We start from the raw sequence: 144,179 nt of genomic DNA, 5'->3' as shown, positions 1-144,179 counted from the left end.
CTGGAAATGCTGGAAATGAGATGTTTGAGGACAATATGGGGTGTGAGGTGGTTTGATCCAGTAAATAATGTAAGGGTAAGAGAGATGTGTGGTAATAAAAAGAGTGTGGTTGAGAGAGCAGAAGAGGGTGTTTTGAAATGGTTTGGTCACATGGAGAAAATGAGTGAGGAAAGATTGACCAAGAAGATATATGTGTCAGAGGTGGAGGGAACGAGGAGAAGTGGGAGACCAAATTGGAGGTGGAAAGATGGAGTGAAAAAATTTTCAAATGATCGGGGCCTGAACATGCAGGAGGGTGAAAGGCGGGCAAGGAATAGAGTGAATTGGAACGATGTGGTATACCGGGGTCGACGTGCTGTCAATGGATTGAACCAGGGCATGTGAAGCGTCTGGGGTAAACCATGGAAAGTTCTATGGGGCCTGGATGTGGAATGGGAGCTGTGGTTTCGGTGCATTATCACATGACAGCTAGAGACTGAGTGTGAACGAATGGGGCCTTTGTTGTCTTTTCCTAGTGATACCTCGCACACATGAGGGGTGAGGGGGTAGTTATTCCATGTGTGGCGAGGTGGCCATGGGAATGGATAAAGGCAGATAGTTGTATAGGTATGTATATTTGCGTGTGTGGACGTGTATGTATATACATGTGTATGTGGCTGGGTTGGGCCATTCTTTCGTCTTCGTCTGTTTCCTTGCGCTACCTCGTTAACGAGGGAGACAGCATCAAAGCAAAATAGATACATATAATAAATAAAAAAAAAGAAAATATATATATATATATATATATATATATATATATATATATATATATATATATATATATATATATATATATATATATATATATATATATATATATATCTTTCTTTTTTTCTTTCAAACTATTCGCCATTTCCCGCATTAGCAGGGTAGCGTTAAGAACAGAGGACTGGGCCTCTGAGGGAATATCCTCACCTGGCCCCCTTCTCTGTTCCTTCTCTTGGAAAGTTAAAAAGAAAAAAAAAAAACAAGAGGGGAGGATTTCCAGCCCGCCGCTCCCTCCCCTTTCAGTCGCCTTCTACGACACGCAGGGAATACGTGGGAAGCATTCTTTCTCCTCTATCCCCAGGGATAAAATATATATATATATATATATATATATATATATATATATATATATATATATATATATATATATGTTAGAAGCAGTGAAAAGTTTTTATCGAGGATGTAAGGCATGTGTACGTGTAGGAAGAGAGGAAAGTGATTGGTTCTCAGCGAATGTAGGTTTGCGGCAGGGGTGTGTGATGTCTCCATGGTTGTTTAATTTGTTTATGGATGGGGTTGTTAGGGAGGTGAATGCAAGAGTTTTGGAAAGAGGGGCAAGTATGAAGTCTGTTGGGGATGAGAGAGCTTGGGAAGTGAGTCAGTTGTTGTTCACTGATGATACAGCGCTGGTGGCTGATTCATGTGAGAAACTACAGAAGCTGGTGACTGAGTTTGGTAAAGTGTGTGAAAGAAGAAAGTTAAGAGTAAATATGAATAAGAGCAAGGTTATTAGGTACAGTAGGGTTGAGGGTCAAGTCAATTGGGAGGTAAGTTTGAATGGAGAAAAACTGGAGGAAGTAGAGTGTTTTAGATATCTGGGAGTGGATCTGGCAGCGGATGGAACCATGGAAGCGGAAGTGGATCATAGGGTGGGGGAGGGGGCGAAAATCCTGGGAGGCTTGAAGAATGTGTGGAAGTCGAGAACATTATCTCGGAAACCAAAAATGGGCATGCTTGAAGGAATAGTGGTTCCAACAATGTTGTATGGTTGCGAGGCGTGGGCTATGGATAGAGTTGTGCGCAGGAGGGTCGATGTGCTGGAAATGAGATGTTTGAGGACAATGTGTGGTGTGAGGTGGTTTGATCGAGTAAGTAACGTAAGGGTAAGAGAGATCTGTGGAAATAAAAAGAGCGTGGTTGAGAGGGCAGAAGAGGGTGTTTTGAAATGGTTTGGGCACATGGAGAGAATGAGTGAGGAAAGATTGACCAAGAGGATATATGTGTCGGAGGTGGAGGAATCGAGAACTGGGAGACCAAATTGGAGGTGGAAAGGTGGAGTGAAAAAGATTTTGTGTGATCGGGGCCTGAACATGCAGGAGGGTGAAAGGAGGGCAAGGAATAGAGTGAATTGGATCGATGTGGTATACCGGGGTTGACGTGCTGTCAGTGTATTGAATCAGGGCATGTGAAGCGTCTGGGGTAAACCATGGAAAGCTGTGTAGGTATGTATATTTGCGTGTGTGGACGTATGTATATACATGTGTATGGGGGTGGGTTGGCCCAACCCACCCCCTACACATGTATATACAGACACATCGACACACTCAAATATACATACCTATACATCTCAATATGCACATATATATACACACATAGACATATACATATATACACAAGTACATAATTCACTCTGTCTTCCTTTATTTATTTCCATCGCCACCTCGCCACACATGGAATAACATCCCCCTCCCCCTTCATGTGTGCGAGGTAGCGCTAGGAAAAGATAACAAAGGCCCCATTCGTTCACACTGAGTCTCTAGCTGTCATGTAATAATACACCGAAACCACAGCTCCCTTTCCACATCCAGGCCCCACAACTTTCCATGTTTTACTCCAGACGCTTCACATGCCCTGATTCAATCGATTGACAGCACGTCGACCCCGGTATACCACATGGATCCAATTCACTCTATTCCTTCCCCGACTTTCACCCTCCTGCATGTTCAGGCCCCGATCACTCAAAATCTTTTTCAATGCATCTTTCCACCTCCAATTTGGTCTTCCACTTCTTCTCGTTCCCTCCACCTCCGACACATATATTCTTTTGGGTCAATCTTTCCTCACTCATTCTCTCCATGTGCCCAAACCATTTCAAAACACCCTCTTTTGCTCTCTCAACCACGCTCTTTTTATTTCCACACATCTCTCTTACCTTTACATTACTTACTCGATCAAACCACCACACACCACATATTTTCCTCAAACATCTCATTTCCAGCACATCCATCCTCCTGCGCACTACTCTATATATATATATATATGTATATATATATATATATATATATATATATATATATATATATATATATATATATATATATATATATATATATATATATATATATATATATATATATACATATACATATATATGTATGTATCTATTTGTGTGCAAGTATCATTGCCTCTGTGTGTATGAAGAACCTGATGTAGAAATATCTTACAGGATCGTGTCGTATTGTTGCAAGAGTGACTCTCTCTCTCCTCTCTCTCTCTCTCTCTCCTCTCCCTCTCCTCTCGCCAATGTAGATGACAAAATGACGACAAAAATGCCCGATGAATTGTATACAGAACTTAGATTGCGAAACCATGATGTTTAACACTTCAGGAACAACAACAACAACAACAACAACAACAAAACAACGGTAGCAACAACAACAACAATAACAACAGTTGGCATTTAAATGCAAAGAAATGTGAACGTTTGGTGTATCTTTTTTTTCCCCACACAACACTCCCCCCCCCCCGCCCACGTCTGGGAAAGACACACACTGAAGTGTTTTGATTCTGTTGAAGGAAAAAAAAATTGAACATGAAGCATAAGAGAAAACATTCAGATTCGTTAACCCTGGAAAAAAAATTCCGGTTTTCAATTAATCTGCACAACTGACCAGCGACCGCGGTGATGGGTAGGGAGGGGGTGAGCGATGGGATATTGGGGGAAAGGGGGGAGGAGGAGGAGGAGGAGGAGGAGGAGGAGGAGGAGGAGGAGGAGGAGGGAGAGAAGAGTAGAAAGCGACAACCGGTTACATAAGTAAGGGAAAACATATGGGTGGTACCAAGCAATAGTTAGAATACACTGTTTGTAATTTTCACTGCTGCATGTCTGGGTGGAAGTGCGCGCACACACACACACACACACACACACACACGGGCCTCTGTGGTGCAGTGGTTTGTATTACTGACTATGAGTTACCACGGGCCAGCCTGGGGTAGGATCCGTATGGGCTCGAATCCTGGGCGAAGCAGTCGACCTGCATCGTCCTCCTCGGGGCTGGTCGATAAGTGGGTACGTGGCTTAGGCTGGCGTGCGTGTGTGTGTCTGTGTGTGTGTGTGTGTGTGTGTGTGTGTGTGTGTGTGTGTGTGTGTGTTCAAAAACACGAGTAAAGACATGGTACATATATAAAAGCTTGAGAGATGGCAACACGAGTGCAAAACATAAATAGTAATCACCTGTACACAAAATCAAAGCATAAAGACAAAGACAGATGGACAAGTCTACAAAAAGAACAAATAAAATGGCATAAACACACGAGTAGATGAGTGAACAACTCCTTCCCCGTACAGTACAAACAGTTAACTACAAATTAGGAATTTACATGCAAGAGCAAGTACACAGACACCGGGAGGGAAAAGACGGCACTCACGATAGGCAGACGAGAGAGAGAGAGAGAGAGGAGAGAGAGGAGAGAGAGAGAGAGAGAGAGAGAGAGAGAGAGAGAGAGAAGAGATGGGCTTAAACCTTTGCTCTCTCTCTCCTCTCTCTCTCTCTCTCTCTCCTCTCTCTCTCTCTCTCTCTCTCTGATGACAGCAACCATCAATACTACATGTGCTATAATACCACCACTACTATAATACTACCAACACCACCAATACTACAACGGATGCAACCACTTACTAATATAAGTACCACAACAAACAACACCAATGGCAGCGGAGCAGCGGGTTTGGATGGTTTTGCAGTGGAGTTTATCAAAAAAGTGGGTTGTCTGTATTGTTGATGGTTGGTAAGGTTATTTAATGTATGTATGACTCATGGTGAGGTGCCTGTGGCTTGGCGGAGGAAATGCGTGCATAGTGCATTGTACAAAGGCAAAGGGGAAAGAGTGAGGTGCTCAAAATACCGAGTTATATAGTTTGTGTTGAGTTTTTCATGGCATATCAAATGGGAGGGTATTGATTGAGAGGGTTGAAGGGCTTTTACAGAGCATCACGATTGGGAAGGACAGCTTGTGTTTCAGACGTGGTAGGCAGGCTTTGTGGATCAGGTGTTTGGCTTTGAAGAATGTATGTGAGAAATACTCTAGAAAAGCCAAAATGGTTTTGTATGTAGATTTTCTGGTAGGAGAAAGGATATGACTTAGGGTTGAATATATGGTGTGGGTGGCAAGTTGTTAGAGCAGTGAAAAGTTTTTATCGAGCGATTGTTAAGGCATGTGTGCGTGTAGGAAGAGAGGAATGTGATTGGTTTCAGTGTATGTAGGTTTGCGGAGGGTGTGGTGTTGTCTCCATGGTTCTTTAATTTGTGTATGGATGGGAGTTGTTAGGGAGCTGGAATGCAAGCGAGTTTTGGAAAAAAGAGGGGCACAGTATGCAGTCTGTTGGGGATTTGAGAGAGCTTGGGAAGTGAGTCAGTTGTTGTTTGATGATACAGCGCTGTGGCTGATCATGTAGAAACTGCAGAAGCTGGTGACCGGTGTTTGGTAAAGTGTGTGAAAGAAGAAGTTAAGAGTAAAGGTGAATAAGAGCAAGGTTATTAGGTACGTAGGTTGAGGGTCTTGTCAATTTGGGAGTTAAGTTTTGAATGGAGATAATAACTGGAGGAAGTGAAGTGTTTTAGATATCTGGGAGGGGGATGTGGCAGCGGCGGAAACAATGGAAGCGGGGAAGTGAAATCATTGTATTTTTTGTTTTTTTTATGGTGGGGGAGGGGGCGAATAATTTTTCTGGGAGCCTTGAAGAATGTTTGGAAGTCGAGAAAATTATCTCGGAAAGCAACTATGTGTATTAGTTTGAAGGAATAGTGGTTCCAACAATGTTGTATGGTTGGGAAAACGTGTGCCTATGGATTAGAGTGTGCGCAGGTGGGTCGATGTGCTGAAATGAGTATGTTTGAGGACAAAATGTTTTGTGAGGTGGTTTGATCGAGTTATGTATGGGTAAGAGAGTGTGTGGAAATTAAAAAGAGTGTGGTTGGTGAGAGCAGAACGATGTGTTTTGATATGGTTTGGTTCACATGGTGAGAATGAGTGAGGAATGATTGACCAATAGGCATATATGTGTCAGAGGTGGAGGGAACGGGGAGAAGTGGGATGACCTATTTGGTGGTGGAAGGATGAGTGCAAAAGATTTTGAGTCGATCGGGGCCTGATCATAGAAGTGGTGGCAATGGCGTTGCAAGGATTAGATGTACCCCCCCCCCCCCCCAAATTAAGAACGATGTGGGTATTACCGGGGTCGACGTGCTGTCAATTGTACTCGAAACGGGCTATGTGAGCGTCTGGTGTACACCATGGAATGTTGTGTGGGGCCTGGATGTGGAATGGAGTGTGGTTTGGGCTTTATTACATGACTGCTGAGACTGATGTGTGAACGAATGGCGGCCCTTGGTGTCTTTTCCTAGCGTACCTCCGAGCACATGAGGGGGGATGGGTTGTTGTTCTATGTGTGGCGATGGTGGCGATTGCGGAACAATTAAAGGCTGACAGTATGAAATTTTGTACATGTGTATGTAGCTGTATATGTATTGTACATGTGTATGTATATGTTATATATCTGTGTTCTGTCGTTTATATATGTGTTACATTGAGATGTACCATAACAACATTGTCTGAACCACTATTATTCAACATTACCCATTTTTTTGCTTCCGAGATAATGTTCTCGACTTCCAAACATTCTTCAAGGCTCCAGAATTTTGCACCCCTCCCCCACCCTATGATTCACTTTCCGCTCAACTGGGTTCCATCGCTGCCAGATCCACTCCCAGATGATCTAAAACACTTTATTCTCCAGTTTTTCTCCAATTCAAACTTACATCCAAGTTGTAACTTGACCCTCAACCCTACTGTACCTAATAACACTTGTCTTATTCACATTTTCTCTTAACTTTCGTTATTCAACACACTTACCAAAACTCCGCGTTCACCAGCATTCTGCAGTTGATTACATGTATCAGACACAGGCGCTGTCATCATCAGCGAACACAAACTGATCACTTTACCAAGATCTGCATTCCACAACAGACTGCTACTTTCCCCTCTTTCCAAAACTCTGCATCAACTCCCTAACTACCCATCATAAACAAATTAAACAACCTGGAGACATCACAACCCCTACTGCAAACCTACATTTATATATTATCTATACTATATTATCTATTATATTATATATATATATATAATATATATTATTTTATATATATATAATATATATTATATATATATATTATATATATATTTATATAGTTTAGATATATATTATATACATATTATATATTATATATATTTTTATTATATATATATTTGTATGTATTTATATATATAGATATATATAATATATATTAATATATTTATATATTTATATATTATATAATTATATATGTTTTATTAATATATATAGATATATATATATATATATATAAAGGGGAAGTAAATGTTTATAGTTGTTTGTTACTGGAGTGATTGTTTTCATGCATGATGGTGTTTTGACAAGATAATTGTGAAGCTGGAGAAAAAATGTAGCTTAGGACATTGATGCTTATTGATTCAGTGGGTTGAAAATTGATGAGAACTGTATTGACGTTTGTTTGCTGAATAATTGGACAAGTTCTTTTCATGCCAGAGGTTAGAACCATTATGTGACGTTCATTTTTTCATTCATTTCAAGCTAAATGTTTGTTTTCTAAATTGTTTCTTACATTTTTTCTTATGTATATTTATGTTTGTGTGTGTGTTGTGTGTGTGTGAGTGTGTGTGTGTGAGTGTGGCTGTGTATTATATCTATATATATATGTATATTATCCCTGGGGATAGGGGTGAAAGAATACTTCCCACGTATTCCTCGCGTGTCGTAGAAAGCGACTAGAGGGGACGGGAGCGGGGGGCCGGAAATCCTCCCCTCCTTGTATTAACTTTCTAAAATGGGAAACAGAAGAAGGAGTCACGCGGGGAGTGCTCATCCTCCTCGAAGGCTCAGAGTGGGGTGCCTAAATGTGTGTGGATGTAACCAAGATGTGAAAAAAGGAGAGATAGGTAGTATGTTTGAGGAAAGGAACCTGGATGTTTTGGCTCTGAGTGAAACGAAGCTCAAGGGTAAAGGGGAAGAGTGGTTTGGAAATGTCTGGGGAGTGAAGTCAGGGGTTAGTGAGAGGACAAGAGCAAGGGAAGGAGTAGCAATACTCCTGAAACAGGAGTTGTGGGAGTATGTGATAGAATGTAAGAAAGTAAATTCTCGATTAATATGGGTAAAATTGAAAGTTGATGGAGAGAGGTGGGTGATTATTGGTGCATATGCACCTGGGCATGAGAAGAAAGATCATGAGAGGCAAGTGTTTTGGGAGCAGCTAAATGAGTGTGTTAGCGGTTTTGATGCACGAGACCGGGTTATAGTGATGGGTGATTTGAATGCAAAGGTGAGTAATGTGGCAGTTGAGGGAATAATTGGTATGCATGGGGTGTTCAGTGTTGTAAATGGAAATGGTGAAGAGCTTGTAGATTTATGTGCTGAAAAAGGACTGATGATTGGGAATACCTGGTTTAAAAAGCGAGATATACATAAGTATACTTATGTAAGTAGGAGAGATGGCCAGAGAGCGTTATTGGATTACGTGTTAATTGACAGGCGTGCGAAAGAGAGACTTTTGGATGTTAATGTGCTGAGAGGTGCAACTGGAGGGATGTCTGATCATTATCTTGTGGAGGCTAAGGTGAAGATTAGTATGGGTTTTCAGAAAAGAGGAGTGAATGTTGGGGTGAAGAAGGTGGTGAGAGTAAGTGAGCTTGGGAAGGAGACCTGTGTGAGGAAGTACCAGGAGAGACTGTGTACAGAATGGAAAAAGGTGAGAACAATGGAAGTAAGGGGAGTGGGGGAGGAATGGGATGTATTTAGGGAATCAGTGATGGATTGCGCAAAAGATGCTTGTGGCATGAGAAGAGTGGGAGGTGGGCTGTTTAGAAAGGGTAGTGAGTGGTGGGATGAAGAAGTAAGAGTATTAGTGAAAGAGAAGAGAGAGGCATTTGGACGATTTTTGCAGGGAAAAAATGCAATTGAGTGGGAGAAGTATAAAAGAAAGAGACAGGAGGTCAAGAGAAAGGTGCAAGAGGTGAAAAAAAGGGCAAATGAGAGTTGGGGTGAGAGACTATCAGTAAATTTTAGGGAGAATAAAAAGATGTTCTGGAAGGAGGTAAATAGGGTGCGTAAGACAAGGGAGCAAATGGGAACTTCAGTGAAGGGCGTAAATGGGGAGGTGATAACAAGTAGTGGTGATGTGAGAAGGAGATGGAATGAGTATTTTGAAGGTTTGTTGAATGTGTCTGATGACAGAGTGGCAGATATAGGGTGTTTTGGTCGAGGTGGTGTGCAAAGTGAGAGGGTTAGGGAAAATGATTTGGTAAACAGAGAAGAGGTAGTAAAAGCTTTGCGGAAGATGAAAGCCGGCAAGGCAGCAGGTTTGGATGGTATTGCAGTGGAATTTATTAAAAAAGGGGGTGACTGTATTGTTGACTGGTTGGTAAGGTTATTTAATGTATGTATGACTCATGGTGAGGTGCCTGAGGATTGGCGGAATGCGTGCATAGTGCCATTGTACAAAGGCAAAGGGGATAAGAGTGAGTGCTCAAATTACAGAGGTATAAGTTTGTTGAGTATTCCTGGTAAATTATATGGGAGGGTATTGATTGAGAGGGTGAAGGCATGTACAGAGCATCAGATTGGGGAAGAGCAGTGTGGTTTCAGAAGTGGTAGAGGATGTGTGGATCAGGTGTTTGCTTTGAAGAATGTATGTGAGAAATACTTAGAAAAGCAAATGGATTTGTATGTAGCATTTATGGATCTGGAGAAGGCATATGATAGAGTTGATAGAGATGCTCTGTGGAAGGTATTAAGAATATATGGTGTGGGAGGCAAGTTGTTAGAAGCAGTGAAAAGTTTTTATCGAGGATGTAAGGCATGTGTACGTGTAGGAAGAGAGGAAAGTGATTGGTTCTCAGTGAATGTAGGTTTGCGGCAGGGGTGTGTGATGTCTCCATGGTTGTTTAATTTGTTTATGGATGGGGTTGTTAGGGAGGTAAATGCAAGAGTCTTGGAAAGAGGGGCAAGTATGAAGTCTGTTGGGGATGAGAGAGCTTGGGAAGTGAGTCAGTTGTTGTTCGCTGATGATACAGCGCTGGTGGCTGATTCATGTGAGAAACTGCAGAAGCTGGTGACGGAGTTTGGTAAAGTGTGTGGAAGAAGAAAGTTAAGAGTAAATGTGAATAAGAGCAAGGTTATTAGGTACAGTAGGGTTGAGGGTCAAGTCAATTGGGAGGTGAGTTTGAATGGAGAAAAACTGGAGGAAGTGAAGTGTTTTAGATATCTGGGAGTGGATCTGTCAGCGGATGGAACCATGGAAGCGGAAGTGGATCATAGGGTGGGGGAGGGGGCGAAAATTTTGGGAGCCTTGAAAAATGTGTGGAAGTCGAGAACATTATCTCGGAAAGCAAAAATGGGTATGTTTGAAGGAATAGTGGTTCCAACAATGTTGTATGGTTGCGAGGCGTGGGCTATGGATAGAGTTGTGCGCAGGAGGATGGATGTGCTGGAAATGAGATGTTTGAGGACAATGTGTGGTGTGAGGTGGTTTGATCGAGTAAGTAACGTAAGGGTAAGAGAGATGTGTGGAAATAAAAGAGCGTGGTTGAGAGAGCAGAAGAGGGTGTTTTGAAATGGTTTGGGCACATGGAGAGAATGAGTGAGGAAAAGATTGACCAAGAGGATATATGTGTCAGAGGTGGAGGGAACGAGGAGAAGTGGAGACCAAATTGGAGGTGGAAGGATGGAGTGCAAAAGGGATTTTGAGTGATCGGGGCCTGAACATAGAAGTGGGTGAAAGGCGTGCAAGGAATAGAGTGAATTAGAACGATGTGGTATACCGGGGTCGACGTGCTGTCAATGTACTGAACCAGGGCATGTGAAGCGTCTGTGTAAACCATGGAAAGTTGTGTGGGGCCTGGATGTGGAAAGGGAGCTGTGGTTTCGGGCATTATTACATGACATGCTAGAGACTGAGTGTGAACGAATGGGGCCTTGGTGTCTTTTCTAGCGCTCCCTCGCGCACATGAGGGGGGAGGGGTTGTTGTTCTATGTGTGGCGAGGTGGCGATGGGAACAAATAAAGGCAGACAGTATGAATTATGTACATGTGTATGTATTGTATATGTATGTACATGTGTATGTATATGTATATCTCTGTGTGTGTATATATATGTGTACATTGAGATGTACCATACAACATTGTTTGGAACCACTATTCCTTCAAACATACCCATTTTTGCTTTCCGAGATAATGTTCTCGACTTCCAAACATTCTTCAAGGCTCCCAGAATTTTAGCCCCCTCCCCCACCCTATGATTCACTTCCGCTCCATGGTTCCATCCGCTGCCAGATCCACTCCCAGATATCTAAAACACTTTACTTCCTCCAGTTTTTCTCCATTCAAACTTACCTCCCAATTGACTTGACCCTCAACCCTACTGTACCTAATAACCTTGCTCTTATTCACATTTACTCTTAACTTTCTTCTTCACACACTTTACCAAACTCCGTCACCAGCTTCTGCAGTTTCTTACATGAATCAGCCACCAGCGCTGCATCATCAGCGAACAACAACTGACTCACTTCCAAGCTCTCTCATCCACAACAGACTGCATACTTGCCCCTCTTTCCAAAAACTCTTGCATTCAACTCCCTAACTACCCCATCCATAAACAAATTAAACCAACCATGGGACATCACACACCCCTGCCGCAAACCTACATATTATATATATATATATTATATATATATATATATATATATATATATATATATATATATATATATATATATATATATATATATATATATATATTATATCTATATATCTATATATATTTATACTAAAACTTATATCATAATCTAATACCATCATATACATATTAAAACTATGATGACATAATATGATAATATATATATATATATATATATATATATATATATATATATATATATATATTATATATATATATATATATATATATATATATATATATAAAGGGGAAGTAAATGTTTAGTTGTGTTACTGGAGTGATAGTTTTCATGCATGGTGTTTTGACAAGAAAATAGTGAAGCTGGAGAAAAATGTAGCTTAGACATTGAAGCTTATTGATTCAGTGGTGAAATTGATGAGAACTGCTATTGACGTTTGTGTGAATAAATTGTACATTTCCTTTTCCATAGCCAGAGGTTGAACCATTATGTGACGTTCATTTTTTCATTCATTTCAAGCTAAAAGTTTGTTTTCTAAATTGTTTCTTACATTTTTCATATGTATATATATGTATGTGTGTGTGTGTGTGTGTGTGTGTGCGTGTGTGTGTGTGTGTGTGTGTGTGTATATATATATATATATATATGTATATTATCCCTGGGGATAGGGGTGAAAGAATACTTCCCACGTATTCCTCGCGTGTCGTAGAAAGCGACTAGAGGGGACGGGAGCGGGGGGCCGGAAATCCTCCCCTCCTTGTATTAACTTTTAAAATGGGAAACAGAAGAAGGAGTCACGCGGGGAGTGCTCATCCTCCTCGAAGGCTCAGAGTGGGGTGCCTAAATGTGTGTGGATGTAACCAAGATGTGAAAAAAGGAGAGTTAGGTAGTATGTTTGAGGAAAGGAACCTGGATGTTTTGGCTCTGAGTGAAACGAAGCTCAAGGGTAAAGGGGAAGAGTGGTTTGGAAATGTCTGGGGAGTGAAGTCAGGGGTTAGTGAGAGGACAAGAGCAAGGGAAGGAGTAGCAATACTCCTGAAACAGGAGTTGTGGGAGTATGTGATAGAATGTAAGAAAGTAAATTCTCGATTAATATGGGTAAAATTGAAAGTTGATGGAGAGAGGTGGGTGATTATTGGTGCATATGCACCTGGGCATGAGAAGAAAGATCATGAGAGGCAAGTGTTTTGGGAGCAGCTAAATGAGTGTGTTAGCGGTTTTGATGCACGAGACCGGGTTATAGTGATGGGTGATTTGAATGCAAAGGTGAGTAATGTGGCAGTTGAGGGAATAATTGGTATGCATGGGGTGTTCAGTGTTGTAAATGGAAATGGTGAAGAGCTTGTAGATTTATGTGCTGAAAAAGGACTGATGATTGGGAATACCTGGTTTAAAAAGCGAGATATACATAAGTATACTTATGTAAGTAGGAGAGATGGCCAGAGAGCGTTATTGGATTACGTGTTAATTGACAGGCGTGCGAAAGAGAGACTTTTGGATGTCAATGTGCTGAGAGGTGCAACTGGAGGGATGTCTGATCATTATCTTGTGGAGGCTAAGGTGAAGATTAGTATGGGTTTACAGAAAAGAAGAGTGAATGTTGGGGTGAAGAAGGTGGTGAGAGTAAGTGAGCTTGGGAAGGAGACCTGTGTGAAGAAGTATCAGGAGAGACTGTGTACAGAATGGAAAAAGGTGAGAACAATGGAAGTAAGGGGAGTGGGGGAGGAATGGGATGTATTTAGGGAATCAGTGATGGATTGCGCAAAAGATGCTTGTAGCATGAGAAGAGTGGGAGGTGGGCTGTTTAGAAAGGGTAGTGAGTGGTGGGATGAAGAAGTAAGAGTATTAGTGAAAGAGAAGAGAGAGGCATTTGGACGATTTTTGCAGGGAAAAAATGCAATTGAGTGGGAGAAGTATAAAAGAAAGAGACAGGAGGTCAAGAGAAAGGTGCAAGAGGTGAAAAAAGGGCAAATGAGAGTTGGGGTGAGAGACTATCAGTAAATTTTAGGGAGAATAAAAAGATGTTCTGGAAGGAGGTAAATAGGGTGCGTAAGACAAGGGAGCAAATGGGAACTTCAGTGAAGGGCGTAAATGGGGAGGTGATAACAAGTAGTGGTGATGTGAGAAGGAGATGGAATGAGTATTTTGAAGGTTTGTTGAATGTGTCTGATGACAGAGTGGCAGATATAGGGTGTTTGGGTCGAGGTGGTGTGCAAAGTGAGAGGGTTAGGGAAAATGATTTGGTAAACAGAGAAGAGGTAGTAAAAGCTTTGCGGAAGATGAAAGCCGGCAAGGCAGCAGGTTTGGATGGTATTGCAGTGGAATTTATTAAAAAAGGGGGTGACTGTATTGTTGACTGGTTGGTAAGGTTATTTAATGTATGTATGACTCATGGTGAGGTGCCTGAGGATTGGCGGAATGCGTGCATAGTGCCATTGTACAAAGGCAAAGGGGATAAGAGTGAGTGCCCAAATTACAGAGGTATAAGTTTGTTGAGTATTCCTGGTAAATTATATGGGAGGGTATTGATTGAGAGGGTGAAGGCATGTACAGAGCATCAGATTGGGGAAGAGCAGTGTGGTTTCAGAAGTGGTAGAGGATGTGTGGATCAGGTGTTTGCTTTGAAGAATGTATGTGAGAAATACTTAGAAAAGCAAATGGATTTGTATGTAGCATTTATGGATCTGGAGAAGGCATATGATAGAGTTGATAGAGATGCTCTGTGGAAGGTATTAAGAATATATGGTGTGGGAGGCAAGTTGTTAGAAGCAGTGAAAAGTTTTTATCGAGGATGTAAGGCATGTGTACGTGTAGGAAGAGAGGAAAGTGATTGGTTCTCAGTGAATGTAGGTTTGCGGCAGGGGTGTGTGATGTCTCCATGGTTGTTTTATTTGTTTATGGATGGGGTTGTTAGGGAGGTAAATGCAAGAGTCTTGGAAAGAGGGGCAAGTATGAAGTCTGTTGGGGATGAGAGAGCTTGGGAAGTGAGTCAGTTGTTGTTCGCTGATGATACAGCGCTGGTGGCGGATTCATGTGAGAAACTGCAGAAGCTGGTGACAGAGTTTGGTAAAGTGTGTGGAAGAAGAAAGTTAAGAGTAAATGTGAATAAGAGCAAGGTTATTAGGTACAGTAGGGTTGAGGGTCAAGTCAATTGGGAGGTGAGTTTGAATGGAGAAAAACTGGAGGAAGTGAAGTGTTTTAGATATCTGGGAGTGGATCTGTCAGCGGATGGAACCATGGAAGCGGAAGTGGATCATAGGGTGGGGGAGGGGGCGAAAATTTTGGGAGCCTTGAAAAATGTGTGGAAGTCGAGAACATTATCCCGGAAAGCAAAAATGGGTATGTTTGAAGGAATAGTGGTTCCAATAATTTTGTATGGTTGCGAGGCGTGGGCTATGGATAGAGTTGTGCGCAGGAGGATGGATGTGCTGGAAATGAGATGTTTGAGGACAATGTGTGGTGTGAGGTGGTTTGATCGAGTAAGTAACGTAAAGGTAAGAGAGATGTGTGGAAATAAAAAGAGCGTGGTTGAGAGAGCAGAAGAGGGTGTTTTGAAATGGTTTGGGCACATGGAGAGAATGAGTGAGGAAAGATTGACCAAGAGGATATATGTGTCGGAGGTGGAGGGAACGAGGAGAAGAGGGAGACCAAATTGGAGGTGGAAAGATGGAGTGAAAAGGATTTTGTGTGATCGGGGCCTGAACATGCAGGAGGGTGAAAGGAGGGCAAGGAATAGAGTGAATTGGAGCGATGTGGTATACAGGGGTTGACGTGCTGTTAGTGGATTGAATCAAGGCATGTGAAGCGTCCGGGGTAAACCATGGAAAGCTGTGTAGGTATGTATATTTGCGTGTGTGGACGTGTGTATGTACATGTGTATGGGGGGGGTTGGGCCATTTCTTTCGTCTGTTTCCTTGCGCTACCTCGCAAACGCGGGAGACAGCGACAAAGTATAAAAAAAAAAAAAAAAAAAAATATATATATATATATATATATATATATATATATATATATATATATATATATATGTATATATATATGAGAGTCGGGGAAAGAGCGAAGCATTAAATTTTAGGGAGAATAAAAAGATGTTTTGGAAGGAGGTAAATAAAGTGCGTAAGACAAGAAAAGAAATGGGAACGTCGGTGAAGGGGTTAATGGGGAAGTGATAACAAGTAGAGGTGATGTAAGAAGGAGATGCAGTGAGTGTTTTGAAGGTTTATTGAATGTGTCAGATGATAGAATGGCAGATATAGGGTGTTTTATACGAGATGGTGTGTGAAGTGAGAGGGTTAGGGAGAATGATTTGGTAAACAGACAGCTGGTAGTAAAAGCTTTGCGGGAGATGAAAGCCGGCAAGGTATCGGGTTGGGATGGTATTGCAGTGGTATTTATGAAAAAAAAAGAGATTGACTGTGTTGTTAACTGGTTGGTAAGAATAATTGATGTATGTATGACTCATGGTGAGGTACCCGAGGATTGGCGGAATGCATGCATAGTGCAATTATACAAAGGCAAAGGGGATAAAGGTGGTTGCTCAAATTACAGAGGTATAAGTTTGTTGAGTATTCATTGGAAATTGTATGGGAGGGTATGTACAGGCATGTACAGAGCATTAGAGTGGGGAAGAGCAGTGTGGTTTCCGAAGTGGTAGAGGATGTGGGGATGTTTGCTTTGAATAATATATGTGAGAAATACTTAAAAAAGCAAATGGATTTGTATGTAGCATTTATGATTCTGGAGAAGGCATATGATAGAGATGATAGAGATGCTATGTGGAAGGTATTAAGAATATATGATGTGGGAGGCAATTTGTTAGAAGCAGTGAAAAGTTTTTATCGATGATGTAAGGCATGTGTGTGAGAGGGAAGAGAGGAAAGTGATTGCTTATCAGTGAATGTCGGTTTGAGTCAGGGTTGCGTGATGTTTCCATGGTTGTTCAATTTCTTTATGGATGAGATTGCTAGGGAGGTAAATTCAAGAGTTTTGGTGATAGGGGCAAGTACGCTGTGTGTTGTGGATGAGAGAACTTGGGAAGTGAGGCAGTTGTTGTTCACTGATGATACAGCGCTGTTGGCTGATTCGGGAAAGAAACTACAGAAGGTGGTGACTGAGTTTGGTAAAATGTGAAAGAAAAAGGCAGCGAGTAATTGTGAATAAGAGCAAGGTTATTAGGTACGGTAGGGTTGAGGGAGAAGTCAAATGGGAGGTAAGTTTGAATGGAGAAAAAATGGAGGAAATGGAAATGGTGAGGAGCTGAAAATGCTGAAAAAGGGTTGGTGATTGGGAATAACTGGTTTAAAAAGAGATATCCATAAGAGCACATACGTAAGTAGGAGAGATGGCCAGAGATCGTTATTGCATTAAGTGTCAATTGATATACTCGCGAAAGAGAGACCTTTGGATGTTAATGTGCTGAGAGGCGAAAGTGAAGATTTGTAGAGGTTTTCAGAAAAGAAGAGAGAATGTTGGGGTGAAGAGAGTGGTGAGAGTAAGTGAGCTTGGGAAGGAGACTTGTTTGAGGAAGTACCGGGAGAGAATGAGTACAGAATGGAAAAAGGTGAGACCAAAGGAGGTAAGGGGAGTGGGGGATGAATGGGATGTATTTAGGGAAGCAGTAATGGTTTGCAAAAAAGATGCTTGTGGCATGAAATGCGTGGGAGGTGGACAGATTAGGAAGGGTAGTGAGTTGTGTGTTGAAGAGGTAAGATTGTTAGTGAAAGAGAAGAGAGAGGCATTTGGACGATTTTTGGAGGGAAATAATGCAAATGAATGGGAGATGTATAAAAGAAAGAGGCAGGAAGTCAAGAGAAATGTACAAGAGGTGAAAAAGAGGACAATTGACAGCTGGGGTAATAGAGTATCATTACATTTTAGGGAGAATAAAACGATGTTTTGGAAGGAGGTAAATTAAGTGCGTAAGACAAGGGGATCAATGGGAACTTCAGTGAAGGGGGCAAATGGGGAGGTGATAACAAGTAGTGGTGATGCGAGAAGGAGATGGAGTGAGTATTTTGAAGGTATGTTGAATGTGTTTGATGATAGAGTGGCAGATATAGGGGTTTTGGTCGAGGTGGTAAAGTGAGAGGGTTAGGGAGAATGATTTGGCAAGGAGAGAAGAGGTAGTAAAAGCTTTGTGGAAGATGAAAGCCGGCAAGGCAGCGCGTTTGAATGGTATTGCATTGGAATTTATTAAAAAAGGGGTGGCTGTATTGTTGACTGGTTGGTAAGGTTATCTAATGTATGTATGACTCATGGTGAGGTGCCTGAGGATTGGCGGAATGCTTGCATAGTGCCATTGTATAAAGGCAAAGATAAAAGTGAGTGCTCAAATTACAGAGGTATAAGTTTGTTGAGTATTCCTGGCAAATTATATGGGAAGGTATTGATTGAGAGGATGAAGGCAGGTACAGAGCATCAGATTGGGGAAGAGCAGTGTGGTTTCAGAAATGGTAGAGAATGTGTGGATCAGGTGTTTGCTGTGAAGAATGTATGTGACAAATACTTAAAAAAGCAAATGGGTTTGTATGTAGCATTTATGGATCTGGAGAAGGCATATGATAGAGTTGATAGAGTTGTTAGAAGCAGTGAAAAATGTTTATCGAGGATGTAAGGCATGTGTACGTGTAGGAAGAGAGGAATGTGATTGGTTCTCAATGAATGTAAATTTGCGGTAGGGGTGTGTGATGTCTCCATGGCTGTTTAATTTGTTGATGGATGTGATTGTTAAGGAGATAAATGCAAGAGTTTTGGAAAGAGGAGCAACTATGCAGTCTGTTGTGGATGAGAGTGCTAGGGAAGTGAGTCAGTTGTTGTTCGCTGATGATACAGCACTTATGGCTGATTCGTGTGAGAAACTGCAGAAGCAGGTGACTGAGTTTAGTAAAGTGCGTGAAAGTAGAAAGCTGAGAGTAAATGTGAATAAGAGCAAGGTTATCAGATAAAGTAGGGTTGAGGGACAAGTCAATTTGGAGGTAAGTGTGAATGGAGAAAAACTGGAGGAAGTGAAGTGTTTTAGATATTTGGGAGTGGATGTGGCAGTGAATGGAACCATGGAAGCGGAGGTGAATCATAGGGTGGAGGAGGGGGCAAAAGTTCTGAGAGCGTTGAAGAATGTGTGAAAATCGAGAACATTATGTCGGAAAGCAAAAATGGAAATGTTTGAAGAAATAGTGGTACCAGCAATGTTATGTGGTTGCGAGGCGTGGGCTATAGTTGTGAGGAGGAGGGTTGATGTGTTGGAAATGAGATGTTTAAGGACAATATGTGGTGTGAGGTGGTTTGATCGAGTAAGTAATAATAGCTTAAGTGAGATGTGTAGTAATAAAACAAGTGTGGTTGAGAGAGTAGAAAATGGGTGTTTTGAAATGGTTTGGTCACATGGAGAGAATGAGTGAGGAAAGATTGACCAAGAGGATATATATGTCAGAGGTGGAGGGAACGAGGAGAAATGGTAGACCAAATTGGAGGTGGAAATATGGAGTGAAAATGATTTTGAATGATCGGGGCCTGAACAAGGAAGAGGGGGACTGTACTAAGAACACAAACCTATCTTTTGTGGTAAACCTGTCTAATAAACAACTAAAGATTCCTTGTGTGCATTAGGCTATGGTTTTAGTTTTGTGTGCTCTAACAGGGAAGCCAGGTGTGTTGATGTCACAAAGTCTTTTTGTAATTTAGAAAAATACAGTAATCTAAGTAATGATGATATCAATATCTGTAAGGGTTTAGTGTATGCCAGTTTGTCAAAACCAGTGGAAGCTGATTACACTAAAAGATTCATAAGAGCTATTAACACCTAAAAAAAGACAAAGATATACACATTACTAAAGCAGATAAGGCTAACACTGTTGTGATTTTAGACAAAAGTAACTTTTTATCTAAAATGAATGATCTTCTAAATGATAACACAACACATTCTTGACTTAGTAAAAATCCCTTAGAAGCAGTTAATAAAGAAATGAAGTTGTTTTTGAAAGGTAACATTTCTCTTATCAAAAGTTGGGTCATCTTTGTCCCCTTCATTGCTATATACGTATGGACTTATCAAAACACATAAAGAGAATTTTCCAGCAAGACCTATAGTGAGTTCAGTAGGCTCCATCACATATAAATTGTCAAAATGGTTAGTTTTTTTATTAAGCCCTTTAGTGGGTTAGGTATCAAATTCTCATATCATGAACAATGTAGATTTAGTCAACAAGCTAATCAATATCAATGGTAATTTTGATTTCAAACTAGTTAGCTTTGATGTTTCCTCACTTTTCACTGGAAATGCTGGAAATGAGATGTTTGAGGACAATATGGGGTGTGAGGTGGTTTGATCCAGTAAATAATGTAAGGGTAAGAGAGATGTGTGGTAATAAAAAGAGTGTGGTTGAGAGAGCAGAAGAGGGTGTTTTGAAATGGTTTGGTCACATGGAGAAAATGAGTGAGGAAAGATTGACCAAGAAGATATATGTGTCAGAGGTGGAGGGAACGAGGAGAAGTGGGAGACCAAATTGGAGGTGGAAAGATGGAGTGAAAAAATTTTCAAATGATCGGGGCCTGAACATGCAGGAGGGTGAAAGGCGGGCAAGGAATAGAGTGAATTGGAACGATGTGGTATACCGGGGTCGACGTGCTGTCAATGGATTGAACCAGGGCATGTGAAGCGTCTGGGGTAAACCATGGAAAGTTCTATGGGGCCTGGATGTGGAATGGGAGCTGTGGTTTCGGTGCATTATCACATGACAGCTAGAGACTGAGTGTGAACGAATGGGGCCTTTGTTGTCTTTTCCTAGTGATACCTCGCACACATGAGGGGTGAGGGGGTAGTTATTCCATGTGTGGCGAGGTGGCCATGGGAATGGATAAAGGCAGATAGTTGTATAGGTATGTATATTTGCGTGTGTGGACGTGTATGTATATACATGTGTATGTGGCTGGGTTGGGCCATTCTTTCGTCTTCGTCTGTTTCCTTGCGCTACCTCGTTAACGAGGGAGACAGCATCAAAGCAAAATAGATACATATAATAAATAAAAAAAAAGAAAATATATATATATATATATATATATATATATATATATATATATATATATATATATATATATATATATATATATATATATATATATATATATATATATATATATCTTTCTTTTTTTCTTTCAAACTATTCGCCATTTCCCGCATTAGCAGGGTAGCGTTAAGAACAGAGGACTGGGCCTCTGAGGGAATATCCTCACCTGGCCCCCTTCTCTGTTCCTTCTCTTGGAAAGTTAAAAAGAAAAAAAAAAAACAAGAGGGGAGGATTTCCAGCCCGCCGCTCCCTCCCCTTTCAGTCGCCTTCTACGACACGCAGGGAATACGTGGGAAGCATTCTTTCTCCTCTATCCCCAGGGATAAAATATATATATATATATATATATATATATATATATATATATATATATATGTTAGAAGCAGTGAAAAGTTTTTATCGAGGATGTAAGGCATGTGTACGTGTAGGAAGAGAGGAAAGTGATTGGTTCTCAGCGAATGTAGGTTTGCGGCAGGGGTGTGTGATGTCTCCATGGTTGTTTAATTTGTTTATGGATGGGGTTGTTAGGGAGGTGAATGCAAGAGTTTTGGAAAGAGGGGCAAGTATGAAGTCTGTTGGGGATGAGAGAGCTTGGGAAGTGAGTCAGTTGTTGTTCACTGATGATACAGCGCTGGTGGCTGATTCATGTGAGAAACTACAGAAGCTGGTGACTGAGTTTGGTAAAGTGTGTGAAAGAAGAAAGTTAAGAGTAAATATGAATAAGAGCAAGGTTATTAGGTACAGTAGGGTTGAGGGTCAAGTCAATTGGGAGGTAAGTTTGAATGGAGAAAAACTGGAGGAAGTAGAGTGTTTTAGATATCTGGGAGTGGATCTGGCAGCGGATGGAACCATGGAAGCGGAAGTGGATCATAGGGTGGGGGAGGGGGCGAAAATCCTGGGAGGCTTGAAGAATGTGTGGAAGTCGAGAACATTATCTCGGAAACCAAAAATGGGCATGCTTGAAGGAATAGTGGTTACAACAATGTTGTATGGTTGCGAGGCGTGGGCTATGGATAGAGTTGTGCGCAGGAGGGTCGATGTGCTGGAAATGAGATGTTTGAGGACAATGTGTGGTGTGAGGTGGTTTGATCGAGTAAGTAACGTAAGGGTAAGAGAGATCTGTGGAAATAAAAAGAGCGTGGTTGAGAGGGCAGAAGAGGGTGTTTTGAAATGGTTTGGGCACATGGAGAGAATGAGTGAGGAAAGATTGACCAAGAGGATATATGTGTCGGAGGTGGAGGAATCGAGAACTGGGAGACCAAATTGGAGGTGGAAAGGTGGAGTGAAAAAGATTTTGTGTGATCGGGGCCTGAACATGCAGGAGGGTGAAAGGAGGGCAAGGAATAGAGTGAATTGGATCGATGTGGTATACCGGGGTTGACGTGCTGTCAGTGTATTGAATCAGGGCATGTGAAGCGTCTGGGGTAAACCATGGAAAGCTGTGTAGGTATGTATATTTGCGTGTGTGGACGTATGTATATACATGTGTATGGGGGTGGGTTGGCCCAACCCACCCCCTACACATGTATATACAGACACATCCACACACTCAAATATACATACCTATACATCTCAATATGCACATATATATACACACATAGACATATACATATATACACAAGTACATAATTCACTCTGTCTTCCTTTATTTATTTCCATCGCCACCTCGCCACACATGGAATAACATCCCCCTCCCCCTTCATGTGTGCGAGGTAGCGCTAGGAAAAGATAACAAAGGCCCCATTCGTTCACACTGAGTCTCTAGCTGTCATGTAATAATACACCGAAACCACAGCTCCCTTTCCACATCCAGGCCCCACAACTTTCCATGTTTTACTCCAGACGCTTCACATGCCCTGATTCAATCGATTGACAGCACGTCGACCCCGGTATACCACATGGATCCAATTCACTCTATTCCTTCCCCGACTTTCACCCTCCTGCATGTTCAGGCCCCGATCACTCAAAATCTTTTTCAATGCATCTTTCCACCTCCAATTTGGTCTTCCACTTCTTCTCGTTCCCTCCACCTCCGACACATATATTCTCTTGGTCAATCTTTCCTCACTCATTCTCTCCATGTGCCCAAACCATTTCAAAACACCCTCTTTTGCTCTCTCAACCACGCTCTTTTTATTTCCACACATCTCTCTTACCTTTACATTACTTACTCGATCAAACCACCACACACCACATATTTTCCTCAAACATCTCATTTCCAGCACATCCATCCTCCTGCGCACTACTCTATATATATATATATATGTATATATATATATATATATATATATATATATATATATATATATATATATATATATATATATATATATATATATATATATATATATATATACATATACATATATATGTATGTATCTATTTGTGTGCAAGTATCATTGCCTCTGTGTGTATGAAGAACCTGATGTAGAAATATCTTACAGGATCGTGTCGTATTGTTGCAAGAGTGACTCTCTCTCTCTCTCTCTCTCTCTCTCTCTCTCTCTCTGCCAAATGTAGATGACAAAATGACGACAAAAATGCCCGATGAATTGTATACAGAACTTAGATTGCGAAACCATGATGTTTAACACTTCAGGAACAACAACAACAACAACAACAACAACAAAACAACGGTAGCAACAACAACAACAATAACAACAGTTGGCATTTAAATGCAAAGAAATGTGAACGTTTGGTGTATCTTTTTTTTCCCCACACAACACTCCCCCCCCCCGCCCACGTCTGGGAAAGACACACACTGAAGTGTTTTGATTCTGTTGAAGGAAAAAAAAATTGAACATGAAGCATAAGAGAAAACATTCAGATTCGTTAACCCTGGAAAAAAAATTCCGGTTTTCAATTAATCTGCACAACTGACCAGCGACCGCGGTGATGGGTAGGGAGGGGGTGAGCGATGGGTTATTGGGGGAAAGGGGGGAGGAGGAGGAGGAGGAGGAGGAGGAGGAGGAGGAGGAGTAGGAGGAGGAGGAGGAGGAGGAGGAGGAGGAGGAAAGAGTAGAAGCGACAACCGGTTACATAAGTAAGGGAAAACATATGGGTGGTACCAAGCAATAGTTAGAATACACTGTTTGTAATTTTCACTGCTGCATGTCTGGGTGGAAGTGCGCGCACACACACACACACACACACACACACACGGGCCTCTGTGGTGCAGTGGTTTGTATTACTGACTATGAGTTACCACGGGCCAGCCTGGGGTAGGATCCGTATGGGCTCGAATCCTGGGCGAAGCAGTCGACCTGCATCGTCCTCCTCGGGGCTGGTCGATAAGTGGGTACGTGGCTTAGGCTGGCGTGCGTGTGTGTGTCTGTGTGTGTGTGTGTGTGTGTGTGTGTGTGTGTGTGTGTGTGTGTGTGTGTGTGTCTGTGTGTGTGTGTGTGTGTGTGTGTGTGTGTGTGTGTGTTCAAAAACACGAGTAAAGACATGGTACATATATAAAAGCTTGAGAGATGGCAACACGAGTGCAAAACATAAATAGTAATCACCTGTACACAAAATCAAAGCATAAAGACAAAGACAGATGGACAAGTCTACAAAAAGAACAAATAAAATGGCATAAACACACGAGTAGATGAGTGAACAACTCCTTCCCCGTACAGTACAAACAGTTAACTACAAATTAGGAATTTACATGCAAGAGCAAGTACACAGACACCGGGAGGGAAAAGACGGCACTCACGATAGGCAGACGAGAGAGAGAGAGAGAGAGAGAGAGAGAGAGAGAGAGAGAGAGAGAGAGAGAGAGAGAGAGAGAGAGAGAGAGAGAGATGGGCTTAAACCTTTGCTCTCTCTCTCTCTCTCTCTCTCTCACACACACACACACACACACACACACACACACACACACACACAAGGATATAAGCAGCAGACATATATATCCGTGAGTGAGGTCTGGGAGTAGACATCCTCCCAAACGTGTTACCAGAGTCTGGCAGTAGACATCCTCCTAAACATGTTACCAGAGTCGTTATTAGAAGAATAGTAAGGGAGACAAAAGTAATATCAGCATAGCTTTCAAGGAAATATTCAGCCAGCTGCTCACATCCTACATGGCGCAAAAACTAAAGTATGATTTCTCAAGTCTGGTCGCCGGAGTTAAACAAGCACTAGCAAAGAAAGTCTAGTGGAAGAAAACAAAAAAATACCAGAATTAAGAGAGTTGAGTTACAAGAAAAGGCTAGAGGCCTTATATTTGTCCACTATGGAAGAAAGAAAGGTAAGGGGTGACCTGACCACAGCTTTGAAGTGTTTGAACCGGGTTGATGTTCACACCAGACAGCTCTTCGTAAGACGCAAAGATAGAACAACCAGATTCCATAACATGAAACTAAGCAAAAAAAATGTTACAAAAGATGTCAGGAAGCATGAATGTATTATGACAGCAGAGCAGCGGACGGATAGATGGAAGATACTGAGTTATTGTATTGTGAATGCAACCAGCATACAAACGTGGCCAAAGTTGTGTGATAGTAGAAAATGTTCAAGAGATGGGCGGACCCACGAACGATACATTCCCTCCTCGTTCTGTACAACTGGTAATTAGATACATATTTCGAAATTTCGTATTTACTGCATATACTTGCCTTACGTAAAAGAACAAGATTATGTTGAATACAGTGTCAGGGTATTCAAAAGACAGCATAAAATGTCCCTTTCAAACTATAAGATAATTTGCACTTATTTGTTGCTCGTCACAAAAGCTAATTACGTCTAATTTCCAAAGTTTAAATAAGCAATTTTTATGCAAATTGTTGGGGAATTAAATAAGGAATATATGACATAAATGAGAATTTTTTTTTTTCTGTCTTTGTTCGAGGAATTCATTATAGACTTCTGAAAGGTTTTCTTATCAATTCTCTAACCATTCAGTGGAGACAGCCAGGATGTAAACTGCCTGTCAATTTCCTCCGGGAAATAAACAGAATATCATAACGTTGGTGATGGTAATGGTGATGGTGTTGGTGTTGGTAATGGTAATGGTGATGGTGATAGTGTTGGTATTGGTGATGGTGTTCGTGATGGTGTTGGTGATGGTGATGGTGTTGGTGTTGGTGTTGGTGATGGTGATGGTGTTGGTGTTGGTGTTGGTGATGGTGATGGTGTTGGTGTTGGTGTTGGTGATGGTGATGGTGTTGGTATTGGTGATGGTGTTCGTGATGGTGTTGATGATGGTGATGGTGTTGGTGTTGGTGTTGGTGATGGTGATGGTGTTGGTGTTGGTGTTGGTGATGGTGATGGTGTTGGTGATGGTGATGGTGTTGCTAATGGTAATGGTGATGGTGATAGTGTTGGTATTGGTGATGGTGTTCGTGATGGTGTTGGTGATGGTGATGGTGTTGGTGTTGGTGTTGGTGATGGTGATGGTGTTGGTGTTGGTGTTGGTGATGGTGATGGTGATGGTGTTGGTGATGGTGATGGTGTTGGTAATGGTAATGGTGATGGTGATAGTGTTGGTATTGGTGATGGTGTTCGTGATGGTGTTGGTGATGGTGATGGTGTTGGTGATGGTGTTGGTGATGGTGATGGTGTTGGTGATGGTGATGGTGTTGGTAATGGTAATGGTGATGGTGATAGTGTTGGTATTGGTGATGGTGTTCGTGATGGTGTTGGTGATGGTGATGGTGATGGTGTTGGTGTTGGTGTTGGTGTTGGTGATGGTGATGGTGTTGGTGTTGGTGTTGGTGATGGTGATGGTGTTGGTGTTGGTGTTGGTGATGGTGATGGTGTTGGTGTTGGTGTTGGTGTTGGTGATGGTGATGGTGTTCGTGATGGTGTTGGTGATGGTGATGTTGATGGTGATGGTGTTGGTTTTGGTGTTGGTGATGGTGATGGTGTTGGTGTTGGTGTTGGTGATGGTGATGGTGTTGGTGATGGTGATGGTGATGGTGTTGGTGTTGGTGTTGGTGTTGGTGATGGTGATGGTGTTCGTGATGGTGTTGGTGATGGTGATGGTGTTGGTGTTGGTGATGGTGATGGTGTTGGTGTTGGTGATGGTGATGGTGATGGTGTTGGTGTTGGTGTTGGTGATGGTGATTGTGTTGGTGATGGTGATGGTGATGGTGTTGGTGTTGGTGTTGGTGTTGGTGATGGTGATGGTGTTGGTGTTGGTGTTGGTGATGGTGATGGTGTTGGTGTTGGTGATGGTGATGGTGTTGGTGTTGGTGATGGTGATGGTGATGGTGTTGGTGTTGGTGTTGGTGATGGTGTTGGTGTTCGTGATGGTGTTGGTGATGGTGATGGTGATGGTGATGGTGTGATTGGTGTTGGTGTTGTTGATGGTGAGGTTGTTGGTGTTGTGTGGTGATGGTGATTGATGGTCGGTGATGGTGAATGGCTGTGTTGCTAATGGTAATGGTGATGGTGATACGTGTTGGTAATGGTGATGGTGTTCGTGATGGTGGTTGGTGATGGGTAGATGGTGGTGTTGGTGTTTGGTGATGGGTGATGGTGATGGTGTTGGTGTGGTGATAGTGATGGTGTTGATGATGGTGATGATGATGATGATGATGATGATGATGATGATGATAGTTTATGATGATGATGATGATGATGATGATGATGATGATGATGGTGATGATGATGATGATGATGGTGATGATAGTGGTAAAGGTTATAATGATGATGATGATGATGATGATGATGATGATGATGATGATGGTGATGATGATGATGATGATGATGATGATGATGATGATGATGATGGTGATGATGATGATGATGATGATGATGATGTTTGATGATGATGATGATGATGATGATGGTGATGATGATGATGATGATGATGGTGATGATAGTGGTAAAGGTTATGGTAATGATGATGATGATGATGATGATGATGATGATGATGATGATGGTGATGATAGTGGTAAAGGTTATAATGATGTGATGATGATGATGATGATGATGATGATGATGATGATGATGATGGTGATGATGATGATGATGATGGTGATGATAGTGGTAAAGGTTATGGTAATGATGATGATGATGATGATGATGATGATGATGATGATGATGATGATGGTGATGATAGTGGTAAAGGTTATGATGATGATGATGATGATGATGATGATGATGATGATGATGATGATGTGATGATGATGATGGTGATGATAGTGGTAAAGGTTATAATGATGATGATGATGATGATGGTGATGATAGTGGTAAAGGTTATAATGATGATGATGATGATGATGATGATGATGATGATGATGATGATGATGATGGTGATGATGATGATGATGGTGATCATAGTGGTAAAGGTTATGATAATGATGATGATGATGATGATGATGATGATGATGGTGGTAAAGGTTATGATGATGATGATGGTGATGATGATGATGATGATGGTGATGATGATGATGATGGTGATGATGATGATGATGGTGATGATGATGATGATGGTGATGATAGTGGTAAAGGTTATGATAATGATGATGATGATGATGATGATGATGATGATGATGATGATGATGATGATGATGATGGTGGTGATAGTGGTAAAGGTTATGATGATGATGATGATGATGATGATGATGATGATGTCGATGCTGCTGCTGATGATGATGATGATGATGATGGTGGTGATAGTGGTAAAGGTTATGATGATGATGATGATGATGATGGTGGTGATAGTGGTAAAGGTTATGATGATGATGATGATGATGGTGGTGATAGTGGTAAAGGTTATGATGATGATGATGATGGTGATGATGATGATGGTGATGATGGTGGTGATAGTGGTAAAGGTTATGATGATGATGATGATGATGATGATGATGATGGTGGTGATAGTGGTAAAGGTTATGATGATGATGATGATGGTGATGATGATGATGATGGCGGTGATAGTGGTAAAGGTTATGATGATGATGATGAGGGATGATATGATGATGATGGGTGGTGATAGTGGTAAAGGTTATGTTTGATGATGATGATGTGATGATGATGATGATGATGGTGATGATGATGGTGATGATGGTGATGATGATGATGGTGAGTAGTGGTAAAGGTTATGATGATGATGATGATGATGATGATGATGATGATGGTGATGATGATACCGAGAAATGCAATATAATATAAAGTAACATCAACAGCAACACACCGCTGACTTCTTTCCAGTCTGTTTTGTGGTAGTGAAATAGACCAGTAAATGTGTGTGGTGTGTGTGTGTGTGTGTGTGTGTGTGTGTGTGTGTGTGTGTGTGTGTGTGTGTGTGTTACCAGAGTCGGGCAGTAGACATCCTCCTAAACATGTTACCAGAGTCGTTATTAGAAGAATGTAAGGGAGACAAAAGTAATATCAGCATAGCTTTCAAGGAAATATTCAGCCAGCTGCTCACATCCTACATGGCGCAAAAACTAAAGTATGATTTCTCAAGTCTGGTCGCCGGAGTTAAACAAGCACTAGCAAAGAAAGTCTAGTGGAAGGGAAAACAAAAAAATACCAGAATTAAGAGAGTTGAGTTACAAGAAAAGGCTAGAGGCCTTATATTTGTCCACTAGGGAAAGAAAGAAAGGTAAGGGGTGACCTGACCACAGCTTTGAAGTGTTTAACCGGGTTGATGTTCACACCAGACAGCTCTTCGTAAGACGCAAAGATAGAACAACCAATTTCCCCATAACATGAAACTAAGCAAAAAAAATGTTACAAAAGATGTCAGGAAGCATGAATGTATTATGACAGCAGAGCAGCGGACGGTAGATGGAAGATACTGAGTTATTGTATTGTGAATGCAACCAGCATACAAACGTGGCCAAGTTGTGTGATAGTAGAAAATGTTCAAGAGATGGGCGGACCCACGAACGATACATTCCCTCCTCGTTCTGTACAACTGGTAATTAGATACATATTTCGAAATTCGTATTTACTGCATATACTTGCCTTACGTAAAAGAACAAGATTATGTTGAATACAGTGTCAGGGTATTCAAAAGACAGCATAAAATGTCCCTTTCAAACTAAAAAGATAATTTGCACTTATTTGTTGCTCGTCACAAAAGCTAATTACGTCAAATTTTCCAAAGTTTAAATAAGCAATTTTTATGCAAATTGTTGGGGAATTAAATAAGGAATATATGACATAAATGAGAATTTTTTTTTTTCTGTCTTTTTTTCGAGGAATTCATTATAGACTTCTGAAAGGTTTTCTTATCAATTCTCTAACCATTCAGTGGAGACAGCCAGGATGTAAACTGCCCCGTCAATTTCCTCCGGGAAATAAACAGAAAACATAACGTTGGTGATGGTAATGGTGATGGTGTTGGGGTTGGTAATGGTAATGGTGATGGTGATAGTGTTGGTATTGGTGATGGTTTTTCGTGATGGTGTTGGTGATGGTGATGGGGGTTGGTGTTGGTGTTGGTGATGGTGATGGGGGTTGGGGTTGGTGTTGGTGATGGTGATGGTGTTGGTGTTGGTGTTGGTGAAAGGTGATGGTGTTGGTTTGGTGATGGTGTTCGTGATGGGGGTTTGAGATGGTGATGGTGTTGGTGTTGGTGTTGGTTGATGGTGATGGTGTTGGTGTTGGTGTTGGTGATGGTGATGTGTGTGTGGTGATGGTGATGTGTTTCTAAAGGTAATGGTGATGGTGATAGTGTTGGTTTGGTGATGGTGTTCGTGATGGTGTTGGTGATGGTGATGGTGTTGGTGTTGGTGTTGGTGATGGTGATGTTTTTGGTGTTGGTGTTGGTGATGGTGATGGTGATGGTGTTGGTGATGGTGATGGTGTTTGGGAATGGTAATGGTGATGGTGATAGTGTTGGTATTGGGATGGTGTTCGTGATGGTGTTGGTGATGGTGATGGTGTTGGTGATGGTGTTGGTGATGGTGATGGTGTTGGTGATGGGGATGGGTGTTGGTAATGGTAATGGTGATGGTGATAGGTTGGTATGGTGATGGTGTTCGTGATGGTGTTGGTGGGTGGTGATGGTGATGGTGTTGGTGTTGGGGTTGGTGTTGGTGATGGTGATGGTGTTGGTGTTGGTTTTTGATGATGATGATGATGATGATGATGATGATGATGATGATGATGGTGGTGATAGTGGTAAAGGTTATGATGATGATGATGATGATGATGATGATGATAATGATGGTGATAAAGATGATGATGATGATGGTGGTGATAGTGGTAAAGGTTATGAGATGATGATGATGATGATGTGATGATGATGTCGATGCTGCGCTGAAGATAAAGATGATGATGATGGTGGTGATAGTGGAAAAGGTTATGATGATGATGATGATGATGATGGTGGTGATAGGGGTTTAAAGGTTTGATGATGATGATGATGATGGTGGTGATAGTGGTAAAGGTTATAAATGATGATGATGATGGTGATGATGATGATGGTGATGAGGGTGGTGATAGTGGTAAAGGTTATGATGATGATGATGATGATGAATGATGATGATGGTGGTGATAGTGGTAAAAGGTTATGATGTTGATTGATGATGGTGATGATGATGATGATGGTGGTGATAGTGGTAAAGGTTATGATGATGATGATGATGGTGATGATGATGATGATGGCGGTGATAGTGGTAAAGGTTATGATGATGATGATGATGATGATGATGATGATGATGGTGATGATGATGGTGATGATGATGATGATGATGATGGTGATGATGGTGGTGATAGTGGTAAAGGTTATGATGATGATGATAATGATGATGATGATGATGGTGGTGATAGTGGTAAAGGTTATGATGATGATGATGATGGTGATGATGATGATGATGGTGGTGATAGTGGTAAAGGTTATGATGATGATGATGATGAAGATGATGATGATGATGGTGATAATAGTGGTAAAGGTTATGATGATGATGATGATGATGATGATGATGATGATGATTATGATGATGTTGATAAAGGTTATGATGATGATGATGGTTGATGATGATGATGATGATGGTGATGATGATGATGATGGTGATGATGATGATGATGGTGATGATGATGATGATGGTGATGATAGTGGTAAAGGTTATGATAATGATGATGATGATGATGATGATGATGATGATGATGATGATGGTGATGATGATGATGATGGTGATGATAGTGGTAAAGGTTATGATAATGATGATGATGATGATGATGATGATGATGATGATGATGGTGATGATGATGATGATAGTGATGATGATGATGATGATGATGATGATGGTGATGATAGTGGTAAAGGTTATGATGATGATGACGATGATGATGATGATGATGATGGTGGTGATAGTGGTAAAGGTTATGATGATGATGATGATGATGATGATGATGATGATGATGATGGTGGTGATAGTGGTAAAGGTTATGATGATGATGATGATGGTGATGATGATGATGGTGATGATGGTGGTGATAGTGGTAAAAGTTATGATGATGATGATGATGATGATGATGATGATGATGATGATGATGATGATGATGATGGTGGTGATAGTGGTAAAGGTTATGATGATGATGATGATGATGATGATGATGATGATGATGATGATGATGATGGTGGTGATAGTGGTAAAGGTTATGATGATGATGATGATGATGATATGATGATGATGGTGGTGATAGTGGTAAAGGTTATGATGATGATGATGATGATGATGATGATGATGATGATGGTGATGATGATGGTGATGATGGTGATGATGATGATGGTGATGGTAGTGGTAAAGGTTATGATGATGATGATGATGATGATGATGATGATGATGGTGATGATGATACCGAGAAATGCAAAATAATATAAAGTAACATCAACAGCAACACACCGCTGACTTCTTTCCAGTCTGTTTGTGGTAGTGAAATAGACCAGTAAATGTGTGTGTGTGTGTGTGTGTGTGTGTGTGTGTGTGTGTGTGTGTGTGTGTGTGTGTGTGTGTGTGTGTGCTAAGAATGGGAAGACAAACATATCATTTAAAAGAGAAATACCTGCAAACAGTACATGTGCCTGAGGAAGATATAACGTGTATCTGAGGTGAGATATTTATCTAATTTGTTCTTAAATGTAACTATGATACTACTGTCAAGTACTCTTATTGGTAAATCATTCCCTGTGTAGATAATCCTTTTGAAAATACAGAACTTTCCCTCATTCGAAGCAAAATGCTTTCCTCCATGATTGAAATCAGACAAATCCAGCCTTTAGGTAGCTACTGAGATGTAGATCATCAAAGCCTTTGATAATTTTGAATACCTGTATCAAGCTTCATCTAAATTCTCGTTACTAAGCTAAAGAAGTTTAAGTCGTCTAGTAATTTCCCGCAGGATTAGCTTCTCAGTCCGCGATCATCTTGGTTGCTCGCCGTTCCACCGGACTAAGCCAGGCGTGGAAGAGGCCAGACCAGAACAAGCTAGGCGTGGGAGAGGCTAGAAAAGAACAAGCTAGGTGTGGGAGAGGCCAGACTAGGCCGAGCCAGACTAAGCCAAAGATGTGTAGGAAAGGCCAGACCAGACAAAACAGGACGTGGGAAAGGCCGTACCAGATCCAACCGGGTTCGGGAAAGGCCAGACCAGACCAGACTTGGCGTGGTAGAGGCCAAACTAGAAAAAGCCAGACGTGGGAACGTCGAGACAAGACCCAGTCGGGCGTGGGTGGGTGATGAGTAAATGATATCAGGTTGTTGATATGTGTTTGTCCCGAGTGAGGGATACGACTCGGGGAGGATGGAAGAGGTGGAAGGCATGAGTGAAGGGCAGGTGAGCGCTGGCAGGGAGAGGGATGTAGTAGGGAGAGGATAGACCCCGGCCTATCCTCGGGCTCCAGCAGAGCATGATGCATCACAGTGCATGCGTGTATGCACAGTCGCCCCTACATGCATACGTAAGGTAGTAGCTATATACTGGCACAAAGATAAAAACTAACGCTAAATCATTCACACACACCAGGTCCCCGATTAAGAAAATAGAATATCAAGAGATTAAGACATGCTCACATGCGAACTTATACAGATACCCATATCTACACACACACACACACACACACACACACACACACACACACACACACACACACACACACAAAACACACAAATTTATGCTATATATTATCATACTTAGTCGCTGTCTTCCGCGTTAGCGAGGAAGAGCGAAGAAACAGACGAAAGAATGGCCCAACCCACCCACATACACATGTAAATACATAAAAGCCCACACAAGCACATATCATGCCTATACATTTCAACGTATACATACATATACATACACACACATATACATATATACACATGTACATATTCATACCTGCTGCCTTCATCCATTCCCATTGCCACTCCGCCACACATGAAATAGCATTCCCCCCCGCGCGAGGTAGTGCTAGAAAAAGGCAACAAAGGCCACGTTCGTTCACATTCAGTCTCTAGCTGTCATGTGTAATGCATCGAAACCATAGCTCCCTTTCACATCCAGGCCCCACAAAACTCTCCATGGTTTGCCCAAGACGCTTTACATGCCCCGGTTCAATCCACTGACAGCACGTCCACCCCGGTATAACACATCGTTCCAATTTACTCTATTCTTTGCACGCCTTTCACCCTTCAGTATGTTCAGGCCCCAATCACTCAAAATCTTTTTTACTCCATCCTTCCATCTCCAATTTAGTTTCCCACTTCTCATCGTTCCCTCTACCTTTGACACATATACCCTCTTTATCAATCTTTTCCTCACTCATTCTCTCCATTCGACCAAACCATTTCAACACACCATCTATTGCTCTCTCAACCACACTCTTTTTTATTACCACACATCTCTCTTACCCTTTCATTATTTGCTCGATCAAACCACCTCAAAGCACAAATTGTCCTCAAACATTTCATTTTTAGCACATCCACCGTCCTATCCACAATCCTATCTAGAGACCATGTATCGAAACCATATAGCATTGTTGGAAACACTATTCCTTCAACCACACCAATTTCTGCTCACCGAGGTAACGCTCTCGCCTTCCACACATTCTTCAACGCTACCAGAACCTTCGTCCCTCCCCCACCCTGTGACTCACTTCCGCTTCCATGGTTCCATACGCTGCTAATCCACTCCCAGATATCTAAAACACTTCACTTCCTCCAGTTTCTCTCCATTCATACATACATCCCAATCGATTTATCCCTCAATCTTATTGAACCTAATAACCTTACTCTTATTGACATTTACTCTCTACTTTCAAACACTTTACCAAACTCAGCCACCAGCCTCTGCAGTTTCTTACCCGAATCAGCCATCAGCGCTGTATCATCAGCGAACAACAACAGACTCACTTCCCAAGCCCTCCCATCCAGAACAGAATGCATACTTGCCCCTCTATCCAAAACTCTTACATTCACCTCCCGAACAACCCCATCCTTAAACAAATTAAACAGCCATGGTGACATCACGCACCCCTGCCGCAAACCAACGTTCACTAGGAACCAATCAGTTTCCTCTCTTCGTACTCGTACAAATGCCTTTTCACTGCTTCTAGCAACTTACCTCCCACACGATATACTCTAAATACCCTCCACAAAGCATCTAATCTATCAACACTATCATATGCCTTCTCCAGGCCAATAGATGCTACATACAAATCCACTCACCTTCATCTCCTTTGCCTTCGTTTAAAGGTACTATGAAGGCATTCCACAAATCCTCAGGCACTTCACTAAGGACCATACATATGTACATTGAATGTCCTTACCAACCAGTCAACAACAGAGTCACACCCTTTTTTAATAAATTCAATAAAGTGTGTGTGTGTGTGTGTGTGTCTGTGTGTGTGTGTGTGTGTGTGTGTGTGCGAGCGTGCTGTGTGTGTGTGTGTGTGTGTGTGTGTGTGTGTGTGTGTGTGTGTGTGTGTGTGTGCGCGTTCGTGGTCTGTGTGTGTGTGTGTGTGTGTGTGTGTGTGTGTGTATGCGTGTGTGTGTCCGCGCATTTGCACACGTCTGCATGTTCATGTTTTGGCTAATATATATATATATATATATATATATATATATATATATATATATATATATATATATATTTTTTTTTTTTTTTTTTTTTATACTTTGTCGCTGTCTCCCGCGTTTGCGAGGTAGCGCAAGGAAACAGACGAAAGAAATGGCCCAACCCCCCCCCCCCATACACATGTACATACACACGTCCACACACGCAAATATACATACCTACACAGCTTTCCATGGTTTACCCCAGACGCTTCACATGCCTTGCTTCAATCCACTGACAGCACGTCAACCCCTATATACCACATGACTCCAATTCACTCTATTTCTTGCCCTCCTTTCACCCTCCTGCATGTTCAGGCCCCGATCACACAAAATCTTTTTCACTCCATCTTTCCACCTCCAATTTGGTCTCCCTCTTCTCCTCGTTCCCTCCACCTCCGACACATATATCCTCTTGGTCAATCTCTCCTCACTCATTCTCTCCATGTGCCCAAACCATTTCAAAACACCCTCTTCTGCTCTCTCAACCACGCTCTTTTTATTTCCACACATCTCTCTTACCCTTACGTTACTTACTCGATCAAACCACCTCACACCACACATTGTCCTCAAACATCTCATTTCCAGCACATCCATCCTCCTGCGCACATCTCTATCCATAGCCCACGCCTCGCAACCATACAGCATTGTTGGAACCACTATTCCCTCAAACATACCCATTTTTGCTTTCCGAGATAATGTTCTCGACTTCCACACATTTTTCAAGGCTCCCAAAATTTTCGCCCCCTCCCCCACCCTATGATCCACTTCCGCTTCCATGGTTCCATCCGCTGACAGATCCACTCCCAGATATCTAAAGCACTTCACTTCCTCCAGTTTTTCTCCATTCAAACTCACCTCCCAATTGACTTGTACAAAGGCAAAGGGGATAAGAGTGAGTGCTCAAATTACAGAGGTATAAGTTTGTTGAGTATTCCTGGTAAATTATATGGGAGGGTATTGATTGAGAGGGTGAAGGCATGTACAGAGCATCAGATTGGGGAAGAGCAGTGCGGTTTCAGAAGTGGTAGAGGATGTGTGGATCAGGTGTTTGCTTTGAAGAATGTATGTGAGAAATACTTAGAAAAGCAAATGGATTTGTATGTAGCATTTATGGATCTGGAGAAGGCATATGATAGAGTTGATAGAGATGCTCTGTGGAAGGTATTAAGAATATATGGTGTGGGAGGCAAGTTGTTAGAAGCAGTGAAAAGTTTTTATCGAGGATGTAAGGCATGTGTACGTGTAGGAAGAGAGGAAAGTGATTGGTTCTCAGTGAATGTAGGTTTGCGGCAGGGGTGTGTGATGTCTCCATGGTTGTTTAATTTGTTTATGGATGGGGTTGTAAAGGAGGTAAATGCAAGAGTCCTGGAAAGAGGGGCAAGTATGAAGTCTGTTGGGGATGAGAGAGCTTGGGAAGTGAGTCAATTGTTGTTCGCTGATGATACAGCGCTGGTGGCTGATTCATGTGAGAAACTGCAGAAGCTGGTGACTGAGTTTGGTAAAGTGTGTGGAAGAAGAAAGTTGAGAGTAAATGTGAATAAGAGCAAGGTTATTAGGTACAGTAGGGGTGAGGGTCAAGTCAATTGGGAGGTGAGTTTGAATGGAGAAAACATATATATATATATATATATATATATATATATATATATATATATATATATATATATATTTTTTTTTTTTTTTTTTGCTTTGTCGCTGTCTCCCGCGTTTGCGAGGTAGCGCAAGGAAACAAACGAAAGAAATGGCCCAACCCACCCCCATACACATGTATATACATACGTCCACACACGCAAATATACATACCTACACAGCTTTCCATGGTTTACCCCAGACGCTTCACATGCCTTGATTCAATCCACTGACAGCACGTCAACCCCGGTATACCACATCGATCCAATTCACTCTATTCCTTGCCCTCCTTTCACCCTCCTGCATGTTCAGGCCCCGATCACACAAAATCTTTTTCACTACATCTTTCCACCTCCAATTTGGTCTCCCACTTCTCCTCGTTCCCTCCACCTCCGACACATATATCCTCTTGGTCAATCTTTCCTCACTCATTCTCTCCATGTGCCCAAACCATTTCAAAACACCCTCTTCTGCTCTCTCAACCACGCTCTTTTTATTTCCACACATCTCTCTTACCCTTACGTTACTTACTCGATCAAACCACATCACACCACACATTGTCCTCAAACATCTCATTTCCAGCACATCCATCCACCTGCGCACAACTCTATCCATAGCCCACGCCTCGCAACCATAAAACATTGTTGGAACCACTATTCCTTCAAACATACCCATTTTTGCTTTCCGAGATAATGTTCTCGACTTCCACACATTCTTCAAGGCTCCCAGAATTTTCGCCCCCTCCCCCACCCTATGATCCACTTCCGCGTCCATGGTTCCATCCGCTGCCAGATCCACTCCCAGATATCTAAAACACTTTACTTCCTCCAGTTTTTCTCCATTCAAACTTACCTCCCAATTGACTTGACCCTCAACCCTACTGTACCTAATAACCTTGCTCTTATCCACATTTACTCTTAACTTTCTTCTTTCACACACTTTACCAAACTCAGTCACCAGCTTCTGCAGTTTCTCACATGAATCAGCCACCAGCGCTGTATCATCAGCGAACAACAACTGACTCACTTCCCAAGCTCTCTTATCCCCAACAGACTTCATACTTGCCCCTCTTTCCAAAACTCTTGCATTCACCTCCCTAACAACCCCATCCATGAACATATTAAACAGCCATGTAGACATCACACACCCCTACCGCAAACCTACATTCACCGAGAGCCAATCACTTTCCTCTCTTCCTACACGTACACATGCCTTACATCCTCGATAAAAAACTTTTCACTGCTTCTAACAACTTGCCTCCCACACCATATATTCTTAATACCTTCCACAGAGCATCTCTATCAACTCTATCATATGCCTTCTCCAGATCCATAAATGCTACATACAAATCCATTTGCTTTTCTAAGTATTTCTCACATACATTCTTCAAAGCAAACACCTGATCCACACATCCTCTACCACTTCTGAAACCACACTGCTCTTCCCCAATCTGATGCTCTGTACATGCCTTCACCCTCTCAATCAATATCCTCCCATATAATTTACCAGGAATACTCAACAAACTTATACCTCTGTAATTTGAGCACTCACTCTTATCCCCTTTGCCTTTGTACAATGGCACTATGCACGCATTCCGCCAAATCCTCAGGCACCTCACCATGAGTCATACATACATTAAATAACCTTACCAACCAGTCAACAATACAGTCACCCCCTTTTTTAATAAATTCCAGTGCAATACCATCCAAACCTGCTGCCTTGCCGGCTTTCATCTTCCGCAAAGCTTTTACTACCTCTTCTCTGTTTACCCAATCATTTTCCCTAACCCTCTCACTTTGCACACCACCTCGACCAAAACATCCTATATCTGCCACTCTATCATCAAACACATTCAACAAACCTTCAAAATACTCACTCCATCTCCTTCTCACATCACCACTACTTGCTATCACCTCCCCATTTGCGCCCTTCACTTAAGTTCCCATTTGCTCCCTTGTCTTACGCATTTTATTTACCTCCTTCCAGAACATCTTTTTATTCTCCCTAAAATTTAATGATACTCTCTCACCCCAACTCTCATTTGCCTTTTTTTTATCACCTCTTGCACCTTTCTCTTGACCTCCTGTCTCTTTCTTTTATACGTCTCCCATCAATTTCATTTTTTCCCTGCAGTTTGGTTTCAGAAGTGGTAGAGGATGTGTGGATCAGGTGTTTGCTTTGAAGAATGTATATGAGAAATACTTAGAAAAGCAAATGGATTTGTATGTAGCATTTACGGATCTGGAGAAGGCATATGATAGAGTTGATAGAGATGTTCTGTGGAAGGTATTAAGAATATACGGTGTGAGAGGCAAGTTGTTAGAAGCAGTGAAAAGTTTTTATAAAGGATGCAAGGCATGTGTACGTGTAGGGAGAGAGGAAGGTGACTGGTTCTCAGTGAATGTAGGTTTGCGGCAGGGGTGTGTGATGTCTCCATGGTTCTTTAATTTGTTTATGGATGGGGTTGTTAGGGAGGTGAATGCAAGAGTTTTGGAAAGAGGGGCAAGTATGAAGTCTGTTGGGGATGAGAGAGCTTGGGAAGTGAGTCAGTTGTTGTTCGCTGATGATACAGCGCTGGTGGCTGATTCATGTGAGAAACTGCAGAAGCTGGTGACTGAGTTTGGTAAAGTGTGTGAAAGAAGAAAGTTAAGAGTAAATGTGAATAAGAGCAAGGTTATTAGGTACAGTAGGGTTGAGGGTCAATTCAATTGGGAGGTGAGTTTGAATGGAGAAAAACTTGAGGAAGTGAAGTGTTTTAGATATCTGGGAGTGGATCTGGCAGCGGATGGAACCATGGAAGCGGAAGTGGTTCATAGGGTGGGGGAGGGGGCGAAAATTCTGGGAGCCTTGAAGAATGTGTGGAAGTCGAGAGCATTATCTCGGAAAGCAAAAATGGGTATGTTTGAAGGAATAGTAGTTCCAACAATGTTGTATGGTTGCGAGGCGTGGACTATGGATAGAGTTGTGCGCAGGAGGATGGATGTGCTGGAAATGAGATGTTTGAGGACAATGTGTGGTGTGAGGTGGTTTGATCGAGTAAGTAACGTAAGGGTAAGAGAGATGTGTGGAAATAAAAAGAGCGTGGTTGAGAGAGCAGAAGAGGGTGTTTTGAAATGGTTTGGTCACATGGAGAGAATGAGTGAGGAAAGATTGACCAAGAGGATATATGTGTCGGAGGTGGAGGGAACGAGGAGAAGAGGGAGACCAAATTGGAGGTGGAAAGATGGAGTGAAAAAGATTTTGTGTGATCGGGGCCTGAACATGCAGGAGGGTGAAAGGAGGGCAAAGAATAGAGTGAATTGGAGCGATGTGGTATACCGGGGTTGACGTGCTGTCAGTGGATTGAATCAAGGCATGTGTATGGGGGTGGGTTGGGCCATTTCTTTCGTCTGTTTCCTTGCGCTACCTCGGAAACGCGGGAGACAGCGACAAAGCAAAAAATATATATATATATATATATATATATATATATATATATATATATATATATATGTACATAATTTATACTCGCTGCCTTCATTCATTTTCGTCGCCACCCTGCCACACATGAAATGACACCCCCTCCCCCAGCATGCGCACGAAGTAACGCTAGGAAACGACAACAAAGGTCACATTCGTTCACACTCCGTCTCTAGCTGTTACGTATAATTCATCGAAACCACAGCTCCCTTTCCACATCCAGGGCCCATAAAACTTTACATAGTATACCCCACATGCTGTACATGCCGTGGTTCAATCCATTGATAGCACGTCGACTCCGGTATACCGTATCCTTCTAATTCACTCTATTCCTTGCACGCCTTTCTCCCTCTGCATGATAAATCCCCGATTGCTCAAAATCTTTCTCAGTCCAACCTTCTACCTCCAATTTGGTCTCCCACTTTTCGTTCCCTCCACCTCTGACACATATATCTTCTTTGTCAATCTTTCCTCACTCATTCTCTCCATGTGACTAAACCATTTCAACACACCCTCTTCTGCTCTCTCAACCACACTCTTTTTATTACCACACATGTCTTACCCTTTCAGTACTTACTTGATCAAACCACCTCACACCACATATTTTCCTTAAGAATCTCATTTCCAACACATCCACCCTCCTCCGAACAACCCGATTTATAGCCGAAGCCTCGCAAACCATATAACATTTTTGGAACCACTATTCCTTCAAACATGCCCATTTTTGCTTTCCGAGATAATGTTCTCGCCTTCCACACATTTTTCAACGGTCCAGGAACCTTCGCTCCCTCCCCCACCCTTTGACTCACTTCCGCTCCCATGGTTCCATCCACTAACAAATCCACTCCCAGATATCTAAAACACCTCACTTCCTCCAGTTATTCTCCATCCAAACTTATCTCCCAATTGCCTTGTATCTCAACCCTACTGTACCTAATAACCTTGCTCTTAATCACATACACTCTCGGGTTTCTTCTTGCACACACTTTACCAAACTCAGTCACCAGTTTCTGCAGCTGTTGCATTTATATTTGTAGAGCTGTGTGTGTGTGTGTGTGTGTGTATGTGTGTGTGTGAGTGTGTGTGTGTGTGTGTGTGTGTGTGTGTGTGTGTGTGTGTGTGTGTGTGTGTGTGTGTGTGTGTGTGTGTGTGTGTGTGTGTGTGTGTGTGTGTGTTCGCGCGTTGGTACACTTCTGCATGTTCATGTTTTTGCTTTTATATGTATTGTTGACTAGTTGGTAAGGTTATTTAATGTATGCATGACTCATGGTGAGGTGCCTGAGGATTGGCGGAATGCGTGCATAGTGCCATTGTACAAAGGCAAAGCGGATAAGAGTGAGTGCTCAAATTACAGAGGTATAAGTTTGATGAGTATTCCTGGTAAATTATATGGGAGGGTATTGATTGAGAGGGTGAAGACATGTACAGAGCATCAGATTGGGGAAGAGCAGTGTGGCTTCACAAGTGGGAGAGGATTTGTGGATCAGGTGTTTGCTTTGAGGAATGTATGTGAGAAATACTTAGAAAAGCAAATGGATTTGTATGTAGCATTTATGGATCTGGAGAAGGCATATGATAGAGTTGATAGAGATGCTCTGTGGAAGGTATTAAGAATATATGGTGTGGGAGGCAAGTTGTTAGAAGCAGTGAAAAGTTTTTATCGAGGATGTAAGGCATGTGTACGTGTAAGAAGAGAGGAAAGAGATTGGTTCTCAGTGAATGTAGGTTTGCGGCAGGGGTGTGTGATGTCTCCATGGTTGTTTAATTTGTTTATGGATGGGGTTGTTAGGGAGGTGAATGCAAGAGTTTTGGAAAGAGGGGCAAGTATGAAGTCTGTTGAGGATGAGAGAGCTTGGGAAGTGAGTCAGTTGTTGTTCGCTGATGATACAGCGCTGGTGGCTGATTCATGTGAGAAACTGCAGAAGCTGGTGACTGAGTTTGGTAAAGTGTGTGAAAGAAGAAAGTTAAGAGTAAATGTGAATTAGAGCAAGGTTATTAGATAAAGTAGGGTTGAGGGTCAAGTCAATTGGGAGGTAAGTTTGAATGGAGAAAAACTGGAGGAAGTAAAGTGTTTTAGATATCTGGGAGTGGATCTGGCAGCGGATGGAACCATAGAAGCGGAAGTGAATCATAGGGTGCGGGAGGGGGCGAAAATCCTGGGAGCCTTAAAGAATATTTGGAAGTCGAGAACATTATCTCGGAAAGCAAAATTGGGTATGTTTGAAGGAATAGTGGTTCCAATAATGTTGTATGGTTGCGAGGCGTGGGCTATGGATAGAGTTGGGCGCAGGAGGGTGGATGTGCTGGAAATGAGATGTTTGAGGACAATGTGTGGTGTGAGGTGGTTTGATCTAGTAAGTAATGTAAGGGTAAGAGAGATGTGTAGAAATAAAAATAGCGTGGTTGAGAGAGCAGAAGAGGGTGTTTTGAAATGGTTTGGGCACATGGAGAGAATGAGTGAGGAAAGATTGACCAAGAGGATATATGTGTCGGAGGTGGAAGGAACGAGGAGAAGTGGGAGACCAAATTGGAGGTGGAAAGATGGAGTGATAAAGATTTTGAGTGATCGAGGCCTGAACATGCAGGAGGGTGAAAGACGGGCAAGAAATAGAGTGAATTGGATCGATGTGGTATACCGGGGTTGACGTGCTGTCAGTGGATTGAATCAGGGCATGTGAAGCGTCTAGGGTAAACCATGGAAAGTTGTGTGGGGCCTAGATGTGGAAAGGGAGCTGTGGCTTCGGGCATTATGGCATGACAGCTAGAGACTGAGTGTGAACAAATGGGGCCTTTGTTTTCTTTTCCTAGCGCTACCTCGCACACATGAGGAGGGAGGGGATGGTATTCCATGTGTGATGAGATTGCGATGGGAATGAATAAAGGCAGACAGTGTGAATTGTGTGCATGGGTATATATGTATGTGTCTGTGTGTGTATATATATGTGTACATTGAGATGTATAGGTAGGTATATTTGCGTGTGTGGACGTGTATGTATATATATTTGCGTGTGTGGACGTGTATGTATATACATGTGTATGGGGGTGTGTTGGGCCATTTCTTTCGTCTGTTTCCTAGCGCCACCTCGCAAACGCGGGAGACAGCGACAAAGCAAAATAAAATATATATATATATATTTTCTTTCTTCTTTCATACTATTCGCCATTTCCCGCGTCAGCGAGGTAGCGTTAAGAACAGAGGACTGGGCCTCTGAGGAAACATCCTCATCTAGCCCCCTTCTCTGTTCCTTCCTTTAGGGATAGGGGAGAAAGAATACTTCCCACGTATTCCCTGCGTGTCGTAGAAGGCGACTAAAAGGGAAGGGAGCGGGGGGCTGGAAATCCTCCCCTCTCTTTTTTTTTTTTCCAAAGGATATATATATATATATATATGTATATATATATATATATATATATATATATATATATATATATATATATATATATATATATATATATATATATATATATATATATATAAATATATATATATATATATATATATATATATATATATATATATACATATATATATATATATATATATATATATATATATATATATATATATATATATATATATATATATATATGCCTTCTCCAGATCCATAAATGCTACATACAAATCCATTTGCTTTTCTAAGTATTTCTCACATACATTCTTCAAATCAAACACCTGATCCACACATCCTCTACCACTTCTGAAACCACACTGCTCTTCCCCAATCTGATGCTCTGTACATGCCTTCACCCTCTCAATCAATACCCTCCCATATAATTTACCAGGAATACTCAACAAACTTATACCTCTGTAATTTGAGCACTCACTCTTATCCCCTTTGCCTTTGTACAATGGCACTATGCACGCATTCCGCCAATCCTCAGGCACCTCACCATGAGTCATACATACATTAAATAACCTTACCAACCAGTCAACAATGGGGGTGGGTTGGGCCATTTCTTTCGTCTGTTTCCTTGCGCTACCTCGCAAAGGCGGGAGACAGCGACAAAGCCAAAAAAAAAAAAAATATATATATATATATATATATATATATTCCAATGAGTCCACGGAGAAAATGAAACACGAAAAGTTCCCAAGTGCACTTTTGTGTAATAATCACATCATCAGGGGAGACACAAGAGAGAAATATAACAGTCAGTTGATATACATCGAAGATACGAAGCTAGGACGCCATTTGGTAAACATGTGATAGTACAAAACATACAACGAGCTTTCATAAACTTATCAGTTTACAAATCTTATCAACAATAAATTTATCTAATTTGTATAGACTATCACTAATATTTAGATTATAATTCTTTGTGTATCTAATGATAGAAGATTCAATGATATTTCTTTTGGCAATAGAGTTGGAGTTAATTACTGAGATGGCGTTACTCCAGTCAATACAGTGATCATAGTTTTTAACGTGATTAAATAAGGCATTTGATTCTTGTCCCGTTCTTATACTATATTTATGTTGCTTAAGTCTAACAGAAAGATCCTTACCAGTCTGACCAACATAAAATTTATCACAGTTTCCACAAGGCGCTTTATAGATGCATCCAAGAGAATTTTCTGGTGAATTACTGATTATGATATTCTTTATAGTATTATTGTTGCTAAAGGCAACATTTGCATTAAAGGATTTGAGCAACATGGGAAGCAAAGTGATTTTATTATCAAAACGGAGAACTAAAAGATTCTTGGTGTCAATGGGAGGTTTGGGCTCAACTCTACGAAATGATTTCTCTGCTAACTTATCAATGAAAGATCTAGGGTACTTTAACTTAGATCCAATAGAATATATCTTCTCAAACTCATCATCGATAAACTTTGGACTGCAAATACGTAATGCCATAAGGAACGTAGATTGAAATGATATTTTAACTCTGTCATGTTGAGATGAGTAATAATGGATATATGAACATACATTGGTGGGTTTTCTGTATATGCTAAAGTTAAACTTGTTTCCTCGTCTATGGATCATGCAATCTAAAAAGGGTAATATACCAATATTTTCATTTTCTACAGTAAATTTGATGGAAGGTACTAAATTGTTAAGTAAGGGGAGAAATATTTGTAAATTTTCATTTGTTGTCCAAACACAAAGAACGTAATCTACATACCTAAACCAAACTGCATTAGAAGGTAAGATATCCTTTAGTATTTTTGTTTCAAAAAATTCCATATAAAGATTACTTAGTACAGGTGAAAGAGGGTTACCCATTGCCATACCAAATTTTTGAGCATAATAATCTCCATTTAATTGAAATACACAGTCTTTTATACACAATTTTATCAGTTCAATGAAATTAGACTTTGAAACAGGTAAATGAATATCATCCAAGACATCAAATAAATATTCTAAAAGGTCATCAACTGGAACTTTAGTGAAAAGTGAAGAAACATCAAAGGTAACTGGTTTGAAATGAAAATTAACATTGATATTGCTTAGCTTGTTGACTACATCTACATTGTTCATGATATTAGAATTTGATACCTTACCCACTGAAGGGCTTAATAAAGAAACTAACCATCTTAACAATTTATATGTGATGGAGCCTACTGAACTCACTATATATATATATATATATATATATATATATATATATATATATATATATATATATATATATATATATATATATATATATATATATATATATATATATATATATATATATATATATATATATATATATATATTTTGTTTTTCTTTTTTTTTTGCTTTGTCATTGTCTCCCGCGTTTGCGAGGTAGCACAAGGAAACAGACGAAAGAAATGGCCAAAACCACCCCCATACACATGTATATACATACGTCCACACACGCAAATATACATACCTACACAGCTTTCCATGGTTTACCCCAGACGCTTCACATGCCCCGATTCAATCCACTGACAGCACGTCAACCCCGGTATACCACATCGCTCCAATTCACTCTATTCCTTGCCCTCCTTTCACCCTCTGGCATGTTCAGGCCCCGATCACACAAAATCTTTTTCACTCCATCTTTCCACCTCCAATTTGGTCTCCCTCTTCTCCTCGTTCCCTCCACCTCCGACACATATGTCCTCTTGGTCAATCTTTCCTCACTCATTCTCTCCATGTGCTCAAACCATTTCAAAACACCCTCTTCTGCTCTCTCAACCACGCTCTTTTTATTTCCACACATCTCTCTTACCCTTACGTTACTTACTCGATCAAACCACCTAACACCACACATTGTCCTCAAACATCTCATTTCCAGCACATTCATCCTCCTGCGCACAACTCTATCCATAGCCCACGCCTCGCAACCATACAACATTGTTGGAACCACTATTCCTTCAAAAATACCCATTTTTGCTTTCCGAGATAATGTTCTCGACTTCCATACATTCTTCAAGGCTCCCAGAATTTTCGCCCCCTCCCCCACCCTATGATCCACTTCCGCTTCCATGGTTCCGTCCGCTGCCAGATCCACTCCCAGATATCTAAAACACTTCACTTCCTCCAGTTTTTGTCCATTCAAACTCACCTCCCAATTGACTTGACCCTCAACCCTACTGTACCTAATAACCTTGCTCTTATTCACATTTACTCTTAACTTTCTTCTTTCACACACTTTACCAAACTCAGTCACCAGCTTTTGCAGTTTCTCACATGAATCAGCCACCAGCGCTGTATCATCAGCGAACAACAACTGACTCACTTCCCAAGCTCTCTCATCCCCAACAGACTTCATACTTGCCCCTCTTTCCAAAACTCTTGCATTCACCTCCCTAACAACCCCATCCATAAACAAATTAAACAACCATGGAGACATAACACACCCCTACCGCAAACCTACATTCACTGAGAACCAATCACTTTCCTCTCTTCCTACACGTACACATGCCTTACATCCTCGATAAAAACTTTTCACTGCTTCTAACAACTGGGTCCCACACCATATATTCTTAATACCTTCCACAAAGCATCTCTATCAACTCTATCATATGCCTTCTCCAGATCCATAAATGCTACATACAAATCCATTTGCTTTTCTAAGTATTTCTCACATACATTCTTCAAAGCAAACACCTGATCCACACATCCTCTACCACTTCTGAAACCACACTGCTCTTCCCCAATCTGATGCTCTGTACATGCCTTCACCCTCTCAATCAATACCCTCCCATATAATTTACCAGGAATACTCAACAAACTTATAACTCTGTAATTTGAGCACTCACTCTTATCCCCTTTGCCTTTGTACAATGGCACTATGCACGCATTCCGCCAATCCTCAGGCCTCTCACCATGAGTCATACATACATTAAATAACCTTACCAACCAGTCAACAATACAGTCACCCCCTTTTTTAATAAATTCCACTGCAATACCATCCAAACCTTCAAAATACTCACTCCATCTCCTTCTCACATCACCACTACTTGTTATCACCTCCCCATTTGCGCCCTTCACTGAAGTTCCCATTTGCTCCCTTGTCTTACGCACTTTATTTACCTCCTTCCAGAACATATATATATATATATATACATATATATATATATATATATATATATATATATATATATATATATATATATATATATATGTATATATATATATACATATATATAAATATATATATATATATATATATATATATATATATATATATATATATATATATATATATATATATATATATATATATATATATATATATATATGTTCTGGAAGGAGGTAAATAAAGTGCGTAAGACAAGGGAGCAAATGGGAACTTCAGTGAAGGGCGCAAATGGGGAGGTGATAACAAGTAGTGGTGATGTGAGAAGGAGATGGAGTGAGTATTTTGAAGGTTTGTTGAATGTGTTTGATGATAGAGTGGCAGATATAGGGTGTTTTGGTCGAGGTGGTGTGCAAAGTGAGAGGGTTAGGGAAAATGATTTGGTAAAAAGAGAAGAGGTATTGAAAGCTTTGCGGAAGATGAAAGCCGGCAAGGCAGCAGGTTTGGATGGTATTGCAGTGGAATTTATTAAAAAAGGGGGTGACTGTATTGTTGACTGGTTGGTAAGGTTATTTAATGTATGTATGACTCATGGTGAGGTGCCTGAGGATTGGCGGAATGCGTGCATAGTGCCATTGTACAAAGGCAAAGGGGATAAGGGTGAGTGCTCAAATTACAGAGGTATAAGTTTGTTGAGTATTCCTGGTAAATTATATGGGAGGGTATTGATTGAGAGGGTGAAGGCATGTACAGAGCATCAGATTGGGGAAGAGCAGTGTGGTTTCAGAAGTGGTAGAGGATGTGTAGATCAGGTGTTTGCTTTGAAGAATGTATGTGAGAAATACTTAGAAAAGCAAATGGATTTGTATGTAGCATTTATGGATCTGGAGAAGGCATATGATAGAGTTGATAGAGATGCTCTGTGGAAGGTATTAAGAATATATGGTGTGGGAGGAAAGTTGTTAGAAGCAGTGAAAAGTTTTTATCGAGGATGTAAGGCATGTGTACGTGTAGGAAGAGAGGAAAGTGATTGGTTCTCAGTGAATGTAGGTTTGCGGCAGGGGTGTGTGATGTCTCCATGGTTGTTTAATTTGTTTATGGATGGGGTTGTTAGGGAGGTAAATGCAAGAGTTTTGGAAAGAGGGGCAAGTATGAAGTCATTTGGGGATGAGAGAGCTTGGGAAGTGAGTCAGTTGTTGTTCGCTGATGATACAGCGCTGGTGGCTGATTCATGTGAGAAACTGCAGAAGCTGGTGACTGAGTTTGGTAAAGTGTGTGGAAGAAGAAAGTTAAGAGTAAATGTGTATAAGAGCAAGGTTATTAGCTACAGTAGGGTTGAGGGTCAAGTCAATTGGGAGGTGAGTTTGAATGGAGAAAAACTGGAGGAAGTGAAGTGTTTTAGATATCTGGGAGTGGATCTGGCAGCGGATGGAACCATGGAAGCGGAAGTGGATCATACGGTGGGGGAGGGGGCGAAAATTCTGGGGGCCTTGAAGAATGTGTGGAAGTCGAGAACATTATCTCGGAAAGCAAAAATAGGTATGTTTGAAGGAATAGTGGTTCCAACAATGTTGTATGGTTGCGAGGCGTGGGCTATGGATAGAGTTGTGCGCAGGAGGCTGGATGTGCTGGAAATGAGATGTTTGAGGACAATGTGTGGTGTGAGGTGGTTTGATCGAGTGAGTAACGTAAGGGTAAGAGAGATGTGTGGAAATAAAAAGAGCGTGGTTGAGAGAGCAGAAGAGGGTGTTTTGAAGTGGTTTGGGCACATGGAGAGAATGAGTGAGGAAAGATTGACCAAGAGGATATATGTGTCGGAGGTGGAGGGAACGAGGAGAAGAGGGAGACCAAATTGGAGGTGGAAAGATGGAGTGAAAAAGATTTTGTGTGATTGGGGCCTGAACATGCAGGAGGGTGAAAGGAGGGCAAGGAATAGAGTGAATTGGAGCGATGTGGTATACCGGGGTTGACGTGCTGTCAGTGGATTGAATCAAGGCATGTGAAGCGTCTGGGGTAAACCATGGAAAGCTGTGTAGGTATGTATATTTGCGTGTGTGCACGAATGTATATACAAGTGTATGGGGGGGGGGGTTGGGCCATTTCTTTCGTCTGTTTTCTTGCGCTACCTCGCAAATGCGGGAGACAGCGGCAAAGTATAATAATAAAAAAAAAATAAATATATATATATATATATATATATATATATATATATATATATATATATATATATATTCTATCCCTGGCGATAGGGGAGAAAGAATACTTCCCACGTATTCCCTGCGTGTCGTAGAAGGCGACTAAAAGGGGAGGGAGGGGGGGGGGGGCTGGAAATCCTCCCCACTCATTATTTGTTTTCTAATTTTACAAAAGAAGGAACAGAGAAGGGGGCCAGGTTAGGATATTACCTCAAAGGCCCAGTTCTCTGTTCTTAACGCTACCTCGCTAAATGGGAAATGGCGAATGGTTTGAAAAAAGAATATATATATATATATATATATATATATATATATATATATATATATATATATATATATATATATATATATATATATATATATATTTTTTTTTTTTTTTTTTTTTTTTTTTGCTTTGTTGCTGTCTCCCGCGTTTGCGAGGTAGCGCAAGGAAACAGACGAAAGAAATGGCCCAACCCACCCCCATACACATGTATATACATACGTCCACACACGCAAAATATACATACCTACACAGCTTTCCATGGTTTACCCCAGACGCTTCACATGCCCTGATTCAATCCACTGACAGCACGTCAACCCCGGTATACCACATCGCTCCAATTCACTCTATTCCTTGCCCTCCTTTCACCCTCCTGCATGTTCAGGCCCAGATCACACAAAATCTTTTTCACTCCATCTTTCCACCTCCAATTTGGTCTCCCTCTTCTCCTCGTTCCCTCCACCTCCGACACATATATCCTCTTGTCAATCTTTCCTCACTCATTCTCTCCATGTGCCCAAACCATTTCAAAACACCCTCTTCTGTTCTCTCAACCACGCTCTTTTTATTTCCACACATCTCTCTCACCCTTACGTTACTTACTCGATCAAACCACCTCACACCACATATTGTCCTCAAACATCTCATTTCCAGCACATCCATCCTCCTGCGCACAACTCTATCCATAGCCCACGCCTCGCAACCATACAACATTTTTGGAACCACTATTCCTTCAAACATACCCATTTTTGCTTTCCGAGATAATGTTCTCGACTTCCACACATTCTTCAAGGCTCCCAGAATTTTCGCCCCCTCCCCCACCCTATGATCCACTTCCGCCTCCATGGTTCCATCCGCTGCCAGATCCACTCCCAGATATCTAAAACACTTCACTTCTTCCAGTTTTTCTCCATTCAAACTCACCTCCCAATTGACTTGACCCTCAACCCTACTGTACCTAATAACCTTGCTCTTATTCACATTTACTCTTAACTTTCTTCTTTCACACACTTTACCAAACTCAGTCACCAGCTTCTGCAGTTTCTCACATGAATCAGCCACCAGCGCTGTATCATCAGCGAACAACAACTGACTCACTTCCCAAGCTCTCTCATCCCCAACAGACTTCATACTTGCCCCTCTTTCCAAAACTCTTGCATTCACCTCCCTAACAACCCCATCCATAAACAAATTAAACAACCATGGAGACATAACACACCCCTGCCGCAAACCTACATTCACTGAGAACCAATCACTTTCCTCTCTTCCTACACGTACACATGCCTTACATCCTCGATAAAAACTTTTCACTGCTTTTAACAACCTTCCTGCCACACCATATATTCTTAATACCTTCCACAGAGCATCTCTATCAACTCTATCATATGCCTTCTCCAGATCCATAAATGCTACATACAAATCCATTTGCTTTTCTAAGTATTTTTCACATACATTCTTCAAAGCAAACACCTGATCCATACATCCTCTACCACTTCTGAAACCACACTGCTCTTCCCCAATCTGATGCTCTGTACATGCCTTCACCCTCTCAATCAATACCCTCCCATATAATTTACCAGGAATACTCAACAAACTTATACCTCTGTAATTTGAGCACTCACTCTTATCCCCTTTGCCTTTGTACAATGGCACTATGCACGCATTCCGCCAATCCTCAGCCACTTCACCGTTAGTCACCGTGAGTCATACATACATTAAATAACCTTACCAACCAGTCAACAATACAGTCACCCCCTTTTTTAATATATTCCACTGCAATACCATCCAAACCTTCTGCCTTGCCGGCTTTCATCTTCCGTAAAGCTTTTACTACCTCTTCTCTGTTTACCAAATCATTTTCCCTAACCCTCTCACTTTGCACACCACCTCGACCAAAACACCCTATATCTGCCACTCTATCATCAAACACATTCAACAAACCTTCAAAATACTCACTCCATCTCCTTCTCACATCACCACTACTTGTTATCACCTCCCCATTTGCGCCCTTCACTGAAGTTCCCATTTGCTCCCTTGTCTTACGCACTTTATTTACCTCCTTCCAGAACATCTTTTTATTCTCCCTAAAATCTAATGATACTCTCTCACCCCAACTCTCATTTGCCCTTTTTTCCACCTCTTGCACCTTTCTCTTGACCTCCTGTCTCTTTCTTTTATACGTCTCCCACTCAACTTCATTTTTTCCCTGCAAAAATCGTCCAAATGCCTCTCTCTTCTCTTTCACTAATACTCTTACTTCTTCATCCCACCACTCACTACCCTTTCTAATCAACCCACCTCCCACTCTTCTCATGCCACAAGCATCTTTTGCGCAATCCATCACTGATTCCCTAAATACATCCCATTCCTCCCCCAATCCCCTTACTTCCATTGTTCTCACCTTTTTCCATTCTGTACTCAGTCTCTCCTGGTACTTCATCACACAAGTCTCCTTCCCAAGCTCACTTACTCTCACCACCCTCTTCACCCCAACATTCACTCTTTTTTTCTGAAAACCCATACATATCTTCACCTTAGCCTCCACAAGATAATGGTCAGACATCCCTCCAGTTGCACCTCTCAGCACATTAACATCCAAAAGTCTCTCTTTCGCGCGCCTGTCAATTAACACGTAATCCAATAATGCTCTCTGGCCATCTCTCCTACTTACATAAGTATACTTATGTATATCTCGCTTTTTAAACCAGGTACTCCCAATCATCAGTCCTTTTTCAGCACATAAATCTACAAGCTCTTCACCATTTCCATTTACAACACTGAACACCCCATGTATACCAATTATTCCCTCAACTGCCACATTACTCACCTTTGCATTCAAATCACCCATCACTATAACCCGGTCTCGTGCATCAAAACCACTAACACACTCCTTCAGCTGCTCCCAAAACACTTGCCTCTCATGATCTTTCTTCTCATGCCCAGGTGCATATGCACCAATAATCACCCATCTCTCTCCATCAACTTTCAGTTTTACCCATATTAATCGAGAATTTACTTTCTTACATTCTATCACGAACTCCCACAACTCCTGTTTCAGGAGTACTGCTACTCCTTCCCTTGCTCTTGTCCTCTCACTAACCCCTGACTTTACTCCCAAGACATTCCCAAACCACTTTTCCCCTTCACCCTTGAGCTTCGTTTCACTCTGGCCATCTCTCAAAACATCCAGGTTCCTTTCCTCAAACATACTACCTATCTCTCCTTTTTTCAATGTAGCTTAGACATTGAAGCTTATTGATACAGTGGTTAAATTGATGAGATCTACTATTGACCTTTGTGTAAATTAATTAAACATTTCCTTTTTCCATAGCCAGAGGTTGAACCATTATGTGACATTCATTTTTTTCTTTTCATTTCAAGCTAGAAGTTTCAGTTTTCTAAATTGTTTCTTACATTTTTCATATGTATATATATGTATGTGTCTGTGTGTGTGTATATGTGCCTGTGTGTGTGTATGTGTGTGTATGTGTGTATATATATATATATATATATATATATATATGTATATTATCCCTGGGGATAGGCGTGAAAGAATACTTCCCACGCATTCCTCGCGTGTCGTAGAAAGCGACTAGAGGGGACGGGAGCGGGGGGCCAGAAATCCTTCCCTCGTATTTTTTTTTTTTTTTTAACTTTCTAAAATGGGAAACAGAAGAAGGAGTCACGCGGGGAGTGCTCATACTCCTCGAAGGCTCAGATTGGGGTGCCTAAATGTGTGTGGATGTAACCAAGATGTGAAAAAAGGAGAGATAGGTACTATGTTTGAGGAAAGGAACCTGGATGTTTTGGCTCTGAGTGAAACGATATATATATATATATATATATATATATATATATATATATATATATATATATATATATATATATATATATATATATATATATATATATATATATATATATATATATGAAAGCAAACACATGCACATTTAGACCTGTACAAATTTCCGGACACACACACACACACACACACACACATCTCTACAAATATAAATGCAAATTCAATGGCCGAAAACTTATAAATATACACAAACATGCAGACAGATATGGGCCCCCAAGTATACCAATACACTCACATAAAGGCGTAGCACAAACAAGCATATATATTAAAAAAAACTCACACGCGCACAAATGTACGTATGAACATACACAAGTAAAAACATAGTTATGCAAATACCCCAGCCGGCAGAACACACGGGCAGAGAAGAGGGTCGAACGCTGTAAACAACGGCCCTTACTACGTACGCCAACCTTTAGCATCTGCTGCCATCTTGCGGTCGTTACCGCTACTACTGTTCGTTACCGCTACTACTGTCTTGCGTCCATCCTTCCGTCTACCGCAGCTCACAGAAAATTCATTTGCGAAATTGTTGGGTCTTTTTTTTCATTTCATGGAGGGAGTAATTTTTACGTAACTTTCTATTTTTCCCAGCAGTCAATAATATTTACATTCGCGTCCTCGCCTGTGTCTCTCGGTGTTATGGTAAATCAGATGTTGTCTGTTCTTGTATTTTCCGGGTAAGTTAACATATTCATGAAACACCAACTTTGTAAAATATGGTCCTTTTTTTATTTTGCCGACCAGGGGTGGGAGCAAAGCAGGGGGAAAATGTTGTATCCCGCGCTCCTGTGTTTTGAAGTATATTAAAAAAATTCATCTGCATAGTATTGCAATATGTTACTTCGGTAGGAATTAGTTTCATTATACGAAATATTGCAGAAAAAAGTGGATTCGCCCTGTGCCATGAAGTGTGTGGAAAGGTCTCCAACAAATTACGCAGCCTGGACGAGAGATCAACATTTGAAGCGAAAAAGAGTTCAGGTTTGATCGACACTCCATCCGAACCATCATGGTCTGACACACCGAGCCAACTGAACCATCCCCAACGACCAGGGAAGCGAGACTACAACCCTCTGGCACACCGAGCCAAGGTTATGACCATATCTAACACAACCGTGCATGAAGAACTACAATAAAACTACAAACCTCTGACACACCGAGCCAAGGTTATGACCATATCTAACACAACCGTGCATGAAGAACTACAATAAAACTACAAACCTCTGACACACCGAGCCAAGGTTATGACCATATCTAACACAACCATGCATGAAGAACTACAATAAAACTACAACCCTCTGACACACCGAGCCAAAGTTATAGCCATATCCCACACAACCAGGAAAGAAGAACCACAACAAAACTACGTAAAAGAAGGGAAAAATGGAAATAGATAAATCTCGACTGCGTTGGAACCAATATCCTGAGATTCTCGAGTATGCATTGATGTCATAACTGTAATTCAGGCTGGTGAAGGTAGCAGGCATAGCATGCATTTTCTGCAGCTGTACTGGCATAGCATGCATAATGTATAGCTGTACTGGCATACCACATGTTGTCTGTATTTGTACTAGCATAGCATGTATTGCCCATGGGTGTGCTGGCATAGCATGCTGTCTGTGGCATCACTGGCACCCAGCCTTCCGAGGTGCGCCTCACTTACGGCAATTTCGGTCGTCCATTCCAATAGAAGAATTCGATGACCCTTCAAGTGTGAATAAACAATAAAGTTATGTAATTCTTTGTATTGGTGTAGGGTTGAGGGTGAGGTGTAGGCCCGAAGCTTGGCGGACGGTAGTAGGGTTAAGGGTGAGGTGCAGGCCTCACCGTAGCTAACGTGGGTAGGGCTTAGGGTTAACTGCAGACTGCAGAGTAGTGGACGGAAGTGAGGCTGAGGGTTATAGGATCTGACCCATCTAGACCCCGTTGCTCATGGATGTGAGACGAACGGTATTCGATTACTTGTAATCGAATAGTCGTTTTACTATTAGGGTTGATTATACACGAGCGGCTAGCGTTCATGACTACCATGCAAAGTTCATAGGTTCGAGTCTTGGCTGTTGGAGGGTATTATGCTTTCTGTGAAAGTGTACGTCCAAATGCAATAGCATATATATATTTTTTCATTTTCAATCACCAGCTCTCGCATGAGCGAGGAACCACAAGGAAACAGGCGAAGAGTGGCCCAACCCACCCACATACACATGTAAATACATAAACGTCCAAACACACTTTTTTTTTCATACTTTTCACTATTTCCCGCGTTAGCGAGGTAGCGTTAAGCACAGAGGACTGAGCCTTTGAGGGAATATCCTCACTTGGCCCCCTCCTCTGTTCTTTCTTTTGGAAAATTAAAAACGAGAGGGGAGGATATATATATATATATATATATATATATATATATATATATATATATATGTATATATATATATATATATATATATATATATATATATATATATATATATATATACATATATATTCCTATGAGTCCAAGGGGAAAATGAAACACGAAAAGTTCCCAAGACCACTTTCGTGCAAGAATCACATCATCAGGGGAGACACAAGAGAGAAATATAACAGTCAGTTGATATACATCGAAGAGACGAAGCTAGGACGCCATTTCGTAAACATGTGATTGTCCAACATGTGATTGTCCAGCGACAAAGCAAAGAAAAAAAAAAGTATATTAATTATCTATTTATCTATTTATTTTGCTTTGTCGCTGTCTCCCGTGTTGGCGAGGTAGCGCAAGTAAACAGACGAAAGAAATGGCCCAACACACCCCATACACATGTATATACACACACGTCCACACACGCAAATATACATACCTATAGATCTTAATGTACACATATATATACACACACAGACACATACATATATACCCATGCACACAATTCACAAGGTCTGCCTTTATTCATACCCATCGTTACCTCACCACACATGGAATGCCATCCCCCTCCCCCCTCATGTGTGCGGGGTAGCGCTAGGAAAAGACAACAAAGGCCTCATTCGTTCACACTCAGTCTTTAGGTGTCATGCAATAATGCCCGAAACCACAGCTCCCATTCCACATCCAGGCCCCACACAGCTTTCCATGGTTTACCCCAGACGCTTCACATGCCCTGATTCAATCCACTGACAGCAAGTCAACCCCGGTATACCAAATCGATCCAATTCAATCTATTCCTTGCCAGCCTTTCACCCTCCTGAATGTTCAGGCAACGATCACGTCAAAGTCTTTTTCACGCCATCTTTCCACCTCCAATTTGGTCTCCCACTTCTCCTCGTTCCCTCCACCTCCGACACATATATCCTCTTGGTCAATCTTTCCTCACTCATTCTCTCCATGAGCCCAAACCATTTCAAAACACCCTCTTCTGCTCTCTCAACCACGCTCTTTTTATTTCCACACATCTCTCTTACCCTTACATTACTTACTCGATCAAAACACCTCAAACCACACTTTGTCCTCAAACATCTCATTTCCAGCTCATCCACCCTCCTGCGCACAACTCTATCCATAGCCCGCGCCTCGCAACCATACAACATTGTTGGAACCACTATTCCTTCAAACATACCCATTTTTGCTTTCCGAGATAATGTTCTCGACTTCCACACATTCTTCAAGGCTCCCAGGATTTTCGCCCCCTCCCCAACCCTATGATTCACTTCCGCTTCCATGGTTCCATCCGCTGCCAGATACACTCCCAGATATCTAAAACACTTTACTTCCTCCAGTTTTTCTCCATTCAAACTTACCTCCCAATTGACTTGACCCTCAACCCTACTGTACCTAATAACCTTGCTCTTATTCACATTTACTCTCAACTTCTTCTTTCACACACTTTACCAAACTCAGTCACCAGTTTCTGCAGTTTCTCACATCACTCAGCCACCAGCGCTGTATCATCAGCGAACAACAACTGACTCACTTCCCAAGCTCTCTCATCCACAACAGAATTCATTCTTGCACCTCTTTCCAAAACACTTGCATTCACCTCTCTAACAACCCCATCCATAAAGAAATTAAAGAACCATGGAGACATCACACACCCCTGCCGCAAACCTACATTCACTGAGAGCCAATCACTTTCCTCTCTTCCTACACGTACACATGCCTTACATCCTCGATAAAAACTTTTCACTGCTTCTAACAACTTGCCTCCCACACCATATATTCTTAATACCTTCCACAGAGCATCTCTATCAACTCTATCATATGCCTTCTCCAGATCCATAAATGCTACATACAAATCCATTTGCTTTTCTAAGTATTTCTCACATACATTCTTCAAAGCAAACACCTGATCCAAACATCCTCTACCACTTCTGAAACCACACTGCTCTTCCCCAATCTGATGCTCTGTACATGCCTTCACCCTCTCAATCAATACCCTCCCATGTAATTTACAAGGAATACTCAACAAACTTATACCTCTGTAATTTGAGCACTCACTCTTATCCCCTTTGCCTTTGTACAATGGCACTATGCACGCATTCCGCTAATCCTCAGGCACCTCACCATGAGTCATACATACATTAAATAACCTTACCAACCAGTCAACAATACAGTCACCCCCTTTTATAATAAATTATAATGCAATACCATCCAAACCTGCTGCCTTGCCGGCTTTCATCTTTCGCAAAGCTTTTACTACCTCTTCTCTGTTTACCAAATCATTTTCCCCAACACTATCACTTTGCACACCACCTCGACCAAGACACCCTATATCTGCCACTCTATCATCAAACACATTCAACAAACCTTCAAAATACTCACTCCATCTCCTTCTCACATCACCACTACTTGTTATCACCTCCCCATTAGCGCCCTTCACTGAAGTTCCCATTTGCTCCCTTGTCTTACGCACTTTATTTACCTCCTTCCAGAACATCTTTTTATTCTCCCTAAGATTTAATATATATATATATATATATATATATATATATATATATATATATATATATATATATATATATATATATATATATATATATATATATATATATATATATATATATATATATATATATATATATATATATATATATATATACATATATATATATATATATATATATACATATATATATATATATATATAAGTTTGTTGAGTATTCCTGGTAAATTATATGGGAGGGTATTGACTGAGAGGGTGAAAGCATGTACAGAGCATCAGATTGGGGAAGAGCAGTATGGTTTCAGAAGTGGTAGAGGATGTGTGGATCAGGTGTTTGCTTTGAAGAATGTATGTGAGAAATACTTAGAAAAGCAAATGGATTTGTATGTAGCATTTATGGATCTGGAGAAGGCATATGATAGAGTTGATAGAGATGCTCTGTGGAAGGTATTAAGAATATATGGTGTGGGAGGCAAGTTGTTAGAAGCAGTGAAAAGTTTTTATCGAGGATGTAAGGCATGTGTACGTGTAGGAAGAGAGGAAAGTGATTGGTTCTCAGTGAATGTAGGTTTGCGGCAGGGGTGTGTGATGTCTCCATGGTTGTTTAATTTGTTTATGGATGGGTTGTTAGGGTGGTGAATGCAAGAGTTTTGGAAAGAGGGGCAAGTATGAAGTCTGTTGGGGATGAGAGAGCTTGGGAAGTGAGTCAGTTGTTGTTCGCTGATGATACAGCGCTGGTGGCTGATTCATGTGAGAAACTGCAGAAGCTGGTGACTGAGTTTGGTAAAGTGTGTGAAAGAAGAAAGTTAAGAGTAAATGTGAATAAGAGCAAGGTTATTAGGTACAGTAGGGTTGAGGGTCAAGTCAATTGGGAGGTGAGTTTGAATGGAGAAAAACTGGAGAAGTGAAGTGTTTTAGATATCTGGGAGTGGATCTGGCAGCGGATGGAACCATGGAAGCGGAAGTGGATCATAGGGTTGGGGGAGGGGTCGAAAATTCTGGGAGCCTTGAAGAATGTGTGGAAGTCGAGAACATTATCTCGGAAAGCAAAAATGAGTATGTTTGAAGGAATAGTGGTTCCAACAATGTTGTATGGTTGCGAGGCGTGGGCTATGGATAGAGTTGTGCGCAGGAGGATGGATGTGCTGGAAATGAGATGTTTGAGGACAATGTGTGGTGTGAGGTGGTTTGATAGAGTAAGTAAGGTAAGGGTAAGAGAGATGTGTGGAAATAAAAAGAGCGTGGTTGAGAGAGCAGAAGAGGGTGTTTTGAAATGGTTTGGGCACATCTAGAGAATGAGTGAGGAAAGATTGACCAAGAGGATATATGTGTCGGAGGTGGAGGGAACGAGGAGAAGAGGGAGACCAAATTGGAAGTGGAAAGATGGAGTGAAAAAGATTTTGTGTGATCGGGGCCTGAACATGCAGGAGGGTGAAAGGAGGGCAAGGAATAGAGTGAATTGGAGCGATGTGGTATACCGGGGTTGACGTGCTGTCAGTGGATTGAATCAAGGCATGTGAAGCGTTTGAGGTAAACCATGGAAAGCTGTGTAGGTATGTATATTTACGTGTATGGACGTATGTATATACATGTGTATGGGGTTGGGTTGGGCCATTTCTTTCGTCTGTTTCCTTGCGCTACCTCGCAAACGCGGGAGACAGCGACAAAGGTAGCGTAAGGAAACAGAGGAAAGAAATGGCCCAACCCACCCCCATACACATGTATATACATACGTCCAACACACGCAAATATACATACCTACACAGCTTTCCATGGTTTACCCCAGACGCTTCACATGCCCTGATTCAATCCACCGGCAGCACGTCAACCCCGGTATACCACATCACTCCAATTCACTCTATTCCTTGCCCTCCTTTCACCCTCCTGCATGTTCAGGCCCCGATCACACAAAATCTTCTTCACTCCATCCATATATATATACATATATATATATATATACACGTGTCGTAGAAGGCGACTAAAGGGGACGGGAGCGGGGGGCTAGAAACCCTCATCTCCTTATATTTTAACTCTCTAAAAGGGGAAACAGAAGAAGGAGTCACGCGGGGAGTGCTCATCTTCTCGAAGGCTCAGATTGGAATATCTAAATGTGTGTGGATGTAACCAAGATGAAAAAAAAGGAGAGATAGGTAGTAGGTTTGAGGAAAGGAACCTGGATGTTTTGGCTCTGAGTGAAACGAAGCTCAAGGGTAAAGGGGAAGAGTGGTTTGGGAATGTCTTGGGAGTAAAGTGAGGGATTAGTGAGAGGACAAGAGCAAGGGAAGGAGTAGCACTACTCCTGAAACAGGGGTTGTGGGAGTATGTGATAGAATATAACAAAGTAAATTCTAGATTAATATGGGTAAAACTGAAAGTTGGTGGAGAGAGATGGGTGATCATTGGTGCATATACACCTGGGCATGAGAAGAAAGATCATGAGAGGCAAGTGTTTTGGGAGCAGCTGAATGAGTGTGTGAGTGGCTTTGATACACAAGACCGGATTATAGTGATGGGTGATTTGAATGGAAAGGTGAGTAAGGTGGCAGTTGAGGGAATAATTGGTATAAATGGGAAGTTCAGTGTTGTAAATGGAAATGATGAAGAGCTTGTGGATTTGTGTGCTGAGAAAGGACTGGTGATTGGGAATACCTGGTTTAAAAAGCGAGATATACATAAGCATACGTATGTAAGTAGGAGAGATGGCCAGAGACCGTTATTAGGTTATGTGTTAATTGATAGGCGCGCGAAAGAGAGACTTTTAGATGTTAATGTGCTGAGAGGTGCAACTGGAGGGATGTCTGATCATTATCTTGTGGAGGCGAAGGTGAAGATTTGTAGGTGTTTTCAGAAAAGAAGTGAGAATGTTGGGGTGAAGAGAGTGGTGAGAGTAAGTGAGCTTGGGAAGGAGACTTGTGTGAGGAAGTACCAGGAGAGACTGAGTACAGAATGGAAAAAGGTGAGAACAAAGGAGGTAAGGGGAGTGGGGGAGGAATGAGATGTATTTAGGGAAGCAGTGACGGCTTGCACAAAAGATGCTTGTGGCATAAGAAGCGTGGGAGGTGGGTTTATTAGAAAGGGTAGTGAGTGGTGGGATGAAGAAGTAAGATTAATAGTGAAAGAGAAGAGAGAGGCATTTGGACGATTTTTGCAGGGAAAAATGCAAATGAGTGGGATATGTATAAAAGAAAGAGGCAGGAGATCAAGAGAAAGGTGCGAGAGGTGAAAACGAGGGCAAATGAGAGTTTGGGTGAGAGAGTATCATTAAGTTTTAGGGAGAATAAAAAGATGTTTTGCAAGGAGGTAAATAAAGTGCGTAAGACAAGGGAGCAAATGGGAACTTCAGTGAAGGGGGATAATGGGGAGGTGATAACAAGTCGTGGTGATGTGAGAAGGAGATGGAGTGAGTATTTTGAAGGTTTGTTGAATGTGTTTGATGATAGAGTGGCAGATATAGGGTATTTTGGTCGAGGTGGTGTGCAAAGTGAAAGGGTTAGGGAAAATAATTTGGTAAACAGAGAGGAGGTAGTAAAAGCTTTGCGGAAGATGAAAGCCGGCAAGGCAGCAGGTTTGGATGGTTTTGCTGTGGAATTTATTGAAATAGGGGGTGACTGTATTGTTGACTGGTTGGTAAGGTTATTTAATGTATGTATGATTCATGGTGAAGTGCCTGAGGATTGGCGGAATGCTTGCATAGTGCCTTTGTACAAAGGCAAAGGGGATAAGAGTGAGTGCTCAAATTACAGAGGTATATGTTTGTTGAGTAATCCTGGTAAATTATATGGGAGGGTATTGATTGAGAGGGTGAAGGCATGTACAGAGCATCAGACTGGAGAAGAGCAGTTCGGTTTCAGAAGTGGTACAGGATGTGTGGATCAGGTGTTTGCTTTGAAGAATGTATGTGAGAAATACTTAGAAAAGCATATGGATTTGTATGTAGCATTTATGGATCTGTAGAAGGCTTATGATAGAGTTGATAGAGATGCTCTGTGGAAGGTTTTAAGAATATATGGTGTGGGAGGCAAGTTGTTAGAAGCAGTGAAAAGTTTTTATCGAGGATGTAAGGTATGTGTACGTGTAGGAAGAGAGGAAAGTGATTGGTTCTCAGTAAATGTAGGTTTGCGGCAAGGGTGTGTGATGTCTCCATGGTTGTTTAATTTGTTTATTGATGTGGTTGTTGGGGAGGTAAATGCAAGAGTTTTGGAAAGAGGGGCAAGTATGCAGTCTGTTGTGGATGAGGGAGCTTTGGAAGTGAGTCAGTTGTTCTTCGCTGATGATACAGCGCTGGTGGTTGATTCATGTGAGAAACTGCAGAAGCTGGTGACTGAGTTTGGTAAAGTGTGTGAAAGAAGAAAGTTAAGAGTAAATGTGAATAAGAGCAAGGTTATTAGGTACAGTGGGGTTGAGGGTCATGTCAATTGGGAGGTGAGCTTGAATGGAAAAAACTGGAGGAAGTGAAGTGTTTTAGATATCTGGGAGTGGATCTGGCAGCGGATGGAACCATGGAAGCGAAAGTGAATCATTGGGTGGAGGATGGGGCGAAAATTCTGGGACCCTTGAAGAATGTGTGGAAGTCGAGAACATTACCTTCGAAAGCAAAAATGGGTATGTTTGAAGGAATAGTGGTTCCAACAATGTTGTGTGGTTGCGAGGCGTGGGATATGGATAGAGTTGTGCGCATGAGGGTGGATGTGCTGGAAATGAGATGTTTGAGGACAATATGTGGTATGAGGTGGTTTGATCGAGTAAGTAATGTAAGGGTAAGAGAGATGTGTGGAAATAAAAGGAGTGTGGTTGAGAGAGCAGAAGAGGGTGTTTTGAAGTAGTTTGGTCACATGGAGAGAATGAGTGAGAAAAGATTGACCATGAGGATATATGTGTCGGATGTGGAGGGAACGAGGAGAAGTGGGAGACCAAATTGGAGGTGGAAAGATGGAGTGAAAAAGATTTTGAGTGATCGGGGCCTGAAGATGCAGGAGGGTGAAAGGCGGACAAGGAATAGAGTAAATTGGATCGATGTGGTATATCGGGGTTGACGTGCAGTCAGTGGATTGAATCAGGGCATGTGAAGCGTCTGGGGTAAACCATGGAAAGTTGAGTAGGGCCTGGATGTGAAAAGGGAGCTGTGGTTTCGGGCATTATTGCATGACACCTAGAGAATGAGTGTGAACGAATGGGGCCTTTGTTTTCTTTTCCTAGCGGTACCTCGCACACATGAGGGGGGAGGGGGATGGTATTCCATGTGTGGCGAGGTGGCGATGGAATGAATAAGGCAGACAATGTGAATTGTGTGCATGGGTATATATGTATGTGTCTGTATGTTTATATATATGTGTACATTGAGATGTATAGGTATGTATATTTGCGTGTGTAGACGTGTATGTATATACATGTATATGGGTGTGGGTTGGGCCATTTCATTCGTCTGTTTCCTTGCTCTACCTCGCAAACGCGGGAGACAGCAACAAAGCAAAATAAAAAAAAATTATATATATATATATATATATATATATATATATATATATATATATATATATATATATATATATATATATATACATATATATATATATATATATATATATATATATATATATATATATATATATATATATATATATATATATATATATATATATATATATATATATATATATATATATATATATATATATATATATATATATATATATATATATATATATATATATATATATATATATATATATATATATATATATATATATATATATATATATATATATATATATATATATATATATATATATATATATATATATATATATATATATATATATATATATATATATATATATATATATATATATATATATATATAACGAAGCTCAAGGGTAAAGGGGAAGTGTGCTTTGCGAATGTCTTGGGAGTAAAGTCAGGGGTTAATGAGAGGACAAGAGCAAGGGAAGGAGTAGCACTACTCCTGAAACAGGAGTTGTGGGAGTATGTGATAGAATGTAACAAAGTAAATTCTAGATTAATATTGTTGAAACTGAAAGTTGATGGACCTGGGCAAGAGAAGAAAGATCATGAGAGGCAAGTGTTTTGGGAGCAGATGAATGAGCGTGTTAGTGGTTTTGGTGCACAAGACTGGGATATAGTGATAGGTGATTTGAGTGCAAAGGTGAGTAATGTGGCAGTTGAGGGAATAATTGGTATACATGGGGTGTTCATTGTTGTAAATGGAAATGGTGAGGAGCTTGTAGATGTATGTGCTGAAAAAGGACTAGTGATTGTGAATACCTGGTTTAAAAACCGAGATATACATAAGTATACGTATGTAAGTAGGAGAGATGGCCAGAGAACGTTATTGGATTATGTGTTAATTGACAGGCGCGCGAAAGAGAGACTTTTGGATGTTAATGTGCTGAGAGGTGGAACTGGAGGGATGTCTGATCTTTATCTTGTGGAGGCGAAGGTGAAGATTTGTATGGGTTTTGAGAAAGGAAGAGAGAATGTTGGGCGGAAGAGGGTGGTGAGAGTAAGTGAGCTTAGGAAGGAGACTTGCTTGAGGAAGTACCAGGAGAGATTGAGTACAGAATGGAAAAAGGTGTGAACAAAGGAGGTAAGGGGAGTGGGGGAGGAATGGGATGTATTTAGGGAATCAGTGATGGCTTGCGCAAAAGATGCTTGTGTCATGAGAAGCGTGGGAGGTGGGTTGATTAGAAAGGGTAGTGAGTGGTGGGATGAAGAAGTAAGATTATTAGTGAAAGAGAAGAGAGAGGCATTTGGACGATTTTTGCAGGGAAAAATTGCAAATGAGTGGGAGATGTATAAAAGAAAGAGACAGGAGGTCAAAAGAAAGGTGCAAGAGGTGAAAAAGAGGGCAAATGAGAGTTGGGGTGAGAGAGTATATTTAAATTTTAGGGAGAATGAAAAGATGTTCTGGAAGGAGGGAAATAAAGTGCGTAAGACAAGGGAGCAAATAGGAACTTCAGTGACGGGGCAAATGGGGAGGTGATAACAAGTAGTGGCGATGTGGGAAGGAGATGGAGTGAGTATTTTGAAGGTTTGTTGAATGTGTTTGATGATAGAGTGGCAGATATAGGGTGTTTTGGTCGAGGTGGTGTGCAAAGTGAGAGGGTTAGGGAAAATGATTTGGTAAACAGACAAGAGGTAGTAAAAGCTTTGCGGAAGATGAGAGCCGGCAAGGCAGCAGGTTTGGATGGTATTCCAGTGGAATTTATTAAAAAGGGGGTGACTGTATTGTTGACTGGTTGGTAAGGTTATTTAATGTATGTATGACTCATGGTGAGGTGCCTGAGGATTGGCGGAAGGCTTGCATAGTGCCATTGTACAAAGGCAAAGGGGATACGAGTGAGTGCTTAAATTACAGAGGTATAAGTTTGCTGAGTATTCCTGGTAAATTATATGGGAGGGAATTGATTAAGAGGGTGAAGGCATGTACAGAACATCAGATTGGGGAAGAGCAGTGTGGTTTCAGAAGTGGTAGAGGATGTGTGGATCAGGTGTTGGCTTTGAAGAATGTATATGAGAAATACTTAGAAAAGCAAATGGATTTGTATGTAGCATTTATGGATCTGGAGAAGGCATATGATTGAGTTGATAGAGATGCTCTGTGGAAGGTATTAAGAATATATGGTGTGGGAGGCAAGTTGTTAGAAGCAGTGAAAAGTTTTTATCGTGGATGTAAGTTATGTGTACGTGTAGGAAGAGAGGAAAGTGATTGGTTCTCAGTGAATGTAGGTTTGCGGCGGGGTGTGTGATGTCTCCATGGTTGTTTCATTTGTTTATGGATGGGGTTGTTAGGGAGGTGAATGTAAAAGTTTTGGAAAGAGGGGCAAGTATGCAGTCTGTTGTGAATGAGAGAGCTTGGGAAATGAGTCAGTTGTTGTTCGCTGATGATAGAGCGCTGGTGGCTGATTCATGTGAGAAACTGCAGAAGCTGGTGACTGAGTTTGGTAAAGTGTGTGAAAGAAGAAAGTTAAGAGTAAATGTGAATAAGGGCAAGGTTATTAGGTACAGTAGGGTTGAGGGTCGAGTCAATTGGGAGGTAAGTTTGAATGGAGGAAAACTGGAGGAAATAAAGTGTTTTAGATATCTGGGAGTGGATCTGGCAACGAATGGAACCATGGAAGCGGAAGTAAATCATAGGGTCGGGGAGGGGGTGAGAATCCTGGGAGCCTTGAAGAATGTTTGGAAGTCGAGAACATTATCTCGGAAAGCAAAAATGGGTATGTTTGAAGGAATAGTGGTTCCAACAATGTTGTATGGTTGCGAGGCATCGGCTATGGATAGAGTTGTGCGCAGGAGGGTGGATGTGCTGGAAATGAGATGTTTGAGCACAATATGTTGTGTGAGGTGGTTTGATCGAGTAAGTAATTTAAGGGAAGAGAGATGTGTGGAAATAAAAAGAGCGTTGTTGAGAGAGCAGAAGATGGTGTTTTGAAATGGTTTGGGTACATGGAGAGAATGAATGAGGAAAGATTTAGGAAGAGGATATATGTGTTGGATGTGGAGGGAACGAGGAGTAGTGGGAGACCAAATTGGAGGTGGAAATATGGAGTGAAAAAGGTTTTGAGTGATCTGGGCCTGAACATGCAGGAGGGTGAAAGGCGGGCAAGGAATAGAGTGAATTGGATCGATGTTGTATACCGGGGTCGACGTGCTGTCAATGGATGTAATCAGGGCATGTGAAGCTTCTGGGGTAAACCATGGAAAGTTGTGTGGGGCCTGGATGTGGAAAGGGAGCTGTGGTTTCGGGCATTATTGCATGACAGCTGGAGACTGAGTGTGAGCGAATGGGGCCTTTGTTGTCTTTTCCTGGCGCTGCCTCGCGCACATGAGGGGGGATTGGGATGTTATTCCGTGTGTGGCGGGGTGGCGATGGGGGTGAGTAGGGGCAGACAGTGTGAATTGTCTGCATGTGTGTATATGTGTGTGTCTGTGTTTGTATATATGTGTGTACGTTGGGATGTGTGGGTGTGTATGTTTGCGTGTGTGGACGTGTATGTATATACATGTGTATGGGGGTGGGTTGGGCCATTTCTTTCGTCTGTTTCCTTGCGCAACCTCGCTAACGCGGGAGACAGCGACAAAGCAAAATAGATAAATATATATATATATATATATATATATATATATATATATATATATATATATATATATATATATATATATATATATATATATATATATATATATATATATATATGTATATATATATATATATATATATATATATATATATATATATATATATATATATATATATATATATATATATATATATATATATATATATATATATATATATATATATATATATATATATATATATATATATATATATATATATATATATATATATACATATATATATATATATATATATATATATATATATATAGATATATATATATATATATATATATATATATATATATATATATATATATATATATATATATATATATACATATATATATTGGATGTTAATGTGCTGAGAGGTGCAACTGGAGGGATGTCTGATCATTATCTTGTGGAGGCTAAGGTGAAGATTAGTATGGGTTTTCAGAAAAGAGGAGTGAATGTTGGGGTAAAGAAGGTGGTGAGAGTAAGTGAGCTTGGGAAGGAGACCTGTGTGGGGAAGTACCAGGAGAGACTGTGTACAGAATGGAAAAAGGTGAGAACAATGGAAGTAAGGGGAGTGGGGGAGGAATGGGATGTATTTAGGGAATCAGTGATGGATTGCGCAAAAGATGCTTGTGGCATGAGAAGAGTCGGAGGTGGGCTGTTTAGAAAGGGTAGTGAGTGGTGGGATGAAGAAGTAAGAGTATTAGTGAAAGAGAAGAGAGAGGCATTTGGACGATTTTTGCAGGGAAAAAATGCAATTGAGTGGGAGAAGTATAAAAGAAAGAGACAGGAGGTCAAGAGAAAGGTGCAAGAGGTGAAAAAAAGGGCAAATGAGAGTTGGGGTGAGAGACTATCAGTAAATTTTAGGGAGAATAAAAAGATGTTCTGGAAGGAGGTAAATAGGGTGCGTAAGACAAGGGAGCAAATGGGAACTTCAGTGAAGGGCGTAAATGGGGAGGTGATAACAAGTAGCGGTGATGTGAGAAGGAGATGGAATGAGTATTTTGAAGGTTTGTTGAATGTGTCTGATGACAGAGTGGCAGATATAGGGTGTTTTGGTCGAGGTGGTGTGCAAAGTGAGAGGGTTAGGGAAAATGATTTGGTAAACAGAGAAGAGGTAGTAAAAGCTTTGCGGAAGATGAAAGCCGGCAAGGCAGCAGGTTTGGATGGTATTGCAGTGGAATTTATTAAGAAAGGGGGTGACTGTATTGTTGACTGGTTGGTAAGGTTATTTAATGTATGTATGACTCATGGTGAGGTGCCTGAGGATTGGCGGAATGCGTGCATAGTGCCATTGTACAAAGGCAAAGGGGATAAGAGTGAGTGCTCAAATTACAGAGGTATAAGTTTGATGAGTATTCCTGGTAAATTATATGGGAGGGTATTGATTGAGAGGGTGAAGGCATGTACAGAGCATCAGATTGGGGAAGAGCAGTGCGGTTTCAGAAGTGGTAGAGGATGTGTGGATCAGGTGTTTGCTTTGAAGAATGTATGTGAGAAATACTTAGAAAAGCAAATGGATTTGTAGGTAGCATTTATGGATCTGGAGAAGGCATATGATAGAGTTGATAGAGATGCTCTGTGGAAGGTATTAAGAATATATGGTGTGGGAGGCAAGTTGTTAGAAGCAGTGAAAAGTTTTTATCGAGGATGTAAGGCATGTGTACGTGTAGGAAGAGAGGAAAGTGATTGGTTCTCAGTGAATGTAGGTTTGCGGCAGGGGTGTGTGATGTCTCCATGGTTGTTTAATTTGTTTATGGATGGGGTTGTAAGGGAGGTAAATGCAAGAGTCCTGGAAAGAGGGGCAAGTATGAAGTCTGTTGGGGATGAGAGAGCTTGGGAAGTGAGTCAGTTGTTGTTCGCTGATGATACAGCGCTGGTGGCTGATTCATATGAGAAACTGCAGAAGCTGGTGACTGAGTTTGGTAAAGTGTGTGGAAGAAGAAAGTTGAGAGTAAATGTGAATAAGAGCAAGGTTATTAGGTACAGTAGGGGTGAGGGTCAAGTCAATTGGGAGGTGAGTTTGAATGGAGAAAAATTGGAGGAAGTGAAGTGTTTTAGATATCTGGGAGTGGATCTGTCAGCGGATGGAACCATGGAAGCGGAAGTGGATCATAGGGTGGGGGAGGGGGCGAAAATTTTGGGAGCCTTGAAAAATGTGTGGAAGTCGAGAACATTATCTCGGAAAGCAAAAATGGGTATGTTTGAGGGAATAGTGGTTCCAACAATGTTGTATGGTTGCGAGGCGTGGGCTATGGATAGAGATGTGCGCAGGAGGATGGATGTGCTGGAAATGAGATGTTTGAGGACAATGTGTGGTGTGAGGTGGTTTGATCGAGTAAGTAACGTAAGGGTAAGAGAGATGTGTGGAAATAAAAAGAGCGTGGTTGAGAGAGCAGAAGAGGGTGTTTTGAAATGGTTTGGGCACATGGAGAGAATGAGTGAGGAGAGATTGACCAAGAGGATATATGTGTCGGAGGTGGAGGGAACGAGGAGAAGAGGGAGACCAAATTGGAGGTGGAAAGATGGAGTGAAAAAGATTTTGTGTGATCGGGGCCTGAACATGGAGGAGGGTGAAAGGAGGGCAAGAAATAGAGTGAATTGGAGTCATGTGGTATACAGGGGTTGACGTGCTGTCAGTGGATTGAAGCAAGGCATGTGAAGCGTCTGGGGTAAACCATGGAAAGCTGTGTAGGTATGTATATTTGCGTGTGTGGACGTGTGTATGTACATGTGTATGGGGGGGGGGGTTGGGCCATTTCTTTCGTCTGTTTCCTTGCGCTACCTCGCAAACGCGGGAGACAGCGACAAAGTATAAAAAAAAAAAAAAAAAAAAAAAATATATATATATATATATATATATATATATATATATATATATATATATATATATATATATATATATATATATATATATTTCATTTGGTACCCACATATTACGCCTGGTTGACTCCTCATTGCCTCACTGTCTCACCCTTCCAGACCCTCCTACAACTTTGTTCACTAATTTCTTACAGGGGAGGAAACGACCCTCCTCTCCAGGTATGATGACACTTGACTCGACCCACCTGGCTAGCCAGCTTAAGTTCAATCCTTCACTCTGAGTGGGCAGTATATGGTACCTCCGTCACTCAAGTGAGAGATACACAGTAAAAACGGATTTCCAGTTTTAAAATTTCCACTATTACATAAACGATATTGAAGATTATCCTACTTAACAACAGTCTCCACAATAACAACAGCTTCAATCTCTGGCCAGAAAGATAAATGCAACACAATGAAGGAGAAAACAGTGGTATTGATGAACATCACAAAGCCTGCGCTCACCAACATTAATCTAATCAACTCGATACTTTTTTTCCTTTGAGCAGAACAAATGTCGAGGAAACTCGATTATGACGCCAGCATCCTCTGGAATTAGGGGGAATCTTACGAAGACAACTTTGGTAATCAGTTCGATCGTTTGTGTAACAGGCTGACTCGAATGCTCATTTGCATATATATGACGCCACGTGAAGAGGGCCGACTCGACTTGGCCCGAGGTACTCACTTTAACCCTTTCTTCTTCCTGTTTCCTCGCGGTCTTCTGCCTAGACTCTTTTCGTCACTAAGCTTCGTCCATGACACTGAGCTTGGCCCATAGCATATCTTCTTGTAATCAGCTTGTCTTGTGCTATGGTTTGTCCGTCATTACCGTTCGTCGTGATGTTCAGCTTAGCTCGTGTTACTCAACATGGATGGTGACGCTCGGCCTAGCCCACAATATTCAATTTGGCACCCTGGTACTCGGCTTGGCCCGCCACACTTGGCTGGCTCAGGCAGTGGAGTCGGGTTCTCCCATAAACCTGGCTTTGCTGGACCATTTGACGACGCCACAGTAACTCTGAGGCTTTAGTTTTCTTTACCTGTTTGATGGCCATCTTAAACAGGTTTCCTTGACTCTTTTAGAAAATTTTGCTGCACGTGTCACAAGGCAAAATCCTCTCTCTTTACTAAATGTATACAATGTCTTCAGCAGATTATTGAGCGTCACAACACCGTAGATCATCACGTCTACGGGAGGATCGATATCATGAACCGAGGGAAGGGAACTGATTACCAAAATTTTCGTCGTATGATTCCCCCTAATTCCGGTGGATGCTGGCGTCATAATCGAGTTTCCTCGTCATTTGCTCTGGTGAAATGAAAAAAGTACTGAATTGATTATATGGATGTTGGATAAGTACAAGCTTTGTGGTGTTGATCATTAAGCTACATTTTTTTTTTTTTGTGGCCAGAGTTTGAATCAGTTATTTTCAAGGAGGTTAATCTTAAATATCGTTTATGCAACAATGGGAAATATTACATCTGGAAAACCGTTTTTACTGAGTATCTCTCACTTGAGTGATAGAGGTGTGATATGATGGCCACTGAGACTGAAGGATTTAACTTATGCTGACTAGCCAAGTGGGTCGAGTCACGTGTCGAAATACATGGAGAGGAGGGTCGTTTCCTCCCCTGTAAGAAAATAATTAACTAATTTAGTGGAGGGTATGGAAGGGTGAGAGAGTGAGGTCGTAAGTCAAGTAGTGGAGGGAATGTGGTGGGACTGACGCAATAAGGAGTCAAACATATATATATATATATATATATATATATACATATATATATATATATATATATATATATATATATATATATATATATATATATATATATATATATATATATATATATATATATATATATATATATATTTATGAATCTGGAGAAGGCATATGATAGAGTTGATAGAGATGCTCTGTGGAAGGTATTAAGAATATATGGTGTGGGTGGCAAGTTACAAGCAGTGAAAAGTTTTTATCGAGGATGTAAGGCATGTGTACGTGTAGGAAGAGAGGAAAGTGATTGGTTCTCAGTGAATGTAGGTTTGCGGCAGGGGTGTGTGATGTCTCCATGGTTCTTTAATTTCTTTATGGATGGGGTTGTTAGGGAAGTGAATGAAAGAGTTTTGGAAAGAGGGGCAAGAATGAAGTCTGTTGTGGATGAGAGAGCTTGGGAAGTGAGTCAGTTGTTGTTCGCTGATGATACAGCGGTGGTGGCTGATTCATGTGAGAAACTGCAGAAGCTGGTGACTGAGTTTTATAAAGTGTGTGAAAGAAGAAAGTTAAGAGCAAATGTGAATAAGAGCAAGGTTATTAGGTACAGTAGGGTTGAGGGTCAAGTCAATTGGGAGGTAAGTTTGAATGGAGAAAAACTGGAGGAAGTAAAGTGTTTTAGATATCTGGGAGTGGATCTGGCAGCGGATGGAACCATGGAAGCGGAAGTGAATCATAGGGTGGGGGAGGGGGCGAACATCCTGGGAGCCTTGAAGAATGTGTGGAAGTCGAGAACATTATCTCGGAAAGCAAAAATGGGTATGTTTGAAGGAATAGTGGTTCCAACAATGTTGTATGGTTGCGAGGCGTGGGCTATGGATAGAGTTGTGCGCAGGAGGGTGGATGTGCTGGAAATGAGATGTTTGAGGCAATGTGTGGTGTGAGGTGGTTTGATCGAGTAAGTAATGTAAGGGTAAGAGAGATGCGTGGAAATAAAAAGAGCGTGGTTGAGAGAGCAGAAGATGGTGTTTTTGAAACGGTTTGGGCACATAGAGAGAATGAGTGAGGAAAGATTGACCAAGAGGATATATGTCTCAGAGGTGGAGGGAACGAGGAGAAGTGGGAGACCAAATTGGAGGTGGAAAGATGCAGTGAAAAAGATCTTGAGTGATCGGGGCCTGAACATGCAACAGGGTGAAAGGCGTGCAAGGAATAGAGTGAATTGGATCGATGTGGTAAACCGAGGTTGACGTGCTCTCAGTGGATTGAATCAGGGTATGTGAAGCGTCTGTGGTAAACCATGGAAAGCTGTGTGGGGCCTGGATCTGGAAAGGGAACTGTGGTTTCGGGCATTATTGCATGACACCTAGAGACTGAGTGTGAACGAATGACGCCTTTGTTGTCTTTTCCTAGCGCTACCCCGCACATATGAGGGGGGAGGGGGATGGTATTCCATGTGTGGCGAGGTGGCGATGGGAATGAATAAAGGCAGACAGTGTGAATTGTGTGCATGGGTATATATGTATGTGTCTGTGTGTGTATATATATGTGTACATTGAGATGTATAGGTATGTATATTTGCGTGTGTGGACGTGTGTGTATATACATGTGTATGGGGGTGGGTTGGGCCATTTCTTTCGTCTATTTCCTTGCGCTACCTCGCAAACGCGGGAGACAGCGAGAAAGCAAAATAAATGAAAAATAAATAAATAAATAAATAAATATATATACATATATGTATATATATATATATATATATATATATATATATATATATATATATATATATATATATATATATATATATATATATATATATATATATATATATATATATATATATATATATATATATATATATATATATATATATATATATATATATATATATATATATATATATATATATATATATATATATATATATATATATATATATATATATATATATATATATATATATATATATATATATATATATATATATATATATATATATATATATATATATATATATATATATATATATATATATATATATATATATATATATATATATATATATATATATATATATATATATATATATATATATATATATATATATATATATATATATATATATATATATATATATATATATATATATATATATATATATATATATATATATATATATATATATATATATATATATATATATATATATATATATATATATATATATATATATATATATATATATATATACATATATATATATATATATATATATATATATATATATATATATATATATATATATATATATATATATATATATATATATATATATATATATTATATATATGTATATATCTATATATATTAATATATATATATATATATATATATATATATATATATATATATATATATATATATATATATATATATATATATATATATATATATATATATATATATATATATATATATATATATATTTTTTTTTTTTTTTCTTTTTTTTTCAAACTATTTGCCATTTCCCGCGTTAGCGATGTAGCGTTAAGAACAGAGGACTGGGCCTTTGGGGGAATATCCTCACCTAGCCCCCTTCTCTGTTCCTTCTATTGGAAAATTAAAAAAAAAAACGAGAGGGGAGGATTTCCAGCCCCCACTCCCTCTCCTTTTAGTCGCCTTCTACGACACACAGGGAATATATATATATATATATATATATATATATATATATATATATATATATATATATATATATATATATATATATATATTCACTGTGTGCCGTAGAAGGCGACTAAAAGGAGAGGGAGTGGGGGGCTAGAAATCCTCCCCTCTCTTTTTTTTTTTTTTAATTTTCCAATAGAAGGAACAGAAAAGGGGGCTAGGTGAGGATATTATTGACTGGTTGCTAAGGTTATTCAATGTATGTAGGACTCATGGTGAGGTGCCTGAGGATTGCGTGCATAGTGCCATTGTACAAAGGCAAAGGGGATAAGAGTGAGTGCTCAAATTACAGAGGTATAAGTTTGTTGAGTATTCCTGGTAAATTATATGGGAGGGTATTGATTGAGAGGGTGAAGGCATGTACAGAGCATCAGATTGGGGAAGAGCAGTGTGGTTTCAGAAGTGGTAGAGGATGTGTGGATCAGGTGTTTGCTTTGAAGAATGTATGTGAGAAATACTTAGAAAAGAAAATGGATTTGTATGTAGCATTTATGGATCTGGAAAAGGCATATGATAGAGTTGATAGAGATGCTCTGTGTAAGGTATTAATAATATATGGTGTGGGAGGCAAGTTCTTAGAAGCAGGGAAAAGTTTTTATCGAGGATGTAATGCATATGTACGTGTAGGAAGAGAGGAAAGTGATTGGTTCTCAGTGAATGTAGGTTTGCGGCAGGGGTGTGTGATGTCTCCATGGTTGTTTAATTTGTTTATGGATGGGGTTGTTAAGGAGGTAAATGCAAGAGTTTTGGAAAGAGGGGCAAGTATGAATTCTGTTGTGGATGAGAGAGCTTGGGAAGTGAGTAAATTGTTGTTCGCTGATGATACATCGCTGGTGGCTGATTCATGTGAGAAACTGCAGAAGCTGGTGACTGAGTTTGGTAAAGTGTGTAAAAGAAGAAAGTTAAGAGTAAATGTGAATAAGAGCAAGGTAATTAGGTACAGTAGGGTTGAAGGTCAAGTAAATTGGGAGGTAAGTTTGAATGGAGAAAAACTGGAGGAAGTAAAGTGTTTTAGATATCTGGGAGTGGATCTGGCAGCGGATGGAACCATGGAAGTGGAAGTAGATCATAGGGTGGTGGAGGGGGCGAAAATCCTGGGAGCCTTGAAGAATGTGTGGAAGTTGAGAACATTATCTCGGAAAGCAAAAATGGGTATGTTTGAAGGAATAGTGGTTCCAACAATGTTGTATGTTTGTGAGGCGTGGGCTATGGATAGAGTTGTGCTTAGGAGGATGGATGTGCTGGAAATGAGATGTTTGAGGACAATGTGTGGTGTGAGGTGGTTTGATCGAGTAAGTAACGTAAGGGTAAGAGAGATGTGTGGAAATAAAAAGAGCGTGGTTGAGAGAGCAGAAGAGGGTGTTTTGAAATGGTTTGGACACATGGAGAGAATGAGTGAGGAAAGATTGACCAAGAGGATATATGTGTCGGAGATGGAGGGAACGAGGAGAAGTGGGAGACCAAATTTGAGGTGGAAAGATGGAGTGAAAAAGATTTTGTGCGATCGGGGCCTGAAAATGCAGGAGGGTGAAAGGCTGGCAAGGAATAGAGTGAATTGGATCGATATGGTATACCGAGGTTGACGTGCTGTCAGTGGATTGAATCAGGGCATGTGAAGCGTCTGGGGTGAACCATGGAAAGCTGTGTAGGTATGTATATTTGCGTGTGTGGACGTATGTATATACATGTGTATGGGGGTGGGTTGGGCCATTTCTTTCGTCTGTTTCCTTGCGCTTCCTCGCAAACGCGGGAGACAGCGAAAAAAAAAAAAAAGAAAAAAAAAATATATATATTTATATATATATATATATATATATATATATATATATATATATATATATATATATATATATATATATATATATATATATATATATATATATATATATATATATACATATATTTATATATATATATATATATATATATATATATATATATATATATATATATATATATATATATATATATATATATATATATATATATATATATATATATATATATATAGTGTGTGGAAGAAGAAAGTTAAGAGTAAATGTGAATAATAGCAAGGTTATTAGGTACAGTAGGGTTGAGGGTCAAGTCAATTGGGAGGTGAGTTTGAATGGAGAAAAACTGGAGGAAGTGAAGTGTTTTAGATATCTGGGAGTGGATCTGGCAGCGGATGGAACCATGGAAGCGGAAGTGGATCATAGGGTGGGGGAGGGGGCGAAAATTCTGGGGGCCTTGAAGAATGTGTGGAAGTCGAGAACATTATCTCGGAAAGCAAAAATGGGTATGTTTGAAGGAATAGTGGTTCCAACAATGTTGTATGGTTGCGAGGCGTGGGCAATGGATAGAGTTGTGCGCAGGAGGATGGATGTGCTGGAAATGAGATGTTTGAGGACAATGTGTGGTGTGAGGTGGTTTGATCGAGTGAGTAACGTAAGGGTAAGAGAGATGTGTGGAAATAAGAAGAGCGTGGTTGAGAGAGCAGAAGAGGGTGTTTTGAAGTGGTTTGGGCACATGGAGAGAATGAGTGAGGAAAGATTGACCAAGAGGATATATGTGTCGGAGGTGGAGGGAACGAGGAGAAGAGGGAGACCAAATTGGAGGTGGAAAGATGGAGTGAAAAAGATTTTGTGTGATCGGGGCCTGAACATGCAGGAGGGTGAAAGGAGGGCAAGGAATAGAGTGAATTGGAGCGATGTGGTATACCGGGGTTGACGTGCTGTCAGTGGATTGAACCAAGGCATGTGAAGCGTCTGGGGTAAACCATGGAAAGCTGTGTAGGTATGTATATTTGCGTGTGTGGACGTATGTATATACATGTGTATGGGGGGGGGGGGGTTGGGCCATTTCTTTCGTCTGTTTCCTTGCGCTACCTCGCAAACGCGGGAGACAGCGACAAAGTATAAAAAAAAAAAAAAAAAATATATATATATATATATATATATATATATATATATATATATATATATATATATATATATATATATATATATATATATATATATATATACATACATATATATATATATATACATACCTATACATCTCAATGTATACATAAATATACACACGCAGACATATACATATACGCACATGTACATAATTCATACTGTCTGCCTGTATTCATTCCCATCGCCACCTCGCCACACATGGAATAACAAACCCCTCCCCCCTCCTCTGTGCGAGGTAGCGCTAGGAAAAGACAACAAAGGCCCCATTCGTTCACACTTAGTCTCTAGTTGTCATGTAATAATGAACCGAAACCACAGCTCCCTTTCCACATCCAAGCCCCACACAACTTTCCATGGTTTACCCCAGACGCTTCACATGCCCTGGTTCAATCCATTGACAGCAAGTCGACCCCGGTATACCATATCGTTCCAATTCACTCTATTCCTTGTACGCCTTTCACCCTCCTGCATGTTCAGGCCCCGATCACTCAAAATCTTTTTCCCTCCATCTTTCCACTTCCAATTTGGTCTCCCACTTCTCCTCGTTCCCTTCACTTCTGACACATATATCCTGTTGGTCAATCTTTTCTCACTCATTCTTTCCATGTGACTAAACCATTTCAAAACACCCTCTTCTGCTCTCTCAACCACACTCTTTTTATTACCACACATCTCTCTTACCCTATTATTACTTACTCGATCAAACCACCTCACACCACGTATTGTCCTCAAACATCTTATTTCCAGCACATCGACCCTCCTGCGAACAACTCTATCAATAGCCCAAGCCTCGAAACCATAAAACATTGTTGGAACCACTATTCCTTCAAACATAGTCATTTTTGCTTTCCGAGATAACGTTCTCGACTTCCACACATTCTTCAAGGCTCCCAGAATTTTCACCACCTCCCCCACCCTATGACTCACTTCCACTTCCATTGTTCCATCCGTTGCCAAATCCACTCCCAGATATCTTAAACGCTTCACTTCCTCCAGTTTTTCTCCATTCAAACTTACTTCCCAATTGACTTAGCCCACAACCCGACTCTACCTAATAACCTTACTCTTATTCACGCTTACTCTCAAGTTTCTTCTTTCACACACTTTACCAAACTCAATCTCCAGCTACTGCAGTTTCTCACATGAATCAGCCACCAGCGCTGTATCATCAGCGAACAACAACTGACTCACTTCCCAAGCTCTCTCATCCACAACAGACTGCATACTTGCCCTTCTTTCCAAAACTCTTGCATTCACCTCCCTAACGAGCCATCCATAAAGAAATTAAAGAACCATGGAGACATCACACACCCCTGCCGGAAACCTACATTCACTGAGAACTAATCACTTTCCTCTCTTCCTACACGTACACATGCCTCACATTCTCTATAAAAAATTTCATTGCTTCTAACAACTTGCCTCCCACACTATATATTCTTAATACCTTCCACAGAGCATCTCTATTAACTCTATCATATGCTTTCTCTTGATCCATAAAAGCTACATATAAATCCATTTGCTTTTCTAAGTATCTCTCCCATTCATTCTTCAAAGGAAACACTCGATCCACACATCCTCCACCACTTCTGAAACCACACTGCTCTTCCCCAATCTGATGCTCTGCACATGCCTTCACCCTCTCAATCAATACCCTCACATATAATTTATCAGGAATACTGAAAAAACTTACTCCTCTGTAATTTGAGCACTCACTCTTAACCCCTTTGCCTTTGTACAATGGCACTATGCAAGCATTTCGCCAATCCTCAGGCACCTCACCATGAATCATACATACATTAGATAACCTTACCAACCAGTCAACAACACAGTCACCCCCTTTTATAATAAATTCCACTGCAATATCATCCAAACCCGCTGCCTTGCCGGGTTTCATCTTCCGCAAAGCGATTACTGCCTCCTCTATGTTTACCAAATCATCCTCCCTAACCCTCTCACTTTGCACACCACCTCGACCAAAACACTCTATATCTGCCACTTTATCATCAAACACATTCAACAAGCCTTCAAAATACTTACTCCATCTCCTTCTCATATTACAACTACTTGTTATCACCTCCCCATTCGCCCCCTTCACTGAATTTCCCATTTGTTCCTATGTCTTACGCACTTTATTTACCTCCTTCCAAAACAGCTTTTTATTCTCCCTAAAATTTAATTAAATTCTCTCACCCCAAATCTCATTTGTCATCTTTTTCACCTCTTGCACCTTTCTCTTGACATCCTGCCTCTTTCTCTTATACATCTCCCCCTCATTTGCATTATTTCCCTGCAAAAATCGTCCAAATGCCTCTCTCTTCTCTTTCGCTAATAATCTTGCCTCTTCATCCCACCACTTACTACCTTTTCTAATCTACCCACCTCCCATGCTTCTCATGCCAAAAGCATCTTTTGCGCAAGCCATCATTGCATCCCTAAATACATCCCATTCCTCCCCCATTCCCCTTACCTCCTTTTTTCTAACCTTTTTCCATTCTGTACTCAGTCTCTCCTGGTACTTCCTCACACAAGTCTCCTTCCCAAGCTCACTTACTCTCACCACTCTCTTTACCCCAACATTCTCTCTTCTTTTCTGAAAACCTCTACAAATCTTCACCTTAGCCTCCACAAGATAATGATCAGACATCCCTCCAGTTGCACCTCTCAGCACATTAACATCCAAAAGTCTCTTTCGTGCGCCTATCAATTAACACGTAATCCAATAACGCCCTCTGGCCACCTCTCCTACTTACATACATATACTTATGTATATCTTTCTTTCTAAACCTAGTATTCCTAATCACCAGTCCTTTTACAACACATAAATCTACAAGCTCTTCACCATTTCCATTTACAACACTGAACACCCCATGTATACCACATCGTTCCAATTCACTCTATTCCATGCACGCCTTTCACCCTCCTCCATGTTCAGGCCCCGATCACTCAAAATCTCTTTCTCTCCACCTTTCCATATCCGATTTGGTCTCCCACTTCTCCTCGTTCCCTCCACGGCTGACACATATATCCTCTTGGTCAATGTTTCCTTACTCATCTCTCCCTGTGATCAAACCATTCAAAACACCCTCTTCTGCTCTCTCAACCACACGCTTTTCATTACCACACATCTCTCTTACCCTATTATTACTTCCTCGATCAAACCACATCACACCACATATTGTCCTTAGACATCTCATTTCCAGCACAGCCACCCTCCTCCGAACAATTCTATCTATAGCCCACGCCTCGCAACCATATAACATTATTGGAACCACTATTCCTTCAAACATACCCATTTTTCCTTTTCGAGATAATGTTCTTCACCTCCACACATTCTTCAACGCTCCCAGAACTTTCGCCCTCTTCCCCCACCCTAGGATTCACTTCCGCTTCCATTGTTCCATCCATTGCCAAATCCACTCCCAGATATCTAAAGCACTTCAATTCCCCCAGTTTTTTTCCATTCAAACCTACCTCCCAGTTGACTTGTCCCTCAACCCTACTGTACCTAATAACCTTCCTCTTATTCACATTTACCCTTAACTTTCTTCTTTCACATACTTTACCAAACTCACTCACCAGCTTCTGCAGTTTCTCATACCAATAAAGAACCAGCGCTGTATCTTGAGCGAACAACAACTGACTCACTTCCCTAGCTCTTTCATCCACAACAGCCTGAATACTTGCCCCTCTTTCCAAGACTCTTGCATTCACCTCCCTAACAACCCCATCCATAAACAAATTAAACCATGGAGACATCACACACCCCTGCCGCAAACCTAAATTCACTGAGAACCAATCGCATTCCTCTCTTCCTACATGTACACATGACTTAGATCCATGATAAAAACTTTTCACTTCTAACAATTTGCCTCCAACACTATATATTCTTAATCCCTTCCACAGAGCTTATCTATCAACTCTATCATATGCCTTTTCCAGATCCATAAAAGCTACAGACAAACCCATTTGCTTTTCTAAGTATTTCTCACATACATTCTTCAAAGAAAACACCTGATCCACACATCCTCTACCACTTCTGAAACCACACTGCTCTTCCCCAATCTGATGCTCTGTACCTGCCTTCACCCTCTCAATCAATACCCTCCCATATAATTTCCCATGAATACTCAATAAAGTTATACCTATGTAATTTGAGCACTCGCTTTTATCCCATTTCCCTTTGTACAATAGCACTATGCACGGATTCCGCCAATCCTCAGGCACCTCACCATGAGTCATACATACATTAAAAAGCCTTACCAACTAGTCTACAATACAGTCATCCCCTTTTTTAATAAATTCCACTGCAATACCATCCAAACCCGCTGCCTTGCCGGCTTTCATCTTCAGGAAAGCTTTTACTACCTCTTCTCTGTTTACCAAATCATTCGCCCTAACCCTTTCACTTTGCGCAACACTTCGACCAAAACATCCTATATTCAGCCACTCTATCTTCAAACACATTCAACAAACCTTCAAAATACTCACTCCATCTCCTTCTCACATCACCACTACTTGTTATCACCTCACAATTAGCCCCCTTCACTGAAGTTCCAATTGATTCCCTTGTCTTACGCAGTTTATTTACCTCCTTCCATAGCATCTTTTTATTCTCTCTAAAATTTAATGATAGTCTCTCACCCAAACTCTAATTTGCCCTCTTTTTCACCTCTTGCACCTTTCTCTTGACCTCTTGCCTGTTTCTTCTATATTCTCCCAGTCAATTGCATTATTTCCCTGCAAAAATAGTCCAAATGCCTTTCTCTTCTCTTTCACTAACAATCTTACTTCTCCATCCCACCACTCACTACCCTTTCTAATTTGCCCACCTTCCACGCTTCTCATGCTACAAACATCTTTTGCGCAAGCCATCACTGCTTCCCTAAATACATCCCATTCCTCCCCCACCCCCCTTACCTCCTTTGTTCTCACCTTTTTCCATTCTGTACTCATTCTCTCCTGGTACTTCCTCAAACAAGTCTCCTTCCCAAGCTCACTTACTTTCACCACTCTCTTCACCGCAACATTCACTCTTCTTTTCTGAAAACCTCTACAAATCATCACCTTCGCCTCCACAAGATAATGATCAGATATCCCTCCAGCTTCACCTCTCAGCACATTAACTTCCAAAAGTCTCTCTTTCGCGCGCATATCAATTAACACGTAATCCAATAACGTTCTCTGGCCATCCCTCCTACTTGCATACATATATTTATGTATACCTTTCTTTTTAAACCAGGTATTCCCAAACACCAGTCCTTTTTCAGCACCTGAATATACAAGCTCGTCACCATTTCCATTTACAAAACTGAACACCTCATGTACACCAATTAAGCCCTCAACTGCCACATTACTCACCTTTGCATTCAAATCACCCATCACTAGAACCCGGCCTCGTGCATCAAAAGTACTAACAGCTGCTATCAAAACATATATATATATATATATATATATATATATATATATATATATATATATATATATATATATATATATATATATATATATATATATATATATATATATATATATATATATATAAATATATATATATATATATATATATATATATATATATATATATATATATATATATATATATATATATATATATATATATATATATATATATATATATATATATTGGAAAGGATCACAATTTTGCGCGTGATCAAGATATTCCTATGAGTCCACGGGGAAAATGAAACACGAAAAGTTCCCAAGTGCACTTTCGTGTAATAATCACATCATCAGGGGAGACATAAGAGAGGAATATAACAGTCAGTTGATATACATCGAAGAGACGAAGCTAGGACGCCATTTGGTAAACATTGGTTTTGGATAATCACATGTTTACCAAATGGCGTCCTAGCGTCGTCTCTTCGATGTATATCAACTGACTGTTATATTCCTCTCTTGTGTCTCCCCTGATGATGTGATTATTACACGAACGTGCACTTGGGAACTTTTCGTGCTTTATTTTTCCCGTGGATTCATAGGAATATATATATATATATATATATATATATATATATATATATATATATATATATATATATATATATATATATATATATATATATATATATATATATATATATATATATATATACATGTATATATACACACATGTACATAATTCATACTGTCTGCCTTTATTTATTCCCATCGCCACCTCGCCACACATTGAATAAAAACCCCCGACCCCTCAAGTGTGCGAGGTATCAATAGGAAAAGAAAACAAAGTCCCCATTCGTCCAGACTGTCTCTGGCTGTCATATAATAATGCACTGAAACCACAGCTCCCCTTCCACATCCAGGCCCCACAAAACTTTCCATGCTTTACCCAAGACGTTTCACATGCCCTGGTTTAATCCATTGACAGTACGTCGACCCCGGTATACCACATCGTTCCAATTCCCTCTATTCCTTGCATGCCTTTCACCCTCCTGCATGTTTAGGCCCCGGTCGCTGAAAATCTTTTTCACTCCGTCTTTCCACCTCCAATTTGGTCTCCCGCTTCACCTCGTTCCCTCCACATCTGACACATGTATCCTCTTGGTCAATCTTTCCTCACTCATTCTCTCCAGGTGACCAAACCATTTCAAAACACCCTCTTCTGCTCTCTTAACCAAGCTCTTTTTATTTCCACACATCTCTCTTACCCTTACATTACTTACTCGATCAAACCACATCACACCACAAACATATCATTTCCAGCACATCCAACCCCCTGCGCACAACTCTATCCATAGCCCATTCTCGCAGCCATACGACATTGTTGGAACCACTATTTTCTTCAAACATACCCATTTTTGCTTTACGAGATAATGTTCTCGACTTCCAAGGCTCCCAGAATTTTTCCCCTCTCCCCCACCCTATGATTCACTTCAGCTTCCATGGTTCCAACCGTTGCCAGATCCACTCCAAGATATCTAAAACACTTTACTTCCTCCAATTTTTCTCCATTCAAACTTACCTCCCAATTGACTTGACCCTCAACCCTACTTTAACTAATAACCTTGCTCTTATTCACATTTACTCTTAACTTTCTCCTTTCACACACTTTACCAAACTCAGTCACCAGCTTCTGCAGTTTCTCACATGAATCAGCCACCAGCGATGTATCATCAGCGAACAACAACTGACTCACTTCCCAAGCTCCCTCATCCACAAAAGACTGCATACTTGCCCCTCTTTTCAAAACTCTTGCATTCATCTCCCTAACAACCCCATCCATAAACAAATTAAACAACCATGGAGACATCACACACCCCTGCCGGAAACCTACATTTACTCAGAACCAATCACTTTCCTCTCTTCCTACAAGTACACATGCCTTACATCCTCGATAAAAACTTTTCACTGCTTCTAACAACTTGAATCCCACACCATATATTCTTAATACCTTCCATAAAGCATCTCTATCAACTCTATCATATGCCGTCTCCAGATCCATAAATGCTACATACAAATCCATTTGCTTTTCTAAGTATTTCTCACATACATTCTTCAAAGCAAACACCTGATCCACACATCCTCTACCACTTCTGAAACAACACTGCTCTTCCCCAATCTGATGTTCTGTACATGCCTTCACCCTCTCAATCAATACCCTCCCATATAGTTTACCAGGAATACTCATCAAACTTATACCTCTGTAATTTGAGCACTCACTCTTATCCCCTTTGCCTTTGTACAATGGCATTATGCAAGCATTCCGCCAATTCTCAGGCACCTCACCAGGAATCACACATACATTAAATAACCTTACGAATCAGTCAACAATACAGTCACCCCCTTTTACAATAAACTCCACTCCAATACCATCCAATCCTGCTGCCTTACCGGCTTTCATCTTCCGCAAAGCTTTTACTACCTCTTCTCTGTTTACCAAATCATTTTCCCTAACCCTCTCACTTTGCACACCACCTCCACCAAAACACCCTATATCTGCCACTCTATCATCAAACACATTGAACAAACCTTCAAAATACTCATTCCATCTCCTTCTCACATCATCACTTCTTATCACCTCCCCATTAGCCCCCTTCACCGAAGTTCCCATTTGCTCCCTTGTCTTACGCACTTTACTTACCTCCTTCCAAAACATCTTTCTATTCTCCCTAAAATTTAATGATACTCTCTCACCCCAACTCTCATTTGCCCTCTTTTTCAACTCTTGCACCTTTCTCTTGACCTCCTGCCTCTTTCTTTTCTACATCTCTCACTCATTTGCATTTTTTCCCTGCAAAAATCGTGCAAATGCCTCTCTCTTCTCTTTCACTAATAATCTTACTTCTTCATCCCACCACTCACTACCCTTTCTAATCTGCCCAACTCCCAACTCATGCCACAAGCATCTTTTGCGGAAGCCATCACTGCATCCCTAAATACATCCCATCCCTCCCCCAATCCTCTTATCTCCTTTGTTCTCACCTTTTTCCATTCTGTACTCAGTCTCTCCTGGTACTTCTTCACACAAGTCTCTTTCCCAAGCTCACTTACTCTTCCCACTCTCTTCACCCGAACATTCTCTCTTCTTTTCTGAAAACCCATACAAATCTTCACCTTCGCCTCCACAAGATAATGATCAGACATCCCTCTAGTTGCACCTCTCAGCACATTAACATCCAAAAGTCTCTCTTTCGTGCGCCTATCAATTAACTTGTAATCCAATAGCGCTCTCTGGCCATCTCTCCTACTTACATACTTGTACTTATGTATATCTCGCTTTTTAAACCAGGTATTCCTAATCACCAGTCCTTTTCCAGCACATGAATGTACAAGCTCTTCACCATTTCCATTTACAACACTGAACACTCCATGTATACCAATTATTCCCTCAACTGCCACATTACTCACCTTTGCATTCAAATCACCCATCACTATAACCCGGTCTTGTGCATCAAAACCACTGACACACTCATTCAGCTGCTCCCAAAACACTTGCCTCTTATGATCTTTCTTCTCATGCCCAGGTGCGTATGCACCAATAATCACCCATCTCTCTCCATCAACTTTCACTTTTACCCATATCAAACTAGAATTTACTTTCTTGCACTCTATCACATACTCCCACAACTCCTCGTTCAGGAGTAGTGCTACTCCTTCCCTTGCTCTTGTCCTCTCACTAACCTCTGACTTTACTCCCAAGACATTCCCAAACCACTCTTCCCCTTTACCCTTGAGCTTCGTTTCACTCAGAGCCGAAACATCCAGGTTCCTTTCCTCAAACCTACTACCTATCTCTACTTTTTTCTCATCTTGGTTACATCCACACACATTTAGACATCCCAATCTGAGCCTTCGAGGAGGATGAGCAATCCCCACATGACTCATTCTTCTGTTTCCCCCTTTACAAAGTTAAAATACAAGGAGGGGAGGGTTTCTGGCCCCCCGCTACCGTCCCCTCTAGTCGCCTTCTATGACACGTGAGGAATGCGTGGGAAGTATTCTTTCTCCCCTATCCCCAGGGATATATATATATATATATATATATATATATATATATATATATATATATATATATATATATATATAGATATATATATATATATATATATATATATATATATATATATATATATATATATATATATATATATAAAGAGGGGCAAGTATGAAGTCTGTTGGGGATGAGAGAGCTTGGGAAGTGAGTCAGTTGTTGTTCGCTGATGATACAGCGCTGGTGGCTGATTCATGTGAGAAACTGCAGAAGCTTGTGACTGAGTTTGGGAAAGTGTGTGAAAGAAGAAAGTTAGGAGTAAATGTGAATAAGAGCAAGGTTATTAGGTACAGTAGGGTTGAGGGTCAAGTCAATTGGGAGGTAAGTTTGAATGGAGAAAAACTGGAGGAAGTAAAGTGTTTTAGATATCTGGGAGTGGATCTGGCAGCAAATGGAACCATGGAAGCGGAAGTGGATCATAGGGTTGGGGAGGGGACGCGCACCTTTATAGAACATACAAACCTCCAACAGCCAGGATCGATCCTGGGACCCCTGTGCAAGAGGCAGGCATGCTAACCGCTAGGCTATTGGACTGTATAATAGGAAACAACTGTTCGAAATACTGAGTACTCGAATACCCTTCGTCTCACATTGGTGAGCAACGGGGTCTATACTTGGTTGTTTCCGAACAGACGCACATAGCCAGCTAATAGCGTTTTACCGAACCAGCCAGCTAATAGCGTTTTACCGAACCTAACTGTACAACGCGGAGGTATATGAATACGAATAAAGTGCATATGAACGCGCACCTTCATAGAACATACAAACCTCCAACAGCCAGGATCGAACCTGGGACCCCTGTGCAAGAGGCAGGCATGGTAACCGCTAGGCTATGGGACCATAATAGGAAACAACTATTCGAAATACTGAGTACTCGAATAACCTTCGTCTCACATTGGTGAGCAACGGGGTCTATACTTGGTTGTTTCCGAACAGACGCACATAGCCAGCTGATAGCGTTTTACCGAACCTAACTGTACAACGCGGAGGTATATGAATACGAATAAAGTGCATATGAACGTGCACCTTCATAGAACATACAAACCTCCAACAGCCAAGTATAGACCCCGTTGCTCACCATTGTGAGACGAAGGGTATTCGAGTACTCAGTATTTCGAATAGTTGTTTCCTATTATACAGTCCCATAGCCTAGCGGTTAGCATGCCTGCCTCTTGCACAGGGTCCCAGTCTCGAACCTGGCTGTTGGAGGTTTGTGTGAGATATATATATATATATATATATATATATATATATATATATATATATATATATATATATATATATATACATTTTTCTTTTTATTTTTATTATACTTTGTCGCTGTCTCCCGCGTTTGCGAGGTAGCGCAAGGAAACAGACGAAAGAAATGGCCCCCCCCCCCCCATACACATGTATATACATACGTCCACACACGCAAATATACATACCTACACAGCTTTCCATGGTTTACCCCAGACGCTTCACATGCCTTGATTCAATCCACTGACAGCACGTCAACCCCGGTATACCACATCGCTCCAATTCACTCTATTCCTTGCCCTCCTTTCACCCTCCTGCATGTTCAGGCCCCGATCACACAAAATCTTTTTCACTCCATCTTTCCACCTCCAATTTGGTCTCCCTCTTCTTCTTGTTCCCTCCACCTCCGACACATATATCCTCTTGGTCAATCTTTCCTCACTCATCCTCTCCATGTGCCCAAACCACTTCAAAACACCATCTTCTGCTCTCTCAACCACGCTCTTTTTATTTCCACACATCTCTCTTACCCTTACGTTACTCACTCGATCAAACCACCTCACACCACACATTGCCCTCAAACATCTCATTTCCAGCACATCCATCCTCCTGCGCACAACTCTATCCATAGCCCACGCCTCGCAACCATACAACATTGTTGGAACCACTATTCCTTCAAACATACCCATTTTTGCTTTCCGAGATAATGTTCTCGACTTCCACACATTCTTCAAGGCCCCCAGGATTTTCGCCCCCTCCCCCACCCTATGATCCACTTCCGCTTCCATGGTTCCATCCGCTGCCAGATCCACTCCCAGATATCTAAAACACTTCACTTCCTCCAGTTTTTCTCCATTCAAACTCACCTCCCAATTGACTTGACCCTCAACCCTACTGTACCTAATAACCTTGCTCTTATTCACATTTACTCTTAACTTTCTTCTTCCACACACTTTTCCAAACTCAGTCACCAGCTTCTGCAATTTCTCACATGAATCAGCCACCAGCGCTGTATCATCAGCGAACAACAACTGACTCACTTCCCAAGCTCTCTCATCCCCAACAGACTTCATACTTGCCCCTCTTTCCAAAACTCTTTCATTTACCTCCCTAACAACCCCATCCATAAACAAATTAAACAACCATGGAGACATCACACACCCCTGCCGCAAACCTACATTCACTGAGAACCAATCACTTTCCTCTCTTCCTACACGTACACATGCCTTACATCCTCGATAAAAACTTTTCACTGCTTCTAACAACTTTCCTCCCACACCATATATTCTTAATACCTTCCACAGAGCATCTCTATCAACTCTATCATATGCCTTCTCCAGATCCATAAATGCTACATACAAATCCATTTGCTTTTCTAAGTATTTCTCACATACATTCTTCAAAGCAAAGACCTGATCCACACATCCTCTACCACTTCTGAAACCACACTGCTCTTCCCCAATCTGATGCTCTGTACATGCCTTCACCCTCTCAATCAATACCCTCCCATATAATTTACCAGGAATACTCAACAAACTTATACCTCTGTAATTTGAGCACTCACTCTTATCCCCTTTGCCTTTGTACAATGGCACTATGCACGCATTCCGCCAATCCTCAGGCACCTCACCATGAGTCATACATACATTAAATAACCTTACCAACCAGTCAATAATACAGTCACCCCTTTTTTAATAAATTCCACTGCAATACCATCCAAACCTGCTGCCTTGCCGGCTTTCATCTTCCGCAAAGCTTTCACTACCTCTTCTCTGTTTACCAAATCATTTTCCCTAACCCTCTCACTTTGCACACCACCTCGACCAAAACACCCTATATCTGCCACTCTATCATCAAACACATTCAACAAACCTTCAAAATACTCACTCCATCTCCTTCTCACATCACCACTACTTGTTATCACCTCCCCATTTGCTCCCTTCACTGAAGTTCCCATTTGCTCCCTTGTCTTACGCACTTTATTTACCTCCTTCCAGAACATCTTTTTATTCTCCCTAAAATTTAATGATACTCTCTCACCCCAACTCTCATTTGCCCTTTTTTTCACCTCTTGCACCTTTCTCTTGACCTCCTGTCTCTTTCTTTTATACATCTCCCACTGAATTGCATTTTTCCCTGCAAAAATCGTCCAAATGCCTCTCTCTTCTCTTTCACTAATACTCTTACTTCTTCATCCCACCACTCACTACCCTTTCTAATCAACCCACCTCCCACTCTTCTCATGCCACAAGCATCTTTTGCGCAATCCATCACTGATTCCCTAAATACATCCCATTCCTCCCCCACTCCCCTTACTTCCATTGTTCTCACCTTTTTCCATTCTGTACTCAGTCTCTCCTGGTACTTCCTCACACAGGTCTCCTTCTCAAGCTCACTTACTCTCACCACCCTCTTCACCCCAACATTCATATATATATATATATATATATATATATATATATATATATATATATATATATATATATATATATATATATATATATATATATATATATATATATATATATATATATATATATATATATATATATATATATATATATATATATATATATATATATATATATATATATATATATATATATATATATATATATATATATATATATATATATATATATATATATATATATATATATATATATATATATATATATATATATATATATATATATATATATATATATATATATATATATATATATATATATATATATATATATATATATATATATATATATATATATATATATATATATATATATATATATATATATATATATATATATATATATATATATATATATATATATATATATATATATATATATATATATATATATATATATATATATATATATATATATATATATATATATATATATATATATATATATATATATATATATATATATATATATATATATATATATATATATATATATATATATATATATATATATATATATATATATATATATATATATATATATATATATATATATATATATATATATATATATATATATATATATATATATATATATATATATATATATATATATATATATATATATATATATATATATATATATATATATATATATATATATATATATATATATATATATATATATATATATATATATATATATATATATATATATATATATATATATATATATATATATATATATATATATATATATATATATATATATATATATATATATATATATATATATATATATATATATATATATATATATATATATATGTATATATATATATATATATATATATATATATATATATATATATATATATATATATATATATATATATATATATATATATATATATATATATATATATATATATATATATATATATATGTATATAATCAGTAATTGGTGAGAGTATAAGAACATAGAAGGAAGTAGCAGTACTCCTGGAACAGGAATAGCGAGAGTGATAGAGTGTAAGGAAGTAAACTCTTGATTGATATGAGTAAAAGTGAAAGTGGATGGTAAAAGATCGGTGATTATTGGTGCCTATGCACCTGGGCATGATAAGAAAGATCATGAGAGGCAAGTGCTTTGGGAGCAGCTGAGTGAGTGTGTTAGCAGTTTTGATGCACGAGACCGGGTTATGTATCAATTGAGTGCAAATATGAGTCCTGTGGCAGTTGTGGTAATAATTGGTGTACATGGGGTGTTCACTGTAAAAAATGGAAATGGTGAGGAGCTTGTAGATTTGTATGCAGAATAAGGACTGGTGATTGGGAATACCTGGTAGAAAAACAGATATACATAAATATATGTATGAAAGTAGGAGAGATGGCGAGAAAGAGTTATTGGATTGTGTTAATTGATAAGCACGTGAAAGAGAGACTTTTAGATGTTAAAGTGCTGAGTGTTGCAACTACAGAGATGTCTGATCATTATATTGTGGAGGCGAAGGTGAAGATTTGTAGAGAAAATGTTTGGGTGAAGAGAGTGGTGAGAGTAAGTGAGCTTGGGAAGGAGACTTGTGTGAGGAAGTCCCAGGAGAGACTGAATGCAGAATGGAAAAAGGTGAGAGCAAAAGACGTAAGGGGAGTGGGGGAGGAATGGGATACTTTTAGGGAAGCAGTGATGGCTTGCGCAAAACATTCTTGTGGCATGAGAAGCTTGGAACTTGAGCAGATTGGATAGAGTAGTGAGTGATGGGATGAAGAAGTAGATATTATTGGTGAAAGAGAAAAGAGAGGCATTTGGACGATTTGAAGGGAAAAAGTGCAAATGACTGGGAGATGTATAAAAGAAAGAGGTAGGAGGTCAAGAGAAAGCTACAAGAGGTGAAAAAGAGGGCAAATGAGAGTTGGGGTGAGAGAGTATCATTAAATTTTGGGGAGAATTAAAAGATGTTTTGGAAGGAGGTAAATAAAGTGCGTAATACAAGAGAACAAATGGGAACATCGGTGAAGTGGGCTAATGGGGAAGTGATAACAAGTAGTTGTGATGTGAGGAGATGGAGTGAGTATTTTAAAGGTTTGTTAAATATGTTTGATGATAGAGTGGCACATATAGGGTGTTTTGTGTCGAGGTGGTGTGCGAAGTGAGACGGTTAGGGAGATTGATTTGGTAAATAGAGAAGAGGTAGTGAAAGCTATGCTGGAGGTTTGGTGGCATTGCAGTGAAATTCATAAAAAATGGGGGTAGCTGTGTTGTTGACTGGTTGGTGAGGATATTCAGTGTATGTATGGCTCATGGTGAAGTGCCTGAGTATTGGCGGAATGCATGCATAGTGTCATTGTGCAAAGGCAAAGGGGATAAGAGTGAGTTCTCAAATAACAGAGGTATAAGTTTGTTGAATACTCCTGGGAAATTAAATGGAAGGGTATTGATTGAGAGGGTGAAGTCATGTACAGAGCATCAGAGTGGGGAAGAGCAGTGTGGTTTCAGAAGTGGTACAGGATGTGTGGGTCAGGTGTTTGCATTGAAGAATGTAAGTGAGAAATACTTAGAAAAACAAATGGATTTGTATGTAGCATTTATGGATCTAGAGAAGGCATATGATAGATTGGATAAAGATGATCTGTGGAAGGTATTAAGAGTATATGGTGTGGGAGGCAAGTTGTTGAAAAGCAATGAAAAGTTTTTATCGAGGATGTAAGGCATGTGTACGAGTAGGAAGAGAGGAAACTGATTGGATCCTAGTGAATGTCTGTTTGCGGCAATAGATCGTGATTTGTACATAGTTATTTAATTCTTTTGTGGATGGGGTTGTTAGGGAGGTGAATGAAAGAGTTTTGAAGAGAGAAGGCAAGTATGCAGTCTGTTGTAGATGAGAGTGCTTAAGGAGTGAGTCAGCTGTTCGCTGATGATACAGCGCCGGTGGCTGATTTGAGTAAGAAACTGCAGAAGCTGGTGAGAAAGTTTAGTAAAGCGTATGGATGAAGAAAGCTGAGAGTAAATGTGAATAAGAGCAACGATATTAGGTACAGTAGAGTTGAGGGACAGGTCAACTGTGTGAATGGAAAAAACTGGAGGAAGTGAAATGTTTTAGATATCTGGGAATGGATCTAGCAGCGAATGGAACCATGGAAGCGGAAGTGTTTCACAGGGTGGGGGAGGGGACGAAGGTTCTGGGAGCGTTGATGAGTGTGTGGAAGGCTAGAGCATTATCTCGAAAATCAAAAATGGGTATGTTTGAAGGAACAGTGGTTCCAACAATGTTATACAGTTGCGAGGCGTGGGCTATAGATGCGATGTTCGGAGTAGGATGGATGTGTTGGAAATGAGATGTTTTAGGACAATATGTGGTGTGAGTCGGTTTGATCGAGAAACTAATGAAAGGGTAAGAGAGATGTATGATAGTAAAATGAGTGTGGTTGAGAGAGGAGAAGAGTGTGTATTGAATTGGTTTGTTCATATGGAGAGAATGAGTGAGGAAAGATTGACCGATCGGGGCCTGAACATGCAAGAGAGTGAAAAGCGTGCAAGGAAGAGAGTGATTTGGAACGATGAGGTATAACGGAGTCAAAAACACTGAACAACCCATGTAAACAAATTATACTCCCAGCTTCCACATTACTCACCTTTGCATTCAAATCATCCATCACTATAACACGGTCTCGTGCATCAAAACTGCTAGCACACTCACTCAGCTGCTCCCAAAACACTTGCCTCTCATGATCTTTCTTCTCAAGACCAGGTGCATAGACACCAATAATCAGCTATCTCTTTCCATCCACTTCCAGTTTTACCCATATTAATCTAGAGTATACTTTCTTACACTCTATCACATATTCCCATCAATCCTGTTTCCTCCACCAACCCCGGACTTTACTCCCAAAACATTCCCAAACCACTCTTCCCCTTTACCTTTCAACTTCGTTTCACTAGGAGCCAAAACATCCAGGTTGCTTTCCTCAAACATACTACCTATCTGTCCTTTTTTCATCTTGGTTATATCCACACACATTAAGACACCCCAATTTGAGCCTTCCAGGAGGATGAACACTAAATGGGACGGGAGCGGGGGGGCTAGAAACCCTCCCCTCCTTGTATTCTAACTTTTAAATGGGGAAACAGATGAAGGAGTCAAGCGCAGTGTTCATCATCCTCGTTGGCTCAGATTGGGGAGTCTAAATGTGTAGATGTAACCAAGATGAGAAAAAAGGAGAGATAGGTAGAATGTTTGAGGAAAGGAACCTGGATGTTTTGGCTATGTGAACGACGCTCAAAGGTAAAGGGGAAGAGTTGTTTGGGAATGTCTTGGGAATAGAGTCAGGGGTTAGTGAGAGGACAAGAGCAAGGGAAGGAGTAGCACTACTCCTGAGACAGGAGTGGTGGGAGTATGTGATAGAGTGCAAGAATGTAAAGTTTAGATTGATATGAGTAAAACTGAAAGTGGATAGACAGATATGGGTGATTATTGGTGCATATGCACCAGGCATGAGAAGAAAGATCATGAGAGGCAAGTGTTTTGGGAGCACCTGAGTCAGTGTCTTAGTAGTCTTGATGCACGAGTTATAGTGATGGGTGATTTGAATGCAAAGGTGAGTAATATGGCAGTTGAGGGAATAATTGCTGTGCATGGGATGTTCAGTGCTCTATATTGAAATGGTGAAGAGCTTGTAGATTCACGTGCTGAAAAAGGACTGGTGATTGGGAATACCTGGTTTAAAAAGAGATATACATAAGAATACGTATGTACGTAGGAGAGTTGGCCAGAGAGCATTATTGGATTACGTGTTAATTGACAGACGCGCGAAAGACAGACTTTTGGATGCTAATGTGCTGAGATGTGCAACTGGAGGGATGGCGGATCATTATCTTGTGGAAGCGTAGGTGAAGATTTGGAGATATTTTCAGAAAAAAAGAGAGAATGTTCAGGTGAAGAGACTGGTGAGAGTAAGTGAGCTTGTGAAGGAGACTCTTGTGAGGCAGTACCAGGAGAGACTGAGCAGAGAATGGAAAAAGGTGAAAACAAAGGACGTAATGGGAGTGGGGGAAGAACGGGATGTATTTAGGGAAGCAGTGATGGCTTGCACAAAAGATATATGTATATATATATATATATATATATATATATATATATATATATATATATATATATATATATATATATATATATATATATATATGAATATATATATATATACATATATATATATATATATATATATATATATATATATATATATATATATATATATACATATATATATATTTATATATATATATATATATATATATATATATATATATATATATATATATATATATATATATATATATATATATATATATTCTTTTTTTTTTTTTTTATACTTTGTCGCTGTCTCCCGCGTTTGCGAGGTAGCGCAAGGAAACAGACGAAAGAAATGGCCCAACCCCCCCCCATACACATGTACATACACACGTTCACACACGCAAATATACATACCTACACAGCTTTCCATGGTTTACCCCGGACGCTTCACATGCCTTGATTCAATCCACTGACAGCACGTCAACCCCTGTATACCACATCACTCCAATTCGCTCTATTTCTTGCCCTCCTTTCACCCTCCTGCATGTTCAGGCCCCGATCACACAAAATCCTTTTCACTCCATCTTTCCACCTCTCTCTTGGTCAATCTTTCCTCACTCATTCTCTCCATGTGCCCAAACCATTTCAAAACACCCTCTTCTGCTCTCTCAACCACGCTCTTTTTATTTCCACACATCTCTCTTACCCTTACGTTACTTACTCGATCAAACCACCTCACACCACACATTGTCCTTAAACATCTCATTTCCAGCACATCCATCCTCCTGCGCACAACTCTATCCATAGCCCACGCCTCGCAACCATACAACATTGTTGGAACCACTATTCCTTCAAACATACCCATTTTTGCTTTCCGAGATAATGTTCTCGACTTCCACACATTCTTCAAGGCTCCCAAAATTTTCGCCCCCTCTCCCACCCTATGATCCACTTCCGCTTCCATGGTTCCATCCGCTGACAGATCCACTCCCAGATATCTAAAACACTTCACTTCCTCCAGTTTTTCTCCATTCAAACTCACCTCCCAATTGACTTGACCCTCAAGCCTACTGTACCTAATAACCTTGCTCTTATTCACATTTACTCTTAACTTTCTTCTTCCACACACTTTACCACACACACTTTATATATATATATATATATACATGTGTATGGGGGTGGGTTGGGCCATTTCTTTCGTCTGTTTCCTTGCGCTGCCTCGCAAACGCGGGAGACAGCGACAAAGCAAAATAAATATATGAATAAATAAAATATAAATATATATATATATATATATATATATATATATATATATATATATATATATATATATATATATATATATATATATATATATATATATATACATATATATATATATATGTATATATATATATATATATATATATATATATATATATATATATATATATATATATATATATATATATATATATATATATATATATATATATATATATATATATATATGTATATATATATATATATATATATATATATATATATATATATATATATATATATATATATATATATATATATATATATGTATATATATATATATATATATATATATATATATATATATATATATATATATATATATATATATATATATATATATATATATATATATATATATATATATATATATATATATATATATATATATATATATATATATATATATATATATATATATATATATATATATATATATATATATATATATATATATATATATATATATATATATATATATATATATATATATCCCAACCCACCTACATACGCATGTATATGCATACACGTCCACGCACACATATATACATACCTATTCATCTCAACGTATACATATATATATATATATATATATATATATATATATATATATATATATATATATATATATATATATATATATATATATATACATATATATATATATATATATATATATATATATATATATATATATATATATATATATATATATATATATATATATATATATATATATATATTTTTGTCGCTGTCTCCCGCGTTTGCGAGGTAGCGCAAGGAAACAGACGAAAGAAATGGCCCAACCCACCCCCATACACATGTATATACATACGTCCACACACGCAAATATACATACCTACACAGCTTTCCATGGTTTACCTCAGACGCTTCACATGCCCTGATTCAATCCACTGACAGCACGTCAACCCCGGTATACCACATCGACCCAATTCACTCTATTCCTTGCCCTCTTTTCGCCCTCCTGCATGTTCAGGCCCCGATCACACAAAATCTTTTTCACTCCATCTTTCCACCTCCAATTTGGTCTCCCACTTCTCCTCGTTCCCTCCACCTCCGACACATATATCCTCTTGGTCAATCTTTCCTCACTCATTCTCTCCATGTGCCCAAACCATTTCAAAACACCCTCTTCTGCTCTCTCAACCACGCTCTTTTTATTTCCACACATCTCTCTTACCCTTACGTTACTTACTCGATCAAACCACCTCGCACCACACATTGTCCTCAAACATCTCATATCCAGCACATCCATCCTCCTGCGCACAACTCTATCCATAGCCCACGCCTCGCAACCATACAACATTGTTGGAACCACTATTCCTTCAAACATACCCATTTTTGCTCTCCGAGATAATGTTCTCGACTTCCACACATTCTTCAAGGCTCCCAGAATTTTCGCCCCCTCCCCCACCCTATGATCCACTTCCGCTTCCATATATATATATATATATATATATATATATATATATATATCGACACAAAGACATAGACATATACACACATGTAAATAATTCATACTGTCTGCCCTTATTCATTCTCGTCGCTACCCCGCCAGACATGAAATAACATCCCCTCCCCCTGCATGTGCGCGAGGTAGCGCTGGGAAAAGACAACAAACGCCGCATTTGTTCACACTCAGTCTCTCGCTGTCATGTATAATGCACCAAAACAACAGCTCCCTTTCCACATCCAGTCCCCAGAGAACTTTTCCTGGTTTACTGGAGACGCTTCACATACCCTGATTCAATCCATTGTGAGCACGTCGACCACGGTATATCTCATCGTTTCAATTCACTCTATTCCTCGCACGCCTTTCACCCTCCTGCATGTTCAGACCCTGATCACTCAAACTCTTTTTAACTCCATGTTTCCACCTCCAATTTGGTGTCCCACTTCTTCCCTCCACCTCTTACACATATATCCTCTTTGTCAGTCTTTCCTCACTCATTCTCTGTATGTGACCAAACCATTTTAAAACACCCTCTTCGGCTCTCTGAACCACATTCTTTTTATTACTACAAATCTCTCTTACCCGTTCATTACTTACTCGATCAAACCACATCACACCATATATTATCCTCAAATATCTCTTTTTCAGCACATACACCCTCCTCTGCACAACTCTATCTATATCCCACGCCTCGCAACTGTATATCATAGTTGGAACCACTATTTCTTCAAATATACGAATTTCTACTTTTCATCGTTCACGACTTCCACACAATTTTCAACGCTCACAGAACTTCCGCCCTCTCACCCACCCTACGATCCACTTCCGCTTCCATTGTTCCATCCGCTGCCAAATCCACTCCCAGATATCTAAAAGCTTCGCTTCTTCCAGTTTTTCTCCATTCAAACTTACCTCCCAATTGACTTTTCTCTACTGTAACAAATAACCCTACTGTAACAAATAACCTTGCTCTTATTCACATATACTCTCAGTTTTCTTCTTTCACACACTTTACCAATCTCAGTCACCAGCTTCTGCAGTTTTTCGCCCGAATCAGGCACCAGCGGTGTGTCTTCAGCAAACAACAACTGACTCACTTCCCAAGCTCATTCATCCACAACAGAGTGCATACTTGCCAATCTCTCAAAAACTCTTGCATTCACCTCCCGAACAACCCCATCCATAGTTTTAATCAACAAGCTCAACAATATCTATGTTAATTTTGATTTGAAACTAGTTCGCCTGGATGTTTCCTCACTTTTCACTAAAGTTCCATTTGATGAACTTTTAGAATACTTATTTGATGTCTTGGATGATATTCATTTACCTGTTTCAAAGTCTGTTTTCACTGAACTGATAAGATTGTGTATAAAAGAATGTGCATTTCAGTTCAATGGAGATTATCATGCTCAAAAATTTGGTATGGCAATGGCTAACCTTTCACCTGTACTAAGTAATCTTCATATGGAATTTTTTGAAACAGAATTACTATAGGATATCTTACCTTCTAATGCAATTTCTTTTATGTATGTAGATGATGTTCTTTGTGTTTGGCCAACAAATTAAAATCTACAAATATTTCTCCCCTTACTTAACAATCTAGTACCTTCCATCAAATTTACTGTAGAAAATGAAATTAATGGTATTTCACCATTTTTAGATTGCATGTTCCATGGGCAAGGAAACAAGTTTAAGTTTAGCATATACAGAAAACCTACCAATGTATGTTCATATACCCATTATTACTCATCTCAACTTGACAGAGTTAAATCATCATCATTTCAATCTATGCTCCTTAGGCCATTACGTATTTGCAGTCCAGAGTTTATTGATGATGAGTTTGAGAATATATATTCTATTGGATCTAAGTTAAAGTACCCTAGACCTTTCGTTGATAAATCCTTTAAGTTAGCAAAGAAATCATTTTATAGAGTTGAGCCCGAACCTCCCATTGACACCAATAATCTTTTAGTTCTCCCTTTTAATAATAATTTCTTTTTACTACCCATGTTGCTTAAATCCTTTAATTTAAATGTTGCGTTAAGCAACAATAATACTATGAAGAGTATCTTCATCAAGAATTCACCAGAAACTTCTCTTGGACGAATCTATAAAGTGCCATGCGGAAATTGTGATAAATTTTATGTAGGACAGACTGGTAAGGATCTTTCTCTTAGACTTAAGCAACATAAATATAGTATAAGAACGGGACAATAATCAAATGCCTTGTTTAATCATGTTAAAAACTATGAACATCGTCTTGACCTGAGTAGTGCCATCTCATTTATTAACTCTAACTGTACTAACACGAGAAATATCATTGAATCTACTATTATCAAATACACTAAGAATTATAATCTTAATATTAGTGATGGTCTATACAATTTAGGTAACTTTATTGTTGATAAAATTTGTAAAGTGATAAGTTTATGAACGCTCGTTGTATGTCTTCGACAATGGCATGTTTACCAAATGGCGCCCTAGGTTCGTCTCTTCGATGTATATCAACTGACTTATATTTCTCTTTTGTGTCTGCCATGATGGTGTAATTATTACACGAAAGTCTACCTGGTAACTTATCGTGTTTCATTCTTCCCTGTGGACCCATAGAAATATCTTGATTGCGCAGAAAATTAGTGATCCTTTGCAATATATATATATATATATATATATATATATATATATATATATATATATATATATATATATATATATATATATATATATATATATATATATATATATTTTTTTTTTTTTTTTTTTTTTATACTTTGTCGCTGTCTCCCGCGTTTGCATGTGTATGTTTACATGTGTATGGGGGTAGGTTGGGCCATTTCTTTCGTCTGTTTCCTTGCGCTCCCTCGTAAACGCGGGAGACAGCGACAAAGGAAAATAAGATATATATATAAATAAATAAATATATGATATATATATATATATATATATATATATATATATATATATATATATATATATATATATATATATATATATATATTTTTTTTTGCTTTGTCGCTGTCTCCCGCGTTTGCGAGGTAGCGCAAGGAAACAGACGAAAGAAATGGCCCAACCCACCCCCATACACATGTATATACATACGTCCACACACGCAAATATACATACCTACACAGCCTTCCATGGTTTACCCCAGACGCTTCACATGCCTTGATTCAATCCACTGACAACACGTCAACCCCGGTATACCACATCGCTCCAATTCACTCTATTCCTTGCCCTCCTTTCACCCTCCTGCATGCTCAGGCCCCGATCACACAAAATCTTTTTCACTCCATCTTTCCACCTCCAATTTGGTCTCCCTCTTCTCGTTCCCTCCACCTCCGACACATACATTCTCTTGGTCAATCTTTCCTCACTCATTCTCTCCATGTGCCCGAACCATTTCAAAACACCCTCTTCTGCTTTCTCAACCACGCTCCTTTTATTTCCACACATCTCTCTTACCCTTACGTTACTTACTCGATCAAACCACCTCACACCACACATTGTCCTCAAACATCTCATTTCCATCACATCCATCCTCCTGCGCACAACTCTATCCATAGCCCACGCCTCGCAACCATACAACATTGTTGGAACCACTATTCCTTCAAACATACTCATTTTTGCTTTCCGAGATAATGTTCTCGACTTCCACACATTCTTCAAGGCCCCCAGAATTTTCGCCCCCTCCCCCACCCTATGATCCACTTCCGCTTCCATGGTTCCATCCGCTGCCAGATCCACTCCCAGATATCTAAAACACTTCACTTCCTCCAGTTTTTCTCCATTCAAACTCACCTCCCAGTTGAGTTGACCCTCAACCCTACTGTACCTAATAACCATGCTCTTATTCACATTTACTCTTAACTTTCTTCTTTCACACACTTTACCAAACTCAGTCACCAGCTTCTGCAGTTTCTCACATGAATCAGCCACCAGCGCTGTATCATCAGCGAACAACAACTGACTCACTTCCCAAGCTCTCTCATCCCCATCTCATCATCATCATATATATATATATATATATATATATATATATATATATATATATATATATATATATATATATATATATATATATATATATATATATATATATATATATATATGTATATATATATATATGTATACAAATCCATTTGCTTTTCTAAGTATTTCTCACATACATTCTTCAAAGCAAACACCTGATCCACACATCCTCTACCTCTTCTGAAACCACACTGCTCTTCCCCAATCTGATGCTCTGTACATGCCTTCACCCTCTCAATCAATACCCTCCCATATAATTTACCAGGAATACTCAACAAACTTATACCTCTGTAATTTGAGCACTCACTCTTTTATCCCCTTTGCCTTTGTACAATGGCACTATGCACGCATTCCGCCAATCCTCAGGCACCTCACCATGAGTCATACATACATTAAATAACCTTACCAACCAGTCAACAATACAGTCACCCCCTTTTTTAATAAATTCCACTGCAATACCATCCAAACCTGCTGCCTTGCCGGCTTTCATCTTCCGCAAAGCTTTCACTACCTCTTCTCTGTTTACCAGAGGGAGGTAAATGAAAGAGTTTTGGAAAGAGGGGCAAGTATGAAGTCTGTTGGGGATGAGAGAGCTTGGGAAGTGAGTCAGTTGTTGTTCGCTGATGATACAGCGCTGGTGGCTGATTCATGGGAGAAACTGCAGAAACTGGTGACTGAGTTTGGTAAAGTGTGTGGAAGAAGAAAGTTAAGAGTAAATGTGAATAAGAGCAAGGTTATTAGGTACAGTAGGGTTGAGGGTCAAGTGAATTGGGAGGTGAGTTTGAATGGAGAAAAACTGGAGGAAGTGAAGTGTTTTAGATATCTGGGAGTGGATCTGGCAGCGAATGGAACCATGGAAGCGGAAGTGGATCATAGTGTGGGGGAGGGGGCGAAAATTCTGGGGGCCTTGAAGAATGTGTGGAAAGTCGAAACATTATCTCGGAAAAGCAAAAATGGGTATGTTTGAAGGAATAGTGGTTCCAAACAATGTTATATGGTTGCGAGGCGTGGCTATGGATAGAGTTGTGCGCAGGAGGATGGATGTGCTGGAAATGAGATGTTTGAGGACAATGTGTGGTGTGATGTGGTTTGATCGAGTGAGTAATGTAAGGGTAAGAGAGATGTGTGGAAATAAAAGAGCGTGGTTGAGAGAGCAGAAGAGGGTGTTTTGAAGTGGTTTGGGCACATGGAGAGAATGAGTGAGGAAAGATTGAACAAGAGGATATATGTGTCGGAGGTGGAGGGAACGAGGAGAAGAGGGAGACCAAATTGGAGGTGGAAAGATGAAGTGAAAAAGATTTTGTGTGATTGGGGCCTGAACATGCAGGAGGGTGAAAGGAGGGCAAGGAATAGAGTGAATTGGAGCGATGTGGTATACAGGGGTTGACGTGCTGTCAGTGGATTGACTCAAGGCATGTGAAGCGTCTGGGGTAAACCATGGAAAGCTGTGTAGGTATGTATATTTGCGTGTGTGGACGTATGTGTATACATGTGTATTGGGGGGGGTTGGGCCATTTCTTTCGTCTGTTTCCTTGCGCTACCTCGCAAACGCGGGAGACAGCGACAAAGTTTAATAATAAATAATAATATATATATATATATATATATATATATGTATATATATATATATATATATATATATATATATATATATATATATATAATATATATATATATATATATTTTTTTTTTTTTTTTTTTTTTTTTTTATACTTTGTCGCTGTCTCCCGCGTTTTGCGAGGTAGCGCAAGGAAAACAGACGAAAGAAATGGCCCAACCCCCCCCATACACATGTACATACACACGTCCACACACGGAAATATACATACCTACAGAGCTTTCCATGGTTTACCCCGGACGCTTCACATGCCTTGATTCAATCCACTGACAGCACGTCAACCCCTGTATACCACATCGCTCCAATTCACTCTATCCCTTGCCCTCCTTTCACCCTCCTGCATGTTCAGGCCCCGATCACACAAAATCCTTTTCACTCCATCTTTCCACCTCCAATTTGGTCTCCCTCTTCTCCTCGTTCCCTCCACCTCCGACACATATATCCTCTTGGTCAATCTTTCCTCACTCATTCTCTCCATGTGCCCAAACCATTTCAAAACACCCTCTTCTGCTCTCTCAACCACGCTCTTTTTATTTCCACACATCTCTCTTACCCTTACGTTACTTACTCGATCAAACCACCTCACACCACACATTGTCCTCAAACATCTCATTTCCAGCACATCCAACCTCCTGCGCACAACTCTATCCATAGCCCACGCCTCGTAACCATACAACATTGTTGGAACTACTATTCCTTCAAACATACCCATTTTTGCTTTCCGGGATAATGTTCTCGACTTCCACACATTTTTCAAGGCTCCCAAAATTTTTGCCCCCCCCCCACCCTATGATCCACTTCCGCTTCCATGGTTCCATCCGCTGACAGATCCACTCCCAGATATCTAAAACACTTTCACTTTCCTCCAGTTTTTCACCATTCAAACTCACCTCCCAAATTGACTTGACCCTCAACCCTACTGTACCTAATAACCTTGCTCTTATTCACATTTACTCTTAACTTTCTTCTTCCACACACTTTACCAAACTCCGTCACCAGCTTCTGCAGTTTCTCACATGAATCCGCCACCAGCGCTGTATCATCAGCGAACAACAACTGACTCACTTCCCAAGCTCTCTCATCCCCAACAGACTTCATACTGCCCCTCTTTCCAAGACTCTTGCATTTTACCTCCCTAACAACCCCATCCATAAACAAATTAAACAACCATGGAGACATCACACACCCCTGCCGCAAACCTACATTCACTGAGAACCAATCACTTTCGTCTCTTCCTACACGTACACATGCCTTACATCCTCGATAAAAACTTTTCACTGCTTCTAACAACTTGCCTCCCACACCATATATTCTTAATACCTTCCACAGAGCATCTCTATCAACTCCATCATATGCCTTCTCCAGATCCATAAATGCTACATACAAATCCATTTGCTTTTCTAAGTATTTCTCACATACATTCTTCAAAGCAAACACCTGATCCACACATCCTCTACCACTTCTGAAACCACACTGCTCTTCCCCCAATCTGATGCCTGTACATGCCTTCACCCTCTCAATCAATATATATATATATATAAAATATATATATATATATATATATAATATATATATATTATAATATATATATATATATATATATATATATATCAGGATGTCTGATCATTATCTTGTGGAGGCTAAGGTGAAGATTTGTATGGGTTTTCAGAAAGAAGAGTGAATGTTGGGGTGAAGAGGGTGATGAGATAAGTGGGCTTGGGAAGGAGACCTGTGTGAGGAAGTACAAGGAGAGACTGAGTACAGAATGGAAAAAGGTGAGAACAATGGAAGTAAGGGGAGTGGGGGAGGAATGGGATGTAATTAGGGAATCAGTGATGGATTGTGCAAAAGATGCTTGTGGCATGAGAAGAGTGGGAGGTGGGTTGATTAGAAAGGGTAGTGAGTGGTGGGATGAAGAAGTAAGAGTATTAGTGAAAGAGAAGAGAGAGGCATTTGGACGATTTTTGCAGGGAAAAAATGCAATTGAGTGGGAGATGTATAAAAGAAAGAGACAGGAGGTCAAGAGAAAGGTGCAAGAGGTGAAAAAAAGGGCAAATGAGAGTTGGGGTGAGAGAGTATCATTAAATTTTAGGGAAAATAAAAAGATGTTCTGGAAGGAGGTAAATAAAGTGCGTAAGACAGGGGAGCAAATGGGAACTTCAGTGAAGGGCGCAAATGGGGAGGTGATAACAAGTAGTGGTGATGTGAGAGGGAGATGGAGTGAGTATTTTGAAGGTTTGTTGAATGTGTTTGATGATAGAGTGGCAGATATAGGGTGTTTTGGTCGAGGTGGTGTGCAAAGTGAGAGGGTTAGGGAAAATGATTTGGTAAACAGAGAAGAGGTAGTGAAAGCTTTGCGGAAGATGAAAGCCAGCAAGGCAGCAGGTTTGGATGGTATTGCAGTGGAATTTATTAAAAAAGGGGGTGACTGTATTGTTGACTGGTTGGTAAGGTTATTTAATGTATGTATGACTCATGGTGAGGTGCCTGAGGATTGGCGGAATGCGTGCATAGTGCCATTGTACAAAGGCAAAGGGGATAAGAGTGAGTGCTCAAATTACAGAGGTATAAGTTTGTTGAGTATTCCTGGTAAATTATATGGGAGGGTATTGATTGAGAGGGTGAAGGCATGTACAGAGCATCAGATTGGGGAAGAGCAGTGTGGTTTCAGAAGTGGTAGAGGATGTGTGGATCAGGTGTTTGCTTTGAAGAATGTATGTGAGAAATACTTAGAAACGCAAATGGATTTGTATGTAGCATTTATGGATCTGGAGAAGGCATATGATAGAGTTGATAGAGATGCTCTGTGGAAGGTATTAAGACTATATGGTGTGGGAGGAAAGTTGTTAGAAGCAGTGAAAAGTTTTTATCGAGGATGTAAGGCATGTGTACGTGTAGGAAGAGAGGAAAGTGATTGGTTCTCAGTGAATGTAGGTTTGCGGCAGGGGTGTGTGATGTCTCCATGGTTGTTTAATTTGTTTATGGATGGGGTTGTTAGGGAGGTAAATGCAAGAGTTTTGGAAAGAGGGGCAAGTATGAAGTCTGTTGGGGATGAGAGAGCTTGGGAAGTGAGTCAGTTGTTGTTCGCTGATGATACAGCGCTGGTGGCTGATTCATGTGAGAAACTGCAGAAGCTGGTGACTGAGTTTGGTAAAGTGTGTGGAAGAAGAAAGTTAAGAGTAAATGTGAATAAGAGCAAGGTTATTAGGTACAGTAGGGTTGAGGGTCAAGTCAATTGGGAGGTGAGTTTGAATGGAGAAAAACTGGAGGAAGTGAAGTGTTTTAGATATCGGGGAGTGGATCTGGCAGCGGATGGAACCATGGAAGCGGAAGTGGATCATAGGGTGGGGGAGGGGGCGAAAATTCTGGGAGCCTTGAAGAATGTGTGGAAGTCGAGAACATTATCTCGGAAAGCAAAAATGGGTATGTTTGAAGGAATAGTGGTTCCAACAATGTTGTATGGTTGCGAGGCGTGGGCTATGGATAGAGTTGTGCGCAGGAGGATGGATGTGCTGGAAATGAGATGTTTGAGGACAATGTGTGGTGTGAGGTGGTTTGATCGAGTGAGTAACGTAAGGGTAAGAGAGATGTGTGGAAATAAAAAGAGCGTGGTTGAGAGAGCAGAAGAGGGTGTTTTGAAGTGGTTTGGGCACATGGAGAGAATGAGTGAGGAAAGATTGACCAAGAGGATATATGTGTCGGAGGTGGAGGGAACGAGGAGAAGAGGGAGACCAAATTGGAGGTGGAAAGATGGAGTGAAAAAGATTTTGTGTGATCGGGGCCTGAACATGCAGGAGGGTGAAAGGAGGGCAAGGAATAGAGTGAATTGGAGCGATGTGGTATACCGGGGTTGACGTGCTGTCAGTGGATTGAATCAAGGCATGTGAAGCGTCTGGGGTAAACCATGGAAAGCTGTGTAGGTATGTATATTTGCGTGTGTGGACGTATGTATATACATGTATATGGGGGGGGTTGGGCCATTTCTTTCGTCTGTTTCCTTGCGCTACCTCGCAAACGCGGGAGACAGCGACAAAGTATAATAAAAAAAAAATAAATATATATATATATATATATATATATATATATATATATATATATATATATATATATATATATATATATGTATATATATAGATATACATATATATATATATATATATATATATATATATATATATATATATATATATATATATATATATATATATATATATATATATATATATATATATATATATATATATATATATATGTATATCTATGTATATACATATATATATATTTTTTTTTTCTTTTTTTTTTTTTTTGCCCCATTTGCTCCCTGGTCTTACGCACTTTATTTACCTCCTTCCAGAACATCTTTTTATTCTCCCTAAAATTTAATGATAGTCTCTCACCCCAACTCTCATTGGGGGGGGGATATATATACATATATATACATATATATATATATATATATATATATATATATATATATATATATATATATATATATATATATATATATATATATATATATATATATATATATATATATATATATATATATATATATATATATATATATATATATAGTATTCTTTTTTTTTTTTTTGCTTTGTCGCTGTCTCCCACGTTTGCGAGGTAGCGCATGGAAACAGACGAAAGAAATGGCCCAACCCACCCCCATACACATGTATATACATACGTCCATACACGCAAATATACATACCTACACAGCTTTCCATGGTTTACCCCAGACGTTTCACATGCCCTGATTCAATCCACTGACAGCACGTCAACCCCGGTATACCACATCGATCCAATTCACTCTATTCCTTGCCCTCCTTTCACCCTCCTGCATGTTCAGGCCCCGATCACACAAAATCTTTTTCACTCCATCTTTCCACCTCCAATTTGGTCTCCCACTTCTCCTCGCTCCCTCCACCTCCGACACATATATCCTCTTGGTCAATCTTTCCTCACTCATTCTCTCCATGTGCCCAAACCATTTCAAAACACCCTCTTCTGCTCTCTCAACCACGCTCTTTTTATTTCCACACATCTCTCTTACCCTTCCGTTACTTACTCGATCAAACCACCTCACACCACACATTGGCCTCAAACATCTCATTTCCAGCAAATCCATCCTCCTACGCACAACTCTATCCATAGCCCACGCCTCGCAACCATACAACATTGTTGGAACCACCATTCCTTCAAACATACCCATTTTTGCTTTCCGAGATAATGTTCTCGACTTCCACACATTCTTCAAGGGTCCCAGGATTTTCGACCCCTCCCCCACCCAATGATTCACTTCCGCTTCCATGGTTCCATCCGCTGCCTGATCCACTCCCAGATATCTAAAACACTTTACTTCCTCCAGTTTTTCCCCATTCAAACTTACCTCCCAATTGACTTGACCCTCACCACTACTGTACCTAATTACCTTGCTCGTATTCACATTTACTCTTAACTTTCTTCTTTCATACACTTTACCAAACTCAGTCACCAGCTTCTGCAGTTTCTCACATGAATCAGCCACCAGCGCTGTATCATCAGCGAACAACAACTGACTCACTTCCCAATCTCTGTCATCCCCAACAGACTTCATACTTGCCCCTCTTTCCAAAACTCTTGCATTCACCTCCCTAACAACAACATTCATAAACAACATCCATCCATAAACATCCATTAAACAACCATGGAGACATCACACACCCCTGCCGCATACCTACATTCACTGAGAACCAACCAATCACTTTCCTCTCTTCCTACACGTACACATGCCTTGCATCCTCGATAAAAACTTTTCACTGCTTCTGACAACTTGCCTCCCACACCATATATTCTTAATACCTTCCACAGAGCATCTCTATTAATATATATATATATATATATATATATATATATATATATATATATATATATATATATATATATATATATATATATATAAATATATATATATATATATATATATATATATATATATATATATATATATATATATATATATATATATATATATATATATATATATATATATATATATATATATATATTTATTTATGTATGTATATATATATATATATATATATATATATTTTTTTTTTTTTTTTTTTTTTTTTTTTTTATACTTTGTCGCTGTCTCCCGCGTTTGCGAGGTAGCGCAAGGAAACAGACGAAAGAAATGGCCCAACCCCCCCCCCATACACATGCACATACACACGTCCACACACGCAAATATACATACCTACACAGCTTTCCATGGTTTACCCCAGACGCTTCACATGCCTTGCTTCAATCCACTGACAGCACGTCAACCCCTGTATACCACATGACTCCAATTCACTCTATTTCTTGCCCTCCTTTCACCCTCCTGCATGTTCAGGCCCCGATCACACAAAATCTTTTTCACTCCATCTTTCCACCTCCAATTTGGTCTCCCTCTTCTCCTCGTTCCCTCCACCTCCGACACATATATCCTCTTGGTCAATCTCTCCTCACTCATTCTCTCCATGTGCCCAAACCATTTCAAAACACCCTCTTCTGCTCTCTCAACCACGCTCTTTTTATTTCCACACATCTCTCTTACCCTTACGTTACTTACTCGATCAAACCACCTCACACCACACATTGTCCTCAAACATCTCATTTCCAGCACATCCATCCTCCTGCGCACATCTCTATCCATAGCCCACGCCTCGCAACCATACAACATTGTTGGAACCACTATTCCCTCAAACATACCCATTTTTGCTTTCCGAGATAATGTTCTCGACTTCCACACATTTTTCAAGGCTCCCAAAATTTTCGCCCCCTCCCCCACCCTATGATCCATTTCCGCTTCCATGGTTCCATCCGCTGACAAATCCACTCCCAGATATCTAAAACACTTCACTTCCTCCAGTTTTTCTACATTCAAACTCACCTCCCAATTGACTTGACCCTCACCCCTACTGTACCTAATAACCTTGCTCTTATTCACATTTACTCTCAACTTTCTTCTTCCACACACTTTACCAAACTCAGTCACCAGCTTCTGCAGTTTCTCACATGAATCAGCCACCAGCGCTGTATCATCAGCGAACAACAACTGACTCACTTCCCAAGCTCTCTCATCCCCAACAGACTTCATACTTGCCCCTCCCTCCAGGACTCTTGCATTTACCTCCCTTACAACCCCATCCATAAACAAATTAAACAACCATGGAGACATCACACACCCCTGCCGCAAACCTACATTCACTGAGAACCAATCACTTTCCTCTCTTCCTACACGTACACATGCCTTACATCCTCGATAAAAACTTTTCACTGCTTCTAACAACTTGCCTCCCACACCATATATTCTTAATACCTTCCACAGAGCATCTCTATCAACTCTATCATATGCCTTCTCCAGATCCATAAATGCTACATACAAATCCATATATATATATATATATATATATATATATATATATATATATATATATATATATATATATATATATATATATATATGTATATTATATCCCTGGGGATAGGGGATTAAGAATACTTCCCACGTATTCCCTGCGTGTCGTAGAAGGCGACTAAAAGGGGAGGGAGCGGGGGGCTGGAAATCCTCCCCTCTCGGTTTTTTTTTCAATTTTCCAAAAGAAGGAACAGAGAATTGGGCCAGGTGAGGGTATTCCCTCAGAGGCCCAGTCCTCTGTTCTTAACGCTACCTCGCTAATGCGGGAAATGGCGAATAGTTTGAAAGAAAGAAAGATATTATATTATATTTTCCTTTGTCGCTGTGGCTCGCGTTTGCGAGGTAGCGCAAGGAAACAGACATAAGAATGTCCCTACCCACACATATACATATGTATATACATTCCCCTCCACACACGCAAATATACATACCTGTAAATCTCAATGTACACATATATATGTACACACAATCATATACATATATACACATGTACGAAACACATACTGTCTGCCTTTATTTATTCTCATCGCCACCTCGCCACACATGGAATAACAACCCCCTCCCCCTCACATGTGCGAGGTAGCGCTAGAAAAAGACAACAAAGGCCCCATTCGCTCACACTCAGTCTCTAGGTGTTATGTAATAATGCACCGAAACCACAGCTCCATTTCCACATCCAGGCCCCAGGGAACCTTCCATGGTTTACCCCAGACACTTCAGATACCGTGGTTCAATCCATTGACAGCAGGTCGACCCCGGTATACCACATCGTACCAATTCACGTAATTCCTTGCACGCCTTTCACCCTCCTGAATGTTCAGGCACCGATCACTCAAAATCTCTTTCACTCCACCTTTCCACCTCCAATTTGATCTCCCACTTCTCCTCGTTCCCTCCACCTCTGACACATATATCCTCTTGGTCAATCTTTCCTCACTCATTCTCTCCATGTAACCAAACCATTTGCAAACACCATCTTCTGCTCTCTCAGCCACTGTCTTTTTATTTCCACACATCTCTCTTACCCTTACATCACTTACTCGATCAAACCACCTCACACCACATATTGTCCTCAAACATCTCATATCTAGCACATCCATCCTCCTACGAACAACTCTATCCATAGCCCACGCCTCGCAACCATACAACATTGTTGGAACTACTATTCCTTCAAATATACCCATTTTTGCTTTCCGAGATAATGTCTCGATTTCTAAATATTCTTCAAAGCTCCCAGAATGTTCGCTAACTCCCCCATCCTATGATTCACTTCCGCTTCCATGGTTCCATCCGCTGCCAGATCCACTCCAAGATATCTAAAATACTTTACTCCCTCCAGATTTTCTACATTCAAACTTACCTCCCAATTGACTTGACCCTCAACCCTACTGTACCTAATAGCCTTGCTCTTATTCACATTTACGCTTAACTTTCTTCTTTCACACACTTTACCAAACTCAGTCACCAGCTTCTGCAGTTTCTCACATGAATCAGCCACCAGAGCTGTATCATCAGCGAACAACAACTAACTCACTTCCCAAGCTCTCTCATCCACAACAGACTGCACACTTGCCCCTCTTTCCAAAACTCTTGCATTCACCTCCCTAACAACACCATCCATAAACAAATTAAATAACCATGGAGACATCACACACCCCTGCCGCAAACCTACATTCACTGAGAACCAATCACTTTCCTCTCTTCCTACACGTACACATGTCTTATATCCTCGATAAAAACTTTTCATTGCTTCTAACAACTTGGCTCCCACACCATATATTCTTGGTGTGGGAGGCAAGCTTTATCCCTGAGGATAGGGGAGAAAGAATACTTCAAACATATTCGTCACGTGTCGTAGAAGGCGACTAAAGGGGACGGGAGTGGGAGGCCAGAAATCCTCCCGTCCTTGTATTTTAACTTTCTAAAAGGGGGGGAGGGAGGATATATATATATATATATATATATATATATATATATATATATATATATATATATATATATATATATATATATATCTATTATCCCTGGGGATAGGGGAGAGAGAATGCTTCCCACGCATTCCTCACGTGTCGTGGAAAGCGACTAAAGGGGACGGGAGCGGGGGGCTAGAAACCCTCCCCTCATTGTATTTTAACTTTCTAAAAGGGGAAACAGGAGGAGTCACGCGGGGAGTGCTCATCCTCCTCGAAGGCTCAGATTGGGGTGTCTAAATGTGTTTGGATGCAACCAAGATGAGAAAAAAGGAAAGATAGGGAGTATGTTTGAGGAAAAGAGCCTGGATGTCTTGGTTCTGAGTGAAACGAAGCTCAAGGGTAAAGAGAAAGAGTGGTTTGGGAATGTCTTGGGAGTAAAGTAAAGGGTTAGTGAGAGGACAAGAGCAAGGGAAGGAGTAGCACTACTCCTGAAGCAGGAGTGGTGGGAGTATGCGATAGAGTGTAAGAAAGTAAACTCTAGATTGATATGGGTAAAAGTGAAAGTTGATGGAGAGAGATGGGTGATTTTTGATGCATATGCACCTGGGCATGAGAAGAAAGATAATGAGAGGAAAGTGTTTTGGGAGCAGCTGAATAAGTGTATTAGTGGTTTTGATGCACGAGACCGGGTTATAGTGATGGGTGATTTGAATGCAAAGGTGAGTAATGTGGCAGTTGAGGGAATAATTGGTATAAATGGGGTGTTCAGTGTTGTAAATGGAAATGGTGAAGAGCTTGTAGATTTATGAGCTGAAAAAGGATGCTGATTAGGATAAACTGGTTTGAAAAGAGAGATATACATATGTATACGTATGTAAGTAGGAGAGATGGCCAGAGAGCGTTATTAGATTACGTGTTAATTGATAGGCGCGCGAAAGAGAGACTTTTGGAGAGAATGTTGGGGTGAAGAGAGTGGTGAGAGGAAGTGAGCTTGGGAAGGAGACTTGTGTGAGGAAGTACCAGGAGAGACTGAATACAGAGTGGAAAACGGTGAAAACAAAGGACGTAAGGGGAGTGGGGGAGGAATGGGATGTATTAGAGAAGCAGTGATGGCTTGCGCAAAAGATGCTTGTGGCATAAGAAGCATGGGAAGTGGGCAGATTGGAAAGGGTAGTGAGTGTTGGGATGAAAAAGTAAAATTACTAGTGAAAGAGAAGAGAGAGGTATTTGCACGATTTTTGCAAGGAAATAATGCAATTGAGTGGGAGATGTAGAAAAGAAATAGGCAGGAGGCCAAGAGAAAGGTGCAAGAGGTGAAAAAGAGGGCAAATGAGAGATGGGGTGAGAGAGTATCATTAAATTTTAGGGAGAATAAAATGATGTTTTGGAAGGAGGTAAATAAAGTGCGTAAGAGAAAGGAACAAATGGGAACTTCAGTGAAGGGGGCTAATGGGGAGGTGATAACAAGTAGTGGTGATGTGAGAAGGAGATGGAGTGAGTATTTTGAAAGTTTGTTGAATGTTTTTGATGATAGAGTGTCAGATATAGGGTGTTTTGGTCGAGCTGGTGTGCAAATTGAGAGGGTTAGGGAAAATTATTTGGTAAACAAAGTAGAGGTACTAAAAGCTTTGCAGAAGATGAAAGCCGGCAAGGCAGCGGGTTTAGATGATATTGCAGTGGAACTTATTAAAAAAGGAGATGACTGTATTGTTGACTGGTTGGTATGGTTATTTAATGCATGTATGATTCATGGTGAGGTGTATAGGTATTGGCGGAATGCTTGAATTGTGCCATTGTACAAAGGCTAAGGAGATAAGAGTCAGTGCTCAAATTACAGAGGTATAAGTTTGTTGAGTATTCCTGGTAAATTATAAGGGAGGGTATTGATTGAGAGGGTGAAGGCATGTACAGAGCATCAGACTGAGGAAGAGCAGCGTGGTTTCAGAAGTGGTAGAGGATGTGTGGATCAGGTGTTTGCTTTGAGGAATGTATGTGAGAAATACTTAGAAAAGCAAATGGATTTGTATGTAGCATTTATGGATCTGGAGAAGGCATATGACAGAGTTGATAGAGATGCTCTGTGGAAGGTATTAAGACTATATGGTGTGGGAGGCAAGTTGTTAGAAGCAATGAAAAGTTTTTATCGAGGATTTAAGGCATGTGTACGTGTAGGAAGAGAGGAGAGTGATTGGTTCTTACTGAATATAGGTTTGCGGCAGGGGTGTGCGATGTCTCCATGGTTCTTTAATTTGTTTATGGATGGGGTTGTTAGGGAGGTGAATGCAAGAGTTTTAGAAAGAGGGGCAAGTATGCAGTCCTTTGTGGATGAGAGAGCTTGGTAAGTGAGTCAGTTGTTGTTCGCTAATAATGGAGCGCTGGTGGCTGATTCATGTGAGAAACTGCAGAAGCTGGTGACTGAGTTTGGTAAACTGTGTGAAAGAAGAAAGTTGAGAGTAAATGTGAATAAGAGTAGGTTTATTAGGTACAGTAGGATTGAGGGTCAAGTCAATTGGGAGGTAAGTTGGAATGGAGAAAAACTGGAGGAAGTAAAGTGTTTTAGATATCTGGGAGTGGATCTGGCAGCGGATGGAACCATGGAAGTGGAAGTGGATCATCGGGTGGGGGAGGGGGCGAAAATCCTGGGAGCCTTGAAGAATGTGTGGAAGTCGAGAACATTATCTCGGAAAGCAAAAATGGTATGTTTGAAGGAATAGTGGTTCCAACAATGTTGTATGGTTGCGAGGCGTGGGCTATGGATAGAGTTGTGCGCAGGAGGACGGATATGTTGGAAATGAGATTTTTGAGGACAATGTGTGGTATGAGGTGGTTTGATCGAGTTTGATCGAGATTTGTTTGGGTTTTCAGAAAAGAAGAGTGAATGTTGGGGTGAAGAGGGTGGTGAGAGTAAGTGAGCTTGGGAAGGAGATTTCTGTGAGGAAGTACCAGGAGAGACTGAGTACAGAATGGAAAAAGGTGAGAACAATGGAAGTAAGGGAAGTGGGGGAGGAATGGGATGTATTTAGGGAATCAGTGATGGATTGCGCAAATGATGCTTGTGGCATGAGAAGCGTGGGAGGTGGGTTGATTAGAAATTGTAGTGAGTGGTGGGATGAAGAAGTAAGATTATTAGTGAAAGAGAAGAGAGAGGCATTTGGACGATTTTTGCAGGGAAAAAATGCAATTGAGTGGGAGATGTATAAAAGAAAGAGACAGGAGGTCAAGAGAAAGGTGCAAGAGTTGAAAAAGAGGGCAAATGAGAGTTGGGATGAGAGAGTATTATTAAATTTTAGGGAGAATAAAAAGATGTTCTGGAAGGAGGTAAATAAAGTGCGTAAGACAAGGGAGCAAATGGGAACTTCAGTGAAGGGCGCAAATAGGGAGGTGATAACAAGTAGTGGTGATGTGAGAAGGAGATGGAGTGAGTATTTTGAAGGTTTGTTGAATGTGTTTGATGATAGAGTGGCAGATATAGGGTGTTTTGGTCGAGGTGGTGTGCAAAGTGAGAGGGTTAGGGAAAATGATTTGGTAAACAGAGAAGAGGTAGTAAAAGCTTTTCGGAAGATGAAAGCCGGCAAGGAAGCAGGATTGAATGGTATTGTAGTGGAATTTATTAAAAAAGTGGGTGACTGTATTATTGACTGGCTGGTAAGGTTATCTAATGTATGTATGACTCGTGGTGAGGTGCCTGAGGATTGGCGGAATGCGTGCATAGTGCCATTGTACAAAGGGAAAGGGGATAAGAGTGAATGCTCAAATTACAGAGGTATAAGTTTGTTGAGTATTCCTGGTGAATTATATGGGAGGGTATTGATTGAGAGGGTGAAGGCATGTACAGAGCACATCAGATTGGGAAAGAGCAGTGTGGTTTCAGAAGCGGTAGAGGATGTGTGGATCAGGTGTTTGCTTTGAAGAATGTATGTGAGAAATACTTAGAAAGGCAAATGGATTTGTATGTAGCATTTATGGATCTGGAGAAGGCATATGATAGAGTTGATAGAGATGCTGTGTGGAAGGTATTAAGAATATGTGATGTGGGAGGCAAGTTGTTAGAAGCAATGAAAAGTTTTTATCGAGGATGTAAGGCATGTGTACGTGTAGGAAGAGAGGAAAGTGATTGGTTCTCAGTGAATGTAGGTTTGCGGCAGGGGTGTGTGATGTCTCCCTGGTTGTTTAATTTGTTTATGGATGGGGTTGTTAGGGAGGTGAATGCAAGAGTTTTGGAAAGAGGGGCAAGTATGAAGTCTGTTGGGGATGAGAGAGCTTGGGAAGTGAGTCAGTTGTTGTTCGCTGATGATACATCGCTGGTGGCTGGTTCATGTGAGAAACTGCAGAAGCTGGTGACTGAGTTTGGTAAAGTGTGTGGAAGAAGAAAGTTAAGAGTAAATGTGAATAAGAGCAAGGTTATTAGGTACAATAGGGTTGAGGGTCAAGTTAATTGGGAGGTGAGTTTGAATGGAGAAAAACTGGAGGAAGTGAAGTGTTTTAGATATCTGGTAGTGGATCTGTCAGCGGATGGAACCATGGAAGCGGAAGTGGATCATAGGGTGGGGGAGGGGGCGAAAATTCTGGGGGCCTTGAAGAATGTGTGGAAGTCGAGAACATTATCTCGGGAAGCAAAAATGGGTATGTTTAAAGGAATAGTGGTTCCAACAATGTTGTATGGTTGCGAGGCGTGGGCTATGGATAGAGTTGTGCGCAGGAGGATGGATGTGCTGGAAATGAGATGTTTGAGGACAATGTGTGGTGTGAGGTGGTTTGATCGAGTGAGTAACGTAAGGGTAAGAGAGATGTGTGGAAATAAAAAGAGCGTGGTTGAGAGAGCAGAAGAGGGTGTTTTGAAGTGGTTTGGGCACATGGAGAGAATGAGTGAGGAAAGATTGACCAAGAGGATATATGTGTCGGAGGTGGAGGGAACGAGGAGAAGAGGGAGACCAAATTGGAGGTGGAAAGATGGAGTGAAAAAGATTTTGTGTGATCGGGGCCTGAACATGCAGGAGGGTGAAAGGAGGGCAAGGAATAGAGTGAATTGGAGCGATGTGGTATATCGGGGTTGACGTGCTGTCAGTGGATTGAATCAAGGCATGTGAAGCGTCTGGGGTAAACCATGGAAAGCTGTGTAGGTATGTATATTTGCGTGTGTGGACGTATGTATATACATGTGTATGGGGGGGGGTTGGGCCATTTCTTTCGTCTGTTTCCTTGCGCTACCTCGCAACCGCGGGAGACAGCGACGAGGTATAAAAAAAAAAAAAAAAAAAATATATATATATATATATATATATATATATATATATATATATATATATATATATATATATATATATATATATATATATATATATATATATATATATATATATAGAGAGAGAGAGAGAGAGAGAGAGAGAGAGAGAGATCAAAGTATTATTTCTTTTTTCATTAATGGAAGTTATTATCACTGCATATGTAGCCGCTAACCTAACCACTGATCGACTGTAATTGACTCTTTCCAGCAAACCCTTACAGGTAAACGTTGAACCTTCTAAACTTTCTGTAACTTTTCCTTGAACGCTGCTGTAGTTGCCTAGGGACACGTAAAGTCAAGGTAAACTTTAAAGATAACACTGGACGAACATACCTACCTCCCAGGAGAAGATCTTAAGATGTTTTTTTGTTTACCTTGGTTGCCATGGCAACAGCTTCATCTGCTCTGTGGTTACTCCTCCATAGTCTGAAGTTCCACGAAGGATCATAAGTTGGATTATGGAGGTCGCATTCGCCTACGGACTCTCTGCAGTGTATGTTTGTGTGTGTGTGTGTGTGTGTGTGTGTGTGTGTGTGTGTGTGTGTGTGTGTGTGTGTGTGTGTGTGTGTGTGTGCTGCATATCGTTTTATTGTAAACTTTGTCTGTAAAAAATCTAGTATCTGTTAGTCTCGTATACATACAAATATATATATATAAACAGAGATATACATACATACACATGCATATATTCATACACGCTGCCTTCATCTTTTCTCGTCGACACATCGCCACACATGAAATGACACCTCCTTCCCCCGCGTGGCGCGAGGTAGCGCTAGGAAAGGACATAAAAGGCCACAGTCGTCCACATTCAGACTTTAGCTGTCATGTGTAATGCACCAAAACCACAGTTCCCTTTCCATTCCAGGCCCAAGAAAACTTTCCATGGTTTTCCCCAGATACTTCATATGCTCTGGTTTAATCCATTGACAGTACGTCGACCCCGGTATACCATATCGTTTCAATTCACTTTATTCCTTGCACGCCTTTCACCCTCCTCTATGTTCAGGCTCCGATCGCTCAAAATCTTTTTCACTACATCCTTCCACCTCCAATTTGGTCTCCCACCTCTCCTCGTTCCCTCCACCTCTGACACATATATCATCTTTGTCAACCTTTCCTCGCTCATTCTGCTCATGTGACCAAACCATTTCAATAAACCCTCTTCTGCACTCTCAACCACACTCTTTTTTGCCACACATCTCTCTTACCCTTTCATTACTTACTCATTCAAACCAACTCGCAACACATATTGTCCTCAAACATCTCACTTCCAACACATTCACCCTCCTCCGCACAACCCTATCTATCGCACATGCCTCACATTGTTTGAACCACTATTCCTTCAAACATACCCATTTTTGTTTCCAAGATAACGTTCTCGCCTTCCACACACTCTTTAATGCTCACAGAGCCTTTTACCCCCTCCCTCACCCTGTGAATCACTTCCACTTCCATCGTTCCATCCGTTGCTAAATCCACACCCAGATATCCAAAACATTTCACTTCCTCCAGTTTTTCTTCATTCAAACTTAACTCCAATTTTACTTGTCTCTCAACCCTAATGAATCTAATAACTTTGATCTTATTCTTATTTACTCTCAGTTTTTTCTTTCACACACTTTAGCAAACTCAGTCACCAACTTCTGCAGTTTCTCATTCGAATCATCCACCAGCGCTGAATCATCAGCGAACAACAACTGGCTCACTTCTCAAGTACTCTCATTCCCCAATAGATTACATACTTGCCCATCTCTTCAGAACTCTTGAATTCACCTCCCTAAATACCCCATCCATAGCCAAATTTAACAACCATGGAGACATCACAAAACCCTGCCACATGCCGACATTCATTGGGAAACGCTCACCGTCCTGCCTTCCTACTGGTGCACTTGCCTTATATTCTCGATATATATATATAAATATATAAAGGGGAAGAGTGGTTTGGGAATGTCTTGGGAGTAAAGTCAGGGGTCAGTGAGAGGACAAGAGCAAGGGAAGGAGTAGCAGTACTCCTGAAACAGTTGTGGGAGTATGTGATAGAATGTAAGAAAGTATATTCTCGATTAATATGGTTAAAACTGAAAGTTGATGGAGAGAGATGGGTGATTATTGGTGCATATGCACCTGGGCATGAGAAGAAAGATCATGAGAGGCAAGTGTTTTGGGAGCAGCTGAATGAGTGTGTTAGTGGTTTTGATGCACAAGACTGGGGTTATAGTGATGGGTGATTTGAATGCAAAGGTGAGTAATATGGCAGTTGAGGGAATATTTGGTATACATGGGGTGTTCAGTGTTGTAAATGGAAATGGTTAAGAGCTTGTAGATTTATGTGCAAAAAAAGGATTGGTGATTAGGAATACCTGGTTTAAAAAGCGAGATATACATAAGTATACGTATGTAAATAGGAGAGATGGCCAGAAAGCGTTATTGGATTACGTGTTAATTGACAGGCGCACGAAAGAGAGACTTTTGGATGGTAATGTGCTGAGAGGTGCAACTGGAGGATTGTCTGATCATTATCTTGTGGAGGCTAAGGTGAAGATTTATATGGGTTTTCAGAAAAGAAGAGTGAATGTTGGGTTGAAGAGGGTGGTGAGAGTAAGTGGGCTTGGGAAGGAGACTTGTGTGAGGAAGTACCAGGAGTGACTGAGTACAGAATGGAAAAAGGTGAGAAGAATGGAAGTAAGGGGAGTGGGGAGGAATGGGATGTATTTAGGGAATCAGTGATGGATTGCGCAAAAGATGCTTGTGGCATGAGATGCGTGGGAGGTGGGTTGATTAGAAAGGGTAGTGAGTGGTGGGATGAAGAAGTAAGATTATTAGTGAAAGAGAAGAGAGAGGCATTTGGACGATTTTTGCAGGGAAAAAATGCAATTGAGTGGGAGATGTATAAAAGAGAGACAGGAGGCCAAGAGAAAGGTGCAAGAGTTGAAAAAGAGGGCATATGAGAGTTGGGGTGAGAGAGTATCATTAAATTTTAGGGAGAATAAAAAGATATTCTGGAAAGAGGTAAAAAAGTGCGTAAGACATGGGAGTAAATGGGAACTTCAGTGAAGGGCCCAAATGGGGAGGTGATAACAAGTAGTGGTGATGTGAGAAGGATATGGAGTGAGTATTTTGAAGGTTTGTTGAATGTGTTTGATGATAGAGTGGCAGATATAGGGTGTTTTGGTCGAGGTGGTGTGCAAAGTGAGAGGGTTAGGGAAAATGATTTGGTAAACAGAGAAGAGGTAGTAAAAGCTTTGCGGAAGATGAAAGCCGGCAAGGCATCAGGTTTGGATGGTATTGCAGTGGAATCTATTAAAAAAGGGGGTGACTGTATTGTTGACTGGTTGGTAAGGTTATTTAATGTATATATGACTCATGGTGAGGTGCCTGAGGATTGGCGGAATGCGTGCATAGTGCCACTGTACAAAGGCAAAGGGGATAAGAGTGAGTGCTCAAATTACAGAGGTATAAGTTTATTGAGTATTCCTGGTAAATTATATAGGAGGGTATTGATTGAGAGGGTGAAGGCATGTACAGAGCATCAGATTGGGGAAGAGCAGTGTGGTTTCAGAAGTGGTAGAGGATGTGTGGATCAGGTGTTTGATTTGAAGAATGTATGTGAGGAATACTTAGAAGCAAATGGATTTGTATGTAGCATTTATGGATCTGGAGAAGGCATATGTTAGAGTTGATAGAGATGCTCTGTGGAAGGTATTAAGAATATATGGTGTGGGAGGCAAGTTGTTAGAAGCAGTGAAATGTTTTTTATCGAGGATGTAAGGCATGTGTACGTGTAGGAAGAGAGGAAAGTGATTGGTTCTCAGTAAATGTAGGTTTGCGGCAGGGGTGTGTGATGTCTCCATGGTTGTTTAATTTGTTTATGGACGGGGTTGTTAGGGAGGGGAATGCAAGAGTTTTGGAAAGAGGGGCAAGTATGAAGTCTGTTGTGGATGAGAGAGCTTGGGAAGTGAGTCAGTTGTTGTTCGCTGATGATACAGCGCTGGTGGCTGATTCATGTGAGAAACTGCAGAAGCTGGTGACTGAGTTTGGTAAAGTGTGTGAAAGAAGAAAGTTAAGAGTAAATGTGAATAAGAGCAAGGATATTAGGTACAGTAGGGTTGAGGGTCAAGTCAATTGGGAGGTAAGTTTGAATGGAGATAAACTGTAGGAAGTAAAGTGTTTTAGATATCTGGGAGTGGATCTGGCAGCGGATGGAACCATGGAAGCGAAAGTGAATCATAGGGTGGGGGAGGGGGCGAAAATCCTGGGAGCCTTGAAGAATGTGTGGAAGTCGAGAACATTATCTCGGAAAGCAAAAATGGGTATGTTTGAAGGAATAGTGGTTACAACAATGTTGTATGGTTGCGAGGCGTGGGCTATGGATAGAATTGTGCGCAGGAGGGTGGATGTGCTGGAAATGAGATGTTTGAGGACAATGTGTGGTGTGAGGTGGTTTGATCGAGGAAGTAACGTAAGGGTAAGAGAGATGTGTGGAAATATAAAGAGCGTGGTTGAGAGAGCAGAAGAGGGTGTTTTGAAATGGTTTGGGCACATGGAAAGAATGAGTGAGGAAAGTTTGACCAAGATGATATATGTGTCGGAGGTGGAGGGAACGAGGAGAAGTGGGAGACCAAATTGGAGGTGGAAAGATCGAGTGAAAAAGATTTTGAGTGATCGGGGCCTGAACATGCAGAAGGGTGAAAGGAGGGCAAGGAATAGAATGAATTGGATCGATGTGGTATACCGGGGTTGACGTGCTGCCAGTGGATTGAATCAGGGCATGTGAAGCGTCTGGGGTAAACCATGGAAAGCTGTGTAGGTATGTATATTTGCGTGTGTGGACGTGTATGTATATACATGTGTATGGGGGTGGGTTGGGCCATTTCTTTCGTCTGTTTCCTTGCGCTACTTCGCAAACGCGGGAGACAGCGACAAAAAAAAAAAATATATATATATATATATCCTGGGTATAGGGGAGAAAGAATACTTCCCACGCATTCCTCACGTGTCGTAGAAGGCGACTAAAGGGGACGCGAACGGGGGGCCAGAAACCCTCCCCTCCTTGTATTTTGACTTTCTAAAAGGGGAAACAGAAGAAGGAGTCACGCGAAGAGTGCTCATCCTCCTCGAAGGCTCAGACTGGGGTGTCTAAATGTGTGTGGATATAACCAAGATGAGAAAAAAGGAGAGATAGGTAGTATATTTGAGGAAAGGAACCTGGATGTTTTGGCTCTGAGTGAAACGAAGCTAAAGGGTAAAGGGGAAGAGTGGTTTGGGAATGTCGTGTGAGTAAAGTCAGGGGTTAGTGAGAGGACAAGAGCAAGGGAAGGAGTAGCAGTACTCCTGAATCAGGAGTTGTGGGAGTACGTGATAGAGTGTAAGAAAGTAAATTCTAGAATGATATGGCTAAACTGAGAGTTGATGGAGAGAGATGGGTGATTATTGGTGCATACGCACCTGGGCATGAGAAGAAAGATCATGAAAGGGAAGTGTTTTGGGAGCAGCTGAATGAGTGTGTTAGTGGTTTTGATGCAAAAGTACCGGGTTATAGTGATGGGTGATTTGAATGCAAAGGTGAGTAATGTGGCAGTTGAGGGAATAATTGGTATACATGGAGTGTTCAGTGTTGTAAATGGAAATGGTGAAGAGCTTGTAGATTTATGTGCTGAAAAATTACTGGTGATTGGGAATACCTGGTTTAAAAAGCGAGATATACATAAATATACGTATGTAAGTAGGAGAGATGGCCAGAGAGGGTTATTGGATTACGTGTTAATTGATAGACGCACGAAAGAGAGACTTTTGGATGTTAATGAGCTGAGAGTTGCAACTGGAGGGATGTCTGATCATTATCTTGTGGAGGCGAAGGTGAAGATTTGTAGTGGTTTTCAGAAAAGAGGAGAGAATGTTGGGGTGAAGAGAGTGGTGAGAGTAAGTGAGCTTGGGAAGGAGACTTGTGTGAGGAAGTACCAGGAGAGACTTAGTACAGAATGGAAAAAGGTGAGAACAAAGGAGGTAAGGGGAGTGGGGGAGGAATGGTATGTATTTAGGGAAGCAGTGATGGCTTGCGCAAAAGATGCTTGTGGCATGAAAAGCGTGGGAGGTGGGTTGATTAGAAAAGGTAGTGAGTGGTGGAATGAATAAGTAAGATTATTAGTGAAAGGGAAGAGAGAGGCATTTGAACGATTTTTGCAGGGAAAGGGTGCAAATGAATGGGAGAGGTATAAAAGAAAGAGACAGGAGGTCAAGAGAAAGGTGCAAGTGGTGATGTGAGAAGGAGATGGAGTGAGTATTTTGAAGGTTTGTTGAATGTGTTTGATGATAGAGTGGCAGATATAGGGTGTTTTCGTCGAGGTGGTGTGCAAAGTGAGAGGGTTAGGGAAAATGATTTGGTAAATATAGAAGAGGTAGTAAAAGCTTTACGGAAGATGAAAGCAGGTAAAGCAGCAGGCTTGGATGGTATTGCAGTGGAATTTATTGAAAAAGGGGGTGACTGTATTGTTGTCTGGTTGGTAAGGTTATTTAATGTATGTATGATTCATGCTGAGGTGCCTGAGGATTGGCGGAATGCTTGCATAGTGCCATTGTACAAAGGCAAAGGGGATAAGAGTGAGTGCTCAAATTACAGAGGTATAAGTCTGTTGAGCATTCCTGGTAAATTATATGGGAGGGTATTGATTGAGAGGGTGAAGGCATGTACAGACCATCAGATTAGGGAAGAGCAGTGTGGTTTCAGAAGTGGTAGAGGATGTGTGGATCAGGTGTTTGCTTTGAAGAATGTATGTGAGAAATACTTAGAAAAGCAAATGGATTTGTATGTAGCATTTATGGATCTGGGGAAGGCATATGATAGAGTTGATAGAGATGCTCTGTGGAAGGTTTTAAGAATATATGGTGTGGGAGGCAAGTTGTTAGAAGCAGTGAAAAGTTTTTATCGAGGATGTAAGGCATATGTACGTGTAGGAAGAGAGGAAAGTGATTGGTTCTCAGTGAATGTAGGTTTGCGACAGGGGTGTGCGATGTCGCCATCGTTGTTTAATTTGTTTATGGATGGGGTTGTTAGGGAGGTGAATGCAAGAGTTTTGGAAAGAGGGGCAAGTATGAAGTCTGTTGTGGATGAGAGAGCTTGGTAAGTGAGTCAGTTGTTGTTCGCTGATGATACATCTCTGGTGGCTGATTCATGTAAGAAACCGCAGAAGCTGGTGACTGAGTTTGGTAAAGTGTGTGAAAGAAGAAAGTTAAGAGTAAATATGAATAAGAGCAAGGATATTAGGTACAGTAGGGTTGAGGGTCAAGTCAGTTGGGAGGTAAGTTTGAATGGAGAAAGGTTGGAAGAGGTAGAGTGTTTTAGATATCTTGGAGTGGATCTGGCAGCGGATGGAACCATGGAAGCGGAAGTGAGTCATAGGGTGGGGGAGGGGGCGAAAATTCTGGGAGCCTTGAAGAATGTGTGGAAGTCGAGAACATTATTTCCGAAAGCAAAAATGGGTATGTTTGAAGGAATAGTGGTTCCAACAATGTTGTATGGTTGCGAGGCGTGGGCTTCGGATAGAGTTGTGCGCAGGAGGGTGGATGTGCTGGAAATGAGATGTTTGAGGACAATATGTGGTGTGAGGTGGTTTGATCGAGTAAGTAATGTAAGGGTGAGAGGGATGTGTGGAAACAAAAATAGTGTGGTTAAGAGAGCAGAAGAGGGTGTTTTGAAATGGTTTGGTCACATGGAGAGAATGAGTGAGGAAAGATTGACCAAGAGGATATATGTGTCGGAGGTGGAGGGAACGAGGAGAAGTGGGAGACCAAAATGTAGGTGGAAAGATGTAGTGAAAAAGATTTTGAGTGATCGGGGGGTCCTGAACATGCAGGAGGGTGAAAGGCGGGCAAGGAATAGAGTGAATTGGAACGATGTGGTATACCGGGGTCGACGAGCAGTCAATGGATTGAACCAGGGCATGTGAAGCGTCTGGGGTAAACCATGGAAAGTGTGTAGGGCCTGGATGTGGAAAGGGAGCTGTATTTTGGGTGCATTATTACATGATAGCTAGAGACTGTGTGTGAACGAATGGGGCCTTTGGTGTCTTCCGTGCGCTACCTCGCACACATGAGGGGGGAAGGGGTTGTTATTCCATGTGTGGCGGGGTGGCGATGGGAAGAAATAAAGGCAGACAATATGAAATATGTTCATGTGTATATATGTATATGTTCGTGTATATATATGTGTACATTGAGATGTATAGGTATGTATATTTGCGTGTGTGGACGTGTATGTATATACATGTGTATGTTTGCGGGTTGGGCCATTCTTTCGTTTGTTTCCTTGCGCGACCTCGATCAAACCACCTCACACCACATATATATATATATATATATATATATATATATATATATATATATATATATATATATATATATATATATATATATATATATATATATATATATATATATATATATATTCATATATATTCTTTTTATCGACCTTAAAATTTAATGTTACTCTCTCACCCCAACTCCTATTTGCCCTCTTCTTCGCCTCTTCCACCCTTCTCTTGACGTCCTGACTCTCTCTTTTATACATCTCCCAGTCATTTGTATTATTTTCGTGCAAAATTTGTCCAAATTCCTGTTTCTTCTCTTTCACTAATAATCTTACCTCTTCATCCCACCACTCCCTACCCTTTCTAATCTACCCACCTCTCACGCTTCTGATTCCACACGCTTCTATTGCACAAGCCATCACTGCTTCCCTAAATACATCCCTTTCCTCCTCCACTTCCCTTGCATCCTTTGTTCTCACCTTTTTGAATTCTGCACTCAGTCTCTCCTGGTACTTCCTCATACAGGTCTCCTTCCCAAGCTTACTTACTTTCACCACTCTCTTCACCCCAATATTCTTTCTTCATTTCTGAAAACCTCTGCAAATCTTCACCTTCGCCTATACAAGATATTGATCAGACATCCCTCCAGTTGCACCTCTCAGCATATTAACATCCAAGAGTCTCTCTTTAGCGTGCCTATCAATTAACAGGTAATCCAATAATGCTCTCTGGCCATTTGTCCTACTTACATATGTATATCTATGTATATCTCGCTTTTTAAGCCAAGTACTCCCAATCACCAGTCCTTTTTTTTTTTTTTTTTTTTTTGCTTTGTCGCTGTCTCCCGCGTTTGCGAGGTAGCGCAAGGAAACAGACGAAAGAAATGGCCCAACCCACCCCCATACACATGTATATACATACGTCCACACACGCAAATATACATACCTACACAGGTTTCCATGGTTTACCCCAGACGCTTCACACGCCCCGATTCAATCCACTGACAACACGTCAACGTCGGTATACCACATCGCTCCAATTCACTCTATTCCTTGCCCTCCTTTCACCCTCCTGCATGTTCAGGCCCCGACCACACAAAATCCTTTTCACTGAATCCCTCCACCTCCAATTTGGTCTCCCTCTTCTCCTCGTTCCCTCCACCTCCGACACATATATCCTCTTGGTCAATCTTTCCTCACTCATTCTCTCCATGTGCCCAAACTATTTCAAAACACCCTCTTCTGCTCTCACAACCACGGTCTTTTTATTTCCACACATCTCTCTCACCCTTACGTTACTTACTCGATCAAACCACCTCACACCACACATTGTCCTCAAACATCTCATTTCCAGCACATCCATCCTCCTGCGCACAACTCTAACCATAGCCCACGCCTCGCAACCATACAACATTGTTGGAACCACTATTCCTTCAAACATACCCATTTTTGCTTTCCGAGATAATGTTCTCGACTTCCACACATTCTTCAAGGCCCCCAGAATTTTCGCCCACTCCCCCACCCTATGATCCACTTCCGCTTCCATGGTTCCATCCGCTGCCAGATCCACTCCCAGATATCTAAAACACTTCACTTCCTCCAGTTTTTCTCCATTCAAACTCACCTCCCAATTGACTTGACCTTCAACCCTACTGTACCTAACAACCTTGCTCTTATTCACATTTGCTCTTAACTTTCTTCTTTCACACACTTTACCAAACTCAGTCACCAGCTTCTGCAGTTTCTCACATGAATCAGCCACCAGCGCTGTATCATCAGCGAACAACAACTGACTCACTTCCCAAGCTCTCTCATCCACAACAGACTTCATACTTGCCCCTCTTTCCAAAACTCTTGCATTCACCTCCCTAACAACCCGTTCATAAACAAATTAAACAACCATGGAGACATCACACACCCCTGCCGCAAACCTATATTCACTGAGAACCAGTCACTTTCCTCTCTTCCTACACGTACACATGCCTTACATCCTCGATAAAAACTTTTCACTGCTTTTAACAACTTGCCTCCCACACCATATATTCTTAATACCTTCCACAGAGCATCTCTATCAACTCTATCATATGCCTTCTCCAGATCCATAAATGCTACATACAAATCCATTTGCTTTTCTAAGTATTTCTCACATACATTCTTCAAAGCAAACACCTGATCCACACATCCTCTACCACTTCTGAAACCACACTGCTCTTCCCCAATCTGATGCTCTGTACATGCCTTCACCCTCTCAATCAATACCCTCCCATATAATTTACCAGGAATACTCAACAAACTTATACCTCTGTAATTTGAGCACTCACTCTTATCCCCTTTGCCTTTGTACAATGGCACTATGCACGCATTCCGCCAATCCTCAGGCACCTCACCGTGAGTCATACATACATCAAATAACCTTACCAACCAGTCAACAATACAGTCACCCACTTTTTTGATAAATTCCACTGCAATACCATCCAAACCTGCTGCCTTGCCGGCTTTCATCTTCCGAAAAGCTTTTACTACCTCTTCTCTGTTTACCAAATCATTTTCCCTAACCCTCTCACTTTGCACACCACCTCGACCAAAACACCCTATATCTGCCACTCTATCATCAAACACATTCAACAAACTCAAAATACTCACTCCATCTCCTTCTCACATCACCACTACTTGTTATCACCTCCCCATTTGCGCCCTTCACTGAAGTTCCCATTTGCTCCCTTGTCTTACGCACTTTATTTACCTCCTTCCAGAACATCTTTTTATTCTCCCTAAAATTTAATGATACTCTCTCACCCCAACTCTCATTTGCCCTTTTTTTCACCTCTTGCACCTTTCTCTTGACCTCCTGTCTCTTTCTTTTATACGTCTCCCACTCAACTGCATTTTTTCCCTGCAAAAATGGTCCAAATGCCTCTCTCTTCTCTTTCACTAATACTCTTACTTCTTCATCCCACCACTCACTACCCTTTCTAATCAATCCACCTCCCACTCTTCTCATGCCACAAGCATCTTTTGCGCAATCCATCACTGATTCCCTAACTACATCCCATTCCTCCCCCACTCCCCTTACTTCCATTGTTCTCACCTTTTTCCATTCTGTACTCAGTCTCTCCTGGTACTTCCTCACACAAGTCTCCTTCCCAAGCTCACTTACTCTCACCACCCTCTTCACCCCAACATTCACTCTTTTTTTCTGAAAACCCATACAAATCTTCACCTTAGCCTCCACAAGATAATGATCAGACATCCCTCCAGTTGCACTTCTCATCACATTAACATCCAAAAGTCTCCCTTTCGCGCGCCTGTCAATTAACACGTAATCCAATAACGCTCTCTGGCCATCTCTCCTACTTACATAAGTATACTTATGTATATCTCGCTTTTTAAACCAGGTATTCCCAATCATCAGTCCTTTTTCAGCACATAAATCTACAAGCTCTTCACCATTTCCATTTACAACACTGAACACCCCATGTATACCAATTATTTTCTCAACTGCCACATTACTCACCTTTGCATTCAAATCACCCATCACTATAACCCGGTCTCGTGCATCAAAACCACTAACACACTCATTCAGCTGCTCCCAAAACACTTGCCTCTCATGATCTTTCTTCTCATGCCCAGGTGCATATGCACCAATAATCACCCATCTCTCTCCATCAACTTTCAGTTTTACCCATATTAATCGAGAATTTACTTTCTTACATTCTATCACGTACTCCCACAACTCCTGTTCAGGAGTACTGCTACTCCTTCCCTTGCTCTTGTCCTCTCACTAACCCCTGACTTTACTCCCAAGACATTCCCAAACCACTCTTCCCCTTCACCCTTGAGCTTCGTTTCACTCAGAGCCAAAACATCCAGGTTCCTTTCCTCAAACATACTACCTATCTCTCCTTTTTTCACATCTTGGTTACATCCACACACATTTAGGCACCCCAATCTGAGCCTTCGAGGAGTATGAGCACTCCCCGCGTGACTCCTTCTTCTTTTTCCCATTTTAGAAAGTTAAAAAATACAAGGAGGGGAGGATTTCTGGCCCCCCGCTCCCGTCCCCTCTAGTCGCTTTCTACGACACGCGAGGAATGCGTGGGAAGTATTCTTTCACCCCTATCCCCAGGGATAATATACATATATATATATATACACATACACACACATACACACACACACGCACATACACACACACACACACACATACATATATATACATATGAAAAATGTAAGAAACAATTTAGAAAACTGAAACTTCTAGCTTGAAATGAAGAGAAAAAATGAATGTCACATAATGGTTCAACCTCTGGCTATGGAAAAAGGAAATGTTTAATTTATTTACACAAAAGTCAATAGTAGTTCTCATCACCAGTCCTTTTTATGCACATAAATATACAAGCCCTTATCATTCCAATTCACAACAGTGAACATCCCATGTACACCAATTATTCCCTCAACTGCCACATTACTCACCTTTGCATTCAAATCACCCATCACTATAACCCGGTCTCGTGCATCAAAACCACTAACACACTCATTCAGCTGCTCCCAAAACACTTGCCTCTCATGATCTTTCTTCTCATGCCCAGGTGCATATGCACCCATCTCTCTCCATCCGCTTTCAGTTTTATCCATATCGATCTAGGGTTTGCTTTCATACACTCTGTCACATACTCCCACCACTCCTATTTCAGGAGTAGTGCTACTCCTTGCTCTTGTCCTCTCACTAACCCCTGACTTTACCCCCATGACATTCCCAAACCAATCTTTTCCTTTACCCTTGATTTTCGTTTCACTCAGATCCAAAACATCCAGGTCCCTTTCCTCAAACATACTACCTACCTCTCCTTTTTTCTGATCTTGGTTACATCCACACACATTTTGACATCCCAATCTGAGCCTTCGAGAAGGTTGAGCACAACCCGCGTGACGCCTTCTTTTTCCCCTTTTCAGATAGTTGAAATACAAGGAGGGGAGTGTTTCTAGCCCCCTGCTTCCGTCCCTTTTAGTCGCCTTTTACGACACGTGAGGAATGCGTGGGAAGTATTCTTTCTCCCTTATCCCCATGAAGGAGGTAAATAAAGTGCGTAAGACAAGGGAAGAAATGAGAACATCAGTGAAAGGGGCTAATGGGCAGGTGATAACAAGTAGTAGTGATGTGAGAAGATGGAGTGTTTATTTTGAAGGTTTTTTCAATGTGTTTGATGATAGAGTGGCAGATGTAGGATGTTTTGGTCGAGGTGGTGTGCAAAGTAAGAGGGTTAGGGAGAATGATTTGGTTAATAGAGAAGAGGTAGTAAAAGCTTTGCGGAAGATGGAAGCTGACAAGGGGGCGGGTTTGGATAGTAGTGCAGTGGAATTTATTAAAAAAGGGGTGACTTTAGTGTTGACAGGATGGTAAGGATATTTAATGCATGTATGAATCATGGTGAGGTGCATAAGGATTGGAGGAATGCTTGCAGAGTCGTATTGTATAAAGGCAAAGGGGATAAAAGTGAGTGCTCAAATTACAGAGGTATAAGTATGTTGAGTATTCCTGGTAAATTATATGGGAGGGTATTGATTGAAAGGGTGAAGGCATGTACAGATCATCAGGGTGGGGAAGAGCGGTGCGGTTTCAGAAGTGGTAGAGGATGTGTGGATCAAGTGTTCGCTTTGAAGAATATATGTGAGAGATACTTAGAAAAGCAAATGGATTTGTTTGTAGCATTTATGGATCTGGAGAAGGCATATGATAGAGTTGATAGAGATGCTCTGTGGAAGGTATTAAGAATATATGGCGTGGGAGACAAGTTGTTAGAAGCAGTGAAAAGTTTTTGTCGAGGATGTAAGGCATGTGTAGGAAGAGAGGAAAGTGATTGGTTCTCAGTGAATGTTGGTTTGCGGCAGGGGTTCGTGATGTCTCCAGGGTTGTTTGATTTGTTTATGGATGGTGTTGGTAAGGAGGTAAATGCAAGAGTTTTGGAAACAGGGGCAAGTAGGCAGTCATATGTAGATGAGAGAGCTTGCGAAGTGAGTCAGTTGCTGTTCGCTGATGATACAGCGCTGGTGGCTGATTCCGGTGAGAAACTGCAGACGCTGGTGACTGAGTTTGTTAAAGTGTGTCAAAGAAGAGGGCTGAGAGTAAATGTGAATAAGAGTAAAGTTATTAGGTACAGTAGGGATGAGGGACAAGTCAATTAGGAGGTAAGTCTGAATGGAGAAAAACTGGAGAAAGGGAAGTGTTTTAGATATCTGGAAGTGGATTTGGCCACATGGAAGCGGAAATGAATCATTGGGTGGGGGAGGGAGAGAAAGTTTTAGGAGCGTTGAAAAATGTGTGGAAGTCGAGAACGTTATCTCGGAAAGCAGAAATGGGTATGTTTGAAGGAATAGTCGTTCCAACAATGTTATATGGTTGTGAGGCGTGGGCTATAGATAGATTTGTGCGGAGGAGGGTGGATGTGCTGGAAATGAGATGTTTGAGGACAATATGTGGTGGGAGGTGGTGTGATCGAGTAAATAATGAAAGGGTAAGAGAGATGTGTGGTAATAAAAAGAGTGTGGCTCAGAGAGTAGAAGAGGGTGTTTTGAAATGATTTGGTCACATGAAGAGAATGAGTGAGGAAAGATTGACCAAGAGGATATATGTGTTAGAGGTAGAGGGAACGAGGAGAAGTGGGAGACCCAATTGGAGGTGGAAAGATGGAGTGAAAAAGATTCTTAGTGATCACATGAAGAGAATGAGTGAGGAAAGATTGACAAAGAGGATATATGTGTCAGAGGTGGAGGGAACGAGAAATGGGAGACCGAATTGGAGGTTGAAAGATGGAGTGAAAAAGATTCTTAGTGATCGTGGCCTGAACATGCAGGAGGGTGAAAGGTGTGGAAGGAATAGAGTGAAATGGAACGATGTGGTATACCGGGGTCGTCGTGCTGTCAGTGGATTTAAATAGGGCATATGTAGCGTCTGGGGTAAACCATGGAACGTTTTTTGAGGCCTGGATGTGGAAAGGGAGCTGTGGTTTCGGTTCATTATACATAACAGCTAAAGAATGAGTGTGAATGATTGTGGCCTTTGTTATCTTTTCCTAGCGCTACCTCGCGCACGTGCGGGGGGAGAGAGTTGTCATTTCATATGTGGCGGGGTGGCGATAGGGATTAATAAGGCCAGACAGTATGAATTATTTACATATGTATATATGTATATATCTATGTGTGTGTATAAATAAGTTGAGATGTATAAGTATGTATATGTGTTTGTGTGGACGTGTGTGTATATACATGTGTATGTAGGCTGGTTGGGCCTTTCTTTCGTCTGTTTCCTAGCGATACCTCGCTAACGCGGGAGACAGACGAAAGAATGGCCCAACCCGCATTCCTCACGTGTCGTAGAAGGCGATTAAAGTGGACGGAAGCGGGCGGCTAGAAACCCTCCCCTACTTGTATTATAACTTTCTAAAAGGGGAAACAGAGGAAGAAGTCACGTGGGGAGTGCTCATCTTCCTCGAAGGCTTAGAATGAGGTGTCTAAATGTATATGGATGTAACCAAGATGAGAATAAAGGAGAGATAGGTGATATGTTTGAGGATAGAAGTCTGGATGTATTGGCTCTGAGTTAAATGAAGCTAAAGGGTAAAGGGGAAGAGTGGTTTGGGAATGTTTTGGGAGTAAAGTCAGGTATTGGTGAAAGGACAAGAGCAAGGGAAGGAGTAGCACTACTCTTGAAACAAGGGTGGTGGTAGAATGTGATAGAGTGCAAGAAAGTAAACTCTAGATTGTTATGGGTAAAGGTGAAAATGGGTGTAGAGAGATTGGTGATTATTAGTGCCTATACACCTGGGCAAGAGAAGAAAGATTATGAAAGGCAAGTGTTTTGGGAGTGCTGAGTGAGTGTGTTAGTAGTTTTGATTCACGAGACCGGGTTATAGTGATGGGTGATTTGAATGCAAAGGTGAGTAATGTGGCAGTTGAGGGAATAATTGGTGTACATGGAGCGTTCATTGTTGTAAACGGAAATGGTGAAGAGCTTGTAGATTTATTTTTTTTTTTTTTCATTATACTTTGTCGCTGTCTCCCGCCCAACCCCCCCCCCCCCCATACACATGCATATACATACGTCCACACACGCAAATATACATACCTACACAGCTTTCCATGGTTTACCCCAGACGCTTCACATGCCTTGATTCAATCCTTGATTCAAGCCCTCCTTTCACCCTCCTGCATGTTCAGGCCCCGATCACACAAAATCTTTTTCACTCCATCTTTCCACCTCCAATTTGGTCTACCACTTCTCCTCGTTCCCTCCACCTCCGACACATATATCCTCTTGGTCAATCTTTCCTCACTCATTCTCTCCATGTGCCCAAACCACTTCAAAACACCCTCTTCTGCTCTCTCAACCACGCTCTTTTTATTTCCACACATCTCTCTTACCCTTACGTTACTCACTCGATCAAACCACCTCACACCACACATTGTCCTCAAACATCTCATTTCCAGCACATCCATCCTCCTGCGCACAACTCTATCCATAGCCCACGCCTCGCAACCATACAACATTGTTGGAACCACTATTCCTTCAAACATACCCATTTTTGCTTTCCGAGATAATGTTCTCGACTTCCACACATTCTTCAAGGCCCCCAGAATTCTCGCCCCCTCCCCCACCCTATGATCCACTTCCGCTTCCATGGTTCCATCCGCTGCCAGATCCACTCCCAGATATCTAAAACACTTCACTTCCTCCAGTTTTTCTCCATTCAAACTCACCTCCCAATTGACTTGACCCTCACCCCTACTGTACCTAATAACCTTGCTCTTATTCACATTTACTCTTAACTTTCTTCTTTCACACACTTTACCAAACTCAGTCACCAGCTTCTGCAGTTTCTCACATGAATTAGCCACCAGCACTGTATCATCAGCGAACAACAACTGACTCACTTCCCAAGCTCTCTCATCCACAACAGACTTCATACTTGCCCCTCTTTCCAAAACTCTTGCATTTACCTCCCTAACAACCCCATCCATAAACAAATTAAACAACCATGGAGACATCACACACCCCTGCCGCAAACCTATATTCACTGAGAACCAATCACTTTCCTCTCTTCCTACACGCACACATGCCTTACATCCTCGATAAAAACTTTTCACTGCTTTTAACAACTTTTCTCCCACACCATATATTCTTAATACCTTCCACAGAGCATCTCTATCAACTCTATCATATGCCTTCTCCAGATCCATAAATGCTACATACAAATCCATTTGCTTTTCTAAGTATTTCTCACATACATTCTTCAAAGCAAACACCTGATCCACACATCCTCTACCACTTCTGAAACCACACTGCTCTTCCCCAATCTGATGCTCTGTACATGCCTTCACCCTCTCAATCAATACCCTCCCATATAATTTACCAGGAATACTCAACAAACTTATACCTCTGTAATTTGAGCACTCACTCTTAGCCCCTTTGCCTTTGTACAATGGCACTATGCACGCATTCCGCCAATCCTCAGGCACCTCACCATGAGTCATACATACATTAAATAACCTTACCAACCAGTCAACAATACAGTCACCCCCTTTTTTAATAAATTCCACTGCAATACCATCCAAACCTGCTGCCTTGCCGGCTTTCATCTTCCGCAAAGCTTTCACTACCTCTTCTCTGTTTACCAAATCATTTTCCCTAACCCTCTCACTTTGCACACCACCTCGACCAAAACACCCTATATCTGCCACTCTATCATCAAACACATTCAACAAACCTTCAAAATACTCACTCCATCTCCTTCTCACATCACCACTACTTGTTTTCACCTCCCCATTTGCGCCCTTCACTGAAGTTCCTATTTGCTCCCTTGTCTTACGCACTTTATTTACCTCCTTCCAGAACATCTTTTTATTCTCCCTAAAAGGTGAGTAATGTGGCAGTTGAGGGAATAATTGGTGTACATGGAGCGTTCATTGTTGTAAACGGAAATGGTGAAGAGCTTGTAGATTTATGTGCTGAAAAAGAATTGGTGACTGGGAATTCCATGTTTAAAAAGAGATATACATAAGCATACATATGTTATAAGGATAGATGGCAAGAGAGCGTTATTGGATTACGTGTTAATTGACAGGCGCGTGAAAGAGAGACTTTTGGATGTTAATGTGCTGAGAGATGTAAGTGGATGGATGTCTGATCATTGTCTTGTGGAGGCGAAGGTGAAGATTTGTGGAGGTTTTCAGAATAGAAGAGAGAATGTTGGGATGAAGAAGGTGGTGAGAGTCAGTGAGCTTGGGAAGGAGACTTGTGTGAGGAAGTAACAGGATAGACTGAGTACAGAATGGAAAAAGGTGAGAGCAAAGGACGTAATTGGAGTAGGGGGTGGGGAATTGGATTTCTTTAGGGAAGCAGTGATGACTTGCGTAAAAGATGCTTGTGGCATGAGAAGCGTGGGAGGTAGGCAGATTAGAAAGGGTGGTGAGTGGTGGGATGAAGAAATATGATTATTAGTGAAAGAGAAGAGAGAGGCATTTGGACGATATTTGCAGGGAAAAAATGCAATTGAGTGGGAGATGTATAAAAGAAAGAGGCAGGAGGTCAAGAGAAAGGTGCACGAGATGAAAAAGAGGGTAAATGAGAGTTGGGATGAGAGAGTGTCATTAAACTTTAGGGAGACTAAAAAGATATTTTGGAAAGAGTTAAATAAAGTGCGTTAGACAAGAGAGCAAATGGGAACAGTGGTAATTGGGTTAATGGGGAAGTAATAACAAGAAGTGGTGATGTGAGGAGGAGATGGAGTGAGTATTTTGAAGGTGTGTTGAATGTGCTAGATGATATAGTGGCAGATTTAGGGTGCTTTAATCGAGGTTTGTGTGAAGTGAGAGGTTTAGGGAGAATGATTTGGTAAACAGAGAAGAGGTAGTAAAAGCTTTGCGGAAGATGAAAGCCTGCAAGGCAACGGGCTTGGATGGTATTGCAGTGGAATTAATAAAAAAAGGGGTGACTGTGTTGTTGACAGATTGGCAAGGATATTTAATGTATGTATGACTCATGGTGAGGTGCCTGAGGATTGGCGGAATGCATGTATAGTGCCACTGGACAAAGGCAAAGGGGATAAAGGTGAGTGCTCATATTACAGAGGTATAATTCTGTTGAGTATTCTTGGAAAATCATATGGGAGGGTATTGATTGAGAGGGTGAAAGCATATACAGAACATCAGATTGGGGAAGAGCGGTGTGGTTTCAGAAGTGGTAGAAGATGTGTGAGTCAGATGTTTGCTTTGAAAATTTTTTTTTCTTTTTTTTTTTGCTTTGTCGCTGTCTCCCGCGTTTGCGAGGTAGCGCAAGGAAACAGACGAAAAAAATGGCCCAGCCCACCCCCATACACATGTATATACATACGTCCACACACGCAAATATACATACCTACACAGCTTTCCATGGTTTACCCCAGACGCTTCACATGCCTTGATTCAATCCACTGACAGCACGTCAACCCCGGTATACCACATCGCTCCAATTCACTCTATTCCTTGCCCGCCTTTCACCCTCCTGCATGTTCAGGCCCCGATCACACAAAATCTTTTTCACTCCATCTTTCCACCTCCAATTTGGTCTCCCTCTTCTCCTCGTTCCCTCCACCTCCGACACATATATCCTCTTGGTCAATCTTTCCTCACTCATTCTCTCCATGAGCCCAAACCATTTGAAAACACCCTCTTCTGCTCTCTCAACCACGCTCTTTTTATTTCCACACATCTCTCTTACCCTTACGTTACTTACTAGATCAAACCACCTCACACCACACATTGTCCTCAAACATCTCATTTCCATCACATCCATCCTCCTGCGCACAACTCTATCCATAGCCCACGCCTCGCAACCATGCAACATTGTTGGAACCAATATTCCTTCAAACATACCCATTTTGAAAAATGTATGTGAGAAATACTTAGAAAAGCAAGTGGATTTGCATGTAGAATTTATGGATCTGAAGAAGGCATATGATAACGTTGATAGAGATACGCTGTGGAAGGTATTAAGAATATTTAGTGTTGGAGGCAAGTTGCTAGAAGCTGTGAAAAGTTTTTATCGAGGATCTAAGGCATGTATCCGAGGAAGAGAGGAAAGTGATTGGTTCTCATCGAATGTCGATTTACAGCAGGGGTGTCTCCATGGTTTAATTTGTTTATGTAATGGGGTTGTTAGGGAGGTAAATGCAAGAGTTTTGGAGAGAGGAGCAAGTACGTTGTCTGTTATGGATGAGAGGTTTGGGAAGTGAGTCAGTTGTTATTTGCTAATGGTACAGCGCTGGTGGCTGATTCGGGTGAGAAACTGCAGAAGCTGGTAACTGAGTTTGGTAAAGTGTGTGAAAGAAGAAAGCTGAGAGTAAATGTGAATAAGAGCAAGGTTATTAGGTACAGAAGGGTTGAAGGACAAGTCAACTGGGAGATAAGTTTGAATGGAGAAAAACTTGAGGAAATGAAGTGTTTTAGAGAGATGGGAGTGGATTTTTCAGCGGATGGAACCATGGAAGCGGAAGTAAGTCACAGAATGGGGGAGGGGGCAAAAGTTCTGAGAGCGTTGAAAAATGTCGAGAACGTTATCTCGGAAAGCAAAAATTGGTATGTTTGAAGGAATAGTGGTTCCAACAATGCTATATGAGAGAGAGAGAGAGAGAGAGAGAGAGAGAGAGAGAGAGAGAGAGAGAGAGAGAGAGAGAGAGAGAGAGAGAGAGAGAGAGAGAGAGAGAGAGAGAGAGAGAGAGAGAGAGAGAGAGAGAGAGAGAGAGAGAGAGAGAGAGAGAGAGAGAGAGAGAGAGAGAGAGTATTCAGAAAAGACATAAAAGACATTAACAGAATACTAATTGGCTTTGACTCATATAAGACTTATGGGCCTGTATAGATCCCATACGTGCTATCAGTTAGTGCTGATACACTTTGTAAACCACAAAAATACTGTTCAGTCATGTCACCGGAGAGAGGAAAAGTGCCAGGGGATGGGCGAACGTCAAACCTCTCCATAGTAAGGAGATCGAGAAGAGGCGCGGAAGTACAGGCCCGTCTCACTGACGAGTGTGTTTTGCCAGGTAATGGAAAAGCTAACCAGGGAGAAAAATAGATGACCTCCTGTAGAGGACAAGTTACCTTAGGGAGAGACATTCGGAGAAAAGTGGTTATAATCACGTAACGAACATCATTTTCGTTTTAGAGAGTGCGCTTCTTTCGAGCAGAAGATACAGCTTGGTGGGTTGTTGGTATCTGGGTTGCCAGAATGTATTTGACACCATGTTAACCTGAATATGGTTGTAGATGACGCAAAGGTCATGATGGAAACAAAAAGGGAGGAGGGCTGCATCAACAAACCAAGAGACCAAGACAGATTCCAAAATTGGATGTTGATGAAGTTGAACACGATTAAATGTTAGGTAAAGAGGATAAGGATGGGACGCAGTGAAAGAAGGTCTCATTATGAATAACAATTTCCAGGAGATAAGCTGAAGGACTTTGTGTGTGAGAAGCACTTGGGAGTTGACATAGCACCCAATCTGTTGCCGGAGTCTCCTTTTAGGAGAGCAGTAGTGGAGACAAACTGTCTGCTAGCAATTCTCAGAACATTGAAGCATATCGATAAGGAAATATAGAGCGAACAGTTTACATTCTACATAAGACCAAAACGAGAATAAGCTTCTCATGTTTCGTCATCACACTTACAGACGCACAAACGAATAACACAGAAGATCCAGAGGAGGGCAAAAAGATGGTACCAGAGTTAAGAAAGCAGAGTTAGAGGCTAAAAGCCTTATATTTGCCTGCTATGGAAGTAACAAGACTGATGGATGACCTGATCACAACCTATACATTTTAAACTAGATCGATGACGCTGAGAGTGATCAGGTCTTCCAAAGTTGCAGGAGCAGAAGAATCACAGGACAGAAGGTGAAGTTAATCGCGAACTTTGTTAAACTAGTTGTAAGTTGAAAGTTGTAAGTTGTAAGTTGTAGTTGAAATATTCTGCTTGTACAAAAGTGTTCGATAAATGGAATGTATTGAAAGTGGGTGCTATCAAAGCAGAGAGAATACATAAGAATAATATTGAAGAAATCTCAAGAGACCGCACAAATAAGTAATTGCACACACACACACACACACACACACACACACACACACACACACACACACACACACACACACACACACACACACACACGCACACACAGACACACAGACACACACACAGACACAGACACACACACAGACAGACAGACACACACACACACACACACACACACACACACACACACACACACACACACACACACACACACACACACAAGACCACAATACATCCTATCAATTCACCATTTTCAGGCAGCATGCATCTCTCCATCATTGCTAGCAAGTCGGAGGACGTGTTATATTTTCGTATTTATTCCGTGTTCCACATGCGGCTTATTTTGCTCTCGGAGAACGTGGCTAGTCAGATGTTGGCGATATAAAGTTGGACTTCCTGTGAACTGTTCATGAAAGGAAAAAAAAATGATGGGAGAGAGAGAGAGAGAGAGAGAGAGAGAGAGAGAGAGAGAGAGAGAGAGAGAGAGAGAGAGAGAGAGAGAGAGAGAGAGAGAGAGAGAGAAACTCCTGTGGCTTTAGTTTCCGTTCCAGGCAGCGGAGTTGGGCAATTCTCTCGCTTTCCTGACTTTAATCAATCGTATTTCCGAGGACAAGTGGTCGAGATAATTATAATTAATCCTTAGAGCATGACGCTGCCTCCCCTCGAGTACGACCACCAAGTGGTCGTACCTTCGTGCTCCAGGATCATATAGTCAGGCTCAAGTTTCGCACCCTGTCGTGCTCAAGCTTCGTGCCCCGTCGTGCTCAAGGTTGGTGCCCCGTCGTGCTCAAGTTTCGCACTCTGTCGTGCTCAAGTTTCGTGCCCCGTCGTGCTCAAGGTTCATACCCCGTCGTTCTCAATGTTCGTGCCCCGTCGTGCTCAAGGTTCGTACCCTATCGTGTTCAAGGTTCGCACCCTGTCGTGCTCAAGTTTCGTGCCCCGTCGTGCTCAAGGTTCATACCCCGTCGTTCTCAATGTTCGTTCCCCGTCGTGCTCAAGGTTCGTACCCTATCGTGTTCAAGGTTCGCACCCTGTCGTGCTCAAGTTTCGTGCCCCGTCGTGCTCAAGGTTCATACCCCGTCGTTCTCAATGTTCGTGCCCCGTCGTGCTCAAGGTTTGCACCCTGTCGTGCTCCAGGTTCGTGCTCCGTCATGCTCAAGGTTCGTGCCCCGTCGTGCTCAAGGTTTGTGCCCCGTCGTGCTCAAGGTTTGTGCCCCGTGCTCAAGATTCGTGCTCGGTCGTGCTCAAGGTTCGTGCCCCATCGTGCGGACGTTCGTACTCTGTCGTGTTCAAGAGGTTAAGCTTGCACGGTCTGTGCACTCACGATAAGTTATAGAAGACATGAAGATTTTTCTATGGATTTCTTTCAACACCTGTGTTTTATCA

Source organism: Panulirus ornatus, chromosome 3 (genome assembly GCF_036320965.1).
Source record: "Panulirus ornatus isolate Po-2019 chromosome 3, ASM3632096v1, whole genome shotgun sequence".
Taxonomy (NCBI): domain Eukaryota; kingdom Metazoa; phylum Arthropoda; class Malacostraca; order Decapoda; family Palinuridae; genus Panulirus; species Panulirus ornatus.
The sequence above is the reverse complement of the archived record's forward strand: the minus strand, read 5'-3'. Positions refer to the sequence as shown.